This window comes from Mus caroli, unplaced genomic scaffold (assembly GCF_978045245.1).
Source record: "Mus caroli unplaced genomic scaffold, Mus_caroli_1 scaffold_6, whole genome shotgun sequence".
Lineage (NCBI taxonomy): Eukaryota > Metazoa > Chordata > Mammalia > Rodentia > Muridae > Mus > Mus caroli.
Genome location: NW_028227261.1, coordinates 11,359,764 through 11,497,580, shown reverse-complemented (window position 1 = coordinate 11,497,580; position 137,817 = coordinate 11,359,764). Strand labels below are relative to the sequence as shown.

Genomic DNA, 137,817 nt, shown 5'->3' with positions numbered 1-137,817 from the left:
GCAAAAGGAAATTATGGTCAAGAATAAGCTCTAAGTTAACCAGGAATGTAAAACAACAGCGTTTTCTCTTCAGTGCAAGAGAAGTACACTTTTTTTTTTTTTAACCAGAAGTAAAAGAGTGGATGTAGTAAGCAGCTTGGTGACCTGTGGTAGACTGTAGTGGCAGACCACACCTGGAAGTCCCAGACTATTAAATTGTCCCAGACAATCATCCTACATCATTGTTTCTCCATCAGTACAAACCATCCTTGGGGGATATAGGACATGTACTTTAAAGTTTGGTGTCCTCTACACTGTATGCTTGATCCTCCTCTAGGCTCTTGAGTTTTAGAATCCAACTTTAAAGAAAGACTCACATGTACTTTGCAAAAGACCTTTGAAGTAGCCACACATTCATCTTCATTGTATACAGACAATTGACACAATTATTACCAAAAATTTCTTTCCAAAATTATACTGTGCTTACTTGTTCCTAAAATAAACAACCCTGAGATCAGAATCTTGAAGTTTCACTCAGCATTGGCAACTGAGTCTACCGGGAAAACTTATAGTTTACTTCCCAGTTTTAATAACTCAGAAACTCCTTAGTTTACTCAAATTCAGAACATAAAATCCAGGCAATCTCCAACCAGAGCTATTTCCAATTCTGAAAATCCTTCCCCCACACCCACCCCAAAAAATTAAACTATGCAAAGCCTGCCTCCCACTCATTTCTCTTGGGCTTCTCACCTGAACAGAGGCAGCCTCCCTATAGTGTTTTCCCAATAAATTTCTTGTGTGTGGTTCATTGTTCCATGGGACATTGTGGTATATCATGGCTTCTGACTATCAGGAGACCTTTTACTTCAGAACTGTTCACATATTCACTGGGAAAGATTTTCCCTGAGTGCTGCTAGAATTTCATTGGCAATAACCCACAAAACAACCACAACCAGTGTAGAAATATTTATAGAGTGGTATTGAACTAGATTTCTTTTGGTCTCACGGCTTGTTATTCTACCAGACCTAGTATTTGCAGAGACCCTCATACTTATATCACCTAACCAGTAAACATCAATCATAGTCTTTCATTCTGACTAATGAACTCAGTTTAGAGCACAAAATTTCTTCCCTTTGAAATTTTAGCTTTTTGATGTTTTTCATTTATAATGACCTATAGAGAATATACTTTACCAGAAGGCAGCAAAATGTTTCACAGAAAAATGCAGAAACGACCAGAAATTTGAGACTATAATTTGTGAGGTACAACTATTAATGCCTACACATGAACTATTAATGATGATGTTCATGCTGTGAATAAATTTCAGTAAAAGAACACTCTGAGCCAGGCATATTGGCGCATGCCTTTTAATCCCAGCACTCAGGAAGCAGAGGCAGGCAGATTTCTGAGTTTGAGGCCAACCTGGTCTACAAAGTAAGGTCCAAGACAGCCAGGGTATAAGGAGAAGCCCTGTCTCAAAAAAAAAAAAAAAAAAAAAACCCAAAACAATAACCAAAGGAAAAAAAAAAAAAAACCACTCTGAAATCCAGAACCAAGATCTACTTGGCCAAAAGTTTAAGGGAAAAAAATCCCAGTCTATGCACCTATGAACATGGTTTGCCTCACGATAAAAATGACTGAGTTTGAATGGCCTGTGAATATCATGAAGCCAAGGAAAGAGAAGATGAGAGAAATGGGCAGAATGTAGATGAGAGGGTGCTTACTGGCTTTCCAAATGGAAGGTGCTGTGTTATTCACAAAAATCCCAAGAATCAGACCTCTGAAGGCAGGGAAACATAGACGCATATAGGCAAAATCCATTCTCAAAGGGTCTCCATAGGCCAGAGATGCCAAAGGTGTATGGATGCAATAGTAATCTATGCTCTGTGATGGTGTGCCAATCCTCTGAACATTTCACGCAATAATAAACATGTGATGGAGAAAAGACATTATCATCGCTGGGAATGGTGGCACACGCCTTCAATCCCAGCACTCGGGAGGCAGAAGCAGGGGAATTTCTGAGTCCGAGGCCAGCCTGGTCTACAGAGTGAGTTCCAGGACAGCCAGGGCTACACAGAGAAACCCTGTCTCAAAAAACCAAAAAACCAAACAAACAAACAAACAAAAAAAAAACCTGTCTCAAAAAACAAAGAACAACAAAACAACAAAAAGAAACTATCATCATTGCAGCTTCCACAATCACAGGACACTTTCAAACACTGGAACCCATTGAAGAAGGACTATTTTGTTGAGCAGAGATGAAAGTGAAGCAGAGGCCAGCTCCCTGTGGCGCCAACTGCTCTGTGTCAAGTCGCGGTTTTGCTAACATCACTGACATGAGGGTGGGCAGAGCAGACTGCTCTTCTGAGGCCTCCTTTGCTGCACTGCCATCTAAAGCATACAGAGGCTGTTCTACTCCACGCGGTAAGGGATTGGATAAGGAATGTTGCTCTGAGGATCATGCATCTGGTGGAACACTTCTGCCAGGGCTGGTTCTTGGCCCGCTTCCCCCAGCAAACTCAAAGGAATCACTAAGTTTATGTCCCCCTAGAAGTGCCTTTCCCTTGGCTAGTGTCATGGCTCAGCTTTCCTTTTCCGATTTCGCTGGTCATTCTGCTTTTTCTCAGGAGTCTCTACTTCTTTATCACTCAAGGACCCCACGCTGCACAAACTCTGCTTGGAAGACTCACTGTTGAGTGGTCCCTTACACCAACTCCAGTGAACCTGGCCTCTAGTAATTCCTGCCTTCGTGGGTCCAGGCTATGCAGTTCTTCCATCATTTCTGCCGCCGCTGCCGCTCCACTCTCCTCTCGGGAGGGGCCCCGACCCCACTCGGCTGCCGACCGCTCCGCTCTCCCCCTGGGCAGGCCCGGGGCGGAGCCGGGGCCTCTCCTGAGCGCCGCAAACCCCGCCCTGGCAGCCGCCGCCCCGCCGGGCTCCACAACAGGGCGGGCTGGAGAGTGGGGCCACGGAGGCCGCAGATCCCTGAGCTCGCGTACGGAGCCAGGAGGCTGACGCGGGCCCGGGCACCGGCGGCCGGCAGGGAGCGCGGGGCCGGCCTCCTGGCGCCGGACAAAGGCCAAGGGAGGCGCAGAAGGGTCTGGGTCGGGCCGAGAAGTGGGGGCCCGCTCGGCTGGGGGCCACTCGGATTCGGCGCAGAGGGCGGGATAGGGGTGGGGGTCGGAACCGCTAGTGCCCAGGACCCGCCTCCAACCCTTAATCCGGATCCGTTCCTCAAGTGAGCTTTCTAGTAAGCTACCTGAGTTGGCTAAGTGGGTCCCCTTAGTAAGCTACTCCTTAATATTTCTGTTTCTCGGGGAGAGTGTTTGGGGGACTTTTGGGATAGCATTGGAAATGTAAACGAGGAAAATATCTAATAAAAATATTAAAAAATATATTTCTGTTTCTCTAAGTCTGTCAGATGACCCTGGGCAATAAGCTAAATACTAATGCTCCAACATGTTGAAGTAAGGGACTGTCCAAGTGATCCGTGATCTCTGTAAATTGGCTAAGTTTTGGAAGCTGTGTTAGGCTTTCTTTATATTTTCAGTTAATATCAGTCATTCTTGGATTTCTGATGGAGTTGAAAAACTGCGTAGTCTCCTAGCCAACCCAGGTTTTTTACTTTGAGAGGAACAGTTCTGAGAGGATGGTTTTAAGATGGCATTCATATATATATATGCCAAGATATATATGATGTAGAAGATATAAAGCCAAGATATATAAGCCAAGATATATCCAGATGTAGAATTATAAGTCTTTTAAGTAAAGATCCATGACAGAGGTTCTGTTTAATTAACAAAGATGATGGACTGGGTGTTAGGTCTCTAGTACTTTATAAATTACAAAATAATAATAGTTATGTTCAATTATATATGAGATAAAATAGTCTTTTAATTGGACAGAAGGGGGGAAATGTTATGAATAGCCCCGGAGCTAATTATATTTGATGTTAATTCCATTCTCCTGTGAGTGGTTGTGAACAAGGAATGAGTCTGCACTCAGGTGATTTCTTGTAAACCAGCTCCCCACCTAAATTTATAAAATAAAGGAGAGCTGATAACTGGGCAGATAAAGGGAAGGTGGATCAGAAGGTGGCAGGAGACTGTCCCTTGATTCTAGCTGGGGGCAGATGAGTTGGCTTCAAGGGAGTCATGAGAGCAGCAGAGCTGATTCTGATCCTCACCTTCCTAGCAGCTGAGACAGCAGGCCCTGCATCTCACAGCACAGTAGAGCTGTCCCTGCATATGGGGCTTGCAAGTGAGGTAATCCCAATGGCATGAGCACAGCAGAGCTGGGTCCTCCTCATGGGTGCACTGTTGTACCTCTGTTGAGAATTCTGTTTAGCTCTATATCACATTTTAAAAATTGGGTTATTTGGTTTGTTGGTGGCTGACTTCTCGAGTACTTTATATATTTTGGATAGTAGACCACTGTCATTTGTAGGGTTGGTGAAGGTCTTTTCCCATTCTGTTATCTGTTGTTTTGTCTTATTTACAATATAGTTGCCTTACAGAAGCCTTTCAGCTTCAAAGGTTCCCACTTATTAATAGTTTGTCTTACAATCTGAGTCATTGGTGTTCTGTTCAGAAAGTTGTCTCCTATACCCATGAGTTCAAGATTATTCCCCACATTCTTTTCCGTTAGACTTAGTATATCCAGCTTTATATTAAGGTCTTTGATCCCCTTGGATTTGAATTTTGTGCATGGTGGCAGATATGTATCTATTTACATTCTTCCAAATGCTGACATTCAATTAAGTCAGCACCATTTTTTGAAGATACTTTCTTTTTCCATTGTTTGGGTTTGACATTTTTGTCAAAAGCAAGTCCTTTTCAGCCTCCATCTTACACCCATCAGAATGGCTAAGATAAAAAAAGTTAGAATATGCTGCTGAGGATGTGGAGCAAGGGGAACAACTCTTTCATTGCTGGTGGCAGTGAAAATTTATTCAACCACTTGGAAAATCAATTGTGTGTGTGTGTGTGTGTGTGTGTTCGCAGAAAAATGGAAGAAGTTCTACCTAAAGACCCAGCTATACCACTAATGGGCATATACCCAAATGATGCTCCAATATCCCACAAAACACTTGCTACACTATGTCATAGAAGCTTTATTCATAATAGGCAGAACTAGAAAGATGTCTCTCACTGAAGAGTAGATAAGGAGAATGTGGTACATCTACACAATGGGATACTATTCAGCTACTAATAACCAAGACATCACGCATTTTGCAGGTAAATGGATGTAATTTGAGAATATCATCCTGAGTGAGGTAACTTAGTCCAAAAACAACATGGATGACATGTACTCACTTAAAAGTGGATATTAGCCAAAAAAAATACAGGTAACATGTTACATTCCATAGACCCAAAGAAACTAAACAAGAAGGAAGGACCAAGGGAAGAAGTTTGAATCTCACTTAGAAAGAGGAATAAAATAGTCATAAGAGGAAGATGGAGGAAGGGAGCTGGGATGGAGAGGGGTTGGGGAGGGCAAATCATAATCAGGTGTTTGGAAAGACAGAAGAGATGGCCAGATGTCCATGAAAATGAATGGAAATCTGCAACTGACTATGGTGAGGAGGTGTGGGGCATGTTCAGGATGAGACAGAGACCTAGTATAAGGAAGGCCCCCAAGAATCAGTGGAGGTGACTTTAGCTGTGACTCACTTCTTTGGGGATATGATATCTTAAGAGGCCATCTCCTGTAGCCAGAAAGGAGCCTCTAGGGTGTTCTAAAGACCTTGGAGGTGAGAGAATCTCAAAAATCAAAGGGAGAGACCTTAGATGAAATACTGTACAGTGGGTAGAGGAAACTCAAATAGTCCATCTCCAGTAGAAAGACAGCATCAAGTGGACAGACGGGATTGCCATCCAACAGTCAAAGATTCTGACCCAAAATAGTTTCTGTAAAAGAACAGAAGAGACAAAAATAGAGAAGAGACTGAGGGAAAGGAGGTGCAATGACCAGCCAGAATTGGGATCTATCGAATGAAACATGGCTAATGAAAAAGTAATGCACTTCCAAGTGGAATTTTATTTAGCTACAAAGAAAACTGAAATGAGAAAATTGGCAAGAAAATGTATGGAACTATCAGAAAATTTATACTAAGTGACAAATGTCAATGGCATGTGTCCATTCTCAAAAGTAAATCCTAATGGTTACATTTGAATGATTTATTGTTAAGAATTATTTTCGCTATTCTGGATTTTTCACCTTTCCAAATGATTTTGAGACCTGCTCCTTCCATATATTTGAAGAAATGTGTTAGGATTTTGATGGGGATTACATTGAATCTATAGATTGCCTTTGGTAGGATGGCCATTTTTACTATGTTAATTCTGCCAATCCATGAACATCAGAGATCTCTCAATTCTCTGAGATATTCTTCAATTTCTTTCTCCTTTTTTGTATTTATTCTTTTTTTATTAGATATTTTCTTTATTTACATTTTAAATGTTATCTCCTTTCCTAGTTCCCCCTGCGAAAATCCCCTATCCCTTTCCCCTCCCCCTTCTCCCCAACCCACCCACTCCCATTCCTGGCCCTGGTATTCCCCTATACTAGGGCATAGAACCTTCAATTTCTTTCTTGAGAGACTTGAAGTTACTGTCATACAGGTCTTTCATTTGTTTGGTTAGAGTTTCTGCAAGATAATTTATATTATTTGTAGCTATTGTGAAGGGAGTTGTTCCCCTAATTTCTTTCTCAGTCTGTTTATCATTTGTATAAAGGAAGGCTACTAATTTATTTGAGTTAATTTTATACACAGCCACTTTGCTGAAGTGAGTTATCAGCTGGGGGAGGTCTCTGATATAAATGTTGGGGTCGCTTATGTATACCATCATACCATATGCCATTAGTGATAACCTTATTTCTTCTTTGTCAATTTGTATTCTCTTGATCTCTTTTTGTTGTGTTATTATTCTAGCTAACAGTTCAAGCACTATATTGAATAGGTATGGGGAGAGTGGACATCTATATCTTATCCCCAATTTCAGTGGGTTTGCTTCAAGTATGTCTCTATTTAATTTGATATTGGCTGTTGGTTTACAGTAAATTGCTTTTACTCTGATTAGGTATGGGCCTTGAATTCCTGATATCTCCCATACTTTTAACATGAAGGGGTATTGTATTTTGTCAAATGCTTTTTCTGCATATAAGGAGATGATAATGTGATTTTTTTCTTTGAGTTTGTTTACATAGTGGATTACATTGATGGATTTTCATATATTGAAACAACCTTGCATCCCTGGGATGAAGCCTACATAATCATGTTGAATGATGGTTTTGATATGTTCTTGGATTCAGTTGCAAGAATTTTATTGAGTATTTTTGCATTGATAATCATAAGCAAGATTGTTATAAAGTTCTCATTTTTGGTTAGGTCCTTGTGTGGTTTACATGTCAGAGTAATTGTGGCTTCATAAAATGAGTTAGGTAGTGTTCCTTCTCTTTCTGATTTATGGAATAGTTTGAGAAAATTGGTATCAGGTCTTCTTTGAAGGTCTAATAGAATTTTGTACTGAATCCATCTAACCCTGGGCTTTTTTGGGGTGGGAGGATTTTAATGACTTGTATTTCCTTGTGCAGTATGGGCCTGTTTAGATAGTTTACCTGCCCTTGATTTAACTTTGGTATGTGTCATCTGTCTAGAAAACCACCCATTTCATCTAGATTTTCTAGTTTTGTTGAGTATAGGCTTTTATAATAGGATCTGAAGATTTTTTTGAATTGCCTCCATTTGTGTTGTTATGTCTCCCTTTTCATTTCTGATTTTGGTAATTTGGATACTGCCTCTTGGGTGGGAGGATTTTAATAACTTCTTCTATTTCCTTGTGCAGTATGGTCCTGTTTAGATAGTTTGGCTAGGGATTTATCAATCTTGATTCTCTCAAAGTACCAGCTTTCGGTTTTCTGATTCTTTGCATTGTTTTCTTTGTTTCTCTTTGGTTGATTTCTGCCCTGAGTTTGACTATTTCCTGCCTTCTCTTCCTCTTGGGTGAGACAGCTTGAGCAATCACCATCCCTGACATCAAGCTTTACTACAGAGCAATAGTGATTAAAAAAAAACTCCATGGTATTGTTACAGAGACAGGCATGTTGATCAATGGAATAGAATTGAAGACCCAGATATAAAACCACACACTTATGGACATTTGATCTTTGACAAAGATGCCAAAATTACAATGGAAAAAGGAAAGCATCTTCAATAAATAGTGCTGGTCTAACTGGCTGTCAGTATGTAGAAGAATGAAATAGAACAATATTTGTCACCTTGCATAAAGCTCAAGTCCAAGTTTATCATGACCACAGCATAAAACCAGATACATTGAAAATAATAGATAAGAATGTGGGAAAGATCCTTGAATTTATTGGCACAGGGGTAAATTTCCTAAACAGAAGTCCAATAGCTCAGGCTATAATATCAAGAATTGATAAAAGGGACCTCATAAAACTGGAAAGCTTCTGTAAGGCAAAGGGAATAGTCAGTAAGACAAATCGGCCAACTACAGATTGGGAATTTTTTTTTCATTAACCCTACATAAATAGAGAGCTAAGATTCAAAATATATAAATACCTCAAGAAGTTATTCACCAAAAAAAAAAAAACAATCAAAAATTGGGGTATAGAACTAAACAGAGTTTTCACAACTGAGGAATCTTGAATGGCTGAGAAGCACCTAAGGAAATTTTCAAAGTCCTTAGTGATCAGAGAAATGCAAATCAAAATGACCCTAAGATTCCACCTTACATCAATCAGAATGAATAGATCAAAACTTCAGGTCACAACACATGTTGGAGAGGATGTCGAGAAAGAAGACCCTCCTCCATTGCTAGTGGGATTGAAAATTGGTTAGAACCACTCTGGAAATCAATCTGGAGCTTCCTCAGAAAATTGGAAATAGATCCACCTGAAGACTCAGCTACAGCACTCTTGGGCATATACCCAAAAGATGCCCCACCATGTCACAGGGGCCTGTGTTCCCTATGTTTATAATGGCCTTTTGTATGATAGCCAGAACCTTAAAACAACCTAGATGTCCCCTGACAGAAGAATGGATACAGAAAATGTCATTCATTTACACAATGGAATACTACTCAGCTATTAAGAATGAGGATATCCTGATTTCTGCAGGCAAATGGATGGAACCAGAAAATATCATCCTGAGTGAGGTACCTTAGACCTAAAATGACATGCATGGTATGTACTCACTAATAAGTGGACATTAGAAAAAAATAAAGTACAGAATTTCCATGTTACACTCCACAGAACTCAAAAAGGTCAACAAGCTGAAGTGGCCAAGTGAGGAAGTCTCAGTCACACTTGGGAGAAAAGAAAGCAACCACAAGGCGGGGGGTAAGGGAGGGACCTGGGAGGAAAAGTGGACAGTGGGGGGGGCACTTACAGAGCCCACCTCCAGCAGGAAGACAGGGCATCAAATGAGGAAGGGGGTGCCTCCCTCAGTTATTACTCTGACCTGTAATTGTTCCTGTATGAAAGAATGACAGGGTTAAAAATGGAGAGGAGCCTGACAAAAAAAAGAAGGTCCTGTGACAGACCCAAAGAGGGATCTAGCTCAAGGGCAAGTCCCAAGGCCTGACACTATTACTGAGGCTGTGGAACACTCAAAAAAAGGGACCTCGAATAACTGCACTCCAGAAGATCCAAGAAGCAGCTGAAAGAATCAGAGGCAGAGAGTTGCACCCAACCAATGAACAGAAGCAGCTGATCCCTGTTGTTGATTTAGGGAAAGACTGAAAGAAGCTGAGGAGGAGGGTGACCCTGTAGGAGAACCAGCAGGATCAATTAATTTGGACCCTTGAGATCTCTCAAACACTAGACCACTAAACAGGAAGCATATATCAGCTGATATGAGTCCACCAAGACACATACAGCAGAAGACTGCCAGTTCTGTGTTCATTCAGAGATGATGCACCTAACCCTTAAGAGACTGGAGGCCCCAGGGAGTTTAGAGGTCAGGTGGCATGGAGGGTGGAGACATCACATGGAGACAGGGGGTGGGGAGGTGGTATGGGATGGGGGGGATAAATTATGGAGTGTAATAATAAATAAATAAATAAATAAATTAGTTAGTTAAAAATAAAAGAAAAAATGAGTGATTTATCTGGAGTCTGTAATGGTAAGTTAGAAAGGAATGATGAGAGCAGAATTAAGAGTAGACCTTAAGGAGGCATGGAGATAGTACTGCACAGATCAAATGAGGCTTAAGTACCTTAAGTACTGCCAACACAACCAAAGCTGGAGAAGAGTGCACATAAAGCATGCTATTTACTTGAATTGGGCAGCAAAACCTGACCTGTCAATGACAGAAGCTGTTTTCAGACTTCATTTTAATCATAAGGTGAAAGTAAATTCAAAATCTACAAAGAGAGGTAGAAGGCTCTAGGGGACTTTCAACCTATCTAAAATGGCCCACCAACTTTCCCTTTCTTTCTTTCTTTCTTTCTTTCTTTCTTTCTTTCTTTCTTTCTTTCTTTCTTTCTTTCTTTCTTTCTTTCTTTCTTTCTTTCTTCCTTCCTTCCTTTCTCTCTCTCTCTCTCTCTCTCTCTCTCTCTCTTTCTTTCTTTCTTTCTTTCTTTCTTCCTTTCCTTGCTTCCTTTCCTTTCTTCCTCCTTTCTTTCTTTCTTTCTTTCTTTCTTTCTTTCTTTCTTTCTTTCTTTCTTTCTTTTTGTTTGTCAAAACATAATGATGATTCCTAACCACAAAAGAGTAAATGATGCTGAATGGTGGAAAATTGTAGCTAAATCTTGGCACAGATGCTCATTGTTTTTGTTGTTGTTGTTTCTTTGCTTGTTTTTCTGTTTAAATAATTTCTAAGATGAATGTTTGGGGGCATAGTCAGCTCCTGAGTCTAGGTAGTTATTGGGCAGGGGCTAGAGGAATTGCCAACAAGTTATTTTCACAAAATACTTGAATACTTTGAATAAATGAATAAATGAAGAAGAGGAACAGTGATGGTGGGTGATATGGGTTCTGACAGTCCATACGGACTTTAAGATACTTTATGTTATTGATTACAATATAACTTGCTATCCTTCCGAGACTGGTCTCAAATTCTTAGGTGAAAATAACCTGCCTTTTTATATCCTAAAAGGATCTCTTTATACAGAAATTCTCATATAAACCAGGCATAGTGGCACACATCTTTAATTCCACCAGAGGTTGGCAGAGGAGGCAGAGGTAAACCAATCCCTGAGTTTAGGACCAGCCTGAGCTACATAGTGATCCTTACATGATAACACTTTATTGAAAAGTATCACAGTTACCTTTATTAGTTGGCCTTAACCACAATTAAAAGATTTACAGTTATTTTGCAATACCCTATCTGAATAAAGAGTATACTTAGAGCTCTTGCAAAGTAGCCTAGTTTGGCTTCCAGCACCCACATTAGGACGTTTGCAAGCATCTCTAACTCCAGCTCCAAGGGGTCTGATGCCTCTGACCATTGTGGACACACATGTACACTAGTACATATCCATACAGACACATGATTTAAAAATAATTTAAAAATAATATTTTTTAAAAAAATAATGTACTAACACAAAGGGATTTTTTATTTTTTTATTTTTTTTGTTTATACAGAAACTACAGAGTTGAGATAGTGTGTGATCAGCTCAAAGACTTCTGAGTTTGAATACTCCTTTGGGTTTTACTAATGTGGAGGTGACTAAAAATTATTCAAACTTTCTATCCTATCAAAGTATTCATCTCCAAGTATTTTGTGAAAATAACTTGTTGGCAATTCCTCTAGGCTCTGCCCAATAACTACCTAGCAACAGCTTGCATAGTTGCCTTCTAGGTGGGAGCCAAGTATAAGAACTGAACTGCTAGGCTACTCCAGCTCTCATATCCATTTCTCTCTCTTCCCCATGTGTCCCTGGCCAGCTTCTTCCTCTCTTCTTTCTGTTCTCTTTCTATCCTACTCTGTCCCCCCTCCTTTCTCTGCCTCTTCCCATTTTCCAGTCCCCTTCCCTTCACCCAATAAATTTCCTTTTATACTAGGCCTGTCACATGGTGGTGATTCTTCAGGGAAACGCCTTGGCTAGGCCAACATGGTTCTCTCTCCTGCCCCATTATACTGCTGTTTTATGAAACACAACATAACTATTTAGAAGTTCTGTGCTAGCATAGAACTCCTAGCAAAGAATAATCACCTTCTGGATGGTTTCAGTTAATATTAATCCCAATTACCAGTGTTTGAGATACTGGGGAGCTATGACATTTCCTGGTACCAAAGACATTTTTCCTAGGGAGAAACAGATGATACAAGTATTTGTCATTACCAATCATGTCTACTCTTTTTTACTGTTACCTGGAAGAGATTGTGTAGAGAACATGAGTGTCTCTTAGGAGTGTACCACATGAAAACAACTAATTACCACTGTGATTCAACCTTAATTTCCTATGACCTTAGTTATGACCAGTTGGCAACCATGAACCTAATTAGCCCAAGTATACTTAAATCACTTTCTGGACTTGCTTTGTGAGGCTCAGCCTTTTACCTAGATTGATTTGTAAGTATATCAAGGACAAAGTACTTCTGATTAATCAACACCTTATCAGGAATTGATTTAGACATCAAAATAAGTGTTTTTCTGCTTTGTTGAGAATAGAAATTAGCATTTAGAACTAGGGCAGGCTAGGGTGTAGCTCATCTGGTATAGAACTTGCCCAGCATGAGTTCAACTGCCAGCTCCGCATAAACTCAGTGTGATAGCATAAACCTTGGTGGACAGAGGCAGAAAAATCAAGAGCTCAAGGTCACTTTGAGTTATATAACAAGTTTGAGGTCAGCCAAGGTATGTGAGGCACTGTATCAAAGACATAAAAACAGGCTGATGAAATAGCTCAGTGGGTAAAGGTGCTTGCTGCCAAGCTTGTAGATCTGAGTTTAATCCCTGGGAACCTCATAGTGAAAGGAGAAAACCAACCCCCATCAGTTTTCTGACTTCCATAGGCTTGCCATGTGTGTTCTGTGAGGCAGAAATCAGTCTGTGCCATAGGCTGGATGGCATAGAGGCTGGCACAGCACTTGCACGTCTGTATGTAAAGGGCTATATTGAGGCAGACCTGGCACTCATGCCAAGGAGAAGACTATATCAGACACTATACACCCACCCAGTTTTCTTTTATACGTCACCTATTTAATATATGTAATATAATTGCACTTTTGTTAATCAACTTTGCCTTGCTCTGTTCTTTCTTGCCCATCCCTAGACAAGGCACCCAGACACCCCCTACACTAAATCCATGAACCCCACCAGCTCCACTCCTCCATTCTGTGGGAGCCTGGTACCTTATCTAGCTAGACACCAGACTCATGATACCAGTTACACCCATCCCCACCACCTGAGAACTGCTTCTTTCCAGGGATGTTACTAGAATCACACCAGCAGCTCTTCCCATTCCTGTGACCTGCCAAGGAACACATGCCCAGCCTATCTTCCTAAGTCCCTTTCTGCCTCCCTATCACACAGGGAGGTTCAATTTGAACCACTAACTCTATCCACCGCTACCTAGTACCCTTGTCCCATCCATATCTGGGAAAATTAGATTCCCACCTCAACTCCTTCTTGTCAACTCTACCCATTGCTATGACTGGAGGACAGCCCTAAGCAATGAACAGACACCAGATGCACTAGTGACTCCACCCATCCTCTGCAAATCACCAAAGTATCACAGATCCTGCACCTGCCTTCCACTTCCCTTACACCTATCTTCCCTTCATCGAGGAAATCTCAGTCTTTTTTTTTTTTTTAAGATTTATTTATTTATTATATGTAAGTACACTGTAGCTGTCTTCAGACACTCCAGAAGAGGGCGCCAGATCTCGTTACGGATGGTTGTGAGCCACCATGTGGTTGCTGGGATTTGAACTCTGGACCTTCGGAAGAGCAGTCGGGTGCTCTTACCCACTGAGCCATCTCACCAGCCCCGGAAATCTCAGTCTTATAACACCAACCCTACTTAAGGTAAAGTCCTAGACACCTCTTCTAGACTCTCAAGGACTGCCTAACAATCAGATAACATTTATGTACAAAAGTCGTGCAATACAGACACTGGGCAAGACTACAAAACAAGGAAGGAGATGAAAGAAGGAAGGCTTAACACTGGCTCACAATGTCTGTTCTTTGGCCAGGAAGAAGGTGGTGTTTGTTACATGAAATACCAAGAAGTGTCAGCCATTTAGATTCTAGGAGGTGAGTTTTCATGCACTTTGGTGCCACAAAGTACAGAAAAAACTAGATGAGAGTTTCAAACAGAAATGTGGTGGGGATGCTTGTCAGGGACAGGTGGAAGATACCTGCCTGTGCTTCAGGTCTTCCATGGGGCTTTCTGGCCCCCTAGATAAAATGATTTCTGGAGAAGAGGAGGCCTGAACATATCAGCCATGCATCCTACACATTTGATCCCAGCATCATGGCTGAACCAGCTTGTGCAGATGCCTATTCAGAGGCCATGTCTTGGAGTCAGACTGTGGTACCCCTAAACTTCCAGAACTCTGGCTGGAATCCTTACGTTTAGTGTAATGATGCACATAAGCAAATGGATGCAGAGGTGCCTAAGCCCCAGAATACAATTTCTCACTGCTTCTCTGGATTTTCCTTTGTACATGGTAACTAGAATCTTTATCAACGAGGTCTAGAAGTTCAGAGAAACTCTAGAAGGTTAACAGTGCTTTCTTGCCCTTTAGGAACTAGAGGTTGTTCTTATGCTCTCTGGGCCTAAGACCCTGAGAGGACCATAAATGTTAAAGCAGTGTTGGCAGGGTTGAGGGTTTCAGAAAGAATCACCCAGAAGCTTTGATGTTTTCAGAATTTGCACATGAAAATTCTGAAAAAGACTCTTGTTTCCCAAATAAATGATAAATCTGTTGGGGATGGTCAACATTTACACAAAATAACAGTAGAATTTATTTTCTCATGGGGGAAAATGAGACTTTAATAGTAACTAATGGAGAATAAATTGTAGTCTTTGGTCAGCAATCACACTTAGGTGGGATGTACCATAAACCTAGCACTATTGCACTGCTCATAAGCACAAGTTGAGGTTAGAGTAAGAAAAGCCATACTAGCTCAGTCAGCTTCTAAGCCAGATGTCAAAAGTCTCAGTGGTAACATACAGTTTCTGAAATGGAGAAGCAATTTTCATTCTAGGAAGATTTAGAATTAATCATAGGAACTTCAATCTTAGAAGGACCCTCACTAAGACACAGATATTCTCAAGGAAGGTCAAAAAATTCCATCCTGCAGGAAAGCTCATTAAGCCCAGGACATAAACAATAGGTTTCAGGAAGTCCCTGAAACTAACTAGACACACAAGGCCCCACCCTCTTGAAGCATATAGAAGCACTAAAAACTGCTGAGAGACACTCACAGACCAGCCAGGCCACCTGAGAGACACAGAAACAAATCAAGCTGCTTAAAAGACTCTCATATAAACTGAGCCATCTGGAAGAGGCTTAGACCAACTGATATAGCAGGAAAGGATACTCTCTGACATACAGACCTACCTTTAGGCTATGCAGTACACTAGAATTTTCCAGATTCCATGAGGGATGATATTTTGGAGAAATGGTTGTCTTCGAGTCATTTCTGCCCTGTAAGTAACCCCTCATCCATATTTCTGTAAGCAACCTCAGTAAACTCAGTGGTTCACCAAGTTAAATTTTGGTGACATCTTCAGTTTGTTCTGTCATTAGCTCTCTATCTGAAGTGAGTAACCATTCACTTCTATCCAGGAATGGTATCATATGCTATACTAGTGTAGGACACTGAGAACTTAGATTAACCATATTTATAATTTATTTATTTTAGTTTTTATTGACTAACTAATTTAATCATTTATTTTGAGATCGTCTTTGGTTCAGGCTGCCAATGAATAACCTGATGTTTCTGCCTCTACTTCTTAAAAATGGACATTAGAGGTGTGTGCCACTACACTGATATGCCTTCGATATACTTACTTTATATCAGTTATTTGAGTACTAGAAAAGGCTTGATTTTATGTTTAAAAATGTTAGTACCTTAGAGTGTAGGAAAAAAATTAGCAGAGTAGGTTTGTCTGAGGCAATTTTCCTAAGTAAGCCCTGTTTCAAAGACCTTGGCATATATCTCGAACAGTAATTCTTACCCCTCCTAATGTTGCAGTTCTTCAATATGGCTGTGGTGATCTCTAACCATAAAATTGTTTTTGTTGCTTCTTCATAACTGCAATTTTGCTACACATATCTGTGTTTTACGATGGCTTTAGGCAACACCTGTGAAAGGATTGCCCCCAAAGAGGTCATGACCAACAGGTTGATAACCACTGCTGTAACATGTAGTAAACACAATCTCACATCAGACATTCTGACTCTCTGGATTTTACAAGCTTTCCAATTTTTGTTTCATGATAATCTTTTAACCTTAGGTATATAGGCTGGTTGTAGACTTGGAACTCTATAGTCAGTTGTGAGGAAAGAATATTCTTAGCAGACTCTGGGTCCCCATGAACATTGTAGGGGAGGAATGATGAGACGAACATAAGCAAAAGATAATATTATCTTTTTGCAAGCAGAAGAGGTGTAGTTTATAAAATTAGTGTGTGTGTGTGTGTGTGTGTGTGTGTTACTTATATTTTTAGTTATTTTTAACAGGAACTGGATTGGAATCAGTGTGCATTTAGGAAGAGTGGTTGAAATTTTGGTCTCTTCTGTTTGAAGAGAGAAAAGAAACTATAACTAAAAATATAATTGGCATAAATATCATTTAATGTTAAGATTAGAATCTTGACTTTACCAAATAAAGTGTTTGAGAGTCATGAATTCAAATAGCCATTGGGAAAATGTACATGTTGGTGAAGTCAAACATTGTACCCTGCTGGTGTTTTGTGAAGACTTTTAAATGATTTTTAAAGAAATCAAATTGAAACATCTTTGGTAATTATAGTTTAGAGAAGCGAGAAGGTTTTCGGGTTTCCTGCCAGTGCAAGCTGAAGAAAAGGGAGCTCTGGGGATTCTTTGGACATTTCCTTTTGTGTCCCTGCTACTGGATGTGCCTCAGGAAAAAGCAAAGAGCTTCTGGCCAAGGAGGAAGCAACCATAAGAAAGCTAAGCCCACCTTCAGTGACCCACCAGCATTGTTCAAGCCCAACTTATCTTCCTGTTTTCATGGAACTTGCAATCATATTTTGCATTTAACTGGCACATTACTGCAGCAACTTGGGACTTGTTATCAAACTTACTTCCATACAAAGTCTTCCACTCTACCAAATTTAAACACGATTGGTGAAACAAGCATAGCTACAAATTTAACCTATCAAAGCTGCAGAAGAAAACAGACATTGTTTTCTGTTATGTTCTTTGAGCTAAACCTTAATTTTAAATAGTCTGGAGGCAGTTTAAAAATCTCAAAGTATAAGCAACAGAAACCAAAGTTACTCGGCATCATTAGAACCCAATTCTCCCACCATAGCTAGTCCTGGATACACCATCACACTGGAAAGGCAAGATTCTGATCTAAAATTACTTCTCATGATGGGGAGAGAGGACTTTAATAAGGACATAGATAACTCCCTTAAAGAAATGCAGGAGAACATGGGTAAACAGCTAGAATCCCTTAAAGAGGAAACACAAAAATCCCTTAAAGAATTTCAGAAAAACACAAGCAAACAGACGAAGGAAATGAACAAAACCATCCAGGATCTAAAAATGAAAATAGAAAAATAAAGAAAGCACAAAGGGGAGACAACCCTGGAGTTAGAAAACCTAGGAAAGAGATCAGGTGTCATAGATGCAAGCATCACCAACAGAATACAAGAGATAGAAGAGAGAATCTCAGGTGCAGAAGATACCATAGAAAACATTGACACAACAGTCAGAGACAATGCAAAATGCAAAAAGCTCCTAACCCAAAACATCCAGGAAATCCAGGACACAATGAGAAGACTAAACCTAAGGATAATAAGTATAGAAGAGAGGGAAGATTCCCAACTAAAAGAACCAATAAATATCTTCAATAAAATTATAGAAGAAAAGTTCTCTAACCTAAAGAAAGAGATGCCGATGAACATACAAGAAGCCTACAGAACTCCAAATAGATTGGACCAGAAAAGAAGTTCCTCCTGTCACATAATAATTAAAATATCAAATGCATAAAACAAAGAAAGAATATTAAAACTTGTAAGGGAAAAAGGTCAAGTAACAAATAAAGGCAGACCTTACAGAAAAGAAAGCAAAATTAAGGATGTGGAGAGAAACAAACGAACCACATACTGACCAATTCTGTGGAAAGACTGTGGGCCACACGGTATTTGTGTTTCCAGTACCATAGTGTTCTTGCCTAATAAAATAAAGTGAAAATAAAAATAAAAATAAAGTAAAAGTGTAAGCAAAGCTAGTTTACTGAAGCAAATGGCAAGTGTTCTCATGCAGTGGGGGCAGGAGAGTGGGGGAGGTAGAGGAGGAGAGGGAGAAGGAGAAGATGAGAGAATATAGCAGTACAGCTTTGCCACAGATAACTTAAGGGCAAAACAGTAACTTCTGATATTTGCTATTTTCACTAATTATACATGCCTTTTTGCCTGGGTTTTAAGAAGACTGAAAGGGTTGCCTGCGTTTCTGCCTTGGTGATAAGTTCTTTATTTCTGAAACATGTCTGTTCTGAAAATCTAAACACTGCTCATAAGTGACACCGTGTGAAGGTCTTCAAACGTTTAAAATGTTAAATCACACACAAACTAAATATCCTCTGCTTGAAATAAAAAAAAAATATGTATTAACTACTTCTCTTACATTGTGATAAAATACTTTAACAAAGGAAACTTTAGGAAGAAAGGGTTTATTTGTCTCTGAGCTTGAGGGCATATTGCATTATAGAGAGGCAGTTCTGGCAGCCGGGACATTTGACCGCAGATCACACTGCATCTGCATCCAGGAAGCAGAAAGAGATGGATGCTGATGCCTAGCTTGCTTTCTCCTTATTCAGGAGAGAGAGAGAGAGAGAGAGACAGAGACAGAGACAGAGACAGAGACAGAGACAGAGACAGAGACAGAGACAGAGACAGAGACAGAGACAGACAGACAGACAGACAGAGACAGACAGTCAGAGACAGACAGAGGGATAGAGACACAGAAAGAGAATGAGAATGTTTTGGCTAATTAAAAGATAAAAAATTTGACAGAAATACTTAAATAGAAAAATCATTTGGGAGTCTTGAGATAACTCAGCCAGTAGAGGCAAACAGTCACAGGACTGGCAATCTGAGTTTGATCTGTGGATCTCACAAGGTGGAAGGAAGGGAATCTATACCTTAGAGTTGTCCTCTGACCTACAGAAGTGCCAGGCAGGAGCCCCCTCACCCCCCCACCACTCCAAAGGGGTCTGGACATATGGGTTTCAATGTACTTAGCATGAAAGGCATATCTAAAACTAAGACAAGTTAAGAAGAATTGCCATAGACGACAAAACCCAAAGCTGTTAGAATTTAAAGAATACTTCAGGCTAGTTTTGGAGGCCCTACCTACTTTTCTGAATGCAACAATTCTCTTATTTGAAACATTGTCCCATTATATCAAAGGGAAACATGAAGTGTGCAGTAAAGATAGTTAGGGAGGTGGAGTAAAGAGGAGAGGGTTTCCCCACCATCAAGGTGAAGGTCAGTTTGTCCACTTTCTCCTGTTTTCATTTTAATTATAGGAATTAGAGCTTTGGAGCTGGAGACATGGCCGAGCCTCTAAAGACTAGGTTCACAAACAAAAATATAAGAAGTTGGAGATTTGTATGGAGAGAAGAACACATGTCCTAGTTTATGTGGCAAATTCTCACTTACACACTTCCCCTCTCCAATATAAATAGTGCCTCCTTCCACTACTTGAAGATTATCTCAGCTACAGATGAAAACTAAAAGTACCCAAATACATACAAGCAGCACTAATTGGATATTTGTTTCAGAAGTGTGTGTTTGTGCGCTCGTGTGTGTGTGTGTGTGTGTGTGTTTATGACATGAAGTTGAGGGGAAAATGTGCTGGGGGTGAGTTCTCAAGGGGCTGGAGGGGGGCCCAGTAGAGTATGTATATACTCAACCTATATTGTATACACATATGAAGAGAAGAAAAATCATTTGCTTGACTCTGGGACCCTCTGGTGATTAAAGCATGAAACATCTTTACACAAACAAGTTTTCCTAAAAGCATTAGGACATTCATATTCTGATATTGCTTATTCCTAGAGGAGAAAGTAACACAAACTATTAACATTCCAAAGTGGACCATCTAACAGTCCTCACTAAACCTCAGATTTGAATTCCACATCCTTAAATGTTGTCACTATCGGAGTCTCACCACCACTGCCATCTTTGACACTGTCCAGCATGCCTTTTGTCTCAGATCTCAGTAACTCAGTACGCAGATGACCTTCCCAACACTCTTCCCTGCTTCTGCAAAGTTCTCCCAGGTAATGTCTTGGGGGTTGCCACCCCAATTTCTCTCCCTTTCAAGACACCATTAGTAACCCAATTCTTCCTCGAGGCCTCTCAAGAAGCTGCACACCACTCCCTCACTGTGCTGCATCCTGTGTGGCCTTCTTTAGTTCCCATGTTCCCACGCCTGCTGACAGTCCACAATCTTTTGTTATATTCACACCTCCGAGAGCACCTAAACTCCCTCTTTTACCTAGGCAGACTCTAGACAAAACCCACTAACTCTAACTTCTCTATTTTTTTTTCTATCCTGCATGAAACTGGGGGAAACATATAAGAATAATGACTCATCTGATTTTAAATTCAGGGTCAAGAATTCTGATGTCTCACTGGTATCCAGCTGATACTGTATGGCGGCTATCCTTAGCCTTTTGCGCTCTCTCTCTCTCTCTCTCTCTCTCTCTCTCTCTCTGTGGGGGGGAGAGGGAGAAAGAGAAAGTCTTGCTATGTGTCACACCACTCCTATCCTTGTCCTTATTTTTCTATTTCAATCGTCATCTGATTCATTCATTCATTCATTCATTCATTCTCCCAATCATATTCGCCCCCCCATGCACATGTGTATATCATTCTTGAGTGATAATATCATTTCCTGCTTTACTGAGAAAATTGAAGCAAAGGGGGACTTTGAGATTACTGGCAGTGCCCACCTCATTGTAATGAGAGGAGCTGTCTACCTTTCTAAGTAAAGGCCAGGGCAGCTGCTTTGTATCAAATCCCGTTTCTTTCCTTGCTCAGTGACAGCCCTTTCCTCTTTCTCCTCTGTGTCGTCTTATAAATATGAAGTCTTCCGGATCACTTGGCACAGCATAAACATGCTGCTATTTATTTACCCCATCTTCAGTCGTTCTCTCTCTTTTTTTTTATTTTCAGTTTTTTCAATTGTTCTCTTAATCCCACATTTCCTTCCAATTGTTCTATTGCTCTGCTCTCTTTTACAACAACACTCTTCAAAAATCCCACAAATTCCATCAGCTCTCTAGTCTTGTCCTTGGGTTCTCTTTCAAACCCACTCTACTCAAACAAAGAGATTAGTAATAAATTGCTGACTTAAATGTGAGATGGTTTTGTAGGCAGCAATAGATATGTGGACTAACGGTCAGAGACAGTAACTTGGGCCTCCTCCAGAGAGAGGGATCTCATCCTAAAACCATGCTGCTTTAGGAGTTGTCAATTTAGGAAGAGCTGGGGATGTGTGGCTCTTGGGCCTTGTAATCATCAAAGCTAAGTATGGCCTCTCATATCTGTAATCCCACCGCTAAGGAGGCTGAGTCAGATGAACAGCAAGTTTAAGGCCAGCCTTGGAATCCCAATCACCCAAAGAAATTAAATCAAAGTCATTGATGAGATCACAATTCCCAAGGATTTAGAATATAGCATGTTGGTGGGATAATGAAGGTGGCAGTAACAGTTTGAGAAGGATAGCTGATAAAATTCTAGAGTCTGCAATTGAAAAATCAGAAAATCTCTAACAAAATTTAGACAAAAGATAGCAACATTTACAGAAATAATGGGCCCATTATGTTCAGCCAGGGGATGGGGCATGCCCATCTTTAACTTGACTCTCTGGGATAATACTTCCATCAGTACATTAAAAATTCACTGATGAGAGTTAGCAGGTGGCATAGAAGGTAAAGACACTTGCTGTTAAGCACAATGACCAAAGATCAATCACTAGGACCCACATGGTGGAAGGGGAGAATCAACTTCTCCAAGTTGTTCTCTGACCTCTACACATGCTCTATAGTATCATTGCATGCACCCCTAACCAAATAAATGTTTAAAAATGAATAGATTGGAACTAGAGAACTGGCTCAGCTGTTAAGAGTGCTTGCTGTGTAATCATGAAAGTCAGAGTTTGAATTGCAGCATCTATGTTACAAGTTGGACGTCTCGTGTATGCCTGTAACCCCCACTCTGAGACGGGCCAGAGACAAGAGAATGACTGGGGATTGCATCCATCCTACCAAGAAAATGAGTTTCACATTCAGGCAGAGACCCTGGCTCAAAGAAGTAGGCACAGGGTAATAAAGGTGGGTATGATGACTCTCTCTTCTGGCCTTCATGTATGTAGATAAATGTGTGTACTTACAATAAGAATGCATACACTTGGACAGACACATATACACATACATACATACATACATACATACATACATACATACATACATATTTTAAAACTGGTAGCTATGGCTCACATCTAATAAATGCTTTGGTGAGCCAGACACAAAGAAGACATAATAATAGATGACTTAGATCTGAAGAACTCTGTAGGTCAGACAGAATGGTAGGTGTGATTGACATGGAAATGGATACCCTAACCTCAGGGCAACAGCAGTGACCTCAAAGGCCAGCAGGTACAGCTTTACTGTTAGAGAGAATGTGATACAATTTCCAGGGTAAGCTAGAGGGATGAGAGGTAACCAGACTTCTCTGACCCATTGTTGTACTCTATGGCAAGAGCACAATAATCATGGGCCTGAGATCCTCATGACATACACAGGGAAGCAGAAACTTAGGGGGTCAAAGGATGCCTTATACCCAATACTCAGTCTAAGTCCATGCAGAGACTTAGAGCCCTCTGAGGAGCATATATTGGAAGTTTTTCGTTTTTCTTTTTCTATAGTGATTCTTTTTATTTTTCAATTTTGAACACACACACATATAAAATATACTTTTTTATCTTTCTCCTCATTATCCTCCTTTCCTCCCACCCTCCACTAAATTTTGTCTTCCCCCTTCTGGTTATTTTTGTGTGTATGTGTGTGTGTGTGCGTGCATGTGCGTGTGGTGTATATGTGTCCCACTGTATTTAATAAGTATTGCTTGCAGGCGGGGGGGGGGGCGGGGAGGGGATTATTAACAGACACAAATGGAACCTGAGTCTTAGATTAAAATTATTATACAGGAGATACTTATATTTTAAAAGTATGTTTTATTTAATAATCTTACATAAGAAGCACAATTGATCCTGGTTGAGAACTACTGATAGAAACAAGTATTTATCAATAGTTACATGTGGTGAGCCTCAGTAAATGTCAATTCTCAGGGTATATTAGCTCAACAGCAGGGTGTAGGTCAGTAGGAAGACATCCTCACAACCCTGGTTCAAGTGCAGCAACACCACCCCTCACAGAGCCATAAGGAAAATACTGATTTAGGAAACCGCTCTCCAGGATTCTGATTTAATAGGATTAGGATAATGTCTGTGGATTTGCAATTAATACCCAGTAATAATCACCCTAAGTTTGTCAATTAGTGCTGGTCTAGAAATACACGTTGGATAATGCTGCCCCAACGAGATCTACTCAGGGCGACTCTTGGTCAAGGAAAGAGTCCACACTTACAGGGGTTATTAGATATGGCCTCTAAAATTGTCCGCCTGACTTGAAACTATTCAAAGACTGAGCCTTGCAGAGGAGCATGTAGGTTGCAGGCCTTGCAGAGTGGCAGCTATGATGGGAGCGAGCATTAAACGGGGTTCTCTTGAACATGCCCTTCTACACCCAAGAACACAGAAACAATGCAAGTATGAACCCCAAATCCAAAAGCCCCCAAACTGAAGTATTCCATAGTCTCAAACATTTGGAGTAACAAAATGTTGAACATTGCACAAGTGGCCTTCTGTGACACATCACAGTAAAAATGCAGGTACAGTTCCCTGCAGACTGTACTGCAAAGTGTATGTGAATAAGGAAGTGTGAACACGTTTTGCACTTAGATTTGGGTCTGATCCTCAGAGTTTAAGGAATACATGCACACATTCTCAAGTCTGAATCACTTATGACCCCAACTATTTTGGATCAAGGGATGCTCAGCCTGTACTGTGTCCCTAAGAGAAGTGCAGAGATTAATTCCAAAACTAGAGAGGATAGCCAAAACCTTCCCCTAACTCCTATTTAAGTCATCTCCTTAGAGGAAACAAAAACAAAGTAGATTGCTAGATCATTACAGCCTCAATCAGATTGAAATGCCAATCTCCAAGGCAGCACAAGACTAAGATTTTTAGTATAGACAACATAGCATCTAGTACCCAGTATGCAGCCACTAACCTAACAAATATTCCTAACTGAAAATCTGACAACTGACACAGAATATAAGGATATTTGTATGTCCACTGAAGCAAACCATTATGACGATTTTAAAATATCAGATGGCTAAGATAACTGACTCTGGGAATGCCCATAACATTTTTCCCCAGGCTTTCTCAGAGTCCATCAATGGTTCCATGTCACAAATTGGCTCTGGCAGCGTACAAGGATAACACAGTTGCACTTAAAGCATGCTTTTCACTTTTCCAGGGTGCTCTGCCTATCACTCTTGCAGTGTCCCCAGTCTACCAACAGCCAAAGCCAATGCTAAGCAATTGTTGTGATACAATTACCCAGGATGACCAGGTGTCCCCCTAGCTTCAATAAATGTACACTTTTCCAATCCAAGGAAGATCAACTTAATCCTTCCAAGGATAATCTCACACTCATGGTGGAAGTTTAATTGTCTGGCCTGCAGACCCTCTGCATTATTTTCATGACACTAAAGAATACTTTATCTAGCATCACACTGCACATCACTTCCTTGCAACAAGAACAAGGTTATTGTCGTGTATTTGACATAACGTTGCTTCTCACGACAGGCATATATATACGGCATCTGAGGTTTGGAAATACCCACATGTTCCCAAAATTCACTACATACCCCTATTATAATGAAAGAGCTGACTTCATAGAACGGTGAATGGGCCCATGGAGGGTGCCATTAAACTGCAGTGTAAGCTGTTGCCTTAAGCCAGCAGTAACTATTGAATACAAATGCCCAGCTGTGGGAACCATAAGTGATTACTCCATCCACACTGGTCTTCTGCTTCACCCATGCCTTTCTCCACTGCCTGCCTCTCTCTCTGTCTCTTCAGACTGCCTTCTAATAGCTGTCCGTAACACTTTGTTGTTAAACCTCCTTTTTGCCTCCCTGAATAACTTATACACTGTTTCATCCATTTATTTTCCTCTTCTTTATTATGAGTTAAGTTCCAACAAGTAGGGATTTCTGGTTCTGTCTTCTATCACCAGTGCCAAAAAGAGTACCAGAGTCATAGCTAACTGACCTGGAGAGTAAAGAGTACCTCTGCCTACGTCATGGATGCTGGGAAACCTCTGCTGTAAAAGATCTAACAAGATATTTCAGACTTCTAGCATGTAGCGTCTGTTCTCACCACTCCTCTCTGGTGTTGTGACATAAAAGCAGAATGGGCTGCTAACTAAATGTGTGATGTGTGGAGAAGAAAGAAAGGGCTTTGCTCAAAGATGAACGAACATGCAGTTAAGGAGACACCTACACCCTAACCTGGCTTACAGCATCTAGGAACTCCTGGAGAAAACCTTCTAAATTTAAAGACAACACATCAGAATGAAAGACAACCAGGGCAGGGATGTTGTTTGATTTTGTTTTCTTCAGCTCTTTAATCATGCGCTCAGCCAAATCCAGTCCTGTCTGTACCTTCTAGCCCATTCTTAAACAGCAAAATCTCTAGAGAGTTACATAAGCACTTGTTTCTTACTCAAGGCTGGAATACAAACTTGTAGGTTGTTAAAAGGCAGAATCTGAGGGCTAAGGATACAGGTTAGAAGTAGGATACTGGCTAGCCTATCACAATTTGAATTTGATTTCAACCCCTGATAAAATTTAAAAATTCTAAGGCAAATGCAGTGGTGCATGACTTTAATCCTAGCATCAAGAGGTGAGGACAGGCCGGGCGTGGTGGCGCACGCCTTTATTCCCAGCACTTGGGAGGCAGAGGCAGGAGGATTTCTGAGTTTGAGGCCAGCCTGGTCTACAGAGTGAGTTCCAGGACAGCCAGGGCTACACAGAGAAACCCTGTCTTGAAAAACCAAAAAAAAAGAGGTGAGGACAGGCAGATCAAGTTTGAGGCCAGCCTGGTCTACATAGCCAGTTGGAGACCAACCAAGGCTACACAGTGAGACCATGCCTTTAAAACAAAATAAACTAATTAAAAAAAAAAAAAAGAATCTCAGGGTAATAGCAGGGTTTTTAATTTCCAGTTCCTTGTGGCACTGTGAATGAACCCAGAGCCTTAAATATACTAGGCAAGTGACCAACTACTGAGTTACATCTCCAGTTCTTGTTCTTATTTCTTTAACTAGTTAAATTCATTCTTTGCTGATTACATGCATGCATGCAACACATTCTGACTACTCTTAAACCCCCATACTCTCATCCTATATGTTAATAAGATCCTCCAGTGACTCATTCACACAGTAAAGTGTAGAAAGTACAGATCTAATCTCACATTTGTCATTGCACAAGTTAAAACAAAACAAAACCATATAAAACAAAACAAAACAAAACAAAACAAAACAAAACAAAAACAACCCTCCATTTAGCATGAAGATATAAAAACAAGACAGGTCTGGGAGAAGAGCTAAGAGGTAGGTTGTTTGCATGGCATGGTAAGTTCCTCAGCTCTGTGTGATGAGGTGTTAAAAGGAGAACTGTTCAGGCCTCAGTGAGATGCAGCAATGATGGACACTGGAGAAAGAGCTCAGCTAGGATCCATGCCTGCCACAAAAGCCACCCTAAGAGTATGTCCACTCTTGCTTGCAGGGGAGTTGAGAAAGCAGGGAGAGGACGAGGAAGACAGAAGATTTATCAATCCCCAAAGTTGATAGGTTTTGCCTCAAGAGACAGGCAAAATCAAGACTTTCCAAAAATCTAGCTTCCAAGAAATTAATGAATATCCTTAATTAATTTCAGGACGACAGTAGTGAATATGTGTTAGCTGGTTATCCTGAATCAAGAAAGAAAGGTGGGTTCCAACTCAAGACAACCTAACCCCTGTTATCAGCTTTGAAGTTTTTTTTCTGGAGTTGCTGGCAAGGAGACTGGAAAAGAGGAAATCCAGACAGAGAGATCATTTTATATCTTGTGCTCTGGGCAGCAGCATCTCCAGGCTTAACAGCAACTGTATTTTAGAACCGAGAGAGTAAACCTATTTTAGCAGTGCTTCCCAGTCCCTGCCCCCATCCCCGCGTAAACTTCCTGTCTCTTAGTCCTGTGGAAGGGGGTTCTCCTTTCGCAGGCGCTTCCTTAAAAAAAAAAAAAAAAAAAAAAAAAAGTAAGCGCTCCGGGATTTAAAGAGGAAAGGCGAGCTGTACGTGTAATGTGCGATGCCACACTGTCCTTTCCTAAACTGTGATGACAGAATTCTGAAATGTCTGAAGTTACTTACATACCTCAGACTGTGGGGGGAGGAAAGAGATAACGGTTTCTTTTCAGAGAATAAACAGAATGTTTTATAGCGGCGGTACAGAAAGCCAAAGGTCATTCACTACAATCACGAAGCTGCTTAATCTGGCCTCGCATTGTTATCACAGTTAGGGCCAGAGCCTCTGCACCGATGGTCAGCTATTCATTCTTAGGAAGTCTATATTTAAAAACCTAACGTAAAAAAGCAAAGGAGAATCAATTATACCGTGGAAAGAAGTGCAAAGAAATCCATAGATGGATGGACAGGACACCACACACACACACACATACACACACACACACACACACACCCTGCTACTCCCCCCCCCCCGCCCCCGCCCCCCCCTGACCCCGCCTCCCCCAAGCTTCAGGTTCCTAATGGTCTGGCCAATCACTGCTGTCTGAGATCTAAGCTTTCTGGTCGGTCATCTGAGAAGTTGTAAATCTTGCTCAAGGGGACAGTTCTTTGTCAAGCTGAAATGTCTTCCTGGCTTCCTCTCAGCTTTTTCTTTCTCCCAGCATGAGAGATTCTTAGGTAAATTGTAATTTCTTCGTGGCTATTGTTTCAATAGTCTGACAGCCAAAAGGACAGGCACAAGTGTCTTTAAAGTATTCTCTTCCTGCCAGGCATTCCTGGTTACAGCATCAAAACTATACATAATCCAAAGCAAAGGAAAAAATGTTCAATGCAGTTAAAAAGCCTTAACCAAGTCTCTGTGGTCAGCTTTAATACTATGTCGTCTTTATGACCAAATCCTACCGCCTCTGTACACTTCTCCCCACCAAGTCCACAAACTGATCGGTTTTGGATTTGAGGTTGGTGATTCCAGGGGACACATATCGATGACTGGGGACTGAGGAGCTTATTATGAGAGTTATTCGTGTTGTGAACACACAGACAGGAGCAGCAGAATGCCAGGGGCTCTCAGAAGAGTTTGGGTCTCAAACACTAGTGACCTCATAGAATAAGAGCCCTAAGCACAGAAGAGGAAGCCTCTTCCCATACGTTTTTTAGGAAGTGGGGCTCACAACAAGAATCTACAGTCAGGCTCTCAGATTCCCAGGCAGGAAGCAGAGGAAGGGGTGGAGAACAAACTGTGACAAGTCTTTGGTGTAGTTGCACTTCCCAAGTGAGCCTGTTAGCAAGTGACACACAAAGTACCAGAAGCCTGACTGTCAGTATGTGTGAGAGGAGTCCGGAGAGGCTGGGATCTAACAGTATATCCTTACACAAACCACTAAGTTACCAAGTGAGCTGAAGGAAACTACTCGCTGGGCATCAAAGAACGTCCCTTCTGCATGGAGACAATGCTAGCTTTATAAGTATAAGCTAATTGTGCTTACAGGCAGAAGCTTCCTCCTTACAGCCACAGCTGTCAATGACTCTCTAATCCTCTAATCCTGTAGCAGACTTCCCAGGTGCCCACTGTCAGGAGAATGGCAAGTGTCATTCACACTTCCCCAAGGTTACCAGACACCTAGGACATCAGAGGGCTACGGGTATAATGGATCCACCTCAACTAGATGTTCTTTTCCCCTTCAGCATTCTCAGAGTCATGCAATCCTTCTCCAGAACGCAGGGCCACCTCCCTTGTGACCTGGGAATCAAGGACAGCTTGGCTCACACTGAGGATGACTCATTAAGCATATGACATGAGACCTGTCCCTTCCACTGAGACCTATAAGAAGGGACTCCAGTTCTGCTTCATGATCCTGAACTCTCATAGAACCCACCCATGCTGTGTGTGTGTGTGTCTGGGGCAAGGAGCTTGCTCAGAACTTCTGCCATGCTGATGTTTTGTCTTCCTACCCATGTAATTAATAATTCTTCAAATAAGTCTCTTATCCCAAGGACAATCTCCCTTAGTGGCCCCCTTACATTCCAAACCCCAAACCTTTCAGACAAGTTTAATACAAATTAAGCATTGTATATAAGAAGAAACAAGAGAGATCCTGCCTCAAGCTATGTAAAGGGAGACCTCCTAAATGTTATGTTCTGACCTCAACACATGGATGGTGCAAGCACAGATGTGTGCATGTGCTCTAACACACACACACACACACACACACCCCTAATAAATTAATTAATTAAAAATATTTATTTTAAAAGACGGGGAGCTGATGAGATGGCTCAGTGGACTTTGACCAAGGTTCAAGGTTCATGCTACATGACTAAAGTTCCATACCTAGAACCCAGATGGTGGAAAAAGATCTGACTCTCGCAAGTTGTTCTCTGACTCCACTCATGCATTATGGTGTGTGCACACCAATACATATGCACACAGAATCAATAAGTAAAAATGTATTTTAAAAGAAAGAGAGAGAGAGAGAGAGAGAGAGAGAAGGAAAGGAAGGAAGGAAGGAAGGAAGGAAGGAAGGAAGGAAGGAAGGAAGGAAGGAAGAAAAAACTAGATGGGCAGTGGTGGCACACGCCTTTAATCCCAGCACTTGTGTGACAGAGACAGACAGATTTCTGAGTTCAAGGCCAGCTTGGTCTGCAGAGTGAGTTCCAGCACAGCCAGCACTACACAGAGAAACCCTGTCTCTAAAAATCTAAAAAAAAAAAAGAAGAAGAAAGAGAGAAAGAAAGAGAGAGAGAGAGAGAGGGAGAGAGAGAGAGAGAGAGAGAGAGAAAGAAAGGAAAGAAAGAACGAAGGAAAGAAAGAAAAAAGGAAAGAAAGAAAGAAAGAAAGAAAGAAAGAAAGAAAGAACGAAGGAAAGAAAGAAGAAAGGAAAGAAAGAAAGGAAGGAAGGAAGGAAGGAAGGAAGAAAGAAAGAAAGAAAGAAAGAAAGAAAGGAAGGAAGGAAGGAAGGAAGGAAGGAAGGAAGGAAGAAGGAAAGAGCGAGGTTTTTGTTTGGGAGCATGCAGCAGTGTGGCAGTCCTGGAAGAAGCAGAGATCTACAGAGAAACACACGTCCTGTTCTAGGTATCTTCAATACCAGACTATTGAAGAAATGGTTATCAAGGAAATGGAATCTCTCCCAGGATCTCATGTTGAGGTGGGAAAAGGCTGAAGCTTGCTGCTGATTCAGAAAAGTGGATAGATACACTTTGAGTTTGATAGAAGCAACCTTTCCTCAGATGGACTTCAATTCAGGATTTAAGGTCTCAGACACCCATGGTCACACAAAACTTCCACTAAGTCAGTGGCCCCTGAGTTCTTTTTTTTTTTTTTTTTTTTTTTTTTTTTGGTTTTTTCGAGACAGGGTTTCTCTGTGTAGCCCTGGCTGTCCTGGCACTCACTTTGTAGACCAGGCTGGCCTCAAACTCAGAAATCCGCCTGCCTCTGCCTCCCGAGTGCTGGGACTAAAGGCGTGTGCCACCACGCCCGGCGACCCCTGAGTTCTTATCTCTTCAATTCAAAAAATGAAATTCACAGATAATGAGAAAATGGTAAAGCAAAAACACTACAGCTCTCATCTTTAAGGAAATAAGAGGACAGTTTATTCTGAAGCCATTTCAAGTGACCATTGTCCAGGAACACAGATTGAAGTTACCCCAGTCTCTATGTCCTAATGTGAAAGCAATTTCACAGTTTTACAGAACAAAGAAAGTCAAAATCAAGGCAAATTTAGTTGGATGACATTTGTAGCTTTGGGGTTGGTAGAAGCTAGGAGTCTGCTAAGTTAGTAAATTTCAAAAGGGTTTTATCTATTAGTCACAGAATGTTAGCTCGGACACAGAGGTGGGTAAGGTATGGCTACTGGGAGGAGGGCTCGCTAAAACTTGCCCAAGACAAGGTAATTAGCCTGCACCATTCCTCTCTCTCCATGGTATTGCAGATCTAATCGGTCTGCTCAGACACAGCCTCCTCTCAGGAGTTGTCATTCACAATTCCCTTGTCTACAAAGCATCACATTTTGGTCAGGAGCGATGCCACATGTTATTTATTAAATATCATAAGTTCCCTCACAACTAGGAATCTCATTCATAGGACCTGATGTAGATGAGGCTGAATAGCGGGCAGGACAGCATTTTCAGGAGAGAGAATAGCTGGCAAAGGCCATTAAGAAACAAAATCCTGGATCATATCAATCCATTCTTTCAGGATCCGCACATGAGTTATTTTTTATACTCTCTGTACCTGACATAACATGTGAGCTAAGATGACTATAGCTAAATTAAGTAATCAACAACACAGTTTGATAAAATGGAGTGAAGGTCAAAAAGGAAACATGTCTAAAACCAAACTTTGTAACCAGATTGACTTTGTATTTCCCCTGTATTTATAATTATTTGTAATATATGAACTAACATATTTAAATGTTTAGAAAAGGACTTTGGGAGAAGTCAGTGTAGCATTATCCTTCCCCCTTTCTTATTAGTAAGATACAAATTGTTTAACTTTTTAATCTTAGCTAATTGTATTATAGGACAGCTTAGATACTAATTAAATCAAGAAACATCACTACTTAAGTTATAAAACATTGTGAATATTGCTATTAGACTTTTAGACTGATGTCTTCTGTATAATTTGGATAAGAAAAGCTAACTTGAGACACAGGTTTTAAATGACCATTTAGTAAAAGGATAAAATAAAAGTTTTTAAAGTTCTTTTGTTTTTGGTAAATCTTACTAAGAACAAATTAATATTTAAGAATATGGATGCAAAAAATCAAGCATTAACTTTATCTTAGGGTTTTAGATTAAATTAAATTTTACAACCTCTATATTTTTTTTTTACATAGAAAATGGATATTTTAACCTTTACTTATGTACATATTTTCATGTAGGGAATAACCATCCGGCCACTGGTGGAATTTCTTGATGTTAAGAGATCCAATAAGAAACAGCAAGCTGTCAGTGAAGAGATCCACTGTCGGGTAGGTGTTGACCAGGGATCAACTTAATAAAGAAATTGTGTAGTAATGAGAGAAACCCCCTTGCTATTGTGCACTGCTGGAAAGGAAAAAAAAAAACGGATATTTTATTCTTAATATTTCAGTTTTATTCCCTGTGTTACTGGTAATGATAAGTGGAAATGTATTGTTTATTTTATCTTTACCATAGTACTTTCTACTGGGTTTTCTTTATATTGATTTTTCCCAATTGATTTTCATATATATATATATATATATATATATATATATATATATATGAGTATTGACACTTTTGCCATGAATGTTATAGGGCATTTCTCGAAGGTTTTCAAATTGTCCCTAATTTTCCATGGAGTGTTCCACCTTTATCTTATGACATGCTTAGAAAAGACTTTTCTTTTTTCTTTTTTTTTAATTGGATATTTTATTTGTTTACATTTCAAATGTTATCCCCTTTCCTGGTTTCCCCGCTGAAACTCCCCTATCCCCACCCCAACCCTTCTCCTATGAGGGTGCCCCCCCACCCAATCCCACCTAACCACCCTAGCATTCCTCTACACTAGGATATCAAGCCATCACAGGACCAAGGGCCTCCCCTCACACTGATGTCAGATAAAGTCCCTTCAGCTCTTTCAGCCCTTCCCCTAACTCCTCCATTTGGGTCCCTGTGTTCAGTTTGATGGTTGACTGCAAGCACCTGCATCTCTATTGGTCATGATCTGGCAGAGCCTCTCAGGAGATTGCTGTATCAGGCTTCTGTCAGCAAGCACTTCTTGGCATCAGCAATAGTGTCTGGGTTTGTTGTCCGCATGTGGGATGGATCCCCAGGTGGGGCAGCCTCTGGATGGCCTTTCCTTTAGTCTCTGTTCTGCTCTTTGTCCCTGTATTTCCTTTAGACAGGAGCAATTCTGGATTAAAATTATGGAGATGGGTGGGTGGCCCCATCCCTCAACTGGGGGCGGGAGGGGGGGCTTGCCTAACCTCTGGATATGGTTTCGACCTACAGGTTCTCCCTCTCCTTTGTGGGGTATTTCAGCTAAAATCATTCCCTTGGGGTTCTGGGAGGCTCTTGCTTTACTGGCATCTGGAACTTTCTAGTTGCTAACCCCCAGTTCCCCACCCCCCATTGCTACATACTTCTGTTCAATTTCTTGACCCTCTGTACATCTTCTCCATCTCCTCCCATACCTGATTCTTCACCTCTTTTCCCCTCCCTCTCTTCTCTTCCTCCCAAGTTCTTCCCACTCTCTATGTCCCTTGATTATATTGTTCCTTCTTCTAAATAGGACTGAAGCATCCACTCTTTGGCCTTCCTTCCTCTTGAACTTCATGTGAGTTGTATCATGGGTATTCCACAATCTTTGCCTAATATCCACTTATCAGTGAGTAGATACCATGTGTGTTCGTTTGTGACTGAGTTACCTCACTCAGGATTATATTTTCTAGATCTATCCATTTGCCTGTTAATTCTGTGAAGACATTGCTTTTCATAGCTGAGTAGTACTCCATTGTATAAATGTACCACATTTTTTGTATCCATTCCTCTGTTGAGGTGAGGGACATCTAGGTTGTTTTCAGCTGCTGGTTATTATAAATATGGCTGCTATGAACATAGTAGAGCATGTGTCCTTATTAAACCTTGGAGCATATTCTGAATATATGCCCAGGAGTGGTATAGCTGGGTCCTCAGGTAGCACTATGTCCAATTTTCTGAGGAACTTCCAGACTGATATCCAGAGTGGTTGTACCAGCTTGCAATCCCAGCAGCAACGGAGGAGTGTTTTTCTTTCTCCACATGATCGCCAGCATCTGGGAGATGCTGGGAGATGGAAGAACTGGGTTCCGATGATGCCAAGTAGCCTTGGTTTCTGTTGCTTATATTCTTGTGCCTGCCTCTTGCCATCTGGTTTTCTGTGGTGTTTTCTGGCCTTTCTGTCTCTGACTGTGGCTTGTCCCTCCTGTAAGCCTGTGTGTCAGCACTCCTGGGAGACCAGTTCTCTCCTGGTGGGATTTGGGTATGGAGAGCTGTGTCACAAGGTCAGCTCTGGGTGCAGATAGATTCTAGAAGCATCTGGTCTCAGACTGCTCCTCAGTTCCTATGTCCTGAGGGCTCCAGGAGGATCCCTCTTGGGCTGGGTATTTGAGCAGAAGTGGTGGTCTTACCTGTGCTCTCAGGTGTGTCAGCACTCCTGGAAGACCAGCTCTCTTCCAGAGGAATTTGGGTTTGGAGAGCTGTGGCACAGGGTCAGCTCCAGGAGCAGATGGAAACCAGAAGCTCTATATTACTTTTAACTTATTAACAAATATATCCAGTTTTTAAATAATTTTTTACAATATACATCAGTCTTAACATTCTTCTTGTTATCATGAAATTTAGAAAACAATTTTAATGAGTTAATTAAAAATGGAAGACCAGCCGGTGTGGTGGCGCACGCCTTTAATCCCAGCACTCGGGAGGCAGAGGCAGGCGGATTTCTGAGTTCGAGGCCAGCCTGGTCTACAAAGTGAGTTCCAGGACAGCCAGGGCTACACAGAGAAACCCTGTCTCGAAAAACCAAAAAAAAAAAAAAAAAAAAAAAGGAAGACCAAGAGGCTTTATCTAAACACATAAAACATGGTGTTTTAGATATCTAATAGTTATAAGTAGTTAAAATACATTAGTAGTTTTGTGACCAAATTTAAATTAAGTATGTGTTAAAATTTAAGCCATTATGCAGTGTAGGATGACATGGAGTTTTGTTGTTAGAAACAGCATTTACTTTTATTGTACTTAAGAGGTAACAAAGTATGATAAGACATCCAGATCAGGATAGAGTTTGACTTAATTATTCATTTTTAAGCTAATAACAAGGATAACTAATATTTAAAAATATATCATTATGTTGCAATATATTAATCATCTGTAAAACTCTAAAATATCTGTATAAGCCTTAAAGTAGGTTCTTAAATGATAATTTAAAAAGTTATTTAGAGTTACCTCTTACATAGTTCTTGAAAAATCCATTCATTTGATTTTAAAGAGGCAGAAGTAATAAGAAGAAACACATAAACATCTTCAAAGTATTCATATTCATATGTATATTCCCATATATGTGATATGTGTACAAAGGCACAGGCATAAATCATACTTTTAATCTTTGGTATAGAGTTTAGTATTTCAAGGGAGTGCACAGGAACATCATATCCTACAGAAGGAGCAACCATCTCTTAAAGTTAATATATGTCCGCAAGAAATATGGGTCAAGTTAACGTATATCCTCAAGCAATAAAGGCCAGAAGTGGGATAAGGATCAAACAGATAGCATCTAGACCAGTACTGTGTGAGTATGTATATCTTACCCTAAAAGCAGACTTGAAAATGTTTTAATTTAAAAACTCATATTAATCGTCCCCCTCTAAGATGTGGTCCCTTTAAGATGAGTACTCTGGGTTTTATGTCGACATGTATTATGAAAACAACAACAAAACATATAACCATATATATATACACATACATACATAATAGACATTTAATAGCTGGGTGGTCAGCCATGGTGCATGGCTTTAATTCTAGCACCCAGAAGGCAGAGTCCCAGAAACTATCTCAAAAAAAAAAAAAAAAAATCAAAACCACCAAAAAAAAAAAGAAAGAAAAAATTTCAACATTATTATTTGTTTGTATTACATTTCCTATAATCCTCATTGTGAAAAGGAAACAAAATAGAGATCTTCAGTAAACATGTAAATCTATTAATTTATAGATGGTCCAGTACAAAAGCAAACAAAAACACATACATACAAACATAAATACACTTAACAGTTTTATACTAAGAATAGTTTGGCCTACTCAATTATTCTTTTTATATTAAATGTAGAAAAGTGACTTAGAACGTTAAAGAAACAATAAGGGTGGCTGGTGAGATGGCTCAACAGTTAAGAGCTCTAACTGCCCTTCCAAAGGTCCTGAGTTCAAATCCCAGCAACCACATGGTGGCTCACAACCATCCATAATGAGATCTGATGCCCTCTTTTGGAGTGTCCAAAGACAGCTACAGTGTACTTACATATAATAAATAAGTAAATCTTTTTTAAAAAAAGAAATAAGATAAGTCATCACTGGGATAACCATCAAAACAATTTATGAATGATGCAAAACTGCCACAATGTCCTCAAGGCAAGATAGCTGTGTATAATGGTCAAAAGCATAGACAGATGGGAGTGAGAATCCTCTGGCTCAACGTTGTAGCATTCATTAAACAAACTTAGACTTAAAAAATAAACAAGAGTATTTTGAAGAAATAATATGAATTTTTGTTATTCTTTATATATATATGAGATGAACTAGTAGGTATATTTAGATTCTGTTTTCGAAGGAAATCTGATCAATTTTATGTATATGATATTAACTTTTATAGCTTAATGAAATCTAGACCCAACAAATGTTATTTTTTCTTTTCTCCCACTTCTTTTTTCAAGTTTTTTAAATGTTATTTTTTATTTATTTATTTTTAAAAGATTTATTTATTTATTTATTATATGTAAGTACACTGTAGTTGTCTTCAGGCATACCAGAAGAGGGAGTCAGATCTTATTACAGATTGTTGTGAGCCACCATGTGGTTGCTGGGATTTGAACTCTGGACCTTCGGAAGAGCAGTCGGGTGCTCTTACCCACTGTGCCATCTCTCCAGCCCAAATGTTATTTTTAAAACAATAAGCATTTTAAGGTTTATGAAACATTTAACATTTCCAAATATATTATTATTATTTTTAAAAACTTTTTATTGATTCTTTGTGAATTTCATCATGTACCCCAATTCCACTCATCTCCCCATCTCTTCATATCTTCTTTCTGCCCTGGCAACCTCTTCCGTAAAATAAAATAAAATAATAATAATAATAATAATAAATACAGCATAGAAAACATCTCGTTGTGTAAGCTATAGCTTTGATCTACAGGACCAGTCCTTTCACACGCTCCAGCAGTTCAGAGGTGAGGTAGATGTTGGAGTGGCCCAACTCAAAGCCCTGGATCTGAACCTAGGGGATAGCTGAGTTAGTCAGCCTGCCAGCTCTCCTGCACCCACACCACCAGGGTGAGCTCTCCAGCACTGCCCTGGCTAGCTCACCCAGTGCTGCAGCTGGCATGGGGCAGAATCAGCTCTCCTGCTCTCTCTTGAGATTTGGTCTGTTACTATGTATTTAATACTAAATTCTGTACCTGAAGGTCTGGGCCTTGTGCAAACCTTGTTTCTGAATTTAAAACTATTGGCTAAGTAAAAATGGCTACAGTCAATTACTGGAGGGATTAGAGGTAGGCAGGTTTTGAGTTTCCTGACTGGGGGTAGAGAAAAGAGGAGAGAGGAGAACAAGGAGGAGAGGGAGGAAGCACTATGGGAGGAGACAGGAGACATGAGCACAGGGCCAGGAGAAACAGCAAGTGTTTGGGGAACCCCGCTGGGGAGGTAGGCTGGCCAGCTGGCCAGCCTGCTCTCTCTTGAGGTTTGGCACACTTAGATCCCCAGATTCTTGGGTATGGTCCCAGATAGCTTGAATAAAGTCTATAAAGGCTGTACACTGTGTCTGAGTGGGTCTGAGTTAGCATCTGGTGACACTTGGAGATTGCAACTTGTGACCAAGTCGGAGGTTGGTTCAGCAACTTCTCAAAAAGCCAATAAAAAGAGCCAAAATTAAAAATGGAAAGCAGAAAAAGGAGATCTACTCAATGGAGTCACTTTGGGAAGAGGGACAAAGTACTCTAACACACCCCTCAAGTCCGTTTTTAGGGTCCTGAAGTGAGCATACAATTTAAAGAGAGGGCTAAGGATTTCCACAGCTAAGCAGTTCTAGTCACTCCCATCTTTGACTCTTCCTTGTCTAGGTTTTAGTCTCTTCCTCCAGTGTGGCCTGACAAGATACTAGAATTGTGTGAAGTCTCTTTCTGGGAGACAAGTTTACTCTCTGGTTGCTGCTCTTTCCTTCCCTGAAGATGAGAGTCACAGGAAACTCCTTTATTCTTAGCAAGTTTTTATTCTTTCAACAGTCTAATTATCATAGTGACAGACAGTCTCTTTATAATGTCCTTGTATCTGCCACACCAGTTACATGGCAGGGGGGGGTGGTGTCAGATTTTATAAGAAAGAGAGAGGAAAAGAAAGAAAGGAAGGAAGGGAGGAAGGAAGGAAGGGAGGGAGGAAGGGAGGGAGGGAGGGAGGGAAGAAGGAAGGAAGGAAGGAAGGAAAGAAGGAAGGAAGGAAAGAAGGAAGGAAGGAAGAAAGAAAGAAAGAAAGAAAGAAAGAAAGAAAGAAAGAAAGAAAGAAAGAAAGAAAGAAAGAGAGAGAGTCAAGAATGAGAATGTATTGTAGATTCTGTCCTTAGTTTTGGTATAAATGAAACATTTTTAGATATTATTTTTATTTTAGCATATAACTTAATCCACATGGAGTTTTAAAAGAGTTCTTTATTGTAATGAATTACCAATTTTATTAGTTTTTTATGGTTCACTTACATTTTTCATTAATTAATATTTACTTTACATCCCAATCATAGCTTTCTCTCCCTCTTCTCTCCCAGTCCCTCTGCCTCACCTCCCTTCTCCCCAGTACCCTCTCCCTTTCTCCTCAGTGAAGAGGAGGCCTCCTGTGGATATCAACTCCCTTGGCAGATCAAATTGCAGGAGGCCTAACTGTGTCTTCTCCTATTGAGGCTAGACAAGGCAGCCCACCCAGTTTCACATTTTAATTAAAGAATGTTTCCTATTTTATCTTTAAAAATTTTAATCCTTTGGGCAGTGGATCTCAGCCTTCCTAATACTGTGACCTTTTAATATAGTTTCACATGTGGTGACCCTGTACTGGCCAGTTTTGTGTCAACTTGACACAGGCTGGAGTTATCACAAAGAAAGGAGCTTCAGTTGGGGAAATGCCTTCATGAGATCCAGCTGTGGGGCATTTTCTCAATTAGTGATCAAGGTGGGAGGGTCCCTTGAGGGTGGTACCATCTCTGGGCTGGTAGTCTTGGTTCTATAAGAGAGCAGGCTGAGCAAGCCAGGGGAAGCAGTCCCTCCATGGCCTCTGCATCAGCTCCTGCTTCCTGACCTGCTTGAATTCCAGTCCTGACTTCCTTGGTGATGAACAGCAGTATGGAAGTGTAAGCTGAATAAACCCTTTCCTTCCCAACTTGCTTCTTGGTCATGATGTTTGTGCAGGAATAGAAACCTTGACTAAGACAGACCCCCTAGCCATAAAATTATGTCATTGCTACTTTATAGCTGTAATTCTGCTTTGATTTTAATTCATAATGTAAATATTGGATATGCAGAACATCTGACATGGGACCCAAAGGTGTTGTGACCCCCAGGTTGAGAACCAATGCCTTAGGGCATTGTTAAGCACAGGAGATATACCAGTTTGGAGGTAGCAAAAGTTTATATTGTCTTTAGATCTTTCCATTTGTTCAAATACTTGCAAGTTAGTCAGCAACTATCACGCATAAGCCACTGGAGTACCAGACAGCAGTTTCATCTCCAAACACATCCCTATGCATTTGAAGAGGAGAGTCAGGAGACAAAGGCCAAAAGACAATAAATCAATGCATGTCAAAGACAAAGAAAACTAAGACAAACTTTTTAAAAACCAAAATGTCTTTAAAGTTCCAAAAGCAAACAAAATCTGAAAAATGAGTTAAACAGCCAGAATCTAAACTGTCTCTGGAGATTCAAAAGCAAGCAAGTAAACAAGCCAAACTAAATGTCTAGAACAGTTTTTCTAGAGCAAACATTTCAAAGCAAATAAACAAACTAGATCCATTAAACCCCATGCTTAGAGAGCAGATCTAAAGGGGGTCCTACTTAACCAGCTCAGAAACTCCAAAATGGATAGTCAACCAAACCAACGGATGTCTGGAGACCCAGGAAGTACTTACCAACATCAGCGGAGAAGGTAACATCAGGCTGTCTGGACTCCAAGAATGGGTCCTTGCTGGAACCTGGCTTCCATTCGTGTGATTCCTCCAAAAGAAAGATCATTCTCAGAACCCAGATTGGGATCCCTAATTGTCAATGCAAAAACCACAGCTCTAATCTTAAAGGGAATAAGAGATAGTTTATTCTGGAGTAGGTATGAGTGACCGTTATTGGCTTACAGACAATTCCACTCGGCTCCTCCTGGGAGCCTAGCAACAGTGACTTAGCAACAGCTTACATCATCACCTGCTTCCGGGAACAAGCCAGGTGCCTCAGCTTATAAGAAGACTGCTACCCCACACTCTCTCTCCTTCACTCTCTCTTTCTTGTCCCCACATGTTCCTGGCTTGCCTCTCCCTCCTCTCCTTCTCTTTTTACCTTTCTCCCCTCCTTTTTCTGCCCCTTTCCAGCCCTCCCCCTGCCCCTAACAGATCTTCTTTATACGAGGCCTGTTGGATGGTGTGATTCCTCAGAGGGATACCTTGTCTAGGCTCACTAACTGTCCCGTCACCGCCACCACAATCATACCGCAGTATGAAACGTAACAACTGTGGTGGTTTGAATATGCTTGTCCTGGGGAGTGGCACTGTTAGGAGGTATGGCTTTGTTGGAGGAAGTGTGTCACTGTGGGGGTGGACAATGAGACCCTCCTCCTAGCTGCCTGGGAGACAGTCTCTCCTGGATGCAGTCAGGTCAAGAGGCAGAACTCTCAGCTCCTTCTCCAGCACCTTGTCTGCCTGGATTCTGCCGTGCTACCTGCTGTGATGATAATGGACTGAACCTCTGAAACTGTAAGCTACCCCCAATCAAATGTTTGTCTTTATAAGAGTGGCTTTGGTCATGGTGTCTCTTTACAGCAATGGAAACCCTAACTAAGAAAACACAGCTCAGGAACACAGAATTAGGTTAATCAGGGCACGTTTAAAATACATTGTCTATAAGCCTTAGATGCTGTTTGGTGACACTCCTTAGCTTTGGGGTTGATAGGTGCTAGTGGTTTGCTAAATTAATAAACTCTAAAGTGTTTTTATCTCTTAGTCACAGGGCATTAATTCAGACGCAGAGGTAGACTAAGGGTGTCTGTTTTGGAAGCTAGAACTAGCTCAACATAAGCTAATTACCCTTTGGGACTGGAACATTCCAATCTTCCCTCAGTACTAAAATTCTAGTCAGTCAATCTCTGGAGACACAGCTGCTAAAGTTAACATTCACAGGATGAAGTTTATTGGTTCACCCAGTTTCTGGAGCATCCTTATATATGTACAAACATGTAGAAGACAGTCTCAGGGTAAAAGCTGAGAAAGTCAATCCGGAAAGTAAAACATGAAACTGATTCTAAACAAGTTTCCTTCCTAGCATCTCCAGGCGATTTTTCAGGAGAAAAGAAAAAAAAAAGTGTGTATTTGTGTGTGTGTGTGTGTGAACATTTAAGAAGGAATATTGTTATATTAGTCTGGATTTCCTAGAGTAACAATTTATAGAATGACTCTCTCTCTCTCTCTCTCTCTCTCTCACACACACACACACACACACACACACACACGATTTATTAGAAGGACTGACAGGTTGTAGTCCATCTAGCCCAACAATGGCTCTATGTGTATGTCTGTATACTGAAGGTCTAAGAATTCAGTAGTTGCTCAGTCCATGAGACTGGATATCTCAGCTGGTCCTCAGTATATACCATAATCCTGAAGAAGTGGGCTCTAATGCCAATGAAGGAGTGGATTTGCTAGGAAGGGAGGTAAGAAACAGGGATACATACGTACATACATACATAAATACATACAGAGAGAGAGAGAGAAAGAGAGAGAGAGCGCTTCCTTCTTCTATGTCCTTTATACAGACTGTCAACAGAAGGTGTGGTCTAAATTAAAGGTGGGTCTTTCCACCACAAAGATTTGACCTTCTCACTTCAAATGATCCAATTAAGCAAAACAAAACGAGACAAAACAAAACAAAGCAAAGCAAAGCAAAACAAAACAAAAATCCCTCTCAATTGTATCCAGACATTTTGAGTTTTAGTTAATTCCAGATGTAGACAGGTTGATAACCAAGAATAACCATCACAGAAGGTGTTCAAAAGGAAGGAAATATTTAAAGATAAACCACATTCTGGTATTCTAGCCAGTTTTATGTGTAATAATTACTAACTTGCAAGTATTTGGGAAAACTGGAGAAACATTTACTCCTCCAAACTGTTTTACTATACTTGCTAAAGAAAGCCGTGCTTATTTATTTTTCATAATATACTTAGTACCAAATTGGCTTATAAGTAAGTGCTCATGTAAACTAAAGTTGTAAACTTGACCCAGATTTATTTTGGCTCCTAATAAAACTGAAATTTAAAAGAACAAAATAATGGTAAATGAGAAAAAGTCTATTTAATTAATGCAACCACATAGGTAAAATAGAGACAGCTAATGGCTCTAAATCTCTTTGGGGAACAATTAACTTGAGTTTTTAAGTTAGAATTTTAAATCTACTTTTAGGGACAAGATATACATACTCACATAGTTCTGGTCTAGATGCTATCTCCTTGATCCTTATTTTAGTTCTGGTTCTACCACATGGCCCAAATTGCTTGAGACATATATGAACTTTAAGAGGTGTTTGCTCCTGCTGCAGGATATGTTCTTCCTATGAACAATTGCACTTCCTTGAAATACTTAACTCTACTCCAAACATCAAGAAGACAATTTATGTCTGTGCTTTTGTATATGTTTCATATGTGTATGAAAGTGTATGTGAATACAAACATTAAATTATTCTAAGAAAAATTTTTACCTAACAGTTTTTTTAAGACCCTGATTTTAACAACGCCAATATAAATGCCACCTCTTAAGTATTTTTTTAATTGTCATTTCAAAAACCTACTTGGAGGCTTACTAATACATCTTTAGAGTTTAAATAACCTTAATGTTAAGTAGCCTAATTAACCCCACAATGATATATTTAAAATTTTTTCTCCTGTTTTTAGGTTAAAAGTGAAAATTATAGTCATAAATGATAAACTTTATCCTACTTTGGATGCTTTATAAACACTAATAAAAGCAAATACTTTTTCTAATAAAAAGTGTTTCAAGGTACTAATCATAATAATTGAAACATTTAACAAGTAATTAACTTAAATTTATTTAAGAAAACAAAAACTACAAATATAATTTACCTGTGTTTATAATTGTTACGTATCTAAGATATGATGTGTGTGTGTGTGTATGTGTGTGTATGTGGTTTAGAAAAAGCCCCCTGAACTTTCATTTTTAAATGACCTTATTAAAATTGTTATCTGCATTTTACTGTTTTGGTATATGGATTTTAAAAACCTATGATTAAGTTTTAGGGTTTTTTCCCCCTCATTGGACAAAGCCTTTTCTTTTTGGAGGGTCACTGGTTTAACAACAACAAACAACAACAACAACAAGATCTGTTTAGAGAATGATACATACGGTAAATGACAGTTTCTGAAAAAAGGTCTGTGTCTGGCTATGAATGACAAATTCCTGAAAAAGTCTGGATTTGCAGAGAAACTGATGTTCCAATTGAAATTTCAATACTGTGGAGAGACTGGAATCTTGCAGTTTTACAGGCTGTTTATCTGAGATAGTTTTAGCCTTCCTGAAGAGCCTTCTGTTGCCCTACTCAGACTCTGACATCTTTTGATTATAAATAAGACCGTTTAAAATTATTGACTTAGTATATCATTAGCTCCCACCAACCCCAGAACTAAGCGTGATATCAGATAGCATCTTGGCCAGTAGATTAAGCTCCCCCATCTCCTTGTACCTGCCTCTTTGAACCCACTAATGTGTTTTAAACTTGCTTTGATGTATGACTGTCTTTGTCTTGTAAAACTATAAAAATGTCATGAAACTACTTCTCCATTGGAACAGTTTGTAATGACACAGATCTGTTCTCTGGAGACATAGCCACTCAAATGGATCCAAAATAAACTATTACTTATTCCTTTTAAGATAAGAGCTGTAGGGTCTTATAAAAAATTATTTTATGTCTATAAGTACACTGTAGCTGTCTTCAGACACACAGAAGGCATTAGATCCTATTACAGATGGCTGTAAGCCACCATGTGGTTGCTAGGAATTGAACTCAGAACCTTTGGAAGAGCAGTCAGTGCTCTTAACCGCTGAGCCATTTCTATAGCTGTAGTTTTTATGTCAACACTACTTAGAAAACTCCTCGTGAATTAAACTTGTAAAACTTGTTTTAATGGACAAATATTTAAATTTGTTTATAAGACTTGGTCTATTAAATAAACTAATAATGTAAACTAATATTGTAAAAGACTTTTAACTTTGGTTACTAAAATTCAAAATTACCTACAGAGTCTTTCTCAAAGGGAGGGAGGGAGGGGGAAGTGGGATGGGGGACAAGGCAGGGAGGCAGGTTGGACAGGAATTCATTACTTAAAAGAAAAATAAAATCACACAGAAGATTAATTCTTATTAAAAGAACTCGAGTGTATCCAGATAATTTTAACCCATTTCCTAGAAGACAGTGAGCTTTCTCTCATCGTCTGAGAGCACAGGCATGTGAACTTAAAGTAGCTGGATGGTACTCCTCTTAGCTGACAATTGAGTACCGAGTACCCCAAGAACCAAATGTTTCTCTCAATGTTTATATTTCTTAGATTTAATTTTTTATGATATTTAGTTGTTCCACCAATATATCTTTAAGTGATAAAATAATCTTGGTGTTAGAGAAGTTACAAGTGAAGATATAATGTCCTTTCATTTAATTATGCCTTGTAGCTATGACTGCTAGCTTACCCTAAGCCCATACGTTATTCCAAATCTAACATTTAAGAGATCCAAGGTTTTTACTGTCCTATATACACTCATTACACAGTATAGTTTGGATAAAATTTTAAAATCTAGTTTTTAAATATAACTTTAATTCTCTTTACTCTAGCTGTAGATAACCAAAGGTTTAGAATTAGACAAAAGATAGCAATCTTAAATAACAACCCCTATGTTGATTTTTACATTAAGTATTGATGTTTCTAGTTTTAACTATTATCTAAAAAGTTCTATAGTGCAATTATCCAGCCTTTTAAAAAATCATTAAAGAATGTTTGTATTTTACAAATAAAAAGGGAAGACAATACTAAAGTGATTGGAGGTGTCATTTCCAGCCCCTTAAATATGAGTAAGATAGCTCATACAGTACAAATAACTATAAACACAGGGAAATATAGTCAATCTAGGTAAATATGTACATTTTGGTTATTTTAAATACATCTTTCCTTCATTTGTTAGCTTCACTCCATTAGGTCAAATTGTGTCTTTAATTATTTGATTGTAGATATAGTCATCCCAGTTCATGTGCTATGTCAGATAAAGAGCATAAGAAAATCATTCAGATCTGCATCATGAGCAGATGGTTTAACATCATCCAGGATTTTGTTTCTTAGTGGCCTTTACCTGTTACAGGATATTTGATTATTGTATGTAGAAATGCTAATTATTAGCAAGATGTCAAAGCTTAAATAGGTATAGCATTATTCAGTTGCTGTTAGGTGTGTTCTGAAGAGATGCAGTTTAGGCGTGCCTCTAAAAGCCTCCATAGATAAGAATGCTAATGCATGGAAAGTCCCTGTCCATGTTCAGGCAAGTTGCTTGGGAGAAGGCTTGTGTTTCTTGATGTATGACCCCAGACAAAGTCAGCTGGGTGCTCTAGAGCTAACCCACCATAAACTTGAAATGACTTAGCCACTACTGACTTGGCTTGGAGCCTCCCCATCCCCATCCAAGGGTGTAGGGGAGGAGGCAGAGACTTCTTTTATATGTAATTGGACCTTTCATAGTCTGTCTGTCTGTCTGTCTGTCTCTCTCTCTCTCTCTCTCTCTCTCTCTCTCAGAAAAGAGCAACAGAAAAGCAGCTGGCAGGACACAGGCAAAGCACTATTCTAACAAAGAGAACTGAGGAGCCCTTTTGGGTTTGGAGGAGCTCAAGAGAAAGGTAGACTATAGGATAAGGATTGTAAATAGATACTTTGTATGTAATTAAGAAAAGAAAGTTACCTTGCTGAGCCTGCTTTATCCTCAGTTTACACTTCTCCTGTCTTTATTGGTATTAATATCAGATAATTTAAAAGGTTACATTACCTATTACCTATTCTTCTTTCCAGAAGATGCTGTCTTGCTCTACTCAGCCTCTACATCAGATCCTAGCAATGAGTTGCTTAGCTATGTGGGAACTTATGATATTTAATAAATAATATGTGACCCCACTCAAAAAATATTTGGTTGGCTAACAAAGAGGACTGCAAAGGAGAGTTTCCAAAAAGCAGCTTTATTTGCAGAAACTGAGTGACTAGAATTTCAGCACTGTGGAAAGCCTGGAATGTGGTAGGTCCAGAAGCTAAATACCTTATCTTGGGCAAGTATTAGTCTTGCCATGGTGTCAGAACTAATACCCTGTGACTAATGGATAAATATTTATTAATTTACCAGACTGCAAGCTTCTACCAACCTCAAAACTAAGCAGGTTATTCAATAGTATCTTGGGCCTATAAAAAAGATTCCTCAATTTCTATGTACCTACTCCTCTGCTATAACTCCACGGTATTTTAAACTTGCTTTGATTTATGACTTTTTGTTCTATAAAGCTATAATACTTCATGAAACTGTTTCTACATTTGAACATGAATTTGAGGTAAAGTCTGTGTTCCTAGGCCATGGTCACCCAAAATGATTTCAGAAAAACTGTATTTTATTCCCTTAAGGTTAGAGATGTGGTTTTGAGTCAACACTTTTGACCCAAGAAAGAGGAACATTTCTCCAGTTTCCGTGTAAGGCCATTGATCATCATGAGGTATTCTCTCAGACACCTCCACATTAATGGTTGAAAGTAACAAAAGCCTCTCATCTTCAGTGTCTTTCTGATCAGATGCTCATAAATTTCCTATGCTAATGGCCCTGCCCCTTGCTGGCTTCAGCATCTGGGAGAGCAGACCCCGCACCTTGCCTGGGGCAGTGTCTTAGAGCTGGCCCTGGTAGACAAGTTAGTTAGCCTCTAGTCCTCTAGTCCTGTAGCATTCCAATCTCTCCAGAGTATTGGAGTTCTGATATGTCAACCCCTTTCTGTAAGCAATCGTCCTTTTTTGGAGGGGGCTGGGAGTGTTGGTTTTTTTGAGACAGGAATTCTCTGTGTAACCCTGGCTTTCCTGGAACGGGTTCTATAGATGGAGCTGGCATTAAACTCAGAGATCCTCTTGCCTTTGCTTCCCGAATAATCAGTTTAAAGAGGTCTGCCACCACATCCAGGCTCCATCAGTCTTTTCAGGAGCTCTTGTTCACAGGAAGAAAAGTTTAAAAAGGCGTTTGTTGTCAGTTTATAGATGTGAGCTTTAGAGAACGAAGCAAGAGGTCCTGAGAAGCAGGGCACCAGCAAACTGCTGGCCTAGGGTCTTTGTGTAAGACTCATGGCAGGAACTGAAGTGGGGCAATGAGGAGGGGGTGGGTTGGCCACTCCAGTTGTCCCAATCATGACCCTGTCCTATTCTACCTTTTAGTCATGTTCTCATATATAGATTGCAAATATGTTCATTTGAGGGAATAAAGCAATCAAGAAAGCAGAAATCCTTTCTTAAATCCCTGTCTTCTGGCCCAGGCATTGCCTTTCAGCTGCAGTGTTGAAATTAAGCCAAACATGGTGTCTTGTATATAGCAGCAGTTTCTTGCCCAGAAAAAAAAAATCAGATGAAGAAATGGTTGTTCCTATAATAGTTTATATGAAATTAATCATCATGTCTAATATTCCTTGGATTGATGAGAGAGAGAGAAAGGGAGAGGGAGAGAGAGAGAGACAGACATACAGAGACAGACAGACAGACAGACAGAGAGACATAGAGAGACAGACAGACAGAGAGACTGAGAGAGACAGAGAGGGACAGAGATAGAGACAGAGATAGACAGAGACAGAGACAGAGAGGCAGACAGAGAGGGGAGAGGCTTTCGTTGAGTTTCTGTTGCATCTTGGAGATGAAAGGGTTTACTTCATCTGACAGATTCCAGTCTATCACTGAGGGAAGCCAAGGCCAGACCTTAAGGTAGGAGTTTGAAGCAGACGTCACCAAGGAATGCTGCTTGCTGGTTTGCTCCCAGGCCTGCTGAGCTACCCTTTTATAAAACCCAGGTCATAGTACTTCAAATGGTGGGCCTGGGCCTCCTATGTCAAGCAGTAATAAAGACAATGCCCCACATATGCCACAAGCCAATCTGTATAGGCAAATTCTCAATTTATATTCATACTTCCAAGGTGACTGTAGCCTATGTCAAGTTGACAATAAAAACTAGACAGTATACTAATTATTTTCTCCTTTTATTAAAAATACATTTTTCTTACATAATATATCCTGATTATAATTTCTCCTCCCTCTACTCCTCTCAGTTTCTCCCCACCTCTCTTCCCATCCACATTCCTTTTTGTCTTTTTTTTTGGTTTTGGTTTTGGTTTTTGAGACAGGGTTTCTCTGTGTAGCCCTGGCCGTCCTGGAACTCACTCTGTAGACCAGGCTGGCCTCGAACTCAGAAATCTGCCTGCCTCTGCCTCTGGAGTGCTGGGATTAAAGGCGTGCGCCACCACGCCCGGCCTCCTTTTTGTCTTTTAACAGATAACAGTCGTCTAAAGGGTAATAATATTGTACTGCATTGTATTGCATTGTATTGTACTGTACTGTATTGTATTGAATTATTTTAATGATAAAACAAGACTAATGGATAAGAATAGGACAAAACAAACAAGCCAAAAGAAAAAAAATGAGACCAAGGAAAGGCATAGCACAAGAAATAGATATACACACATCACATACTCAGGAATCCCATAAAAACACTAAGCTGGAAGTCATAATATATGCATAAAAGGACCTAGAGAAGAAACATGGAAAGGCTCCAATACAACTTTATGAGACAAGGAACCTCCAAAGATGCCTTTGAATTTGTTTTCTGCTGGTCATTTACTCCTGGGCATGCAGATTACTCTCAAAGAGTAGTTTGTTTCCCCAGTGAGATTCCCTTGGGGAAAAAACAAACTTTCATTTTAAAGTGGTTATCAACTGGAGGTTGCTAGTAGTGGCTTAGGAATGGGGTCATGTGTTCACTTTCTTTTCAGCTCTAGGACCAAATCTGGTACAGACCTCTGCAGGCCCTGTGCATGCTGCCTCAGTTTCTCTGAGTTCATATGTGTGCAGACATTGTTAGTTTACAGGGTCTTGTTTTCTCAATGTCCCTTACCTCCTCTGCTTTGTCTTTTTCTCTCTTTTGAAAGATTTATTTATTTATTTATTTATTTAATGTTTGTGAATACTCTTTAGCTGTCTTCAGACACATCAGAAGAGGGCATTGGATTCCACTACAGATGGTTGTGAGCCACCATGTAGTTGCTGGGAATTGAACTCAGGATCTTTGGAAGAGCAGTCAGTGCTCTTAACTGCTGTGCCATCTCTCCAGTAGTCCCCCTCTGTTTCTCTTCTTTCTTTCTTTCTTTTGTTCTTTCTTTCTTTCTTTCTTTCTTTCTTCTTTCTTTCTTCCTTCCTTTCTTTCTTTCTTTCTTTCTTTCTTTCTTTTTTTAATACAAACATAGACTCTATTAAATGCTGCTCAATCCCCAGTGAAGATCTCTCATTATAAAACAGTTTTCCATACAACTGCAAGGCAAGTGGCTGGAATGGTACTGGTAACAATAAGTGTGAAAAATACCTGACAGGTAAAAACAGACAAACCTTCTACATAGTCAACTCTGAGGACACCTGCTGCAGTTCCTTTAAATAAAGCCAGGCAGTGATAGCTAGCAGTCTGCATCACACTGTGGGAGGGACTCAGAGCTCCACCCTGCAGGCAGGCAGGCCTGGGGACTGGCAGGGTGAGGACTGGGAAGGCCCTGCCTCCAGCCTTGGAGGAGAGGAATGAAGGACGCGAGCCTCGGGTCCACCCGTGGCCTGTGCTGCTCCACACACGCTCCGGGGTGCTGCTGCTGAAGCGGGGATTTGGGAACATCAGGATTTTGGCTTACTTTCCCCCCAACTTTAATACTTTGTGCTTCAGAAGCCTGGAAATGTCAGATGTTGTAAAACCCAGAGTATGGCAGTGTCTTTAATGAGGCTGGGCTCTTGTCCCCCCGCCCACACCTCTCTAGGAGAGAGGTGAGGGAAGGGCAACACCTCTGCTTATCTTACGAGACTCTTTCCTCAACTATACTCAAGGTGTGCAGCACCAAGGTGTGCAGCACAGTGAAAACACATGATAAAGGAAGTGTGCAGAAGACGGCTTCATCTGTGTGTGCAGCACAACTGGGCTCAAGTCGCAACACACGCTTGCCACTCCCACGATCACCTCACTCAACAGAGACAGTGACACAATCCATGATTAGACAGAGTTTACAATATACTGTGGCCGTGATACAGCACAGGGCTATGTTTTAGTCCATAATTGTTTTGCTTTTACGCTTGCCAGGAAAAACTGGCCTCCTAATTATATTATACTGATGAGGTCTGCTCTGAAGTTTTTATATATTCCAAAAAAAAAAAAAAAAAATGTACAAAACTACCGCCCAGCAGGGGGAGCTGATCTTTATTTGGCACTGGTAGTGCTGCAAATACTGTGCATGTTGTAAGATTATTCTGTTTCTCTAGAGCCTTCTTCAGCTGCAGCTCTTCTAGTTTTTTCCATAACTCTTCCCGTTCCAGTTCTTTCTTCTCTTGTGGGAAGCCACATATGCCATTACAAGGTGGTGCTAGCTACCGCTGGCTACTGCGCATAAGTCTGGGTAAACAACCAATGTGTAAAAGTTTTTCACCAAGTCACTGCCTGGCCCTGGGCATGATAATGAGGCTCAGGTGAGGTACTGAGAAAGAATCACCAATCAGATGAGAGACATGCAAATGAGGTATGATAATGAGGCTCTGTGAGGTACTAAGAGAGTATAACCAATCAGATGAGAGACATGCAAATGAGGTATGATAATGAGGCTCTGTGAGGTACTAAGAGAGTATAACCAATCAGATGAGAGACATGCAAATGAGGTAGAATGCATAACCAATCCGGGTGTGAGACACGCCTCTCCTAGACCTATGTAAGTAGCACCAGTTCTGGGCTCGGGGTCTTCTTGCCTATGCAGTCAATGCTCTCCAAATAAACGTGTTGCAGAAGGATCCTGTTGTGGCCTCTGCTTTGCTGGCGAGTAGGGCGCTCACATTCTCTCTCTGTCTTTCGGCTTTGGCTTTGTAGGAACTAGTAACGTCATCAAAAAGCTTGCCTTTCATCTCCATGAGGGTTTTCAGCACATTGCACACCAGTGCTACAATAGGCTGATTCCAGTGTTCTTTGGACATTTTATACAAGCTGGCAAACATGATTGGTAGGATTTTATCAATATTTTCTTCAATCAAATTAAGAATATATTCATTATTCCAGAAGTACAGTGCTCTTTCTGCAACCTGGAAATGAGAGCTGGAGACACACTTGGATATCTGCTTAAAAAGCGGCTCTTCCATTTTTTGAATTGTCTTGGTTCAATGAAATCTAAGATATCTTCAATTTCTCCTAAAACATCACCTCTTTCTGACTGCATGTTTTTGGCCAAAATTTCAGCAGTCCTCTGATCACCGGCTCTGTCAGCGTTGTGTCTTTCTCCAGGAACTGCACAACACAGTACGCCAGCTGTGCGTGAAACAAGGCCAATCCTTTTGCAGTATGCATAGGAATAAGAACCTTCATTAGAAACTGCTTATGTTCTGCTTACACTGGCAATGCAAAGCCATTGATGATACTTTCCAATATTTCAAGGAGCTCACCCACACCATTGAAATGTCCCATTTCATATATAAACCTGAGGAAAATGTTGTTAATCTGCTTTCTGATGAAAGCTCTCAGGCCAAGGAACTTGCCATAAATCCGATGCAGGACGGGTCTTCAGGAAGTCGCGCTCCCGTGGCTCTTCACTATCAAAAAGCTCCAGGAGCTGTTGGACAAACTTCTGATCAATGTATCACTTTGCAATGCTGGGCTGGAAATCAGCACTCTCCAAGAATCTTAAGAAGAATTCATACACCAAGCTGTATGTGAGGCCAAGAGGCCTCAAGTGTGGGGTCATCATTTAAAGTGGCATCTTTGAGCTGGGGCAGGGGGTGCAGCTCCGCCTGGCTGCCCTGGCTGCGGAACTGTGATGAGCCCTGAGAGCGCTTCTGCCTCTGTGCCTTGCGCACCGATTTCCGGGTGAAGCTGTCCACTTTCTCCGAGGCCGAGATAGTGGCGCAGGCAACAGGTGCGGGCGGCGACCACTACGACATCTCGGCGACCCGGGGGCAATCGGCGGAGGACGGGCACAGCGGGCCTGCGCCCCTGTGTCCCGGGCCCCGGCCGCGCCGCGCTCGCGGTCCGCAAGCTGCTCCTCACCGGACAGCGCCTCATTGCCGCATCCCCGCGCCGCGCGGCCGCCTCCCGGGGCTGGCGGAGGGGAGGGCGGGGGCGCGCGGGCCGCACAAGTTACTGACGCCCGGCGACGAGGGCGGGCGGAGGCGAGCCCGAAGTGTGGACCGCTGGGGCGAGCGCGCGGGTACGGACGCCGGGCGCGCCTCACGGCCCCTTAGCGCGCAGAGTCCAAGGTCTTCAGCGGCTGCCGCCTGCGCTGTCCGCCCGGCCGGGAGCCTCCTCCCGGGGCTCTTCCATCGCGGGTCCGCCCGAGCTGCCGCCGAGAGCTCGTTCTCCTGTCAGCGATGGCCCCTCATCGCCCGGGGCGGCCACCCGCACCCCGATCCTTGGATCATTGGAGCGTTGCCCTTGCTCAGCCTCCCGCGCCCACCGGCCGCCCACGGAGCACGCCCGGGAAGCAACTGCTACAACTTGAGAGGGTGGCTGGCTCGGGGGAGGGGGGGGTGGGGGACTCTGTGCGCGTGCGTGCGCGCTCCCGCGGCCCGGAGGTCCTGGGGGGGGGGGTGGAGGAAGGCGTTGACTGACAACTTCTGCAGGGTCCCACTAGCCTCCCGAGTGAGTCTCCAGGCGCCCCCCTCTGTTTCTTAAACTCTTGCTGTCTCCTCTTTCATGGGGTTTCCTAGTGGACTGTCAGTCAAAGAAGATATTGCTTGGTAATTCCTACAAGTTTTGTGTCACCATTCCACTAGCATATCTTGTAAGCAGGGTACCTTTGTAGACAGTGGTGCTGTGGCTGGCTTGATGCTTACAAATCTCTTTTAACAGATTATAGAGTACTTTCCTGTAGTATAGATGCTGTGTTGATTTGAATATTCTTGGTTCATAGGAAATGGCACTATTAGGAGTTGTGGCCTTGTTGGAGGAAGTGTGTCACTGTGTAGGTGGGCTTTGAGGTCTCCTCCTATGCTCAGGCTCTATCCAGTATGGATGAGACCTGGCTGCCTGCATAGAAGAGTTTCCTTCTGGCTGTTTTTTGGATCAAAATGTAGAATTCTCAGTTCCTTCTTCAGCACCATGTTTGCCTGCAGGCTGCCATGCTTCCTGCCATGGTGATAATGGACTAAACCTCTGTATTTAGATTAAATGTTTTTTTAATTAATAAGACCCAATTAAATGTTTTCCTTGATAAGTCTTGGTCATGGTGTCTCTTTATAGCAATAAAACCTTAACTAAGACAAATGTCAAAAAGTGTAGAGGGTCTTTAAGATCATGCAGTAGTCAAAATTAGGGACATGATACTCAGGGGTCAGTTAGTTTTAGATCCTGTTCTTTTTGTATTGGGTTGTTTTTTGTTTGTTTGTTTACCAGTTGTTATTATCTGTTGAGATGAGTTGGGATCTCGCTGACCATATCACTTTAGAAGCACTGAAGCCATTTCTCCATGTTGACTATCCCCTTTGGAGAATGAATGTTGAATAGAGTCAAACATCAGGGTTTCCACAGCTTCTCTGACCAAGGAGACAGAGCTGCAGGACCTTAGGAGAGATTCCTCATGATTTCCTGGGACCTGGTTGACCTTGGAAGGCAAAGATCAGAATACAGTGACTTCCATTTAGTTCTGCTGTCCACATTGGTACAGACCTCCCTCTTAGTTACTTTTGGTTGCTGTAATAAAAGACCATGACAAAGACAACTTACAGAAAAAGAGTTTATTTTGTTTTATGGTCCAGAACGGTAATGTGATGCTTCAAATGAAAATGGCCCACATAGGCTCATCTATTTGAATGTTTGGTCTCCAGTTTACAGAACTATTTGGGGGGACTAGGAGGTATGGTCACTGGAGGTGTGTCACTAGGGTTAGCCTTTCAAGTATTAAAAGCCCACACTATCATAGTTAGCCCCCCTTCTCTCTGCTTCATGCTGGTGAATAAGGATATAAACTCTCAGCTACTGCTCCAGTGCCATGTTTGCCTGCTGCTGCTGTGTTCTGCACCATGATGGTCATGGACTCACCCTCTGAAACTGTAAGCTCCCAATAAGCTCTCTTATTAGTTGCCTTGGTCATGGTGTGTTTTCACAGCAATAGAAAAGTAACTAAGAAAGTTAAATGTTCATATGATGGTGACAGGCAGGGCAGCAGGAGCAGGAAGCAGGGCAGCAGGAGCAGGAAGCAGAGAGCTCACATCTTGAACAACTGCAAGCACAAAACAGTGAGTGAACCATAAGTAACATGGAAATTTTAAACACTCATATTCTGCCTCCCATGTCATATCTTAGAACTCCCCAAACAGAATCAGTAACCGAGAGTATCCAAACATTTGAGCCTGTGGGGGACACTGCTATTCAAACTACTGTATTCCACTTCCTGGCCATATCATAATATTTTCTAGGAGCAGAACGTTCCTCAACACTTTTTGTTTCACAAGTTGTATGCTTAGCTAAGTGGGATTTTGCTCTGAGGACAGCCTTCCCTTTGTTCCAGGGCAGAGCAGGGGCTTATTTATTTGTTTGTTTATTCATTTCTTATTTTAGGTGCATGGGTGTTTTGCCTGCATATATATCCGTGTGAAGGTGTTAGAGTTACAGTTTGGGAGCTTCCATGTGGTTGGTGAGAATTGAACCCCAGTCCTTTGAAGGACATCCAGTGCTCTTAACGGCTGAGCCATCTCACCAGCCCCAGAGATGCTCTTGTTAATAGCACTTATGCTCAGCTCTTGGCTGTAATGCTTAGTTCAGTGGTGATCATGTTCTCTTCAAAACTACATTTGTATTTCCTTTTATTCCACTTGCTCCTTTTCATTTATTGCTAATAATATCCATATTGCAGACTAAATATTATGCTTTCTTAAATTGTTTCCATAAAAAAAAAAACATAGTGTGTTACTTTAAATTTACTCTCAGACAATTTTTAGGAAAAGTGCAAAAGGCAGCCAAATTCTTTGCCAATCTCACAGGTGTTGTCTCTAGCTCTGCTGCTGAACTTGTTCCCTCTGAAACCTCATTGGGCCTCCATAATCCACATTGCTACCAATATTACTGTCTTTCTGTTTCCTATAAGGATGGCCCAATAACCACTGCTTACATCATTCAACTGCTTTTATTTTCCACAGTTCCAAAATTTCTTCATTCCTCCAGAACCTAATATGGTTAGGTTCACTACAGCAACGATCGATTCTCTGGGTTGAATTCCTATATTATATTTCTGTAATCATTTAAAAACTATTTCTTAACAAAATCGGGATTTACTTTAAATGTTTAGTTTTACTTAAGCTTTACCTAAATGGAATACTAAAGTTAAAAATAAAAGATTGATGTAGCCTTCTGGATGTTGAATAAACAGATTTGGAGGCTGTAAGAGTTTGAATGAGGATGGCCTCTGTAGATCAGAGGTTTGAACACTTGGTTCAAACACATGCCACACCATGACTGTGGCCACTTATACAAAAACAAATAAATGTTTATTTTGGCTTATGGCCCTCAAGTTTGGAGTTCATAATGGTGCGGATGGCATGGCAGCAGCAGGAAGAGGACCATGCACATCTTGAACTGCAACACAAAGCCAAGTGTGGCATGGAATCTTTAAAATCTCAAATCCCTCTCCAGTCTATAGTAACACATTTCCTCCCACAAGGTCGCCATTACCAAACCTTCCCAAACAGCATCACCAACTGAAGACCAAGTGTTGGAACATCCTTGTTACGCTTAAACAGAGGTCATTCTTGTTCAAACTATTAAAGCCTCCAAGCATGTCTACTCAACACTGAGAACATCAGTTACATCGATCTTGTACTTTCAACTGTAGTGTAACATTTGGATAAAGCTTAAGTAGAACCAAACATTTCAAGTAAATCCTGATTTTGTTAAGAAATAGTTTTTCATTATCTTGATTAGACAGTTTTTAAAATTTTAAATCCTTGTAAATGTTTGTAATTGTATCCTTGTAAAAGAATAGATCATAAGAGAAATATACTGATTTAAATAGAACTTTGTTATTAATAAGTTCAGCTTTGATCTCAGAAAATATTATACATACCATATGTTTCATTATTTATATACCTCATGTAACTTACTAAGACCTTCCATGACGTCTTTAGGCTTCCTAGCTTTTTGATTTTGGACGAACACTTACCATATGAGAAATTGAAGGAGCTAGAGGCAGGTGAATTTCTGAGTTCACGGCCAGCCTGGTCTACAGAGTGAGTTCTAGGACATCCAAGACTACACAGAGAAACCCTGTCTCAAAAACAAACAAACAAACAAACAACAACAACCCCCCCCCCCAATTTTATACTTATATACTTTTAAACATTTTCTTCTCTTATTTACTGGCAATATAAGCCATGATTTTCTAAATGAAAAGAGTTGATACAATATAGGAAACATGTAATATAATATAATATAATATCAATACATATTTCCATGTCTGCAATTGAAAGGTCAAACATGCAATATTTGTTCAGTCCCTGAGAGTAGATGTCTCTGCAGTCTCAATCTAGTGCTGGAATCCCAGGGAGGTCCTACAGAGCTGCCAGTTTTCAGTCTGCTCTGGAATCCCAAAGAAGTAGATTCTAAAACCGGAGACTGAATGGCTCAGGAACAGGATAGATAAACTTGCCAGTGAAAGTGAAGGCCGGCAGGAAAGAGGCAAAGCTTCCCACTTCCATGTTTTAATATGAGCTACCACCAGAAGGTTTATGGTAGGTCTTCTGAATTCAAGTTGTCTGATTAAGGAAATCCCTCATCGGAATCTTGGATTTTAGTTGCTTTCAGATGCAGTCACATTGACATCAAAGATTAGACTTCATGCCAGGCTTGAGTTTAAAAAAAAATAGTGAGAAATGTGGAATAGCCAGGAAAATCAATAGAGCTGAGAATCAGCAGTAGCATACACTCCTCAATTCAAGAACTACTTTGGTTTGTAAGAACCAATTGAAAGCTTCCTGGGAACTAGCATCCTATTCCAGATATACCTTAATGGCAAGGACTCAACTTCCTGACAGGCAAGGTCAGTCCCTCAAAGGATCTAAATCTGGAGAAGTCAAGCTTTACTTTTAAAAAAATGTATTCCTTGACATAACAAAAATAGGATTGTCTATTTCAGATATGGCATCATTTTTTTTTTTCTGTAAGGATTTGGAGCTATCAAGTGGAGTTCCAAAAAGAAAAAAACTGTCTATTCTGACCTATGACTGATAGATAATCCCCTAAATTTCCCTTAGAGCACAGGAGACATATTAAGTAAAATAATCCATCAAAATCAGAAGCCCTATGCTAAATGTAGTGGTTGAAAAAGAAAGGCCTGATAGGCTCTTAGATTTGAATATTTGATCACCAGGCAGTGGCATTATCTGAAAGGCTTAGGAGGGTGGCTTTGTTGGAGAAAGTGTATTATTGGAGATAGGCTTTGGTGTTTTAAAAAAACCTAAGGAAGGCCCATTGGCTCTTTCTACCTACTGCCTACAGAACTGGATAATGAACTCTCAGCTACCATGTTTGCCTGTATGCCACCAGAATCTCTACCATGATAATGTACAAAACCTCTATCTCATTGATTTTCCCAAAGAACCAGTTTCTGGTTTTGTTGATTCTTTGTATAGTTCTTTATGTTTCTACTTGGTTGATTTTAGCCCTGAATTTGATTATTTCCTGCCTTCTACTCCTCTTGGGTGTATTTGCTTCTTTTTGTTCTAGAACTTTCAGGTGTGCTGTTAAGCTACTAGTGCATGCTCTCTCCAGTTTCTTTTTGGAGGCACTCAGAGCTATGAGTTTTCTTCTTACAACTGCTTTCATTGTGTCCCATAAGTTTTGGGTATGTTGTACCTTCATTTTCATTAAATTGTAAAGTCTTCAATTTCTTTCTTTATTTCTTTCTTGACCAAGTTATCACTGAGTAGAATGTTGTTCAGCTTCTACATGTATGTGGGCTTTCTGTTGTTTTTGTAGCTACTAAAGACCAGCCTTCGTCCATAGTGATCTGATAGGATGCAGGGGATTATTTCAATCTTCTTGGATCTGTTGAGGCCTGTTTTGTGACCGATTATATGGTCATTTATGGAGAAGGTACCATGAGGTGCTGAGGAGAAGGAATATCCTTTTGTTTTAGGATAAAATGTTCTATAGATATCTGTTAAATCCATTTGGTTGCTCTTCCGGTCAGAAAAGCACCAGGGCAGCTAGGGCGCAGGGTCGGCTGACACTTGCCAGCTACCCACAACACCCGCCACAGGATCTTAAGATTTCTGGTGAGTGGAACACAGCTTCTGCTCCAATCCAATTGCGCGTGGGACCTGAGACTGCATTAGTTAGGGAAGCAGAAACCAGCCTGAGTAGGGCCACAGGCCTCATCCGGCCGGATCAGCGCCAGGGTAGCTAGAGCGCAGGGTTGCCTGACACCCGCCAGCTACCCACGACCCCCGCCACAGATTTTGGGACTGCTGGTGAGTGGAACACAGCTTCTGCTCCAGTCCAATCACGCGGGACCTGAGACTGCTCTGGTTGGGGAGAGAGAAATCCGGCCTACATAGGGCCACAAGCCTCTTCCAGTCAGAAAAGCACCTGGGCAGCTAGGGCGCAGGGTCGGCTGACACTCGCCAGCTACCCACAACACCCGCCACAGGATCGTAAGACTTCTGGTGAGTGGAACACAGCTTCTGCTCCAATTCAATTGCTCGCGGGACCAGAGACTGCATTAGTTAGGGAAGCAGAAAACCGGCCTGAGTAGGACCACAGCCCTCTTCCGACTGGAACAGCACCGGGGTACCGCCAGCTACCCACGACCCCCGCCACAGGATCTTGAGACTGCTGGTGAGTGGAACACAGCTTCTGCTCCAATCTTTAAACAGTGACAACGATAACAACTAACCCCAGAGATTACCAGATGGCGAAAGGTAAACGTAATAATCTTACTAACAGAAACCAAGACCACTCACCATCATCAGAACCCAGCACCCCCACTTCGCCCAGTCCAGGGCACCCCAACACACCGGAAAAGCTAGACACGGATCTAAAAGCATATCTCATGATGATGGTAGAGGACATCAAGAAGGACTTTAATAACTCACTTAAAGAATTACAGGAGAACATGGCTAAAGAGTTACAAGTCCTTAAAGAAAAACAGGATAACACAATCAAACAGGTAGAAGTCCTTAAAGAAAAACAGGATAACACAATCAAACAGGTAGAAGTCCTTAAAGAAAAACAGGAAAACACATCCAAACAGATGATGGAAATGAACAAAACCATACTAGACCTAAAAAGGGAAGTAGACACAATAAAGAAAACCCAAAATGAGGCAACACTGGAGATAGAAACCCTAGGAAAGAAATCTGGAACCATAGATACGAGCATCAGCAACAGAATACAAGAGATGGAAGAGAGAATCTCAGGTGCAGAAGATTCCATAGAGAACATCGGCACAACAATCAAGGAAAATGTAAAATGCAAAAAGATCCTAACTCAAAACATCCAAGAAATACAGGACACAATGAGAAGACCAAACCTACGGATAATAGGAGTGGATGAGAATGAAGATTTTCAACTCAAAGGACCAGCAAACATCTTCAACAAAATTATAGAAGAAAACTTCCCAAATCTAAAGAAAGAGATGCCCATGAACATACAAGAAGCCTACAGAACTCCAAATAGACTGGACCAGAAAAGAAATACCTCCCGACACATAATAATCAGAACAACAAATGCTCTAAATAAAGATAGAATACTAAAAGCAGTAAGAGAAAAAGGCCAAGTAACATATAAAGGCAAGCCTATCAGAATTACACCAGATTTTTCACCAGAGACTATGAAAGCCAGAAGATCCTGGACGGATGTTATACAGACACTAAAAGAACACAAATTCCAGCCCAGGCTACTATACCCAGCCAAACTCTCAATTAACATAGATGGAGAAACCAAAGTATTCCACGACAAAACCAAATTCACACATTATCTCTCCACGAATCCAGCCCTTCAAAGGATAATAACAGAAAAAAACCAATACAAGGACAGGAACCACGCCCTAGAAACAACAAGAAGGTAATCCCTCAACAAACCTAAAAGAAGACAGCCACAAGAACAGAATGCCAACTTTAACAACAAAAACAACAGGAAACAACAATTACTTTTCCTTAATATCTCTTAATATCAATGGACTCAACTCCCCGATAAAAAGACATAGACTAACAAACTGGCTACACAAACAAGACCCAACATTTTGCTGCTTACAGGAAACTCATCTCAGAGAAAAAGATAGACACTACCTCAGAATGAAAGGCTGGGAAATAATTTTCCAAGCAAATGGTATGAAGAAACAAGCTGGAGTAGCCATTCTAATATCTGATAAGATTGACTTCCAACCCAAAGCCATTAAAAAAGACAGGGAGGGACACTTCATACCCATCAAAGGTAAAATCCTCCAAGAGGAACTATCAATCCTGAATATCTATGCTCCAAATACAAAGGCAGCCACATTCATTAAAGAAACTTTAGTAAATCTCAAAGCACACATTGCACCTCATACAATAATAGTGGGAGACTTCAACACACCACTTTCACCAATGGACAGATCATGGAAACAGAAACTAAACAGGGACACAGAGAAACTAAGAGAAATTATGAATCAAATGGATCTGGCAGATATCTACAGAACATTCTATCCTAAAACAAAAGGATATACCTTCTTCTCAGCACCTCATGGCACCTTCTCCAAAATTGACCACATAATTGGTCACAAAACAGGCCTCAACAGATACAAAAATATTGAAATTGTCCCATGCATCCTATCAGATCACCATGGACTAAAGCTGATCTTCAATAACAAAATAAATAATAGAAAGCCAACCTTCACGTGGAAACTGAACAACACTCTTCTCAATGATACTTTGGTCAAGGAAGGAATAAAGAAAGAAATTAAGGACTTTTTAGAGTTCAACGAAAATGAAGCCACAACATACCCAAACTTATGGGACGCAATGAACGCATTTCTAAGAGGAAAACTCATAGCTCTGAGTGCCTCCAAAAGGAAACTAGAGAGAGCACACATTAGCAGCTTGACAACACACCTAAAAGCACTAGAACAAAAGGAAGCAAATTCACCCAAGAGGAGTAGACGGCAGGAAATAATCAAACTCAGGGGTGAAATCAACCAAGTGGAAACAAGAAAAACTATTCAAAGAATCAACCAATCAAGGAGCTGGTTCTTTGAGAAAATCAACAAGATAGATAAACCCTTAGCCAGACTCACTAGAGGGCACAGGGAAAGCATCCTAATTAACAAAATCAGAAATGAAAAAGGAGACATAACAACAGATCCTGAAGACATCCAAAACACCATCAGATCCTTCTACCAAAGGCTATACTCAACAAAACTGGAGAACCTGGATGAAATGGAGAAGTTCCTAGACAGATACCAGGTACCTAAGTTGAATCAAGATCAGGTTAATGATCTAAACAGCCCTATATCCCCCAAAGAAATAGAAGCAGTCATTAATAGTCTCCCAACTAAAAAAAGCCCAGGACCAGATGGGTTTAGTGCAGAGTTCTATCAGACCTTCAAAGAAGATCTAATCCCAGTTCTTCACGAACTATTCCACAAAATAGAAACAGAAGGTACTCTACCCAGCTCATTCTATGAAGCCACAATTACTCTGATACCTAAACCACAAAAAGACCCAACAAAGATAGAAAACTTCAGACCAATATCCCTTATGAATATTGATGCAAAAATCCTCAATAAAGTTCTTGCTAACCGAATCCAAGAACACATCAAAACAATCATCCATCCTGACCAAGTAGGTTTCATCCCAGGGATGCAGGGATGGTTCAATATACGGAAATCCATCAACGTAATCCAGTATATAAACAAACTCAAAGACAAAAACCACATGGTCATCTCGTTAGATGCGGAAAAAGCATTTGACAAGATCCAACACCCATTCATGATAAAAGTCTTGGAAAGATCAGGAATTCAAGGCCCATACCTGAACATGATAAAAGCAATCTACAGCAAACCAGTAGCCAACATCAAAGTAAATGGTGAGAAGCTTGAAGCAATCCCTCTAAAATCAGGGACTAGACAAGGCTGTCCACTTTCTCCATACCTATTCAACATTGTACTTGAAGTCCTAGCCAGAGCAATTCGACAACAAAAGGAGATCAAAGGGATACAAATTGGAAAAGATGAAGTCAAAATATCACTTTTTGCAGATGATATGATAGTATATATAAGTGACCCTAAAAATTCCACCAGAGAACTCCTAAGCCTGATAAACAGCTTCGGTGAAGTAGCTGGATATAAAATTAACTCAAACAAATCAATGGCCTTTCTCTACACAAAGAATAAACAGGCTGAGAAAGAAATTAGGGAAACAACACCCTTCTCAATAGTCACAAATAATATAAAATATCTTGGCGTGACTCTAACTAAGGAAGTGAAAGATCTGTATGATAAAAACTTCAAGTCTCTGAAGAAAGAAATTATAGAAGATCTCAGAAGATGGAAAGATCTCCCATGCTCATGGATTGGCAGGATCAACATTGTAAAAATGGCTATCTTGCCAAAAGCAATCTACAGATTCAATGCAATCCCCATCAAAATTCCAAATCAATTCTTCAACAAATTAGAAAGTGCAATCTGCAAATTCATCTGGAATAACAAAAAACCTAGGATAGCAAAAACTCTTCTCAAGGATAAAAGAACCTCTGGTGGAATCACCATGCCGGACCTAAAGCTCTACTACAGAGCAATTGTGATAAAAACTGCATGGTACTGGTATAGTGACAGACAAATAGACCAATGGAATAGAATTGAAGACCCAGAAATGAACCCACACACCTACGGTCACTTGATCTTCGACAAGGGAGCTAAAAACATCCAGTGGAAGAAAGACAGCATTTTCAACAAATGGTGCTGGCACAACTGGTTGTTAACATGTAGAAGAATGCGAATCGATCCATTCCTATCTCCTTGTACTAAGGTCAAGTCTAAGTGGATCAAGGAACTTCACATAAAACCAGAGACACTGAAACTTATAGAGGAGAAAGTGGGGAAAAGCCTTGAAGATATGGGCACAGGGGAAAAATTCCTGAATAGAACAGTAATGGCTTGTGCTGTAAGATCGAGAATTGACAAGTGGGACCTCATGAAACTACAAAGCTTCTGCAAGGCTAAAGACACCATCAATAAGACAAAAAAACCACCAACAGATTGGGAAAGGATCTTCACCTATCCTAAATCAGATAAGGGACTAATATCCAATATATATAAAGAACTCAAGAAGGTGGACTCCAGAAAGTCAAATAACCCCATTAAAAAATGGGGCTCAGAACTGAACAAAGAATTCTCACCTGAGGAATACCGAATGGCAGAGAAACACCTGAAAAAATGTTCAACATCCTTAATCATCAGGGAAATGCAAATCAAAACAACCCTGAGATTCCACCTCACACCAGTCAGAATGGCTAAGATCAAAAATTCAGGTGACAGCAGATGCTGGCGAGGATGTGGAGAAAGGGGAACACTCCTCCATTGTTGGTGGGATTGCAAGCTTGTACAACCACTCTGGAAATCAGTCTGGCGGTTCCTCAGAAAATTGGACATAGTACTACCGGAGGATCCAGCAATACCTCTCCTGGGCATATATCCAGAAGATGTCCCAACCGGTAAAAAGGACACATGCTCCACTATGTTCATAGCAGCCCTATTTATAATAGCCAGAAGCTGGAAAGAACCCAGATGTCCCTCAACAGAGGAATGGATACAGAAATTATGGTACATTTACACAATGGAGTACTACTCAGCTATTAAAAAGAATGAATTTATGAAATTCCTAGCCAAATGGATGGACCTGGAGGGCATCATCTTGAGTGAAGTAACACAATCACAAAAGAACTCACACAATATGTATTCACTGATAAGTGGATATTAGCCCAAAACTTAGGATACCCAAGATATAAGATACAATTTGCTAAACGCATGAAACTCAAGAAGAATGAAGACCAAAGTGTGGACACTGTACACCTTCTTAGAATTGGGAACAAAACACCCAGGGAACGAGTTACAAAGTTCGTAGCTGTGATGAAAGGAGACTGCCGTATCCAGGGATCCATCCCATAATCAGCTTCTAAACACTGACACCATTGCATACACTAGCAAGATTTTGCTGAAAGGACCCAAATATAGCTGTCTCTTGTGAGACGATGCTGGGGCCTAGCAAGCACAGGAGTGGATGTTCACAGTCAGCTATTGGATGTATCACAGGGCTCCCAATGGAGAAGCTAGAGAAAGTACCCAAGGAGCTAAAGGGATCTGCAACCCTATTGTTGGAACAACATGATGTACTAACCAGAACCCCGGAGCTCTTGTCTCTAGCTGCATATGTATCGAAGGATGGCCTAGTCGGCCATCAATGGAAAGAGAGGCCCATTGGACTTGCAAACTTTATATGCCCCAATATAGGGGAATGCCAGGGCCAAAAGAATGGGAATGGGTGGGTAGGGAAGTGGGGGCGCTATGGGGGACTTTTGGGATAGAATTGGAAATGTAATTGAGGAAAATATGTAATAAAAATATTAAAAATAAAAAAAATAAATCCATTTGGATTATAACTTCTGTTAGTTTCACTGTGTATCTGTTTATTTTGTGTTTCCATGATCTGCCCATTGCTGAGAGTGGGGTGTTTAAGTCTCCCACTATTATTGTGTGAGGTGTAATGTGTGCTTTAGTAAAGTTTATTTTATGAATGTGAGTGCCCTTGCATTTGAAGCATAGATGTTCAGAATTGAGAGTTCATCTTGGTAGATTTTTCCTTTGACAAGTATGAAGTATCCTTCCTTATCTTTTTTGATAACTTTTGGTTGAAAGTTGATTTTATTTGATATTAGAATGGCTACTCCAACTTGTTTCTTGGGGCCATTTGCTTAGAAATTTGTCTTCCAGCACTTAACTCTGAGCAAGCATCTGTCTTTGACACTGAGGTGACTTTCCTGTATGCAGCAAAATATTGGGTCCTGTTTACATATCCAGTCTGTTATTCTATGTCTTATATTGGGAAGTTGAGTCCAATAATGTCAAGAGATATTAAGGAAAAGTGCTTGTTGCTTCCTGTTATTTTTAATATTTTTTTTTTGTGTTTGTGTGGCTATCTTCTTATGGGTTTGTTGAAAGGTTGCTTTCTTACTTTTTCTAGGGTGTAGTTTCCCTTCTTGTGTTGGAGTTTTCAATCTTTTATCCTTTGTAGGGCTGGATTTGTGGAAAGGTATTGTGTACATTTGTTTTTGTCATGAAATATCTTGGTTTCTCCACCTATGGTAATTGAGAGTTTTGCTGGGCATAGTAGCCTGGGTTGGTATTTCTGTTCTCTTAGGGACTGTATGACATCAGCCCAGAATATTCTAGCTTTCATAGTCTCTGGTGAGAAGTCTGGTGTAATTCTGATACATCTGCCTTTATGTTACTTGACCTTTTTCCCTTACTGGTTTTAATATTATTTCTTGGTTTTGTACATTTGGTGTTTTGACTATTATGTGATGGGAATTTCTTTTCTGGTTCAATCTATTTGGAGTTCTGTAGGCTTCTTGTATGTTCATGGGCATACATGTCCCTTTCTTTAGGCTAGGGAAGTTTTCTTCTATAATTTTATTGAAGATATTTACTGGCCCTTTAAGTTGGGACTCTTCACTCTCTTCTCTACCTATTATCCTTAGGTTTGGTCTTTTCATTGTTTCCTGGGTTTCCAGGATGTTTAGTGTTAGCAGCTTTTTGCTTTTTGCATTTTCTTTTACAGTTGTGTCAATGTTTTCTATGGTGTCTTCTACACCTGAGATTCTCTCTTCTATTCTGTTGGTGATGCTTGTATCTATGACTCCTGATCTCTTTCCTAGGTTTTCTAACTCCAAGGTTATCTCCCTTTGTGATTTCTTTATTGTTTCTATTTCCATTTTTAATCCTGGATGGTTTTGTTCAATCCCTTCCCCTGTTTGGTTGTGTTTTGCTGCTATCTTTAAAGAGAATTTTGTGTTTTTTCTTTAAGAGCTTCTACCTGTTAACCTGTGTTCTTCTGTATGTCTTTAAGGTAGTTATTTATATCCTTCTTACAGTCCTCTATCATCATCATGAGATGTGATTTTAAACAGAGCCTTGCTTTTCCTGTGTGTTGGGGTATTCATGGCTCACTGTGGTAGGAGAACTAGGTTCTAATTATGCCAAGTAGCCTTGGTTTTCTGTTGCTTATGTCCTTGCCCTTGCCTCTTGCCATCTGGTTATCTCTAGTGTTAGCTGGTCTTTCTGTCTCTGACTGTGTCTTGTCCCTCCTGCAAGCCTGTGTAACTCCTGGGAGACTAGTTCTCTCTGGGAAAAATTTGGGTAATTGGGGCTATGGCACAGGGTCAGCTCTGGGATGCAGATGAAAACCAGAAGGATCCTGTCCCAGGCTGTGCCTTGGTTCCTGTGTCCTGATCGCTCTGGGTGGGTCGCTCTTGGGCCAGGATTTTGAGCAGACGTTGTGGTCTTCCCTGTGCTCACAGGTGCATTGGCGCTCCTGGGAGTTCAGTTCTTTCCTGACAGTATTTGGGTATGGATCACTGTGGCACAGGATCAGCTCCCAGTGCAGATGGAAACTGGAAGGATCCTGTCCCCGGCTGTTCCTCGGATCCTGTGTCATGAGGGCTCTGGGCTGGTCCCTCTGAGCATAAGTGGTGGTCTTACTTGTGCTCACAGGTGTTTCCACACTCCTGAAAGACCAGTGTTTTCCTGGAGGTATTTGGCTATGGAGCGCTATTGCATCCCTTACATCTTTTAAGATCACCATGGATTAAAGCCTAACTTCAACAACAATAGAAACAACAGAAAATCTACAAATTCATGGAAACTGAATAACTCTCTACTGAATGATTACTGGGTCAAGGAAGAAATAAAGAAGTAAATTAAGCTTTCTAGAATTTAATGAAAATGAGGGCACAGCATATCCAAACTTATAGAGAGCAATGCTAAGAGGAAAGTTCATAGCACTAAATGCTTTCATTTAAAAAGTGGAGAAAGCTCAACTAACAGTGGCAAACCTGAAAGCTGAAAGCTTTAGAACAAAAAGAAGCAAACACACTAAAGAGGAGTAGAAGACAAGAAATAATCAAACTCAGGGCTGAAATCAATCAATTAGTAGCAAAGAATCAACAAAGAAAAGAAAAGTAACAAAGAATCAACATAACTAAGAGATGATTCTTTGAGAAAAATCAACAAGCTAGATAAACTCTTAGCCAAACCAACTGTAAGGCAGAGAAGAAACAGTATCCAAATTATCAAGATCAGAAATGAAAAGGGAGATATAACAACAGAAACTGAGGGGAAAAAAAAAAAAACACCACAAGATTCAAAAGCCTGTACTCCACAAAACTGGAAAATCTAAATGAAATGGATGATTTTCTAGACAGGTACCATTTACCAAAGTTAAATCAAGATCAGGTAAACTAACCAGTCCTATAAGCCCTAAGGAAATATAAACAGTCATTAAAAGTTCCACAAGAAAAATAAAAAAAACCCAGGGTTATAGGGTTTTAGCACAGAATTTTACCAGAATTTCAAAGAAGAGCTAATACCAATTCTCCTCAAACAATTCTATAACATGGAAACAAAAGGAACATGGCCAAATTCATTCTATGAGGCAACAGTCACACTGATACCTAAAGCACACAGACTCAATAAAGAAAATTTCAGACCAATTTCTTTTATGAACATGGATGCAATAACTGAAAGAAAAAGATCATGTGATCATCTCATTAGATGCTGAAAAAGGCTGTGACAAAATATAACACCCCTTCATGTTAAAAGTCTTGGAGAGATCATGAACACAAGATATATACTGAAACATAATAAAAGCAAGAAATAGGGCTGGAGGGATGGCTTAGTGGTTAAGACCACCGGCTGCTCTTCTGAAGGTCATGAGTTCAAATCCCAGCAACCACATGGTGGCTCACAACCATCCGTAATGAGATCTGACACCCTCTTCTGGTGCATCTGAAGACAGCTACAGTGTACTTAGATATAATAATAAATAAATCTGAAAAAAAAAAGCAAGACACAGCAAGCCAATAGCTAATATCAAACTAAATGGAGAAAACCTTAACGCAATCCCACTAAAATCAGGGACAAGACAAGGCTGCCCACTCACTATCTATTCAATATAGTATTTGATGTTCTAGCTAGAGCAATAAGACAACAAAAATAGATCAAGGGAATATAAATCAGAAAGAAAGAAGCCAAAGTATCATTATTCACTGACGATATGATAGTGTACATAAGCACACCCAACCCCTGCCCACTGAAGTACCAGGGAACTTCTTCAGCTGATAAATACCTTCAGCAAAGGGGCTAGATACAAAATACAAAGAAATCAGTAGAGGTCTTATACAAATGACAAAAAGTCTGAGAAAGAAATTAGGAAAACAACACCTTTCACAATGGCCACAACTAATATAAACTATCTTTGTGTAACTCTAACCAAGTAAGTGGAAGACCTGTAGAAAAAGAACTTAAAGTTTCTGAAGAAACTTTGTAAAATAGTAAAATGAGCTTCTTGCCAAAAGCAATCTACAGATTCAATGCAATTCCCATCAATTTCAACACAATTTTTTTACAGTCCTTGAAATAGCAATTCTCAACTTTGTATGGAAAAATAAAAAACCCAGGACAGCTAAAACAATATTGAATAATAAAATAACCACCACCCCTGATCTCAAGCTGTACTACAAAGCAATTGTGATAAAAAAAAAACAAAAACCTGTACGGTATTAGTACAGAGACAGACAGGTTGATTAATGGAATCGTATCAGAGACCAGAAATAAACTCACACACCTATGGACACCTGATTTTTGAAAAGGAAGCCAAAACTATGTAATGGATAAGAGAAAGTATCAACAAATCGTGCTCGTCTAACTGAGTGTCTGCATGTAGAAGAATGCAAATAGATCCATATTTATCACCTTACGCAAAACTCAAGTCCAAGTGGATCAAGAATCTCAATGGAAAACAGGATACACTAAATCAAATAGAAGAGAAAGTCGGAAATAGCATTTAACAAACTGGACAGGAGACTACTTCCTCAACGGAATACTAGTTGCTCAGGCTCCAAGATCAACAATTGATAAATGGGAACTCGTGAAACTGAAAATCTTCTGTAAAGCCTACAGATTGGAAAAAGATCTTTACTAACAGATGTCTGACAGAGGGCTAATATCTAAAATATATAAGAGACTCAAGAATTTATACTGTAACAAATCAAATAACCCAATTTAAAAATAGAATACAGATCTAAACAGAATTTTCAACAGGGAAATCTTGGATGGACAAGAAGCACCTAAAGAAAACTTCAACATCCTTAGTCCTCAAGGAAATGCAAATCAAATGACACCAAGATTCTATCTTACAGCAATTGGAATGACTGAGTTCTAAAACTCAAGTGATATCACATGCTAGCAAGGATTTAAAGAAATTTGAACACTCATTTATTGTTGGTGGGAATGCAAACTTGTATAACGACTCTGGAAATCAATCTGGCAGTGGAAGTAGTTCTACCTCAAGACCCAGCTATACGGCTCCTGGGCATTTACTCAAAAGATGATCCACCATACCACAAGGACATATGCTCTATGATGTTCATAGCAGCTTTATTAGTAATATCCAGAAACTGGAAACAACCCAGATGTCCCTAAAACACCGAGTGGATAAAGAAAATGTGGTTATTTCCATAACTGAATACTACTCTACTATTAAAAACAAGGACATCATGAATTTTTAATGAATAGAACTAAAAAAATATTATCCTGAGTGACCTAGTTTTCCAGACCCAGAAGAACATACATGGTATGTACTTACTAATAATTGTATATTAGCCATAAAGTACAGGATACTCAGGATATACCCCACAGACCCAAAGAAGCTAAACAAGAAGGAAGGCCCATGTGAGGATGCTTGAATCTCAGAATGGGGAATAAAATAGTTATAGGAGGCAGAGGAAGGGAGGGAACTTCGGGGTGGTTTTGCAGGGAAATGGGAGGGTCAGGATTAAGTGTAGGGAGAGACAGGAGAGAGGGCCAGAACATCCAGAGAATGACTTGAAATTTGCAGCTGCCAGTAGTAGAGACTGGAGATTGGGCAGAATCTCAAGGATGTGCCAGAGACCTGGGATAGTAGAAGCTCCCAGGAGTTAGTCAGATGACCTTAGAAGTATAACAATGGGTATATGGCAGGACCCCCAGTGGAGGGGTAAGGGTACCAACCCACCAAATTTATCCTGTTTACAAGAAATGCAGGGACAAAGATGGAGCAGAGATTGAGGAAATAGTCAACCAATAACTGGCCCAGCTTGAGCCCCATCCATGGGCAAGCACCAGTCCCTGATACTATTAATGATAGTCTGCTATGCTTGCAGATAGGAACCTGGCATAACTGTCCTCTGAGAGGCTCTACCTAGCAGTGGACTAAAAGAGATGCAGATACCAACAGCCAAATATTGGACAGAGGTCAGGAACTCTTATGGAAGAGTTGGGGAAGGATTGAAGGTCCTGAAGGGGATAGGAACTCCACAGGAAGAAAAACAGCAAACTAACTTAGACCCTTAGGAGCTTTCAAAGACTGAACCACTAACCAAAGAGCATACATGGGCGAGACCAAGTCCCCCAGACCCCATACACACACATGTAACAGATGTCTCCATGTGGGTTTCCGAACAACTAGAGCAGAGGCTGTCCCTAAAGCTGTTGTCTGGCCTCAGTGGGAGAGGATGAGCCTAACTCTGCAGAGTGGGAGGATACTCAGGGAATGGGGGGCACCCTCTCAAAGGAGAAGGGGAAGGGGCATGAGGGGAGTGACCTTATGGGGGAGGGACTAGGAAGAGGGGACATTTATTGGGATGTAAATTTTTAAAAAAGATATGCATTTACTTTATCACATGACTATAGGAACATCCAGAATACATTTCATAAATATGGTCACCCTTCTTTTTTTTAAATTCGATATTTTCTTTATATACATTTCAAATTTCAAATGCTATCCCAAAAGTTCCCTATACCCTCTCCCTGCCCTGCTCCCCTACCCACCCACTCCTGCTTCTTGTCCCTGGCATTCCCCTATACTGGGGCATATAAAGTTTGCAATACCAAGGGGCTTCTCTTCCCAGTGATGGCCGACTAGGCGATCTTCTGCTACATATGCAGCTAGAGACACAAGCTCTGGGGGTACTTGTTAGTTCATATTGTTGTTCCTCCTATAGGGTTGCAGACCCCTTCAGCTCCTTGTGTACTTTCTCAAGCTCCTTCATTAGGGGCCCTGTGTTCCATCACATTGTGAGCATCCACTTCTGTATTTGCCAGGCACTGGCATAGCCTCATACGAGACAGCTATTCGAGGATCCCTTCATCAAAATCTTGCTGGCATATGCAATAGTATCTGGGTTTGGTGGCTGATTATGGGACGGATCCCCAGGTCGGGTAGTCTCTGGGTAGTCCATCCTCTCATCTTAGCTCCAAACTTTGTCTCGGTAGCCTTCTTCTAAGAAGATGGTCATCCTTCTTCTTAATAAAAGAACACCTGAGTTAGGTTAGCATGCATGTAACAGAAGACATGTGTGCATGGAGCAGGAGCAGGTGGTTGGAAATATATGTCTAAAATAGCTAAGCAGTGAGTCAGAAGGAAACAAGGAATCATCCACGAGAATGAGTTCCATACCATAAAGAACATGAAGATAATCCAAGGCAATGGAAACACTGAAGGAAATGAGGAGGAATAGGAAATATACCCAGTACTTTGCACTGCTCTACTGGGGCAGCATGGGGAATGGTGACAGAGCAGAGAGGGTGGGGTGGAGGGAGGCATTGCATATATACTCCATAGTTTGCTCTTATTGCTACTAAAGGGAGGCAGGGATGGGTGAAAATAGGAACCTTTTCCCTCCTTCACAGGAGACAGAGTCAGTTCAAAAGGCTTATATGCCTGAGACAAGACAGAGTGATAAAGCCTGGAGATTGAATCCTCCTAGAGAAAGCTTATTCAGAGAGTATTCACTGTAGGTTTGACCCACCAGCAAGTGCTTACCCACCTAAAGTCCTGGAACAAGATCACCTGCTGTATCCCCTGAGAAACGTTTTAATGTTCCTTTATGGTTGTTCATGTTACTGGAGAAACTGAGTTTCTTTTCAAAGTTCTTAGTCTTGTTAATAAAGTGAATTAAAAGTGGACTTATTAGGAAAAGAAAGGGCCCTTTATTAGATCTTGAGAGAAAAATAACAATCAAGCAAGTTGCAAATCTTAGCAGTTGCCAGGGAGAGGGAGATTGAGAGAAAGTCATACCTTTCAAATTAAGCAAGGATGTCAGCAAGCAGCTGCATGGCCAAAGATCAGGTGGGGATTCAGAAGATTTAGAAAGCTCAGTGTAGAAGAATGAAAATAGATCCATACTTACTACTTTTCACAAAACTCAACTCCAAATGATTCAAAGACTTTAACATAAAACTAGTTACACTGGGCTGGTGAGATGGCTCAGCGGTTAACAGTGCTGAATGCTCTTCCAAAGGTCCTGAGTTCAAATCCCAGCATCCACATGGTGGCTCACAACCATCCATAACGAAATCTGATGCCCTCTTCTGGAGCGTCTGAAGACAGCTACAGTGTCCTTACATATAATAAATAAATAAATAAATAAATATTAAAAAAAACCCCAAAAAACTAGTTACACTGAACCTAATAAAAGAGAAAATGGGGACTACCCTTAAAGTCATTGGCACAGTAGAAGACTATCTGACCAGAACACCATTAGTTTAGGCTCTAAGATCAAGAATTAATAAACAGGACCTCAAAAAATTGAAAACTTTCTGTAAGACAAGGGCACCATCAATCAGACCATGAACAGCCTACATAATGGGAAAAGATTTTTTTTTTAACCAATTCCACAGCTAATAGAGTGCTAGTATCTAAAATATATAAAGAACTCAAGGAACAATATACTTTTTAAAATACAAATAAACCAATTAAAAAATGAGGAACAGATCTAAACAGAATTCTCAATAGAGAGATCTCAGATGGCTGAGAAACACCTAAAGAAATGTTCATCATCCTTAGCCATTAAAGAACAAACACAAAACTAATTTAAAATTCTGTCTTAGACTTGTCAGAATGGTTAAGATTAATAACACAAGTGAGAGCATATGATGGCAGAGATGTGGCACAAGAGAAACTTGGAGGAGCCTCCATTGCTGGTGGAGTGCACACTTGCACAGCCATTACGGAAATCAACACGTGGGGTTCCTCTGAAAGATGGGAATCTATCTCAAGACCCAGCTATACCCCTCTCAGCCACATACCCAAAGGACACTTCATCCTACCACAAGGACACTTGCTCAACCATTTTCATTGTACCTTTATTCATAATAGCCAGAAAATGGAGATAACCTAGATGTCAACAGATGAATGGATAAAGAAAATGTGGTACATTTATACAATAGAGTATTATTCAGCTGTTAAAAAATGACATCATGAAGTTTGTAAGCAAATAGATAGAACTTGAAAAAAGTCATTCAGAGTGAAGTTACTCAGACCCAGAAAGATAAATATGGTATGTATTTGCTTATATGTAAATATTAGCTTCAAATAAATGCTAATCATAGACCCAGAGAGGAATGTGGGGTTTGAGGAGGGGAAATGGGGTTGAGGAAAGGAATCCAGTGAGAGACAGCTAGAATTGGCAGGCATTTGAGGGACAGTATGGGAACCCAGTTCAGTGACTTTCTAAAATATATGAAGGCCATCCTAAAAAAGTTCCCAAATGATGAGGGAAAAGGAGACTCAACTAGCCATGTCTTGACACCAAATGAAGCTTCCAGTTCTGGGAATGCATCCTGTTGAGTTGTTGGCCAAAAGGGTCCTACAGAAATTCCCAAATAACCCTGGGTGTTGCCAAGACAGTAGGTTGCTCTCTGCAAACTGACAGCAAGCCCTATTGCTGAAGACAACACCTACACAACTCATTAAACTTGGAGAGGGTGGGCTAGTGCCTGCATAGAACCATCGCTCTTAAATTCTAGTGTCTTTGGTGAGAATATATGAGACAAAGTATATTTTTAATAAAAGGGGGTGTTGAGATGAGAAAGTAAGAGAGCGAGAGCTTGCACACATGCAAGAGACAGACAGACAGAGAGAGAGAGAGAGAGAGAGAGAGAGAGAGAGAGAGAGAGAGAGAGAGAACCCAGAGTCTCTGGAAAAGCATACTTAAGCTTTTGGACAATATCTGAAAGACAGTTACTCAAAAGAAAAAAAAAAAAAGGGAAAAGAAATGTTGACCCAGATATTAGATAACCTGGACAGTGTTGCCCAGAGGGAAGCTGCATAATGACTATAGGAAGGGAAGGTAACTACTTATGTCATTAAGAGGATAATTACTCCTCCCCTTTCCCAAGCATGGCTTCACATGAATCAGATATTCTGTGGAGAGGACTCCATGCCAGACGCTTGACAGTGAATTAACTCTTAAGGGAGGGAAGAATATTATGTTTCACTCATGGGTCACTTGAGAATGTTACATCTCCATTTAGAGCCATAGGTATTCCACACTTTTGACTAGGATGTCTAAGGAAGACTGGTTATGGTGTTTATCTTTCCAGTTTACCAGGGAAATAGGAGGAAGGGTCCAAAGCCTGTGGGGAGGGGTCTCTCCTCAACAACCGCCCAGGCTCCTAATCCCAATCTAGCTACTTAATAATGCCAACCAGAAAGAGATTTCACATTGGTCACACATAGGTCTGACAGCTTATCTCAGATGACCTTGCAGGAGACATGGGAGCTGGAATAATGATGTGTGGAATCACAGAACTGAATGTGTGTGTGCAATATGTATGTATGCATGCATGCATGAATGTATGCATGTATGTATTTCTCAAGATCTAGAAGGTATTCATATGGTGTGTGGACTCCTGAATTTGTTCCCTTCCTAATGTGTCTAGTTGAATAAATCCCTTTTCTCTGATTTTTACTAGTGCATGCATCTGTAGTTGGTATACTGAGGACTGGCATGCTAACCTTGCTTTTTAAGGCTGCTAGGGCCCAGGTTTGTACCTTAAACTCTGTTAACATCTGAAGCAGTGGCACAGCAGGGCAATAAGGTCTGTAACACAGTGCAAGTTTATGGAATTTCACAATGCTTCATTGCTAGATATCTCAGACTTTGCACTAAAGGGAAAAAATCACCAAACAGGAAAGTAAAAAAAATGTCAATATTTAAAAAAAAAAAACAAACCCAGTGTAACCTGGCATTATGGTGCAAGCTACTTAGGAATCTGAAGCAGGTCTGTGAGCTACCAGGCCTAGGTCTTTTTTGCTAAGTAAGCAAAAAGCAGTGAAATTAGTGGTTTATCTTAACACACAGCTTCAAGCTGACATAAAGAAAAACAAACAAAACTGACCCTTTATTCTTTCTCTATATGTTGAAGATCAACCATCAAGGCCACATCACTTTCTGATTCTGGAACTAACTAAACCAAATACAGCAAACCCTGTAGGAGTGGGGTGTAGTATAGCCCAGGGATTAGAGCACTTGCCTAACATGGAAAAACTCTAGAGTTGACCTCCACTAAATAGATCTATATTTTTTTTTTAAAAAATGTACTGTTGTTGTTTTTGTTCTGTGACCCAGGATGGCTTCAAATTCAGTAAGTTTCTATGTTAGCTTTTTAAGTGCTTTACAGGCATGGATCACCAAAGTAGGCTTTCTTCGAAGGGGTTTGTTGTTGTTGTTTTGTTTTGAAGTTATAATTTTATTATAATATTTTCCCTTTCTATTTCTACCTCCAAACTCTCCCATATTGCCTTCCAACTTCCTACTTGCCTTCAAATTCATAGCCTCTTTGTTTTCCAACTGTTGCTGTATTCATGTAAGTACACATACATACATATCTATGTCTATCTCTATATCATCTCTCTATCTATATATTTGTGTGTACACACACACACACACACACACACACACACACACGCTACCTGTACATATGTTTTCAGTTTAGAACCAGACTAGCATTTGGGGTGCTCTTGCCTGGAAAAGACAACCTCCCCAACTCCTGACTCACCTGCTATTGAATCCTGAATCACCCCCTAAACTGTATATAAACCGTATCCAGTTGACTGTAGCACTCAGTGTTGAAGCCTCATGGGCTTTTTATGTCTCCATCCTGTTTGGCATGTTTGTTCGTGTCATCCTGGTTTGGTTCCAATTTGGAGAGTCGTGTTGATGAGATTATAGGTATAGATTCTGATGTTACTAGGAGACACAATCTCATAGCAAACTCCCTGAACTTTCTTCTGTAGTGTTTCCTAAACTTTCAGATTGGGAACATTTTGTAGGTGTATCCAATGAGACAAGGCTCCACAACTCTGGGTTTTGATAGGTTGTGTTTTAATTGTGGCAGTGTCTGTATGTTGCAAAGAGAAGTTTCTCTAATGAGGGTGAAAATAAATGTTCATAAATTGTTAGAGATTATGCTGGTTTAGTAAATCTTTGGTTGTATAGATTATCCTCTGGTAACCAGGACTTTACTAGCCCTAAGGTGTTAGTTAAGTTTCCAGCACCAACATGGCCTCCTTGTTGAGCAAGTCCTAAATCAAATTAGAGAGCTGTTGGCTACCACCAAGCTATGTGTGGCACTTCTTCACCATTGCAGTTATCATGCTATGCTGGTTGTTTATGTGGTTCATAGGTGTCACGGCTGGGAAGGACAATTGGTTGCCTCCCTCCTTTGGAAGCTTGTATGATGACTTCTGATGTCATGAAAGCTAGTCCTCAGAGAGGAGACTTTCAGGTCAGTTTCAACTCAGGGGCCTCTGAACCCTGTTTCTCATGTACATGGTGTCTTCATCAAGGTATTTAAATAAAAATTTTCTAATTTGTTATTATTTTGGGTTCTTTGCAGTTGTTTTATTTTTGGGTTCAGCGTTTCAGTATGGGTCCCAGACTGCCTTCAAACACAGTAGCTTTCTACCTCTCCCTTGGAAGTACTAGCATTGCTGGCATGTTCCACAAACTTTGGGATTTCTTTGAAGTTTTCAAAGCTGAACATCAGAACTGAACAGGAGGCACTGGGATGTTTTCCTTGTTAACTCTGAGACTAATTGTGTTTGAAGTGGTAGACAAGCTGCTTGAGGGCAGAAAATGAGCGTTGGTGTTACAAGTGGTTGGACTTTGAAACATCAAGGTCACCATGTAGTTTCTGATTCATGTCCAGAATTAGCATGATAGAAAATGGAGTGTACCAGGAGGGCAATTAATACTTGGTGCTCTGTTCGTTTTGATTACTGTCTCATGGGACTGAAGATATAAATTAGAATATACTATTTTGTATATTTACTTAGCAATGCGTTCAAATGTTTGTATATACCTCTTGTGGCAGAGAAAGTGGTATAAAGTAAGGAGCAATTTAAAAATAGTAAATATGAAGGATAGGGGTGTGACCTAGTGCTAGGACTCCTGTCTAACATGTTGGGACTCTAAGTTATATCCCTAGCACTACCAACAAACCAACGAAATCAAATGTAAAAATGAGAATTAATCAGTTACCTAACAGCTAGAATGCATTGTAAATTGGCACACATTATTATTACAATGGTTAATCTTCATTGTCTACCTGATTGGTTTTAGAATCATCATGGAGACAAAGTATGTTTATGTGGAGCAATGGGCTGCACATAGACAGCCTGGTCTCCAGTCAAGCATAGGTCTTGAACCCTGGGTAGTGATTTCTACCTATATCATTCGATCATGTCTTCTGGACCTTCGGCTCCTATCGAAGTTACCACCCCCACAGCCCCCACAAGAGAGGTGTGTGGCTATCAGTCATGTAGAAGCACCACCAAGCCTTCCCACATGCAAATAAGGTTTCCCCCAAACTCTCAGTCCAACCCAATGAGAGGTACCTGCTGTCTAAGCCTGAATCACCCCCAAAACAGCCTATAAATTCTATCCAGGAAATTAAAGGTGAGCGAGAACTACTCTGTCCCCTGAGGTTTTTGTTCCAAGAGCTGTAACACTTGAGAAGAGATTTTCTCTCCCGAAGAAGATCTCCCTGAGGTCCTTCCACAGGCTTCACTGGTTTGGCTTCTCGTAGGCTCAGCCAGACAAGACTCAGTGCATGGCCAGCTTGGAGTTACTGAGCGACCTGGAAGAAAAGGCAGAGACTTCATCTCCCTGCCTGCACTCACTTCTCTTCACAGGAACCCTCACAGCAGGACTGGCCAGAGATCTCTGTGGAAAACATCTGGTACCCAGGCCCACATGTTTAGGTTAGTCTGGATAGGTTAAATGAGAAGAGAAGACCTAGCTTGAGTGTGGGCAGCCCTGGGCTGGGGCTCCAGGTTGAACAAAAAGGAGAAAGTGGGCAGAGCAGCAGCATTCATCTTCTGGCTGTGGCTGTAATGTGCTGTAACGTGCCTTTCTTTCCCTGAAATGATGGACTGTATTTTTTAAGGTATAAGTGAGAATAACAGCAATAATCATAATATGAGAAAAATGCTTTTTCTTTAAAATTGTTTATCAGATATTTGGTCATAGAAATAGGAAATGATACTATTGCAATATGAATGATCAAAATTAACAAGTAGGCAGGCATGGTGGTACTCATTCTGTAATGCCAAAGCATAGGAGGGTTAGGCAGGGGGATTGAAGGCTTAGAGCTATTTTGTTCTCAATAGCAAGTTCTGAGCAGATCAGACTACATGGCAAGACGTTTTCTAATATAATTATAAGAACAAAAATCAGTCTTTTTCTATATTGGTGCGTGCTCTCTCTCTCTCTCTAATATTTACTATGACTAATATAGTTATATAATAATATACAATACATAATACATAATATATCACATACAACAGATAACATATAGCATATATACCATAATATATATGATATATAATATAAAATATATAACATGTAATATATAAAATAATATAATAATTAATATACTTGATAATATGATATAGAATGTAGAATAGAATATAAAATACAGTGTTACTAGTAAGAGTTACTATAACTAATATAATTATATTAATTACATATATATGTTATATTAGACAAAGGACACTACAGTGATAAATAACCTGAATGCATTTTTGTCTCTTTGAAATGCAATAGAAGTAGGTGTGAATATTCAGAGATTGGAAACTCATTTGTGAAATATAAACAGGGGCGTCATAGATATTACTAGATCCGCCATTTTGTACAGTTAGTATAGTTCACAACATGCTAAGCCAGTGAGAGAGAGGTATGAGAAGAGGAAATTGAGTCAATCAAAGAAACAGATAAAAACAAAAGCAAAATTGAAATAAAGGAAATGGGGGGCGGTGCATGGAGAGAAACATTTATCACCAAGAAAACAGGATGGGAAGAAAAGAGGGATTCTGTTTGTTTCTTTTGAGATAGAGACTTTCACTGACCTGGAACTTGGTGTGTAGGTTAGGGGCTGATGATCAGGGGCCAAGGATCTGCCTGAGGTTGTTAATATGACCCCAGGCCCTCACGTTTATAAAGAAAGCACTTTACCAACTGCTCATCCCCAGTCAAAAGAAGGGCCAAGGAGCATGCTCAGTGATATGGGGTGGGAATGAGGCAGTTATGGAGATATGACTGAGTAATCTGACTTTATACTTTAAAGCACTATGTGCGTTACTCTTATGTAGACATGCCATCACCTAAGAAAATAAGTTCCCATTGTCCTTTAAGACAGTAACAAGCAATTCCCACTTCCTGGCCCTGGTATTCCCCTGTACTGGGGCATATAATCTTTACAAGACCAAGAGGCTCTTCTCCCACTGGTGGACTACCAGGCCATCTTGAGGGAGTGTTAGATGAATAATTCCATTGACTGAAGCACTGTAGACTGTCAAGGCCATCAGGTTGGAGTGAGGAAGCCTGGCTCTGAAGACAACAAAAAAGAGATCAGATGCTCCTCCTAGGTCTCTGTATCTTCATGCCTTGGTCTATTTCTCACTGTCCTGAGAAATCTGAGCTCAACATGAACAGCTCCTGGAACCACATAGCTGAAAACCTTGTGTCCTTCACTGTATGGCAACTTCTGACCAGCTACTAGTCTCAGATGCAATGAGAAGTCACTTTGTCTTTTGTCTAGACTTGGTTTGGCCCTAAGTTGCTCCTGAGTCCTACTGACTTAGAGAAATACTTAAGGAAGAGAAAGAGGATTAAAAGTTCTTTCATCTGTATCAGAACCTTCAGAACAAGTGAGAGAACCTTTGTGTGTGATAGGGTTGGCAATGAGGTTGCTAAGGCAGCTGCTTGAATGTGTGACCTGGTGTTTGTCTTATGCACGGAACACTCACTGAACAGTGCAGCTAGCCACAGGTGGACAAGCCAGGAGAGAACAAATGACTTGGGGCTAGAAAGGAGAGGGACAGCATTCTAGAGTCAGGAGAGCTATGAGACTGTCTCCCCCTTCTCCCTGCCTGTGTTTGGCTGGGCTCTTCTTAGTCCTTCACATGCTCCATGATTTCTCAAATATGCTTCCAGCATGCTGCAAATTCATTAATGCTTATTCTAATTATTATATTAATTAAATGAGGCCAGAGGTGGCCAGGGTCATAGTAGACTGTCCATCTCCTGATTATGCACTTCTAAGGGTGAAAATGTGTGGCAAAGAGGTGCTTTCCCCAAATCCAATTCAAAGTGTTATAAAAATGTAAGAAGTCAGCCAGCTAGCCAGCCAGTCAATTAGTCCTCTGAGGCTATGCTTCGATTGCTACAATACCATTCTGAAACAACCTCATACCTTCTCTACAGTCATGGGCAGAACTTTATGTCTTCTTTTTCTCTTTATGATGATCATTAGGAGTCTCCTAAAAACTAGCTCTGGATGTCCAGTGTGAAGAAGGGACAGGTGGGACAGCAGTTATCCTCATTTTTGCCACTGAGCATCTGTGTGATGTCAACAAGTCACAAAGCCTTCCTAGGCTTTAACTTTCTCATTTGAAGAGTGAAGAGGAAGATGGACGGATGATTCTGTGCATCTCAGGAGCAGTACTCTCCTAGGCTCCTTGATGGCTTTGAGCAGACTTCTGCTGAGACCCAGCTCTGGGATGTCACCTAAATTGTGACCTTTCAGGACACTAGCACTGCAGCCAACCAACAGTGGATAGAGGGTGGGAAGAGGAGTCTACCCCATTGGCTGCTGTTCTGCACCTCAGAGTTTTGAGATCCAGAGTGTGCATCAAGAGTTGTCTGTGCCATATGCTCCAAATGATCTCAGCAAATTTGATCCCAGCACTAGGGCTTAAGAAGATGCTTCTATCAAGGCCAGGTCCAACCAGGGGTTTTAAAGCAGGGAGGGACCTGAGAGACAGACGTGTAAAGCAGGAGTTGGTGTCCCTGGGAGGACATTAGCAATCTGACCAGTTCCCAGACTGGAAGTGGTCACGTGGCTCTTGGCTTATTACCAAAGTCAGGAAGGACATTCTTTTCCATGAGGCAGAAGACTCCTGGGAGGTGGAGACTTTCAGAGGCAGCTCTTTCTTTGCTGTTTGTGTGCATGATTTCTCTTTCAGAAATGCCAGGAGGCTTCATGTACGGCTTGGCTTGATAAGCCATGTTAGAATGAGAGGAATTATAAACGCTTGCCATTGTCACTATGCCATCATTATTATGGTAGTGCAATCAGTAAAATAAACCTGCCTCTTGAGGTCTAGTGTAATTGGATTCTGCTGAATTGATGCAATTAAAAGAATTAGGGAGCCCATTAGGTGATTTATGTTTTCTATAAAAAATTTCTCAAAGTAGCAAAAAAGGAAAAGATTAGGCTTCACCCGTGGCTTTGCTTTCTCTAGTCTAACACTCCACCTCCTGGAGAAACACTACATAGTATTTAAGACTCCAGATAGTTTAAAAACTAAGTAGACTGTCTAGCATCAACAAATCTGTAAAATTAAAAAAATAAATATCCATAAGTGAGAGGAGAAATTCTTACTTTATAGTTGATTTAGTAGCATTTCCTTAATAGCATTAGCTTCAAAGACGTGTGTAGCATGAATGTGCCAAACATTACATAATTGCAAAGAAATTAGTCAGAAAAAAAATAATAAATGCCTTTAGGTTTGTGTCTTTGACTTGCAAACGAAAATTCAGAAGCTATTTACAGAGTTTGAAGCAATGATGTCTGGACCAGTGTCTAGTATATTTAATATTATTTCTTAGAATTTAAATTAACTTAAATAGCTATTGACTGAAGTCATCATACATAAGAAGCATTTTAGACAGTGACTGACATAAGCATCAATGAATTAATTTCTGTCCTGTTTTCCCTGAAGAGCTCAAGGCAAAACCCGTTTTGATGACTTGGGAATAAAAACAAATGTATGAGGGGAAAGGAAACTCAGAAGAGGAATAAAATCTAAAATCAGGTGGTGTGGCTTATGAAAACTGGTACTAGTAGATATACCATTTGTACTGGCTGGTTTTATGTGTCAACTTGACACAAGCTGAAGTTATCACAGAGAAAGGAGCTTCAGTTGAGGAAATGCCTCCATGAGATCCAGCTATGGGGCATTTTCTCAGTGATCAAGAGGAAAGGCCCCTTGTGGGTTGTGCCATCTCTGGGTCTTAGGTTCTATAAGAGAGCAGGCTGAGCAAGCCAGGGGAAGCGAGTAAAGAACATCCCTCCATGGGCTCTGAATCAGCTCCTGCTTCCTGACCTGCTTGAGTTCCAGTCCTGATATCCTTTGGTGATGAACAGCAATGTGGAAAGTGTAAGCTGAATAAACCCTTTCTCCCCAACTTGCTTCTTGGTCATGATGTTTTGTTCAGGAATAGAAACCCTGACTAAGACAGAGTGTTTCAGTGTATCTCTTCCCACACATTGCTAAGGCCACAGAAGTTCTCAAGATGGATCAGTAGATGGCTATAAGGCAGACACTGAGTGGCTTTTGGAGCTCTACAGGGATCCTCTTGGCACAGTAAGGACTTTCTGCCTGAGAGAAAGTGTACTTCTGGGGTGATGAGTCTTGGAACTCACTTTCTGTGAGGAGGAATACTGTCTTTTCTTTCTATACTACCTTTTAGCTTTTCTTCCATCTTCCCTCAGGGAAGGCAGGGCTGTTCTAATCATTGAAGGGCAACTGTGTTATATCCTATGATAGGGGACAGCTGGAGGCACATCTTTCTAGCACCTATGGGTGCAATTCCTATGCACAATTTTTTCTTTGTTGTTCGAAATGCTTCTAAAATCTGCCTTCCTCTTCTAAGTTCATGGCTCTTTCAGGGTTCTCATAGCCATCATGCCTCCCCGACTTCACTGGAACTGTATTCTGTTCTGGGGGAGATTCCCCACCCGCTGCCCTAACAGTAGGACTTGACTACAGCCCATTTCTCATGTTCTTCTTCCCCACCATGGAATGAGCACTGGATCCAAGCCAGGCTCAAATGGATTCTCTGGAGGGTTAAAATAAGAACCAAGAAAATAGGACCCCCCTTTTTTCTGGTAGAAAAATTGGAGAGGCATGAGTCCACGGCTCTACCGCCAACTCTAACCTATAATACATGAAAGATGGCACATGGGTTAACCTAGACCTCATTGAGAGGTACAAAAGCAGAGAGATGAGGAAGGATAGAGTAGGTACAGTTTTGGTTTTTTCTCTTAAGTTCTATAATTCTACAATATAGTCTAGAAATCTCTATCCAGTGGATTAATTCTGAACTGAGTTTTCTTTCATTTACAGTCTAAAGAACCTAGAACAAGAGAACTGAACTCTGCCTATCATTTCAGTCTTCTGGTTTCCCTGTGTTTTCAGCTGCACAGACATGGCTGGCTCTCAGAGTCCCAGTAGCCTCAGGTTCTTATGCTGCCTGAGACTGTCCCTTTTCAGGCTAATCTCTAATTCACTGTTGCAGTATTAGACTAACTGTAAACGTAGTAGGAATTGGTTAGTCTTTGTACTGTTCTTATAGCTAGTTGTTTAGCTCTTTACAATTGCTAGGATCTTATAACAGAGAAGTGGCAAGATAAACCACTTTCTTTTTTAAATTGTTTATTTATTATTATTGTTGTTATTGATTTTTTTTTGTTTCTTCAAGACAGGGTTTCTCTGTGTAGCCTTGGCTATTCTGAGATTTGCTGCATATACCAGGTTGTCCTCAAACTCAAAAGGTCTGCTTGTCTCTGACTCCCGAATTTTGGGATTAAAGGTATGTGCTGCCATCTCCTGGCTGCTTTTTTTTTGGGGGGGGGGGTTGGTTTTGGTTTGTTTGTTGTTGTTTTGTTTTTTGTTTTTTTTTTTCTGTTTTTGTTTTGATTTTCAAGACAGGAGTTCTCTGTGTAGCCCTGGCTGTCCTGGAATTCACTCTGTAGAACAGGTTGGCCTTGAACTCAGAAATCCGCCTACCTCTGCCTCCCAAGTGCTGGGATTAAAGGTATGCGCCACCACTGCCCAGCTACGACTGTATTTTTATTTCATTCAGAGACAACAACATTTTAAGTTTCCACCAAGAATAGGCATGTAGCAATGTTTTAACTTTGCTTTTACAGTTTGGCTGACAATAGTTATTTTTGTTTTCTGATAATAGCCATTTTTATTTTATTATTATTTTTTAATTAGGTATTTACTTCATTTACATTTCCAATGCTACCCCAAAAGTCCCCCAAACCCTTCCACCCCACTCCCACTTCTTGGCCCTAGTGTTCCCCTGTACTGAGGCATATAAAGTTTGCAAGACCAATGGGCCTCTCTTTCCACTGATGACTGACTAGGTCATCTTCTGATACATATGCGCTGGAGACATGAGCTCCAGGGGGTACTGGTTAGATCTTATTGTTGTTCCACCTATAGGGTTGCAGACCTCTTTAGCTCCTTGGGTACTTTCTCTAGCTCCTCCATTGGGGGCCCTGTGATCCATCCAATAGCTGACTGTGAGCATCCACTTCTGTGTTTGCTAGGCCCCGGCAAGGTCTCACAAGAGACAGCTATATCTGGGTCCTTTCAGCAAAATCTTGCTAGTATATGCAGTGGTGTCAGCGTTTGGAAGCTGATTATGGGATGGATACCCGGATATCCATCTCTATATGGTCCATCCTTTCGTCTAAGCTCCGAACTTTGTCTCTGTAACTCCTTCCATGGGTGTTTTGTTCCCAATTCTAAGAAGGGGTGGATTGTCCACACTTTGGTCTTCGTTCTTCTTGAGTGTCATGTGTTTCACAAATTGTATGTTATATCTTGGGTATCCTAAGTTTCTGGGCTAATATCCACTTATCAGTGAGTACATTATGTGTGAGTTCTTTTGTGATTGGGTTACCTCACTCAGGATGATGCCCTCCAGGTCCATCCATTTGCCTAGGAATTTCATAATTCATTCTTTTTAATAGCTGAGTAGTACTCCGTTGTGTAAATGTACCACATTTTCTGTATCCATTCCTCTGTTGAGGGGCATCTGAGTTCTTTCCAGCTTCTGGCTATTACAAATAAGGCTGCTATGAACATAGTTGAGCATGTGTCCTTCTTACCGGTTGGAACATCTTCTGGATATATGCCCAGGAGAGGTATTGTGGGATCCTCCGGTAGTACTATGTCCAATTTTCTGAGGAACCGCCAGACTGATTTCCAGAGTGGTTGTACAAGCTTGCAATTCCACCAAAAATGGAGGAGTGTTCCTCTTTCTCCACATCCTCGCCAGCATCTGCTGTCACCTAAATTTTTGATCTTAGCCATTTAGGCTGGTGTGAGGTGGAATCTCAGGGTTGTTTTGATTTGCATTTCCCTGATGATTAAGGATGCTGAACATTTTTTCAGGTGCTTCTCACTGGCTGCTTACTTTAAAAATTATATATGTATATATTTGAATGTGGGCTTGTGCACTTAAGTACCCAAGAAGGCCAAAAGAGAGCATTGAATCTCCTGGAGCTGTTTAGATGGTTGTGAGCCATGCCATGTGGTTGCTGTGGTTAAAACTCAGGTCCCCTATAAGAGCAGCGAGTGATCTTAGCCACTGAGCCATTGCTCTAGTATATAAGATAAGTCATTTTCTTTAACAAATGTGATGGATTGGGTAGTTTAAAATAAGAGAAAAATTAATTAAATGTGTTATGTATGTATGGTTACAGTTGGAGTCAGAGACAAGGGGCAGACGATGGCATCCTGTGGGCTGAGGGGCAGCAATAAACCATGATGGCAATAGAGGATCTGAGATGATGAGGACAGACACTTGAGCTGAGGAAGCAGTGCTATCCACTGTCTTCCTCCTCTCAAGGATGTAGGTAATGTGGGAAGATGGAGGGCTGACAGCAGATGCTTGTAGGTGATTCCCAGGGAGGTGTCTGAGAAACACGTTCGGCTACTTTCCCAAAGCTAAGTGTTTCCAAAGATGCTTGAAACAGTTGTGTAGAGAACAGGATGGACCAAACTAGGAGATGACTGAGCAACTGATGTCCCTTGTGATTCTCAGAGTGCCATGAGGTGAGCCCTCTGTGACATCACAGGGTAAATCCCTGCCTTAGTAATAGCAGAGTGCTTAGCCTGAGGATAACTCAGAGTCTAGCAAGGAGGTCTGGGATTCACACTGAGCACGTGTGTCTGCCTAGACTTGGGCTGTTTTCTGGGATGGACTACCTGAAATTCATCACATGAGTAGCTCACTCAGTGCGAGGCACTTCTTCACTGGGGTCTTAAGTGGGGGAGGCAGAAATAGGGAGAGGGACTTAAAGTGTTTCTGATTGAAGACAGCTCTAAGACTGTCTTCAAGAGAGCTAAGGGGAGCTAGAAATAGATCAGAAGTCTCATAGTAGTGGGAATGGCCACTCAAGACTGTAGGAAGAAGAACCCCTCACTCACCAGGAGGAGAGGCCTTGGAAAGAAGCCATATATATATATGGACATGGACTTGAGCCCCCAGCCTAGGCCAGGAAGGAGGGAACAGTGCTTTTGCCATGCCCACATTTGACCATCACACATAGCTTGTCCAGGGAAGGAGGCAGAGCATCCCTGACACTGGTATCTGATCTTCCCTGGTGACTTCAGTCCCTGGTAGTAGCAATCTTTGCATGTGTACTCAGAGAGCTGCCACAATATGAGTCAAACATCAATGCCAGTATCATGGGAAACGCCATGACAGCACCTTCCTCTCTCATTCTATACTTAAATACATGTTTTCATTTTGTAGGTGTGTTGTATACGTTCTTACGTATGTGCTCATGTCTGCAGGTCCACATCCATATGTGTGAAAGTGCATGAGGAGGACATGGAATGATGCCACATATCTTGCTACAAATAAGTATAAACAGTTGCTGTAAGTATCAGAAAGGTGTGTGTGTGTGTGTGTGTGTGTGTGTATGTGTGTGTGTGTGTCTGTGCATATGCGCATGCTAAAGAACTTGCCAAACAAGTACTCAGGGAGACAACACCTACAGCTCACCAGTTGTAGTTACACAAGTCAGGGTACTTTATGTTAAGAGAGAAAGCACGGTCGTTCCTCATGTTACATCTAGGCACATGGGAAGAAGCTGGAGAGAGGTGTGGTCAGCCTCTGTTACCTCATATAGCCTGTTGCCATGGTTAAAGGCTGTGGTGTTGGTGTGAGGGAGCTCAGAGATGGGATGGGATCTGGAAGGAACTGAAGGTTTGTTGGGCTGTATGTTGGGAGAAATATATACAGATCCCCATGATGAAGTCCTGACTAAACCTCATTGTGCTGTACTGGGAGATAGGAGTGAGGAAGTGTATGAAGCCTAATGTGGTCCTTGAAGTGACCTTTAGCAGGGCCTGTGCTAAAGCAGTAGAAACTGTTGCAGTATCAGCAGGGTGTGTGTGTGTGTGTGTGTGTGTGTGTGTGTGTGTGTTGTGTGTGCATATGCACATGCTAAAGAACTTGCCAAACAAGTACTCAGGGAGACAACACCTACAACTCACCAGAGAATAAGCCTAGGGAATGGTCACACCCAGCTTGTACCACATGAAAAGACTCCAGGTTCCAGACTAGTGCAGGATGAAGCTCGGATGTTGTGCCCTAAGCCATGGACAACTATCAGCTATGGCAGTCCATTGTGTCCAGGGTCCTACTCTAGGCTTCTGAAAGGACTTTGCTTCTTCACAGTAATAATCTTGTCTTGTATGTCCAGGGGTTGTCTCCAGCATGACCGAAAGCAGGTACTCAACAGGTGTGGGAACTAAAAGAGAGGCTGGGGAAGGGGGGGAGGGAGGATAGCCCAAGTCTGGCCAGAGTTCTACCTATGCTCTGGGCAGGCAGACATGGGAGGGCTGCCAGACACTTTCCACTCGGCCCCAGGTGGGCATTTAAGCCACTGACCCCACTCAATAGGGGGTGGACAAGGGGCAGCCCCCAACAAGGGGCCCTGGAGTAACACCCTGTAGCCCCGGGGTTATGGGAGTGAGGGCTGAGGGAGAGAGGTTCCCACACAGGTGAGAGTCTGTGCAGCGGGCCTTGATGAGCAGAGACAGTCTATGGTTTAAGACCTTTATTATAGAAAGGCAAGGAGAAAGGATAGAAGGTAAAAGAGAGAGAGACCGGCCATGGTCAAGAGGAGACAAAGGGGAAAGGGAGATAGAGAAGAAAGTCTAGAGAGTAAGAGGGAGAGAGACAAAGAGAGGAAAGAAGAGAGGAGAGTAAGGAGATTAAGAGCAAGAGGAGTCAGAGAGTGAGAAGGGGTCAAACAGCCCTTTTTATGGTATGCTGTTATCTTTACTGTTGCTAGGTAACTGGGGATGAGTCTAGCCTGAAGGTTAGAAGCTTGGAACATTGCCTATATGACTACTAACCATGCTTCTCCTGTGTGGGCTGAGGGGACGGTTACTTTGACATGAGCCAGAGTTCCAGGAGACATGAGAGAATTCCCTCCATCCCATGTAGGTGAATTATCACCACCGGGTCCCAGAGTTCAGACCTCAGCTTGACTGGAGACCAGACTGTTTGTGTATAGCCCATCGTCCCACAAACAGGATATATTATTCCAGCACTCTACCTAACCCTGCACACTATACATAATTATGTTTAAATTGTATGTTAGTGTGCGTGGTCTGGGAGTGTATATACAGGAGTACATGTGACTTCAGGTATAAAGGCATGCAGGAAAGAGCAGGAGCAAGAACCTGAATGGCAGTCACAAGGGCTCTGTGAAGTTCTTGAGGTGTTCCTTATTTGACACAACAGGAGTTCTGTTAAGCCAGAACAGCAGTAAATACAAGGGTGCCTGTCATGCTATATATAGTCTCAACGAGAAGACACCATACACATGCCAGGAAGGGAGGCCTCTGGAAGAAACTGTCAAGTCAGTACCTGCTTTTAAGACTCAAAACTCACGCTCATAAGTGATCAACTACTTACATTGCCCCCTATGCCATTATTTCAGGGAACATATGTTACACAGGTCCATAAGGAAGTGCTTTCCAGGACCTTCTCTGTGTTTTCTTTTAAACTTGTGAACCTTCCTAGAAATCTTTATTTTCAACTCATAGGCCATTTCCTGCATGGCCACAGACATTGATATCACATCCCTTCTTCATCTACTTAACATATTTATATTTATGTCTGTTAATGTATTTGTGAATGAATCTGTGTGTGTGTGTGTGTGTGTGTGTGTGTGTGTGTGTGTGCGTGTGTGTGTAGGATCATATCAGTTGTTTCTTTAGTGACATTCTCAGAAGTCATCAACTATCATGATGAGGCCCAGGAGGGAAACTTCCTGAAATTCTGCTTTCTGGGAAATCCTATTACAAGCTGTGTTTAATGGTGGTGAAGAGACAGGTTAGAGGCCAAAATTTCAATCAATTTGATACCAGTCCAAAAGGCACCTGTGTACCTGGACACCCTTTGAGCTTTCCTAAACAGAGTGAGGCTTGGCCTCTGTGACCTCACAGAAGGGTTCACTGTCATGGTTATGGGTGTACCCTAGTTCTGAGGGCAGCAGAGTCCAATGCCTTAGGGGTTTCTGGACTGTTTAGATAGTTTACCTCATCTTGATTTAACTGGACACAATATATCTATCTAGAATATCATCTGTTTCTTCTAGATTGCTGCAGTGTTGTTGAGTATATGCTTTTCTAGTAAGATCAGATGACCCTGAGATTCTACCATACACCAATTAGAATTGCAAAGATCAAGAACTCAAGTGACAACACATGGTGACAAGGGTGTGGAGAAAGAGTTACACTCCACTATTGCTTCTGGAATTGCAAACTGGTACAACCACTCTGGAAATCAATCTGGCAGTACCTCAGAAAATTGGAAATAATTCTACATGAAGACCCAGATATTCCACTACTGGGCATATACACAAAAGAAGATACACAATAACACAAGGACACATGCTCCACTATGTCCATAACTGCCATATTTGTATTAGCCAAAATCTGGAAACAATCCAGATGTTCTTCAACCAAGGAATGGATGTAGAAAAAATGTGGTTCAATAACACAATGGAATACTGCTCATCTATTAAAACTGAGAACATCATGAAATTTGCAGGCAAATGGAGAGAACTAGAAAATGTCATCCTGAGTGAGGAACCCAGGCTCAAAAGGACATACATGTTATGTCCTCATTGATAAGTAGTTATTTGGCAAAAAGATCAGAATACCATTATACACAACTCACAGACCACATAAAATTTAATTAGAAGGAATGCCAAATTGTGGATACTTCAATTCCACATAGAAGGAGAAACAAAATAATCCCAGGAGGCAGAAGAAGGGAGGGATGTGGATAAAAGAGGGAGAATCAGGGACAATCGGGGGCAGGATCAGGTATGTGGGGAGACAGGAGAGAAGGCCAGAGGGCCTGGAGTATTAATAGAAACATACAACAGTGTGGGAATGAAGAGCAGGGCAAATATCTAGATAGTCCCAGACAAGATGGATGTGGAAGTCTCCCAAACCTCATTGGGGATGACCTTAGCCGAAATGTCCAAGAGTGGGTAGACGGAATCTAAATAGAATATCTCCAGTAGAGAGCATGGCCCCCATTTGAGGCATGGGGGCACCCGACCATCTTCAAAATTTGGACCCAGAATTGTTCATATCTAATTGTATGTAGTGACAAAAGTGGAGCAGAGACTGAAGAAAATGCCATCCACTGCCTTGATCAATCCATCCTATGGGCAGGAACAAAAAAAAAAAAAAAAACAAAAACAAACAAACAAACAAAAAAAAAAAACAAAAAAAAAAACCTTGACACTATTACTGAAGCCATGTTGTGCTCAGAAAGAGCCTGACATGACTGTCCACTGACAGACTCTATCAGGAGCTTATTGACACTGTTGCCGATACGTAGAGGCAACCATTGAGCTGAAGTCCAGGAGTGTTTTGTTGTTTAAGCCATATTTATACAACCACAACTTAAAGACAGGTAAAACTGAAAAGAAATTGCTAAAATATTGCTTGAGATTCAATCAAAATTCAAATAGTCTTTAAGAGAATAATATTTAAAGACATCATGGGAATGCATAATCTCCATAATCTCCAATAATCTCGACTAGGAAAGTGATACAATAGAAGAGTTAGAAACCATGGATGGATGTGAATAATACCAGCTTTGTTCCAACCACCAGGGAAATATAACCATGATAAAAAAAATGAAAAAAAAAAAAAAAGACAAGTTCATCCTCTTAGAAATTACTCTGGAAATATCCACACAATAGGATAAATGAAAAATATCAGGACAAGTCAAGCATACCTAGTCAGCAATTTACCAACACAGTTAAGAAATGCCCAGTAGAATTTGAGGGTCAGAGTTCTTATGAGCAGCAGAGAAAGTTGTCTCAATCGTGGTGCAATGCCTTTCTGCCCACTAGCCTAGCAATTCCTTTGACCTGGGAGTTTCCATGACTTCTTGGTTCCAGTTCCTGCCACTGCTCTAGTGACTGAAAAAAATTCCTAAGGCCTAAACTGGCAACAGTGCAGATGAAGGGAATTTTTACATTGTTGTGAGACCCATGGCAGTGTGCTCTACTCCTAGTTCCACACCTTGCAGCTTGCAGACTCCTGACAAGGAGGGGATTCTGATCCCACTCCATTTCCTTCAGGCCCTCAGTTTCTCTGAGGAATCCTCCTGTTAAAAAAGCAGTTTCAATCAAGAAATGATTCTTCCCACCTACTCCTAATGTTTCCCATCCCCATGTTCTCCCACCAGTTGTCCTGCTGCTAAAGAGATATTTTCTTTCCATGCAAGGTACTGCCCTAGTCCTGCTGGGTTACTAAAATTGTAGCCACTGGAAGATCTTCTGGGAATGTCCATTAGTCTTCTGTAGTGTGGCTCTAATTGTGTATCTTACAATGCTCATCCACAAATAGTGAATGTTTCCAAATTTGGTGAGCCTGTTTTCTTGGTCTTCAAACATGATATTATTAATTTCCCTAAGCCAATGACTTTCATCTTTTTCAATCTGCACATGTCTTCCACATAATTCCAACAGTGAGTCTACCTGAACCTATGTTGTAAACCCTCACCATATTCTTGTTGTACCATAGACAAGAAGCAGGTGTATAAATGTTTATAGAATGAAGACAATCATATTGTATGAGGGGCAAAAGGTAAGTTGTGTATTTGCTGTGCACAATTTGGAACTTTACACTAACACTGGAAATATCTGAAGATTTGGGATAATGATCTCTAAGGCATCAGGCAGTGGGGCCTAGAATTATGCAACATAAGAAACTGGAATATCCAGAGATTGTCCAGGTGGTTGTAATTTCCTGACTGTTAAGGGCTATTTCAGAAGTCTAAATTTAAATTGCCTGGTGTGTGAGCATCAGCATCCCTGATGCAGCACTTGATAGAAAATACCAATGATCATTTGAAAACAAGGGCCTCTAAAGTGTCTATTAGTAGTTTGATCCTACTAAGGAAGAGGTCAACAATTTCCAATACTAAGAATAACATATTGTTATCACTAAGTTTCTCAAAAGTTGAGAATTTCCCTTATTTTTTTTAAATCAAGGAAAAATGTGTAGTGATATAGATTTGTTCAACAATTTCCACTACTGAGAATAACATAATGTTATCACGAAGTTTCTCACAAGTTGAAATTTGTCCTTATTATGTTTAGATCAAGGAAAATGTGTAGTGATAATAGATTTGTTCATTTTAACATATGACATTTTCTTAGATCCTAATTTTCTGAGTCTTCCTGAATTTACTATAAATGTTCTAATAAAATGCTTTTGCTTGGCATAAATATTTTTCATCTTTTTTCAGTATTTCCAAATGTATTTCCTGGAGGTTTGGATTTCTAAACTGTGCATGAGATTTTACCTCATCTACCATACAAAGGGTACTTCTTTTAAGATTTACAGATTCATGCTATTTGTATGGATAAACTCACATATGAAATAAAAAGGAGATTAATACCTTAATAGTGAGTTGTTGTATTTTTCTCCAAACTGTACATTCTAAGGTGTGTAAAATGTGAGCATCTCCTAAATGATTTAGGACAAGAATGGAAATCTTAGTCAGTCCTTGAGGTAGAGTGGAGTATGAAGGTTCAGAGTGGAGTATGAGGAACAATAGGACAGGACACCATAATGACTTGTTATACGTGTCCCTGGAGAGAGCTTTGGAGTTGTGCAGGGACATAGCACAGTTAGGATGGATATCCCTGAAAACTATGAAGCTATATTTTCATTTATTTTTGGTAGTATTTTATCTCATATTCCCTTGAGTCAAGAGAGAGAAAGAGAGAGAGAGAGAGAGAGAGAGAGAGAGAGAGAGAGAGAGAGAGAGAGAGAGTAGAGAGAGAGTGCAGACTTACTGTTGAGGTTCTAAATGCCTTTACATGTTTTTTGTTTCCTGTTTTGTTGTTTGGTTTTGTTTTTTGTTGTTGTCTTTGATTGTTTGTTTGTTTTAATAAACCTAGTACTGATCGCCCAGTAAGCCTGGAATATTGCATAGAATCTTCCGTTTTAAGTTAACACAAATCATCATCTCTAATACACTGTTGTTAAATTTTCTAATGCTAAACACTTATATACAATTCATATTATTCATATGTGGGTCAAGGTTGTTATGGACCAGCTGAAAATCACAAATATTAAGTTTAAGTTACAGGTTTACAGAAAATATTCATGACTTCAGCAAATACTTTATGAGAAATAGTTCCAGCAATGATGCAACATTTATTCATCTAATTATCGTAAGTGCAAACTGAAAACAGTCAAGTCAACCTTATTAAAATATTCAGCTTTATTTACAGGGCAATGAGGAAGGAGATGTTGACAGAGCATAAGGGACTCATAGTCAGTTACTATCCTGAAACGTGAAACCAATAAATCATTTGTCACATTGACGTGATAAGAATAATGAATACTGGATACTCAAAGCACACTTCACATCTGTAGGTATATTATAGGATTAAGAACATGCAGTCTTTGGTGGCTCAGATTGTCAAATATACTATCAAGTATAATTTGTGTCAATTTCTTCATTTGAATTAAATATACAACATGCTGCCAGTTTTATTAGACATTTTGAAGGCAATAGTACACTCTTTATTTAGTTTCCTTTTGGAATGGATCATTTCTATCTCCATGAATTGTTGCACAACATCATATTCTTCTGGCTTTCACACCTGACTTCATCATATAATATTTGAGGGTGAACAAGTAAAAGTTTAATGAAAATGTTTCTTCATTATCATATATTCAGTTACTGCCAGCTTAATAATTGACATTATCTAAGATTTGAACATTGCATGAAGGTTTTCAAATTCATAATATTTCTCTAGTGTGGAGCACTAACTGTTGAAAAGAATATTACCCATGTGAAACATATGCCACATTTCCCCAGGAGAACTATTTTTCCCATAAAATTTTTTTTACATATTTTTTCTGCACTGAAATGAAGTCAAAGATATTTCAGCATTTATTTTATTTGTTAAGATTCTTGCCTATATACATTATCTGTTACATTCTAAGAGATAGGCCAAAATAAAGGATTCAAACAGTCAATGTATTTGAAAAATTTCCCTTTTGGAAGAATTCTCCAATGAATTTTAAGATGATATTTCTTGTTAAAGGATTATCTCATTCATTTCATTTATAATGTTGCTCTACTGTTTGAAATATCTGTTGATTTGTCAGACTGATGTTGTGGGTACTGCATTTATCACGTACAAAGTACTTGTAAGGTTTTTTTAAAAATTTATAAATTATCTGATTAATTCTCAGTCTGCCTTTATTAGTAAAGCATTTATCACATTCACTGCATTTTTGTAAGTTTTCTCTACTGTATGAATTCTCTGATGCATTCTCAGACTCAGTTTGTGGGAAAATCATTTGTCACATTGACTGCATTTGTAAGGTTTCTTTAATGTATGAATTCTGTGATTAAAAACAAGATAGGATTTCTGGGCAAAACATTTGTCACATTCAATACATTTGTAAGAATTCTCCCCTGTATGAGTTCTCTGATGCCTTCTCAGATTGACTTTCTCAGTAAAGCATTTGTCACATTCACTACATTTGTAAGGTTTCTCTCCTGTATGAATTCTCTGATGAGTACTAAGATGTGATTTTCAGGTAAATCATTTGTCACATTCATTACATTTGTAAGGTTTCTCTCCTGTATGAATTCTCTGATGCCTTCTCAGACTGTGTTTGTCAGTAAAGCATTTGTCGCATTCATTGCATTTGTAAGGTTTCTCTCCTGAATGAATTTTCTGATGAATACTAAAACGGCATTGTTGGGTAAAGCATTTGTCACATTCACTGCATTTGTACGGTTTCTCTCCTGTATGAATTCTCTGATGAATACTGAGATATGATTTTCGGGTAAAGCATTTGTCACATTCACTGCATTTATAAGGTTTCTCTCCTGTATGAATTCTATGATGAACTCTCAGACTGCTTTTGTCAGTAAAGCATTTGTCGCATTCACTACATTTGTAAGGTTTCTCTCCTGAATGAATTCTATGATGAATACTAAGATGGGATGGTTGGGTAAACCATTTGTCACACTCACTGCATTTGTACGGTTTCTCTCCTGTATGAATTCTCTGATGAACTCTCAGACTGCCTTTGTCAGTAAAGCATTTGTCACACTCACTGCATTTGTACGGTTTCTCTCCTGTATGAATTCTCTGATGAGCTCTCAGATAGCCTTTGTCAGTAAAGCATTTGTCGCATTCACTACATTTGTAAGGTTTCTCTCCTGAATGAATTCTATGATGAACTCTCAGACTGCTTTTGTCAGTAAAGCATTTGTCGCATTCACTACATTTGTAAGGTTTCTCTCCTGAATGAATTCTATGATGAATACTAAGATGGGATGGTTGGGTAAAGCATTTGTCACACTCACTGAATTTGTACGGTTTCTCTCCTGTATGAATTCTCTGATGAACTCTCAGATAGCCTTTGTCAGTAAAGCATTTGTCGCATTCACTACATTTGTAAGGTTTCTCTCCTGAATGAATTCTACGATGAATACTAAGAGGGGATGGTTGGGTAAAGCATTTGTCACACTCACTGCATTTGTACGGTTTCTCTCCTGTATGAATTCTCTGATGAACTCTCAGACTGCCTTTGTCAGTAAAGCATTTGTCACACTCACTGCATTTGTAAGGTTTCTCTCCTGTATGAATTCTCTGATGAGCTCTCAGATAGCCTTTGTCAGTAAAGCATTTGTCACACTCACTGCATTTGTACGGTTTCTCTCCTGTATGAATTCTCTGATGAACTCTCAGACTGCGTTTGTGAGTAAAGCATTTGTCACACTCACTGCATTTGTATGGTTTCTCTCCTGTATGAATTCTCTGATGAACTCTCAGACTGCCTTTGTCAGTAAAGCATTTGTCGCATTCACTACATTTGTAAGGTTTCTCTCCTGAATGAATTCTACGATGAATACTAAGATGGGATGGTTGGGTAAAGCATTTGTCACTTTCACTATATTTGTAAGATTTCTTTCCTGGATAAATTCTGTGCTGACTTTGAAGACTGACACTCTGAGTAAAGCATTTGTCAAATTCACCACAAGTGTAAGTGTTCATTTCACTTTTGTTTTGTCTCACAACGGGTTTATTTTTAGAAACCAAAACCTCATCAAGATTTTTATTTCTGTTGTGTTCTTTCTTCTCTATGTGGGTTCCTTGATTGAGACTAATGATAGAAGACACCTTTAAACCGTTTACACAGTCTTTATATGTGCAAACTTCTTTAGTGGTCCCAGTTTTATGTCTTTTTAGGTTTGAGGATTGGAGAGTGGCATCTCTTTGGTTAGTGTTATAAGGTGTACTTTCAGAGGATTCATGAATCACATTTCTAAGCTCATTACATTTAGAAAACTTCTTTCGGATATGCCCATGCTCATTGACAATGTGCTGTATGTCTTGATCCAAGACTGACTCATTTTTTCCACAGATGCGTTGATTTTCTGAAAAAAGTGGGAATTAGGGATAATAGGGATTACTTATATGAGGAGTTAGTATGATTCAATAATCAGTGTTCTAATGTATTCATACTCTCAAGAGAGGTTTCTCCTTTTTTTTTTTTTTTAATCATTGCATGGATCCTCAGATGTACCTCAAATCTGATCTATATCAAATGTCAAGAATTGATAATAGTCTTCTAAGTGTTACTTTAAAATGGTAACAGCAACCCATATAAAAAAGGTTAACGCAGAATTGCTCCTATGTAAAGGAAATGCAGGGGTAAAGAGTGGAGCAGAGACTGAAGGAAAGGCCATCCAGAGACTGCCCCACCTGGGGATCAATCCCATCTATAGACATCAAACACTGATATTATGGCTGATGCCGTAAAATGCTTCTTAACTGAAACGTGATATAGCTGACTCCTGGAGAGGCTCTGCCAGAACCTGACCAAAATAAATGCAGATGCTTGCAGCCAACCATCAGATGGAGCAGAGTGACCCCAAAGTAAAGTTATGTGAAGGACTGAAGGAGCTGAAGGTGTTTAGAACCTCATAGAAAGAACAACAATATCAACCAACCAGATACCCCAAAGCACTCAAGAACTAAACAACCTACCAAAGACTACACATGGAGTGGCCAATGGCTCCAGCAGCTTACATAATACAGCATCGCCTTATCTGTCATCAATTGGAAGAGAGGCCTTTGGACCTCTGAAGGCTAGATGCCCCAGCATAGAAGAATCCTAGGGCAGTGAAGCTGTTGTGGATGGGTGAAGCACCCTCATACAAGCATGGAGTAGGGTGGATAGAATAAGTGGTTTGTAGAAGGGGAACTGCAAGGGGTATATCATTTGTAATGTAATAATTAAAATAACATTTAAGAAAAAAATATTGTACTTTGCAGAAACTAGGATATGTAAGTGATCCATCTGTAATGAAATGTCAGAAAGTAGATCTCTGAACAATACAGCTCTAATTTTAAAGTTACAATAGGTTTCAGAGTGATACTTTATAGCTTTGGTCAGGTATGAATTTATGATGCAAATGAAATTGTCCTTAGAAACCACTATATAGTTCTGTTTCAACATCCAAAATGTTAGGATAAAGATCCGGTTGTCCCAGAACAAAACACAGAGACCAAATGTCAAACAGATAATAATAATAATAATAATAATAATAATAATAATAATAATAATAAAATCTCCACACAAACAATATATCCACTTGAAATCTTGTGCATTTTTTAAAATCATAAGTAAGAGAATAGTTTAAAGCAGTGGTAAGAATAAAATACTCCAATTATTATATGTATAAAAATACAATTCCTTATTCTGATTGCTTAATTTTTCTTGAAAGTGAAAGTCTTGACTGGAGCTAGATAAGTGGGGAGGAGAGACCTCAGAGAATAGAGCACTGGTTACTTTCCCAAAGTAATCAGAGAAATGTAAATGAAACAATGAAAATTATGATTTTTACTATAATTTCCCTCATTTGGGGGTCTCTAGATATTTCAGAGAGTTTATATAAACACAAAGTAGGAAAATTCAAAGAAAGAATCAGGAATTCAACAAGAAGTGCATTCTTACCCACAAATAACAGATTGTTGTAATTCTCCAACATTACTTCCATGTACAATGTCCTCTGAGCTAAATTGAGACATTCCCATTCCTCCAATGAAAAGTTCAAAGCCACGTCGTTGAAGGTTAACAGATCCTGTAACAGAAAACTTCTTAGGTGCTATGGACAAAATTGCTTTCGTATGTTAAAAAGGAACTAATTAAGATACACCTTGTGATATAAATGAGGCAAGAAGATATTGATCGACAAATGTATTCTAAAAGTTTATGGAGTTGTGTCTGAAGATATGAATTATTGCGTTACCACAGACAACCTATAGAATGATTTAGCGTACTGCTTGCATTAAAAAAGGCTCTCATATTCTTCAATTTTCTTTGGTTACTGAGACCTTAGTGGCAGCAAATGAAAGGTTTGCTACCATAACCTTGTTCAAAAGTATTGTGGGCAGTTTGGAATGTATCATATCTTTTCAAGTCCTCTATTATGAAATTTGTTTCCCGGGCTGGTGAGATGGTTCAGTGGGTAAGAGCACCCGACTGCTCTTCCAAAGGTTCAGAGTTCAAATCCCAGCAACCACATGGTGGATCACAACCATCCGTAACGAGATCTGACTCCCTCTTCTGGAGTGTCTGAAGACAGCTACAGTGTACTTACATATAATAAATAAATAAATAAATAAATAAATAAATGAATAAATAAATCTTAAAAAAAAAAAGAAATTTGTTTCCCAGCACTCACATGTCACTAAATAGTAGATGGTTAAAACCAATCCTTTAAAAATCCAGTGATCTCTACTGAGTACTACATAGCACATATGCATACATTCCGGCAAATGTAACCAACATATATTGAAGAAAAACAAACTTTAACTTTAATAACAGATAAATTCTATAATACTCATAGACTTTTTTAGATTTATCTTTCTCTGAGAATGATTGATATAACAATGTCAAAATCAGTAAACATTTACAGAATATAAGATGTACATTTGATGTCTAGATGCCATAATGTACATTTATAAAAGATAGGCTGATATAAAAAAGAATCATAGATCATCAATTATGATGACAAAAAACACGTTTTCAAATTTTACAATATCTACCTTTATCAAATATGGAGACTAGCTGAGTCCTTGTGCAGCTATGTCTTCCATGACTGTAGTATATCATATCTATTTGACAATCTGATGCCTAACTACAAAGCTACATCCTTTCTAGAGCAAACAGGTAGAATCAGAATATGAAATGCAGAATTAATGGATGGACTGAATGTCAGAGGTTTTGTGTTAAACAACATAAAACTGGAACAACAGAGCACTGAACATTCTGTATGACACAGAGAACCAAATGCTTTGGGAAGTTATTTTTGGAAAATATATTCAAAACCATAAAGTAGAAAAACTAGTATTTGTGAGCATTAAAATCACCTCATACTTTATCTAAGTTGGCATGAGCAATACACAGCATAACAATTTCATAACTGCCATATGGCCTTTCACTGAAGAATGATTAGTTATGGGTGTGTAAGCAAATGTCATAGGTGGCAATGCATTCCAATGAACTACAATCATTTTCTTTGCTCAAACTGTGTTTTCAAATTGATGAAGAATTATTCTAACTCTTCATGAATATTTAATAATTGATTCCTCATGGTATCACCTTAACTGAAATTTTTAATCCCCCAATTTTAACTTTCTTTTCGTCAGAATTTGACCATTTGTGTATCAGAATTTGAGATTGCATAGAGAAGTATGATTTACATTTCTTGCTTTGTTTATCAAAAACTAAAATACACAGGTTATATACTGTCTATTGTACAAATGAGCCTCAAATTATAAACCTAGGGCATGAAAAAAAAATATCAAGATGTAAAGGTACTTGCTGTTTCTGTATAGAAACCTAATTTAATTCTCTCTCTCTCTCTCTCTTTATATATATATATATATATATATATATATGTTTTGATTTTTCGAGACAGGGTTTCTCTGTGTAGCCCTGGATGTCCTGGAACTCACTCTGTAGACCAGGCTGGCCTCAAACTCAGAAATTCACCTGCCTCTGCCTCCCAAGTGCTGGGATTAAAGGCGTGCGCCACCACGCCCGGCTCTCTCAAAATATATTGCAGCTCAGTTATACCTGACTTCAGTCTCCAAGGTTTGGTGCTGAACTCAATGTTTTACGGGCAGAATGTGCAATTCTATACACAAAAACATTCAGATGAACATGTATATACCTACAGAAAATAGTATTGCAATAAAAATAGAAACATTGCCACAGCCCTTCAGCTTTCCCTATGTAATGCATTGCTTGGCTGAAGAGGAATAACATAGGGTATATCAACCTGTCTTCCTTCTAAAGAAAAGGAAACAAAAAATAGAAAGGACATTCACTTACACTTGAAAATTGATGGTTTATGCACAGCACCAAGGCTATCCTCTCTAGAAAAATGTTTCAAATGTATTTCATGTGATGAAATACAAAGGTGAAGACCCCAGGACTTACACTACTTCTAAGGACTGGTACAAAAACAAAAGGAAAAAAAAACATGTCACAGGCACAGTATCTCTCTTGAGTCCAATTTTGGATGTCAACACTAAAATGATTACTGTGTGACTTAAAATGTTAAAAAGAATTGTCAGAATACTGAAATCTGCATCAGCTCAAATTACATCAATGGAAAAAGAAAGACAATTTTCTTCCATCATCTGTGTTTCTAGGGAGCTAATTCATTTACTATTAAGATTCAAGACAGCTGGACTTGGTGGCGCAGGCCTTTAACCCCAGCACTCGGGAGGCAGAGGCAGGCAGATCTCTGAGTACGAGGCCAGCCTGGTCTACGGAGTGAGTTCCAGGACAGCCAGGGCAATACAGAAAAACCCTATCTTGAAAAAAAAAAAAAAAGAAAATTCAAGACGGTGGGCCTCATATAATTTTATGCGACTACAAATTCTACTCTTCCATATATTGCTTAGTGATGTGAGTTTCTACATATTTACATATCCACATTCATAAGCTTGTGTCTGAAAACCTGACCATTCCTGTATTGCAATTTATGTGGGACAAGAGACTTTACTTCCAGACTAATATAACTTTATCCAACGTAGGAAATAGTCATCAATATATTTTTTGAGCATCATTTCCAATAGATGCTCTTTGAGACATGCAGTTTGATCGTAATTATATGTCTTCACAGTATAAAAACCAGTGAAAATATAAACCTATTATATACGTGAGAAACCAAATACTTAAATTTTCATTATCACTCAAGAAAATGAAGAGCATAGAAAATAATCCCCTTAGATAATATTCAACATACAGATAATAAAATTCTTGAATGTTCTTAATGTAAAAGGGATTTTAAAAAGATATGACGACAGGATACTGACCTGTGGAAGGTTTACCAGAGAGGCACTCATTCTTTTAGTTCTTCTCCCAGATCCTTGGTGAGGAGCAAACATTCAAATTCTTCTTAAATTTCACATCAAGGACTAAATAATGAAATAAATTAAATGCCATTAGAGACCATGCTAAACCACATTAAAAAAATAAAGCAAAGTAATACCAGGGCTCTTGCCAATGTTTCTACCGACATGATACATTTTGACTGATAAAGAATATGAGTATAATCTGAGGATGATTTCTAATTTCAGGAGTCGTCAGGCACAAACACAGCACATGGATACCTGCTATAAAGTACTGATACTCAGGGTTATTAGTGAAAACTTATATTTCGGGACTAGAGTCAAAGACTAAGGGCTAGTAGATGCCAATTAATGAGAATTGATGAGGAAAATTAGGATTTCTTAGAAAAAAACTTTCTAGGTAGTGACACTAGGCCACGTAATAGGAAATGTTGACACCCAGGTCCTAAGTGTTTCTTCAAACACTGCATGAAAACTAAATAGATGTATCACAGAATTCACAAGTTGATTTAGAAAATCCCACAATAATCTTGCAAAGAGACTAAACTATTGCAGAAGACAGAAAAGGGGGTATATTGTACAGTCATCACAAAAAGCTGGCTTTATTTGGTTCCAAAACAAATGATCATAAAATATGTACAAAGGAAAAAGTAACAGTCAAGGTGCATCAATGTCCATGGAAAAAAGAATCTTTCGGGTGGATGCAGAAAGTGAACTCTACTTGATTTCATGCCAGAGATGCAAGACTATTCCAACAGGCATAAACAAAACAAGTCATAGCACAATGTATGTACAGTGAGAGAAGGCTCGTAACCATGACGATACAGTTACAAAAAGCCTGGGGGAAAATATCACAGTGGATCACCTTGAAAGCTCTGGGTATTGTGAGAACAAAAGGAATATTCCTCAGTCTAAGGAAGATAATAGCCAACATCCTACATCTCTCGCTACAAAAGATAAAGACAGCTGTCATCATTCTACTCCTTTTTTCAGAAAAGAGACCAGGATGTGCAAAGCCACCACACTACCTTTTCACAGTGCAGTAGTGCTTACAAATAATACCTGGAAGATTTTCAATGTGTCAAATAAGGATACAGAGAAGGTACGTTTTCTCAAATTACAAGAAACATAATTCTTCAACTCAAGAACTACAAATATTTAAAGAGAACACTTCAATCTGATAATACACTTAATAAGCTACTGAAAATACAAGAAAATATCACTTGGCTTTATATTTTCATGGAGGATAATCTGATATATCAGGAGACTCCTCATTGTCTAAAAAGGACTTGGACATGCTGCTGTGGCATGCAACCTAATAAAAGACCTCTCTTGTCTGCTAGGTGTAAGGAGTCATCATTCGCTCTCCCTACACGCTGATCTTTGTGCTGAAATACCAATCTGTCTGGCAATGTATATCTACCAGTGTACCCATGGTTTTAAATGCTTCCTCCATGAAGTCATGAGGAAAATACAGCTTCTACGTTAAAACTTGAAACTGACATTTCCTCAAATACACACCTTTTTCTGAATAGGCATAATTCTTCACTTTTTAGCCTTCCAGATAACTTTACTATGACTTGTTACATCAAATATTTTTAAAGCAGACAAAGGTCAAATAGCTATATGAGGTGGTCACACAAGGCCATAACATTCTCATCTAGTGTTCATGAGGAATGTCTCTATGCATTTGGTTTCTTCAGCTCCCAGATGTACCCCCAGCTATTGTCACATCTACGTGATATAACCATGTGCATCTTATTCCAGTTGTCTTGTCCTATCCCTTATCACCAAAATAGGCTACATTGTGATACCATACAGTAGTAATAAATACTTACTCATTGATTAAATCCCTTAACACCAAAATACGCTACATTGTGATACCATACAGTAGTAATAAATACTTACTGATTAAAATCAATGGAGCAGGGAATTATATTTTTTCAAGCCCTGAATGAAAACACCTGCAAAATCTGTTACTTTCTGGAAAAGTGGCTACTCATATTGACAGTGTTTAAGGAACATATGAATGTAGTAAATTATTAAGACTAGTTCTTAAGTCAGCTATCTTAGATAATAAATATATGAAAATATGAACAAAGGAAGTAGATAATGAAGTTTGTATGAAGGCAGAAGAAATAAGAGAGTTCTTGTGAGGAATAAATCAATATAAGAGAACTCATGTACAACACAGGAAAACTATGTACCACAGAAGTAACAGAGAACAATGTGAAACATATATACTACCCACAATACAAGAAAAATGTTTTAGAGTAAAGTCCTAAGGAATAAAATCTCAGAAATATCATTACTTCATCCAGCAATCTTCTGAAAACTTCACTATAAAATCCATATTACAAGTCATATTAGATGAAACATATCTATATAATGGAGAGTATTAATTGTGAATCCTGGTTTTCTGTTCAAGAAAAAGAAACTGTGCAGAACCAAACAGACAGCATAACAAGACAAAGGTTCACAGTCTTCTCAATTGAACTTAATATATTTCTAATCTACCTACAGGGGATGGAGTGAGGATTACTGTTTAGGAGCACTGTGTCTTCTTCCAGGTGACGGGAGTCTCATAACAACACACAAATGGCAGCTCTCAAGCCAGAGTATTCAATGCCTTCTTCCATACTCTGCAGACCCAGCCCCTGTGTGATTCACCAACATGCATGCAGACTAATCACTCATATACATGAAAGAACAAGAAAACAAAACAAATGAAAACAAGACAACTAGCTATAGACATTTGAGAAACACAAAGAAAACAGAAACAACAGAAAAGGAAGAAATTTAATTTAAACTTTTCAATAATGGTGTGATTGCATAAATAAACAAAATGCACAAGCAGAATCTTTGTTCTTGGCAAATTCTTTTGATATTGAAGAACTCATGATTTAAAATTCTGAATTGCACATGGGAGGCAGAGGAAGGCAGATTTCTGAGTTTGAGGCCAGCCTGGTCTAGAAAGTGAGTTTCAGGACAGCCAGGGCTACACAGAGAAACCCTGTCTTGAAACAAACAAACAAGCAAAGAAAAGCGGGCATAGTGACTTTAATCCCAGCTCTCGGGAGGCAGAGGCAGGCAGATTTCTAAGTTCGAGGCAAGCATGGTCCACAAAGTGAGTTATAGCACAACCAGGGCTATACAGAGAAACTTTGTCTAGAAAAAAAAATTCTGAATCACTATATATATATATATATATATATATATATATATATATGTATGTATATGTATATATATACATATATATACACACACATATGAATCACTAAATATATACATATATATGTATACACATACATATGAATGATAATCTTCAGAAAGTACCTGCATTTTTAACAAAGTACAGGTCTCAGTAGATAAAGAGAAAAAAAAGAGAGAGAATGCTACAAACAATTTCCTAAGGATGATACAATTAAGACTGATATTTAGGTAGCATTTTAGGTTGGATAACATGAGACCCACTTCCAATCAGAGCTCAGTCAAAACTCTGAGGCATAGAGAAACTTTAAGTTCATGGTGACAGTATTTTACCCTGATCAGTTCCTGAATTAATCATGGAACAAAAATGAAAGGAACCTAACAACTTCCAAAAGGACATGCATGAAGAAATAAAACCATAGCTTCCTTGAAATCTTCTTTATATTTTCAGCATTTCACTGTAAGCTCTCTAACACAAAATTCATTCACAGACAGCCTGCACATATGAGCAAAGTTTGATAAGGAATCCTGGCAGTGAATACAAAACTGGGCACAGAGACTCTGGGTTTTATTCCCTGCACTCTGGAGACAGAGGCACAGCTTGTGGATACTGGAGGTTCCTTAGGAGAGACTCTTTTTTAAGTCCCTCAAGACTTTGAGGGCATGGGGACTCCACAAGCACAACCCAAAATGTCTGTGTTTAAGGTTATGTTTCATCTCTAACTCTGCCCAGACTAGGAAATTCAACAAACCAATTTTACACAGCACACCCAGACCTATTCTTCCCACTCAGCTCAAGCAGACTTCCAAATAGCTGCCAGGATGTTCAAGGCCTGTTCTACACCAACGCATGTTTGCTACCTGCATAGAACAGAACTGGACTTAGTAGGAAGCTGTAAAAAAGTTCCTGTCCACCATATTAGATTTTCAATGATTAACCATAACATCTCAGATGGATATCCCTGCCAACTGACCTAATGCCACACAGCAAAAGGAAACTTAGAGGCTGGAACTAAAGCAATTTGACAATGGTAATAGAACTTACCTACCCCAAATCAAAAATGCAATACCGTTGCTCATGACAAGAAGAATGATGAAACAAACTCAAGAGACAGAAGAAAAAATACAATTTGAACACCATTCAATGAGGTCAATGGACATAAAGAGGAAACAAGCACAGGAACTCAAAGAGGACAGGAATTAACTGAATGAAAGACAAGAGAAGTCCTGCAAGTGGCTAAGGAAATAATTTTGATAATGCAGGATGTTAACATTGCACCCAGTCATATAAACATCTAAGGAATCCTCAATATGAATGAAATGAGAAATGAACTCTAAGCAGGATGGTAACTCAATGGAGGGCCAATTCACAAAGATAGAGCATGCAGAAGACAAACATCAATGTTCCAATGGAAGCTGAAAGAGCTGCCTCACTCAGTCAATCAAGTAAGTCAGGTGACACAAATGAACAAAATTCTTGTTGCATGTTAGCAGAAATATTAAAAGATAAATGTTTGATTAAAGCCTAATACAGTGGGGAAGGTCTTTCATCCTAGCACTCAGGGTGCTCAGGCAGGCAAATTTATGTGAGCTAGAAGCCATTCTTGTCTCTATATCAGGATACATGAGAGTCAAGTCTGAAGAGTGAGACTCTGTCTCACAAACAAACAAACTAACTAACTAACCAAACAGGAAACCCAAACGAGAAATTAAAGTTATATTTACTATGTTGATATCAAAACTGGCTAAAATGTGAGAGGATGTTAGAAGACTGCTGATATAGTTCTGAATGAATATGTCTCACTTTTGAAGTTGGAACCCCAATTGGTCACAATGTTTTCAAAAATTTAGTTGTGGAACCTTAGTGAATAAAGAATGACACTGGTGGTAGGGTCTGAGAAAAAGAATAGACCAAAGCCATCTTAGTTCTCTCTTCCTCCTTAATGACTGGAGGTGAGGATGTGATCTCTCAGCTGTCTATTTCAAAAACATGGTTATTTGCTGTCAGGCCTTCTTACCATGGTGGATAGTTATCCTCTGGAAGCATTACCCAACGTGGTCTTTTTCTTCAATTACTTTCCTTGATCATGGTGCTTTAGGAAAGCAGCAGATGAAAATATAGAAAAACATATTATGATTGGATTTAAGGTTCCCTTTTAGAGGAAAAAACAAATCATGTCATATTCTGAAAGCTAATCAAGAACAGAATATATGTTAGGTCATAAGAATTATAAGGCCATTTTAAGAAATGATATCTAAAATCATCATAATCTATATTGTGTCTCTACTTTTAGTGAAAAGTAGGTGACATAATGGCCTCACATTCAGCAAATATTGAGATATAATAAAGTACACATTTGAGGTCTGGATGCAGGAATATTTTTAAGAACACTTAATAGACATCTTTAAGAACACTTTTTTAATAACAATATTGATCACAGTATCACATCTCAGATCATAAATGATGGTGACTAAAAATATCTACAACTGTCAGCTTTGATCAAATGTGGACCCTGTATCTATCCTGTATGCAGTTGGGTGTCAACAGTCAGACTCTAGTCTCAAATGCTCAGTTGAGATTTGAAGGCCTATATACAATGCTGTATCCTTTCTAGACCAAAGAAATAGAGTATGGGGGTCAAAATTCAAGGATTACTTAAAAGAAATAATTTTCTTTCTATCTAAGCAGATAAAAACTGTAAAATCAGAGTATAAAATGGCCATTAGAAGCAAGACATAGAATAATATACCTTGTGATACAATTCCATAAGCATATTTTCATGAAGAATTGAAATATGTATTGAAGAATTAATTTGAGAATATTTAGTGAAATAAATAAAAATATTAAGCCGGTCATGGTGGCTCATGCCTTTAATTTCAGCACTCAGGAGGCAGAGGCAGGAGGATTTCTGAGTTGGAGGCCAGCCTGGTCTACAGAGTGAGTTACAGGACAGCCAGGGCTATACAGAAAAACCCTATCTCAAAAAAACAAACAAACAAAAAAAACAAAAAAAAAACCAAAACATTTTTGTAGCATTAATATTATGCACCATTTTCTAATACATGACAAAAGTAAAACAGATAATAATTTCATAAATTCCACACAGGTTTACCTTCAGAATACTTAGAAGTATACGAGTAAATAAATGGGTTATGTGACAACACAATGGTAATATAGAGTGCTGTTTTATAATGGAAAGGAACGTTTTAGGTTGTATAATAATTATACTAATTATTCATTAATTATGGATACATTATTGTTCATAAATCTATGACTGTCCAACTTGAAGTCTAGGTCTTTTGACTCCAGAATTATTCTTTGCTTTATCATTTGAGCTTACTCATCTAACATTATTATAGGCTACAAGGATCAGAACCATTTATGATTCTTTGACTTGATCACTATTCTTATCTTTATTATTTGAGCTCATTCATCTAACATGATTATGGATGGCACAGATTACTATTATTTCTGACTCTTCCTTCATTTTTTAATAAAAAATAGAACTCAGGGTTATATTCAGGTTCTATCATAAAACTGTAGCAGAAATGTAAACCTCTGGGCTGGAGAGATGACTCAGGGGTAAAGGGCACTTGCTGTTCATGAAAAGAAACACAGACTAATTCTTTCTTTCTACACACAAAACAAGGTATGATTTTTGTCTGAATCCTGTGTGATGCATTTTGTGATGACTTCTGGGCTCCACTGGTCTCATATAGGCATGCAGAAGAACACACCTATAGTTAAATAAAAGTTTAAAGAAATAAATAAAAGTCTGTCTGCCAGGTCTGTCATAGAAATCGAATGGAGTAGGTTCAACAGTAAAAGTCTGACGGCCAGGTCTGTCATAGAAATCGAATGGAGTAGGTTCAACAGTATGTAAGATTTCTCAGGTTCAGATGGCTCCTGTAGGCATAAGGCTTGTACTCCCTGCCTATGTTATTGGGGAATGTTCTCCCTGCCAAGGTTTATGTCTATATAACCAGAAACAGTAAGATTCCATGAAGCAAAAATTTGTCTGTTATTCCTCAGAAAAATGGCAATGCTATGGCCTTCAGGTCAGCCCTTAAGGCTGTGGGAAAGAACTATGAAAACATGAGTTGAAGATTATATAATTTAAAATAAAAGCTATTCTTTAGAGCTTTTCTCTGTGGGACTGTGAAAGGCAGCCTGTGTTCTAATTGAGCAAAGCTTACTTTGGAGACCCAGTAGAAAACTCTACAAGGGATAGAACAGTGAGCTACGTTCCCAGACACAGGTGTCTGACAACACGGAACCCACAACTCAATAATCCTGTGACTATCTGTCATATTGACAATGTCCCAAGTCCCTGGCATTCTGGCTAAACTGCACCCTCACAGTTACCTGACAATAGCCAAGTATGCTCCTCCCCACAGTATACAGCTAGGTAGGTAACCCAGCCCGCTATAAAAGGGGCTGTTTGGCCCCTCCTCTCTCTCTCCTTAAGCTCTTAAATCTCTTAATTCTCATCTCTAGCTCTCCTCCTCCCTATCCTCTCCTCCATCTCTCCACATGGCCATGGCTGGCTTCTACTTCCCTACTCTTCCTCCTCTTTCTGACTTTCTACAGTAAACACTTTAAAACCAGGGACCATCTCTCTGCTCATCAAGACCCGCTGTTCTTCAATGATTGGAATAGGCCTGACCCTAAAGAGCCACGTGTCACCTCCAGCAGCAAAGCCTCTCAGTGTTTCCAGTCACCAGACCAGACTAAAGACTCTCACATCCTAGGAAACACTGAGTGCCTTATACCCCTGCTCCCTTCTCCCTTCAGCCCCCAGGATGACCCAGTTATCCCCAGGGCCCTCACTTCGTTCTCAGCTCTTCCACAACATACAGTGACATCTGGGATGTCCATGACAGAGGTCCTGTTGTCTGTGGCCTCTGTGAGGCCCAGAGACAACAAACTGCTCCCTCTCTACCCCTGCAGACTGGAGACCCATGGCTTCCCACAACCAGACACCCAACTGGGCCTCATAGAGAATGCTGTCCACTTGCCCAGAGCACTGGAGCTCTGGTGAGACAGGGGATTCCCCTTTAATTCCCCGCACCCACTGCCCAACATTCCTCAACTATGCAAAATATGAACATGCAATATGATGTGTATAAGGGGCTCCAAGTACCTAAAATTACAGAGGTAGCTACACTAATGAGTCAGTAAAGGGGAAGGGATGGTTTAAAAAAACAAGACTCATGGTGTGAGGAATAAAGGAGTACCAGGAAGTGAGAGAGTGATGATCTCAGACAAAATTTGACCCACTTAAGATTCTGGTTTGAGTTTGAAAATGCAGGCAAGTTTCAAAGTCCAAGAACAATCTAGAACAGATCAAGTTCTAATGAGGAAAATGTTAGGTCCAGGTATCATGGGACACATCTTTAACACCAGGATTCAGGAGATAGAGCAAGACACACCTATGTGTACAAGATCTATCCACAGAGATATTTCCAGGCAGCCAAATTTAGTCTGTGAAGGAGTTGAAAAACAGAAAGGTAATTTCTCACTTAAAACTAGCCTCTATATCTAGATTTAGCAACCAGAAAGCACACACAAGCAAACTACATAGGAGCTGCTATGTTTAAAAAACAGTGCACTTCATTTCTTTTTATAAACGTTACAGGTTACTACAGAGCAATAGTGATAAAAACTGCATGTACTGGTACAGAGACAGACAGATTGATCAATGGATAGAACTTAAGGCCCAGAAATTAAACCACACACTTACAGACAATTGATCTTTGACAAAGAAGCCAAAAATATATAATGGAAAAAAGAAATCATCTTCAATAAACAGTGCTGGTCTAACAAGCAGTCTGTATGTAGAAAAATAAAAATAGATCCACATTTGTCACCTTGCACAAAGCTCAAGTTCAAGTGGATCAAGGAACTCAACATAAAACAAGATGCAATCAAGGAAATAGAAGATAAAGGTGGGGGGTGACTGGAGAGATGGCTCGGAAGTTAAGAGCACCGACTGCTCTTCCAAAGGCCCTGAATTCAAATCCCAGCAACCACATGGTGGCTCACAACCACCCATAATGAGATCTGACGCCCTCTTCTGGTGTATCTGAAGATAGCTACAGTGTACTTAGATATAATAAATAAAATCTTAAAAAAAAAAAGAAGATAAAATGGGAAAGAGCCTCAAACTTACTGTCAGGAGGAAATTTCCAAAAAGAACTCCAATGGCTCAGGCTCTAAGATCACGAATTGACAAATGGGACCTCATGAAACTAGAAAGCTTTTGTAAGTCAAAGTTCATAGTAAATAGGACAAAGTGCAACCTACAGATTGGGAAAAAATTCTTCTCTATCCCCACACTTGATACAGGGCTAATATCCAATATATATAAAGGACTCAAGAAGCTAACCACCAAGAAACCAAACAACCCAATCAAATAATGGGGTAGATACCTAAACAGAGAATCCACAATGGAGCAACTGTGGAAGGCTGAGAAACTTCAAAAGCAATATTCAAAGTCCTTAGTGGTCAGAAAAATATAAATCAAAGCAACACTGAGATTCCACCTTCCACCAATCAGAATGGCTAAGATCAAAAACTCGGGTGACAGGCTGGCGAGATGGCTCAGTGGTTAAGAATGCCGACTGCACTTCCGAAGGTCCCGAGTTCATATCCCAGCAACCACATGGTGGCTCACAACCATCCTTAATGAAATCTGATGCCCTTTTCTGGAGTATCTGAGGACATGTACAGTGTACTTACATATAATAAATAAATAAATCTTAAACAAAAAACAAAAAACTCGGGTGACAGCACATGCTGGCCAGGATGTGGAGAAAGAGGACCAATCCTCCATTGCTTGTGGAATTGCAAACTGGTCAACTATTCTGGAAATCCATCTGGAAATTCCTCAGAAAATTGGAAATAGATATACCTTAAAACCCAGCTATACCACTCTTAGGTATATACACAAAAGATGCTCCACCATGACACAGAGGCTTGTGTTCCACTATGTTCAGAATGGCCTTATTTGTGATAGCCAGGAGCTGGAAACAACCCATATGCCCCACAATGGAAGAATCGATACTTAAACATGATTCATTCACACAATGGAATATTATTCATCTATTAAGAACAATGACATCAGGAGGTTTGGAGGAAAATGGATTGAACTAGAAAATTCCATCCTGAGTGAGGTAACTCAGAACCAAAAAGGACATGCATAGTATGTACACACTAATAAATAGATATAAGCCAAAAAAAGTATATAATACAACGTAAATAATTAAAAAGGGTTAAATGCTCAAGGAACCTAGTGAGGATGTCTCAATCCCACTTGGGAGAGAAGAAAGCAGTCATGGGGGAAGAAGAAGGGAGGGACCTGATTGGGAGCAGGGACAGAGAGGGGAAGGGGAAACATGATAAGGCATTATTAGGTATGGGGGGAGGACAGAAGCCCCGAGAACCAGTTTACAAAAATGGAAATAGACAGCCTCAGGAGGTAGGCTGTGGAGGTCCATGTCACATGTTCCAAAGACCTAGGAGGTGAGAGACTCCCAGGACTCAAAGGGAGAGACCTTGGATAAAGTGCTCTACAGTGGAGAGGGGGAACTTGTAGAGTCCACCTCCAGTGGAGGGACAGGCATCAAGTGGAGTGATGGAGTTGCAATCCTATACACAAAACCTCTGATCCAGAATTGTTCCGGTTTGAAGGATATCCAGGGACAAAACTGCAGAAGTACATGAGAGAAAGGAGGTCCATGGACAGGCCCAAATTAGGATCCATATCAAGGGGGAGGCAAAGGGCAGTGACACTGTTATTCATACTGTGGTGTGCTTATAGACAGGAGCTTGGCATGGCTGCCCTCTAAGAGGTTCAACAAGCAGGTGAGTCAGATGCAGATTCTAGCACCCAACCAATGGATGGAAGCCAATGACCCCTGTGGTTGAATTGGGGAAAGGCCAGAAGAAGCTGAGGAGGAGGGTGGCCCCATCCATATGCCAGCAGTCTCAACTGAACTGGACCCCCCCAAGATCTCTCAGAAAAGGGCCCAACAACCGGGTCATATACAGCAGCTGATATGATGACCATGATAAATAAACAGTGGGTGACTGCCTGGTCTGACCTCAGTGAAAGAAGATGCACCTAACCCTCCAGAGACTTGAAGTGCCAGGGATTGGGGAAGCCTGGTGGAATGGTGAGGTGTGGGGACATCCTCTTTGTAGGGTGGGGAGGAGGGATGGGATGGGGTGCAGAGAAAATTTTAGAAACTTTACTTAAAAAATCAAGTTAAGGGTCTTTAGTGTAAAAATGACAATTGACTTGTATATAACTTCTATATGCAATTTTATGAATAGTGTTACTATGAATATATTTTATGCTGAGAGCATATTGCATAAAATATATTGACATACAAAATCACAGAGGAGACATGGTAGAAACTCACTGATGGCTGCCAGGGAGAATATATATACACAGGGATAAAATGAATCATTTGAGGGTAATGTCCTTGGAACGATTCCTTCATTATACCAATCTGTTAAAATATTATCACAGTTGGAACATCTTACTGAATAAGCATGGATCTGCATTGTGGCATTGTTCCAGGTAGTTCTCAGGTTCCCAATCAGTAATAAATATGAATACAATGACAATCTTCGGAGCCTAGCTGTTACAGATTTCATCTCTGGCCACCACTCTTGTAGGTAGGTTCACATGAAAGACAGAAAGTGTGATAATGGTCTCCTGGCATACATACCAATACACATACAAACACATGTATGCACAAATACATAAATATGTTTATGCATTAATAAAAGCATAAGAATTCACTTGGGCCGGGCATGGTAGCACACGCCTTTAATCCCAGCACTCTGGAGGCAGAGGCAGAGGCAGGTGGATCTCTGAGTTCAAGACCAGCCTGGTCTACAGAGTGAGTTCCAGAACAGCCAGGCCTACACAGTGAAACCCTGTCTCGATAAACTAAAAAAAAAAAAAAAAAAAATTCATTCTGAACATGGAGATACTATTACAGAAGAAAGTTGTCATGACCATGATATCAGCAAATATTTAGTGCTTTTTATGTATTTCATTGGCCTTATATTTCTCTCATGTCAAATATTTCTCTTGGCATTTAACAGGTGTATGAATGATCTCTTTCAACGCCCCGGCCTCAGAAGTATAGATTGACGATGAGAAAAAGCAGATTACCGAGTACCATGGAATGTCAGAAAATGAATGAGAATTGACAAGGGAAATATTGATTTCCTAGGAACAATAAACACTAGGCCAGGGAATAATCAAGAGCAGAAACCCAGGCTCTCAGTGTTCCTTCTAGCACTTTCTCAGGAACAATCAAATGCTGCACCAAATTCACAAATTTCTTCTGAAAAATCCCACAAGAAATTTGACCAGAAAGTGCAGAACACAGAAAGTAGGGGAATATGGTACAGCCATCACACAAAGCTGACCTTACCTGGGTCCAAAAGCAAATGACCACGAAAACATGCACACAGAAAATAATAACAGTATGGGTGCGCCAGTGTAAGTTTTAAAATGTTTCTCTCTAACAGATGCAGAAAGTTAACTCAACTTGATTTCATGACAGTGACTCAAAACTGTTTCAACAAGCACAAACCAAACAACTCAAGGCATAAATTATGTACAATCAGTGGGAGAAAGCTCACTGATAGATATATGTCAATATAGCTATGAAAGGCCTAGGGCAAAATATCACAGTGGATCACTATGAAAGCTCTGAAGAATGTGGAACAGAAGGAACATTACTGAGTCTAATGAGGATAATAGCCAACATCCTAAGCCTATCATTACACACACTGAAGACAGCTGTCATCATTCTACTCTACTCAGTAGACAAACAAGGATGTGCAAAGCCTCCACAATAACTTATCACAGTACAGCAGTGCTTACACAGAGCAAGTAAGACTTAGAATGTTTTCAGTGTTCAAATAAGGATATGAGGAAGACAATTTTTCTCAAATTTCAAGATATATAATTCTTCAACTCAAGACATGCAAGTATCCCAAGAAAATAATCCAATCTGATAAAACACTTAACATGCTATAGAATAATACAAGAAAAATACAAAAAAAAATATGATTTGGATTTATACATTCCTAAAGAATAATCTGATAAGTGAGAAGACCACTCAGTGCCTAAAAGGATCTTGGATATGCTGGTTTAGCATACAAACTGCTAAAGGGGGCTCTGTAGGTTGATGGGTGTAAGCTGTCATTATGGTTCTCCCTAGATGCTGACCTTTGTGCTGTAATACCAACCTATCAATGTATGTTGACCAGCGCAGTAGTGACAGGTAGGTAACAGAAACTTTACTGGTTTGAACTGAGGTCAACCTACAAAGGAAATACAGACATGGCACTGGAAGCTGGTCAAAAGTTGCTCTAAAGATCACAGTCTGAAAAGTGAATTTATAACTGACATACTGCTATATGTAGAAATATGGAAACATTTAAATTGTTGGTGCTTGTCTTAGTCAGGGTTTCTATTCCTGCACAAACATCATGACCAAGAAGCAAGTTGGGGAGGAAAGGGTTTATTCGGCTTACACTTCCATGCTGCTGTTCATCACCAAAGGAAGTCAGGACTGGAACTCAGACAGGTCAGGGAGCAGGAGCTGATACAGAGGCCATGGAGGGATGTTCTTTACTGGCTTGCCTCCCCTGGCTTGCTCAGCCTGCTCTCTTATAGAACCCAAGACTACCAGCCCAGGTATGGTCCCACCCACAAGGGGCCTTTCCCCCTTGATCACTAATTGAGAAAATGCCTTACAGTTGGATCTCATGGAGGCATTTCCTCAACTGAAACTCCTTTCTCTGTGATAACTCCAGCTGTGTCAAGTTGACACAAAAATAGCCAGTACAGTGCTTTCAGCCTAAGTCAGACAAACATGGTTTGTAAAGGAAAACCACCAGTTCAGAGAGAGCTGAATAAAAAGCCAGCAGTGGGGTAAAGGCAACACTGTAAAAGAAGGAGGAAGTGGAGTTATAGAAACCCATGCTGTCATTTACCATGGAACATGGAATTATGAATATATGACAGCATGGATACCCATCTAAAACCTTCCTCAGAACATACATGAAACACAAGGATAGGATGAAAACATGAATAACAAGGGGTGAGACAGGGATAGAAGAGATGGTAACTGTGTAAGCACTCTGGGACACTTCAAGTGCAAAGGCCATTCACCTGAAAAAGCAAGCACTAGGGGATTTAGTTAGTACAGATTAGAGTAAACTCTAGGAACTCTGTAATATCTGCAAAACCAAAGAAACCAGGTAATGCAAATCCTCTACCAGAATGTTGCTCTGTGAATATTCTAACAATTGTAATATGCATGAAATGAGTATAATCCCTAATTCGTGTGATGGAAAATTTACTGACAACAGGAATTTCTGTAAAACAGAAATTGGAGATGCAGGGAAAAATACATTGCTGTCATAAATTTACAATACTCAAAACTTGATGCCCTGGGCATTTGCAGACAGCATCAAGTGTGTAATAAAAATGGGCATAGGAACACATGAATTTTCAGGGAGAAATGAGGACATTTTTCAAAGTATGTCACTTCATGACTCTTACCTGTGACATACAGGCTGAGTATCGTTGTCATTTCAACCAACAACAGACCATAAATTCCTGCTCCAGTGACAGATGCTGTACTTTAAATTCAAAGGAAGAAATACATAAAATAAATGTGTGTCCTGGAATTGTTTTGTCTAATTGTATAACAGGAAAAGCACATCTTCCATTTCATGGAGACTGAACAAGAGCTCATTCTAGAATGGGAAGAATAACCCATGGAATACCTACTTCCACCATGAAGTCAATATGAACACTAGGGCTTCGACTTTAAATCTTGCAACTGACTTTTCCTCAAATACATACCTGATTCTGAATAGACACAATTCCACACGCTTGAGCCTTCCAGTCAGTTTACTATCACTTGTTTCTTCACAACCTTTCTTTTTTTTTTTTGGTTGGTTTTTTTCGAGACAGGGTTTCTCTGTGTAGCCCTGGCTGTCCTGGAACTCACTCTGTAGACCAGGCTGGGCTCGAACTCAGAAATCCGCCTGCCTCTGCCTCCTGAGTGCTGGGATTAAAGGCATGCACCACCACGCCCGGCTTTCACAACCTTTTCAAAGTAGATAAATTCAAATAGCAACATGCAGTGTTCAGACACTGGGACTCTTGAGTACTAGAAGGCCATAGCATTCTAGTCTAGCATTCCTAGGAAAGTCTCTTAAATATTGGATTCCTGTACTCCCACTTGTATCTTCCTATTGTCACATCTAAGTGCTGTAACAATGTTTATCTCTTTAAAGCTGTCTTTTCCTACCCCTTACCATTAAAAGAGATGATTATATTAGCATACAGTAGTACTAAATATTTATCCATACATTAAAATCAGAAGAACATGGAATCATATTTTTCAAGCCCTGAGAGAAAATAACTGGCAACTTTAATGTGAAATCCAGAAAAGTGGCTACAAGTATTGACAGTGTAAAACATACATTTGAACATAGTAATATATTAAGACACCTTTTTTACTCAAAAAACTACATAGAAAATAAACTAATGAAAATATGCATCCCAGCACTCGGGAGGCAGAGGCAGGCGGATTTCTGAGTTCGAGGCCAGCCTGGTCTACAAAGTGAGTGCCAGGACAGCCAGGGCTACACAGAGAAACCCTGTCTCGAAAAAAAAAAAAAAAAAAAAAAAGAAAATATGCACAAAAGAATAAGACATAAAATTTTCATGAGAACTCAGGAAATAAGACATTTATTGTGAAGAATGAATGAATGAATATAAGAAAAGTAGGAAATATTCCTCATGTACAACATAGTAAAGCTCTCTTCCATACAAGGAATGGAGAACAATATGAACCAGATTTTGCCACTCACAATGCCCGCAAACATTCTAGATCGAATATGCTAAGGAATGCAATCTCACAAAGAACAGATTTTCATTGACCTATCATGAAAGAAGTTCACAATAAAAATCTTGGTAAAAGTCAGAATAGATAACACAGCTATCTACATAATTAAGTCTATTATTTGTGGATCTTGGTTTTCAGTCCAGGAAGAAGAATTCTGTCAAACTAAAATAACATCATATTGTATAGGGATATTCAAGGCTGTTCCGACTTAGGGTGTGGTCCAGCACAAGGCACACAACTTTCCTCACTGTGGTTGGAATACAAGCAAGCCTTTAGGATTCACTTCAATCCCAAACAACAAAAGTACATTTACTAAGAAGAAGGAGGTTCACATTTTTAAAGTATTATCAAATTGAATGGCAGAACATGTGAAATATTAGAGAAAGATCTTAGAGAACAGGATATGTCCAACACTCCTGAGGTGAGAGAGGAGGGGTAAGCTACTTGAGGAAGAGAAAGACCGTACAGGAAAAAGAGAATGGTAAAGGAATACAGTAGAATGCATGGGCAGCAGTACAGTACAGTTGAGAGAGTACAGCCACAGAGAAGGAGAAGGACACAGTTTTATTGGGAGAGTTTTACAGACTCAGGCTGAAGAGAGAACATGCTAGGCACAGGTAAAGACAGAATGAGCAGGAGAAAGAGAAGGAGCCAGAAGATTTAAAAAAGATTGCTACAGTTAATTTAAGGCCAAGTGTGGCCTCCCTTCCCCCCAGCCTGGAACCTGCCTGCTCAAGGGTGGAGCTACCGGCTCATTCGTCCTGCCACGCCCACTGCTGGAACCTGCCTTTGCTGCCTGGAGTCACACACGTGTTCGTCCTGCTACTGGACCCTGAGTTACTTGGCGGGAAATTGGGTTCCCTCCCCCTTCCTTTATAAACTGGGTGTCTGGAAATATTAAATTGAGTCTTGATCAGAGTCTTGTCTTGACTTCATTCTTTTCTTCCGCCCCATCTAGTTTCCTCTCTTTCAGCCTGAACTGCCATTTTCAGTTACCGCGGGCGGGCCGCAACAGTTGGCGCCAGAACTGGGACCTGAAGAATGGCAGAGGGATGTTAAGAGAAACGACTGCTGTGTGGAGCTCCACAAGAAAGGAAAGGATCTTCGTATCGGAGGAGCATCGGAGCAACGGACAGGTACACATGCTAGCGCTAGCCTAAAAATTTCAGTTTTGTAAAGTGTTGCTGAGGATGCGGTAGGATATGAATCAAGTTTGAAGCAGTGCTGACCCAACACTGCTTCTGCTTGGGGTCAGCATTTCGTTAATCGGAACTAGATACGGAGACAGGCGGTGTGCCGCAGTTTTTTAGAAAACTGCTTAGGTGGAAGAAAGAAGGGTTCAAAGTCAGAAATCTTTTAGATAAGATAGATAGCTGTTGTCCATGGTTCAAAGAAGAAGAAACGATAGATTGTGAAACCTGAGAAAAAGTTGGTGAGGCCCTGAAGCGAGTTAGAATTTGAGATTAAGCTTCAGAGGCTGAGTCTCTTTAGATATTTCTAGTTTAGATAATGATTAATGTGGTTCCTATCCTAAATAGTAAAATTTAAGATAAGATATAAAGCAATGCCTCTTTATTTTTTTTTTTTTTTTTGGTTTTTTGAGACAGGGTTTCTCTGTATAGCCCTGGCTGTCCTGGCACTCACTTTGTAGACCAGGCTGGCCTCGAACTCAGAAATCCGCCTGCCTCTGCCTCCCGAGTGCTGGGATTAAAGGCGTGCGCCACCACGCCCGGCTGCAATGCCTCTTTATTAAAGCGTTAAAGCTTGCTTTAATAGGTATTCATAGATATTAATTGATATCCAAACTTCGTAATATGATAGTAATGCTTCTAATATTGATTTTAACAGTGATAAATTGTTTTAAACATAGGTTTTGCTTTCCCAAAGTTGTAGGTATTATCCTAACCTTGCACAAAAACTTAAAAATTATGGTTAAAACTGCCATTGTTCCATTGACTGCAGCTTGCAGTTTGATTGCAAATTTAAGATTAATGCTCAGATTAAAAAGTATTTTACCTTTGAGTCAATACAGGGCTCTGGGCAACCCCAGAGCGGCTTGTGGCCCTTTCTTTTGTTTTGCAAACAATGCCTAAAAAAGTTTTTCCCTGTGTTCAAGAAAATTTCTTTTTAACAGTGTTACAGATCTATTCAAATGTTTAAAATAATGCTTAAATTCAAAGATTTTTGCTTCTAGGAAACTGGTAATCACTAGAAAATTTTGCCTCTATGTATGGCTAATATAGCTTTACATTATGTAAGAAAAATGTTTATTGTTTCTGCTTCTTTACAAGAAGCCAAAAGTTTTAATCTTTCAGTATATATTGTTCCCTAAGTGGAAAGTATTTTATTAACTAATGCTTCTCAAGGGAAGTTTACCTTAAATCCTTGCTCTCACCCAAAAGATTCAGAGACAGTATCCTTTTGTTATTTGGTGTTTTAGTTTACTACAAAAGGTTTTACAAAAAATAAAGAAAGCTTTTATAATTGTTGTTAATTGGTAATTAAAAATTAGTTGTGCCGAAGACAATTCTTTGGCCAGAAAAAACATTATTGTAAAGTCATTTTTCTCATCCTCCCAGCCTATCGTTGGCCACGTGGGCCCAACTAGCTGCTGTGGAGCAGAGTCTTAAGACACACAGTTGCCCCTATTCCAGCACAAATAATCTAGTTGTGTGCTGTAGATGGTGTTTTAAAATGCTGAACAATCAAACCTTAATTTATATATTGATAGTCAATGCTATATCTCTGAGCTCATAATTACTTAAAATTGTTCGTCCCTCAGATACTATTAATTCTCAAATTTACAATTGCTTATACATATTTTTAGTTAATAAATAAATAAATTATGCACGTGTGACTCTTAATAACTTTTCTAGCCTTCTAGTTACAACCGTTCCTTAAGAAAAATAATTGAAAGTGCAATTAGTCACTGCCCCTTTACAGCCAAATATTTAAAATGTTTTGTCCAAAAAGTTATTAATTCAAAAGGTTAGATATTGTAAAATTTTAAACTTTAACCTCTTAAAAGACAAAAGAGAGAAATTGTATCCCCATATATACTATTTAGTGCATTTCCATGCACACTATTTAAAACATACCTTTATTTTCAAAATTTAAGATTAAAATGTCAAATTTAATAAATGCTTTTTAGTATCTTAAAAGGATCTACTTATTGGCTTATAAATTGATCCAAAAACAGCTACCTTATTAGGAAAGGGAAAAACAGGTTCTCTCCACAGAACTCTACAGAGGCATATTGGTAATTCGTGTGCTGAGCTGACAGGTAAGTTAACTCAGTGTCCTGATTAAAAGGACTAAAAGATTAAATTCATGTTTTAGATCCATCCTTGCTTGTCATTTTTCCAGTTTAGACTAGCTTCTAGCCTTTTAACTTTATGGCAATAGTACATCAGAGACTGTATATTCAGACTTAGTAAAATTAGTCATTTAATAGAGTCATAATGATTTTTCACTCTTCTTCAGTGTGACCAGCCATTCTAACTCAATCTTAGACTGGTCTAATATTCAGTTCAATTATTAGAGATTCCTATATTCTAAATTACCTAGCAAAGTTAATTCAGAACATTTCCCCCAAGGTCACCAAAGGCTCACCTTGCCTTTACCTTATTTGTCCTAAACTTTCTGCAAACTGACATTAAAGGTCAGTCTACAGCGAAACGCCACTGGCACCCAGTTACTTCTAATTCTTATGCATTGGTAAAATAGAAGGACGCCCTGACTAATAAATGGAAGGGTCCAGATCCAGTTCCAATCTGGGGAAGAGGCTCGGTTTGTGTTTTTTCACGAGATGAAGATGAAGCACGGTGGCTACCAGAGAGATTAATTCGTCAGGTAGACACAGATTCTGTCTCTCCTCGTAAGTATCATTCTAAAGACTAATATTCCTCTTGTGCTGGACGTGGAAGCTCTCAGAAAAAGCTGTTTTCCTGCTACTCTCTGAGCCGGCTCCCCCACAGGAGGCTGGAGACTAGCCTTAGCTTTAAAATTTGCATCTAAATAAAGTACCTTGACTTCTCCAAACAGAAAATTTACATTGCTACACTCTCATTGTTTAGAATTCTTCCTTCTCTCAAGCAGGTCGATCTACATTCTCCGGTTCTCCGCCCCGCCCCTAGGAGCAAACAGGTGGTATTGCTAATCTCCCTTCCAGGGACATCCCAGCATGTGGCTTTTCAGTCTAAGAGAAGATTTAGATTTAACAGGAGAGCTAGGGAAGTAGAAATTTCATATATATTTACAAAGATTAGTTCTTATTTTGATAGATATAGGCTTAGTCCCTTAGCTGGCCTCTGGCTTTTCACCCTTGCTGTTACTGCAAGGTGTCCTTAGTTCCTCAGGCTACTGGGAATAACAGAGATGAAGAGGAAAGACTTTCAGCTCCTATTTTAACCAAAATTAATGGTGTTAATACTGACATAATTCTTGTCTAGGCCTTGCTAAATCTGAGGTTGACAAGTCTCATATAGAGACCTCGCAATAACTCAGAATTGCGCTACTGATTCATAATCATATGAATACGGTATGGGTACCGCTTGGCGCAGGAGATTACTGCGGAGGGAAGGTCCAGTTTGACCGTTTCTGAGTTCCCTGTGCGACACACCTGATTTGAAGGAGGTTGGTATCCGACTCCAGCTAAAAACCACAAATACTTAAGGCTCTGCCTCCCCTCCCCAAAAGATACCAAGAGCCACAGATGTGAGTTGTTACAATGCTCACGGGAGGAATCAGGCCAATGTCCACCCAAGTCAAGGTTAAAGGCCCACTCATCTACAGATGAAAAAATCATTTGATCACCTCTGTTAAGCATTGCCTATTTAAACTTAATTAATAGGGGGGAGAGAGATTAGAGACCTTGCTGTTGTAAGAGCAGGCCCTTCACTGCCTCCCACCCAAATAATAAAAAAGCCAATTGGCCTTGTACTAAAGAGCTGGTCTTAACCCCTTCTCACTGTTCCCCTGCCTTTTACCCAAAATTGCAGAGGATTATCAGTTCAGTGTTATTCTAAAATTGTTTAGTTAAACTCAGCCAGGGTTCCAACGCCCTACTTAAAATGTAAACAGGTAGCTACCTATTCAGCACTAATTAGCATTATAAAGTCAGAGCCTACAGCCCAGTGCTGCTATTCAGTCAGTGCTTTTAAGACAGTCTCAGGCAGATACAGTTTACCATTAGAATAGTTAGGGAATCCCACGGAAATAGGTTTTTTTCTTTAGCCCTAGGAACTCAGGCAGAACTATTGTCTGCGAGAAGAACCAGGCTGAATGAGTCACCTGGGAGAGAAGTTTGAGCCTGAACAGTGAGTTGAACCAGACAGTTAAGAGTTGAAATGAGGTCAGGCAGTGGTGGCACATGCCTTTAATCCCAGCATATTTCTGAGTTCGAGGGCAGCCTGGTCTGCAGAATGAGTTCCAGGGCACCCAGGACTCTACACAGAGAAACCCTGTCTCGAAACCAAAACAAAAAACAAAAAAAAACCAAAAAAAACAAGAGTTGAAATGAACAAACAAAGGGGAGCTTATTCAGCAGGAAATTTCTGAGGGTAAAAACACTCTATGACCAGATAAGATTGTTTAGGGGCTAGAGGCTTCTAGGACTAGGCCAAGGTAAGTAGACGGAGGCAGTAAGCCTCCCAGACTACAATTATAATAGGAAAATACAAGTTACTTTTAAGGTCCTGTGGAAAATCTAATACCACTCACTATAAAAGCTTTCTAGAATGTAAGAAGAGAAGAAACACACCTCAGAAAACAAATGGAAAGAGACTTGAAACTAAACCAAACAGTCCAGAAAAGGCAGGAAAGTCATTATTCCATCCTTTTTTTTCCATTTTGTATTAGATATTTTCTTTATTTACATTTCAAATGTTAATCCCTTTCCTAGTATCCTCTCCAAAAATCCTCTATCCTCTCCCCCTCCCCATTCTAAAGAACCCATCCTCTCCTGTTTCCTGGCCCTAGTGTTCCCCTATACTCTGGCATAGACCTTTCACAGGTCCAAGGGCCTCTCCTCCCATTGATGATCGACTAGGCCATCATCACCTACATATGCAGCTAGAGCCATGAGTCCCACAATATGTTTTGGGTTTTTTTGTTGTTGTTGTTTTTTGGGTTTTGGTTTTTTGTTTTGTTTTGTTTTGTTTTTCGGTTGGTGGTTTAGTTTCAGGGAGCTCTAGGGATACTGGTTAGTTCCTATTGTTGTTCCTACTATGGGGCTGTAAACCCCATCAGGTCTCTGGGTAATTTCTCTAGCTCTTTCATTGGGGACACTCTGCACTGTCCAATGGATGACTGTGAACACCCACTTCTGTATTTGTCAGGCACTAATAGAGCCTCTCAGGAGACAGCTATATCAGCCTCCTGTCAGCAAGCTCTTGTTGGTATCCACAATATAATAAGGCCAAATTCAACCAACTGCATCAGTGTGAACACAATTCAAGGACTTAAAATCTTGTAGACTGGACCGAAGATGTGATTCAGAAAGCAAGTGCATCTTCTGGAGAAGAACAACTCAGATCAGACCATCCACTCTGTCAACAAATATTGTGGATGGACTCTCTGGTGGTAGCATTCAGTGTCCAGAAACTGCTATGCAAACTGGGGCAGGAGGCAGAGTTATCAATGGCCATACCCAGATTTGTATCCTGTGTGCTACAATCTCAATTTGCCAGGCAAGGCATGGCCGCCAGTATCATAGTGGCAAGGCTATCTGTGGGTAACAAAAGGCTTTCCTGTTCAAGCTGAGGCTGGCTCCTCAGGAAAAACATACATAGACTAAACAGAGAATCTGGCTAAAATCCAATAAGGAAGGTCACAGGCCCTGGGAGGGAATCCAGGATTGATATCTGCTTCATGTGTAAATGGCCCTTTTCAAACACATTAACTGATGCTGATTTCAGTCTGGGTAAAAGAAACTTTGATTTCAATGGGCAACAGCAATTTCCCAGCATCAAAATTAATTATTGACATGAAGTGACAGCTGACAGCGCTGCCTACCATGGGAAATCCATATCATCACATCTAATATTCTTAGTGAAATCTTTCACTAAGACGCATCTCTGAATGCTGTATTTACATCAAAGAGTGCATGTGCCTCAGTGTGAAACTAACGGAGACTATAACTTTGTTAGGTTAATGTTAATATTTACAGCCATATGATGGTGCTTTATAACGTAAATTTTCTAATTCAATCAAATCTCCAACGATCGCCATATGACAAATATCTACAAAGCTCTCTGAGGATGCCTACTCAGTTCCCTGGAGAAAGGGAATTGAAATGGCAATTGGAGGAACAGGGGAGTTAAGAAAGCATGAACGAATTTGAATTACAGGAGCTTTATAAAGGCTTTTGCAAAGACAAACCTCCCAGTATACAAACTCCAGATGCAGCCAAGGATCTACAGGGATACTTTAGAAAAATATTCTGGCAACCAGAAAACTGATTAAACCATCACCATAAACTCAATTCACAGGAACTCAAACTTCCTGACAATGGTAAGATATCCACAACAGAATTGTGAAGAGTAGGGACAGAAAATGCACCCCAGCTCCACAAGCCTGCCCTGCTCCTGCCCATTTACCAGCCCAACAGCTCCTCTGACCTGGAAGATGACAGGACCAGCTGCTGAATATCCTAGGAGGCCAGCACAGCAACTGCAGCTTAAGGAAGTTTTCAGGTTCTGCAAATACTAGGCACGAGTCTCCCTCCAGGACTTCTGGACCACGAGGCAGCCAAGGTACAAGGAGAATGCTGAAAAAGCGGGACTTCCTGTCATTTCTGCCTGGCTCCTCAGAGTCCCTCCTTCTGAACCTGCCCAATATTCAGCAGCTTCCTGCAATTCTTCTAAGCCCACCTATTTCAGGACCTTTTAATTAATTAGCTTCCCAGTTCTTCACAGCAATTTTTATTGTTTTGGATTTTTGCTTGCTTGCTTACTGAATTCATTGATTGATTGGTTGATTCTTCGTTTTTATTTTGTCTTTTTCTTAAACTTATTTAATCATGCATGAAGCCCACCCTCCCCAGCAGGAACCACTCCTCCACCTCTGTTGCAGGCTGCCTTTCACACAACTTCTCTGGAACTACTCTGCACAGCGTCCCCACAATGTTGCTGCCATACTAGACCAGAGCTGGATGTACTAGGACACTGCACGTGAGTTCTGAGAGTTTTACAGAATCAGACTGAAAAGAGAACATGCTAGGAACAGGTAAAGACAGAAGGAGCAGGAGAATGAGAAGGAGCCAGAAGATGAGAAAGATTTCTACAGTTAATTTAAGGCCAAGTGGAACAATCCAGTGTCTGAGAGAAGAACTCAGCTCGGATAGGAGTTTGAGCTGGAAAAACCGAGTTGAACCAGCTAGTTAAGCATTGAGAAGGAATAAGAAAGGGGGAGCTTGCCAGGCTTGGTGGCACACGCCTTTAATCCCAGCACTTGGGAGGCAGAGGCAGATGGATTTCTGAGTTCGAGGCCAGCCTGGTCTACAGAGTGAGTTCCAGGACAGCCAGGGCTACACTGAGAAACCCTGTCTCGAAAAACCAAAAAAAAAGAAAGAAAGAAAGAAAGAGAGAGGGAGAGAGAGAAAGGGGGAGCTTATTCAGCAGCAAATTTCAGAGGCTGAAAACACACTAGGCCTAGATAATACTGTATGGAGACTAGAAGCTTACATGACTGGGCCTAGGTTAATAGATGTAGGCAGGAATCCTCCCAAATTACAGTGACAATAGGAGAATGAAACTTACTTATACAGCCCTGTGGTAAAAAGTAGACACTGCTCAGTATGAAAGCTTTCAAGAATAGAAGAGAAGAAACATACCTCAGAAATAAGGCAAACAGACTCAAAACTAAAGCATCCAGTACATAGAAGGTCAAAAATAATTATTCCACTCTAATGGGGATTAATGCAACACAGAACATCAATAAGAACACAGGTCAAGGACAGGAAAACATTTAGAGTGGACAGAATAGGTGATTCAGAAAGCAAGTAGACCATCTGGAGAAAACCACCTCATATCAGACCATTCACTCTCAGCAGACGTCTTAGACACGCTGGTGGTAATTTTCATAGTGACAAAAACTGCTAGGCAAATTGGGGAAGGAAGAAGAGTTATCAATGTATATACTCAGGTTTGCAACCTACTTGCTGCAATCTGAATCTGCCAGACAAGGCATGGAAATTTTTATGATACTGGCAAGACTATCTGTGGGTAACAGGTTTTCTGTTTCAAGCTCCACAGGAAAAAAAATCCATAGATTACAGTGAAAATCTGCCTAAAAATCCGGTAAGGAACGTCACAGGCCCTAGGAGGGAATCTACTGATGATATTTACTTTATGTATAAATTGCCCTTGTCACACCCATAGCCTGATGCTGCTTTCAATCTGGGTAAAAGAAACTTTGATTTCAATGGGCAGCAGCAATTTCCCAGGATCAAAATTAATTAAATATTGACATCAAGTGACAGCTGACAGCACTGCCTTCCATGGTAAATCCATATCGTCACATCGAATATTATTCTTTTCCAGAATCATTAAGGAAATAGAATCTGACAAAATAAAACTCATGTCCTCTTTGTACTGGCAGGTGAGCCCCACTCCACCCCTTGTTCAATACTTCTAACATACCTGGATCCTTTGTGAGAGTCTCCTTGACCTAAACCATCCAGTGCTCTTAGTGTTGATTTACAGTTATGGAGAATTGACTGAGCATATGGAGACCTGAAAATGAGAAAATACAGTTTAGAATGAACATGGAACTGTTCATGGAACAAAAATGAAAGATGTCAATTCCCGAGAAAAGGATAAATATGAAGGAAAGAGAAGATATCATGAGAATACCTATTTTTCTCCGAGTATTCCAGTTTACCCTAAAGATGTGAGAGTCAGCCACACAGTTAACACACATACAGAGTCTTTTTCCAAGCAACACAGAAAAGGAGGAGGGAAGACTGGAAGAAAATTATTCTGACCCAGGATCCAGACAGTAATCCAGTAAGTAAGTGATCAAGATTATTCAAAAGATGTTGTCTAATTTTGTCTTAATCCATAGTAAAAGCCTGGTGGTGGCACGCCTTTAATCCCAGCACTTGGGAGGCAGAGGCAGGCAGATTTCTGAGTTCCAGGCCAGCCTGGTCTACAAAGTAAGTTCCAGGACAGCCAGGGCTACACAGAGAAACCCTGTCTCGAAAAAACCAAAAATCAAAAAAAAAAAAAAATCCACAGTAAATTTTCCATTTATTAAAATATATACTCCTGAAATCATCACCGCACAGCATGCCGAGCTAAACCTTGGAAAAATTCAAAGAAATTCAGGAAGAATGGCTACCTGGGGTACCAGTTAACATATCAATTAAGTCATAGTTGGATAGGTGCTTTCTGGGCTGCTGGTTATCTCTTGACCTGCCCCACTATCCTCCATCACATCCTCAATTCCCCTCCCCCCACCTGATGGCCTGGTTCAGTCTGGACCCAACCAGATATCTCTGAATGCTTTCTCCCTCACACTGAAACCTCAAAAATAACCTCACCACCAGCACAAGAACCAGGTATCTTCTTGAAGTGCTGCGGGTCGCATGTCTTAGGAAAATAATAAAGCCTCATAGGAAACTACAGTTGCCTATAAAATGCCTGTAGCATTTGACCAAAGTCTATCTCTTGGTCGCGATGTATTATTTGATAAAGCTGGCCCACATGGTGGAATTGGTTTTTCTCTGGTGACACTCAGGGTTAACAGAACCTACTATATATCTTCAAGTCTGATAATCTGTCTCACACACATTCTCTATGAATGATTATTATTCACCTTACTGCATTTTATTTTCAGGGTCTTCTTTCTTTTCTTTTCTTTTCTTTTGTATTTATAACCACCTACTGAATTCAATTTTCATATCCTATGTTGTCCTCATTTCCTTAAGGAAATTTCTCCTCACAAGTACCTTGCTGCAATCCTGTCTTCATGTTTTATTCAAACCTAAGGTATGACATTAATAACAAAGCATATGTAGACACATTTCTCAATGATGTATTTACACCAAAGTATGCATATACCTCTGTGTTCAGCTAACGGAGACTTAACTTTGCTTGGTTAATGTTAATATTTACAGCCATATGATGGTGCTTTATAAGGAATATTTTCTAATTCGACAAATCTGTACTGGTCCCCATATCACAAATACCTACAAAGCTCTCTCGGGATGCCTACTCAGTTCCCTGGAGAAAGGGAAATAAAATGGCAAATAGAGGAACAGGGGAGTTAAGAAAGCATGAATGAATTTGAATTCGAGGAGCTTTATTAAGGGCTTTGCAAAGACAACCCTCCCGGTATACAAAGTCCAGAGAGGGCCAAGGATCTACAGGGTTGTTTTAGAAAAATATTCTGGCAACCATAAAATTAATTAAAACATCACCATAAACTCAATTCACAGGAACTCAAACTTCCTGATAATGGTAAGATATCCACAACAGAATTGTAAGGGTTGCAACAGAAAATGCACCCCTGCTCCACACACCTGTCCCGCTCCTACCCATTTCCCAGCCCAACAGCACCTCTGATCCGCAAGTGACAGGACCAGCTGCTGAATATCCTAGGAGGCCAGCAAAGCAACTGCAGCTTAAGGAAGTTTTCAAGTTCTGCAAACACTAGACACTAGTCTCCTTCCATGACTTCCTGACCACGAGGCAGCCGAGATATATTGAGAAGGCTGGAATGGCGGAAATTCCAGTCACTTCCTCTTGGTTCCTCAGAGCCACTCCTTCTGGACCCGCCCAATACTCAGCAGCTTCCTGCTGTTCTTCTAAGCCCACCTCCTTCAGGAATTTTTAATTAATTAGCTTCCCAGTTCTTCAGAGCAATTTTTGTTGGTTTGGACTTTTGCCTCCTTGCTTGCTTATTTAATTCATTGATTGATTTTTTGATTGATTGATTCTTTGTTTTTATTTTGTCTTTTTCTTAAACTTAACTAATCATGCAGGAGGCCCACCCTCCCCATCAGGAACCACTCCTCCAACTCTGTTGTGGAAACACAACTTCTCAGGATCTACTCCGCTCAGCTTCCCACAAGGTTGCTGCCAGACTAGACCAGACCTGAATGTAGTAGGACACTGCACCTGGGTTCTGAATCCTTCAGATACAATAGATCCTGCCTAACTTCTCACATTATGAGTCTAGTCTAAAAATGCACACAATTAAGCAGTCCCTCTGAATTCTGATGCTCAATTCCCAAAACAAAGTAAAACTAAGATAAAATGTCTTTGGCTCAAATTATCAACTGTGTATGTATCTTATAAGGAGAGCAATTTACATGATATCCTAGGTAAAGAATTGAAAACCCAGAGTCATGATCAAAGAGATCAAAGTGTGTAAGCCACGTATATCAACTGAAAGAGGACAGGAACAAAATGATTCGTGGGCAAGAGAATAATAGCAAAAGCCTGAAGGCAAGGAGGACAACATAGGATATGAAAATTGAGTTCAATGTGTGCTTAGAAATAAACAAGGAAAAGAGCCTGAAAGAAAATGCAGTAAGACAAATAATAATAACTCATAGAGAACGAGTGGGAGACAGATCATTAGACTTGGACAAAAGGTAGAGGAGCTGGATACCTTAGTCAAAGAAAATGATGAAGTAAAATGATGTCAGCTTTAGGCACAATATTGTTTACTGCTTGAAGGGTGAGGCAATAAAGAAAAATTCTTTTGAATAAGCATCTAGATTTTTGTCAAAAGAAAGAAAGAATAAACAAAGGAAAGAAGGAATAAAGAGAGGAAGAGAGGGAGGAAGGAAGGAAGGAAGGAAGGAAAGAAGGAAGGAAGGAAGGAAATAGAAAGAGACCTACAAAACATACTGCACTATTTAGCCATTTGTTCATAGAAGATTCCCTGATTGTGCTCTATAATACTCTATGTACACCCATGCATATCTTCATAGGCTGGGGAAAGGAGACTCGAGCATTACCCAAGTCGCCTTAGAGAATATGGCTGGGAGTCAACTCTTTTCATAAAAGTAATGAGTTCCAGGATTCTCTTGTGACCTCTGAGGTTCAAAACCTGATGTGATGACTGTTAGGCTAAAATGGATTCTAGGCCAGCATGGAAGTGAAAGCTCAGAAGCACAAGCCCAGACCTGATGGTCTTTCTTTAGAGAACAGGGTTCTGAGCCCATGGACACCTTTAAGAATGTAGGGCTACTTGTTACCAATTGTGGTGAGTTTTATATTTTCCCATATTGTGCTTATGCAAAAAAAAAAAAAAAAAGAAAAAGAAAAACTATGTCAAAAGTTAATTGATTCTGCATATGTGAATACATTAATAACACTCACGATTAATAATGCATCTGAGTTAAGGAAAGAATCAATAGCCTTTCCCTCAGAGGTAATTTAACTAACTGTGAGTCCAAAGTTGAATTCTCTACCTCCTCTTATCTGAGCCTTCCATCCTGTGTGTCTATTCATTTAATTTAAATCTGGAACTTGTTGAATACTGCCTTGTGTATCTCTCTCTTCCTGTGTGTCTGCCTTCTGTCTCCGTGTTTGTGTCTATCTGTGTACTCTGTATGTATGTCCATTGGCTTTTGTATCTCCATTGCTGGTCTTAAGAAAGACCTTTGCAATATTCTCAGGAACATCAAGAAAACCCCATTACATGGGGAAGGAATGGTATAGTATACAGAAATCTTTAACAGAGTTTTTAAAAGGATGAGGTAACTGGCTCCAAGTGATTACAGACATCACCATTTATCAATCAGTACACCTAATGGTATATTCATTTTGGAAGGTTGTGCTAAGCCTCTGCATTTCATGCTTTCAACAAATGACACTCAGGCAGTTTCTGGACATGCCTTGAAAAAGTACATAAATTACCATTGTATAAATAAATTATCATTGCACCAATGCTTCACATTAAGTTTTAAAAGTTGATAACAAGAGAAATACAAGGAAAATAATGTTTGTTTTTACATTGTTCTTTGAAAAAAAATGCTAAACCATAAAGTTGAGTACACAGTAGAACTGCAATTTTAAATTTAAATTTCTTCAAGTTGCATTAAGTCTGGTTGTAAGGTCCAAGAAAAATCACCATCTATTGGAAGGAAATAACTTTTGTACACTGCAATGCCACACTTGTGGTTCTGCCACATAGAAAAGCACCATGGTACAAGACTCCATGGAGTTCGGCTGGCTGTATTCTTAGTAAGATGTTTGGAATTTTTTTTTTTTAAAGCAAACCAGCTTATAAGTGTATGAAGGTGATTCTATTGAAGTCTCTGAATTCTGAAAGAGATGGAGTTCCAGTTGATCTTGTCTTTTCCATTGGGTTTTATCAACTGAGTTGTTCTACAAAGTGGTTTCATAAAAATAAGTAAACACTGCAGGGCATTGACAACAAAAGGTGTAGTTTTTTACAAACTGACAATAAAGTCTTCATTGCTAACGAGCAGACTTACACAACTCACTGTGTATGAAGAGGTCAAGCTGGTGCCTCCAAGAACATTGGCTCTTATGTTCCACAGTCCTCGTTATGGGAAGGGCTTTGCAAGCTATAAAAAGTGAAATATATACACAGAACCAACCAAAAAGACATTGATCTAAGATTTGTCCTTCCTCCAAAATATGCTAGGTCAATGATTCATGAATATATTGTGAATAACCAATCAATATCTAATTTGACTTAAATACCCAAAGTACCCTTGTTCAAAGTTATATATATATATATATATATATATATATATATATACATATATATGTATATGTATATATGTATATATGTATATATATACTCACATATATATGTATGTGTGCATATATATATACACATGTATATATCTGTGTGTGTACATATATATATGTGTATACAATATGCATATATACATATATATATATATATATATATATATATATATATATATGTACCTGTTGTCTATGTATGTGAGTATAGTGGGAGTACTTGTGCAAACACCAGTGTTATATATAATGAGAAGAAGGTTTCTATATAGTTTAAAACATAGGCCTTTCATTGGAGCAGTTTACCAAAGATCATTTAAATTTCAGACTATTCAAGCCTATGACCTCCTGTGTAGCTTGCTCTTTACCTCTCTGCAACTGTTCCCATTTATCTGTTCTCTTCTCTGTCTCCCACTAAATCTCTTCCACCTGCTTTCTCTTCCCTACATCACTTTTCCATCCAGAAATTCCACCCTCCAATTCTTGCCCCAGGGATTGGATGTTAGGTTTTTTTCTTAGAAGCAATCAGGTGTGAGACATCTCCAGAATTCTGTGGATTACCTCTAGGCATAGAGAGCTGCCTGCCATTCAAATATCTCAGCAGGTGTGGAGACAAGTATTTACAAATGTAAGCCTGGGGCTGGTGAGATGGCTCAGTGGGTAAGAGCACCCGGCTGCTCTTCCCTAGGTCCAGGGTTCAAATCCCAGCAACCACATGGTGGATCACAACCATCTGTAATGAGATCTGATGCCCTCTTCTGGAGTGTCTGAAGACAGCTACAGTGTACTTACTTATATAATAAATAAATAAATCTTAAAAAAAAAAAAAAAAACAAATGTAAGACTGGTGATGGGCCATAGAAATGACAATATCAAGATCCTGCTAGCACTTAGTTCTCTACCAATATAGCAATAAACATTTAAAAATACACAGACACATATGCATAAAAGTTTCAAAAATTAACTTCAACCCATGTGGAGAGTTCAGAAAGGCCAAAAGAGGAAATTGGGGCCCAGAGGGTGGAAAGTCACTTTGATTTAGAATAGTCTGGCCTCAAATGAAGAATAATACACCTGCCCCAATGTTCTGATTGCTGGGATTATGCCAGCAGCACTTGCATGTTTGATGTCTATAGAGTCAGCAATGTCATCACACTTTGTATATCTGAACAACATAATTTATATTCTTTAAAAATATCTGTCTTAGGCAGGGCGTGGTGGCACACGCCTTTAATCCCAGCACTCGGGAGGCAGAGGCAGGCGGATTTCTGAGTTCGAGGCCAGCCTGGTCTACAAAGTGAGTTCCAGGACAGCCAGGGCTATACAGAGAAACCTTGTCTCAAAAAAACCAAAAAAAAAAAAAAAAATCTGTCTTTCTATTTACACTAACACATATTAATATCCTAAAAACTAGAAACATCCATAAAATATATTTTTTCTGTAGAGAGCAAAAGGACCTTGTGGTCAAAAATAAGCTCTAAGGTAACCAGGAATATTAAAACCCCAGAGTTCTCTCTTCAGGGGAAGAGAAGTACACTTTTTTTCTGACCAGAAGTGAGGGAATGTAGGTAGCAAGTGGCATGGTGAGCTGTGCTAGATGTAGTGCCACAAAACACCTGAAAGTCCCAAGCTATAAAATTGTCCCAGACAATCTTCCCTTGATCATTGTTTCTCAGGTAATACAAACCAGCCTTGCAGGAGATGTGATATGTATCTTGTAGCTTGGTGTCCTGTACACTGTATACTTGATTCTCCTCTAGGCCCTTTAGTTTTAGAATCCAACTTACAAAAGACTCACATGTACTTTGCAAAAGACTTTTGAGGTAGTCACACTTTCATCTTCACTGTGCACAGAGGATTGAGACAATTATTACCAAGAACTTTCTTTCCAAAATTATACTGTGCTTAATTATTACTAAAATAAGCCACCCTGGGGTCAGAATCCAAAATTAGACTCAACATTGTCTACAAGGAAAATGGATAGCATACTTACAGGTTTTAACTGCTCAGAAATTCCTGAGTTTGCTCAAGCTCAGAACATAAAATACCAGCAATCTCCAACCGCAGATATTTCCAATCCTGAAAATCCATCACCCACAACTAAACCCTATACAAAGCCTGCCTCCCACTCATTTCTCTTCTGCTTCTCACCTGAGCAGAGGCAGGCTCCATCCAGTGTTGTTCCCAGTCATTATCTTGTGTGTGGTTAATTGTCCCATGGGGCTTTGTAGTTTAACTTGACTTCTGACTAACAGGAGACTTTTTACTTCAGATGTTAACACAGGCACTGGGAAAGATTTTCTCTGAGTGCTGTAGGAATTTCATTGACTATAACCCACAACACACCCACAACTAGTGCTGAAATAATTATAGAGAGGTATTGAACTAGATTCCTTTTTTGTCTCACGGATTGTTACTCTACCAGAACTAGTGTTTGCAGAGACTCCCACATTTATATCACCTATCCAGTAAACATCAATCATAGTCTTTCATTCTGACTAATGAACTCAGAGCTGAGCCAAAAAATTTCTTCCCCTTTGAAATTTAACTTTTTGATATCTTCACTTATAATGACCCATAGAAAATATACTTTATCAGCACCCAGCAAAATGCTTCACACACAATTGCCCAAATATATACCAGAAATTTGAGACTAGAATTTGTGATGTACAAATACTAATGCCGGGCTGGTGAGATGGCTCAGTGGGTAAGAGCACCCGACTGCTCTTCCGAAGGTCCAGAGTTCAAATCCCAGCAACCACATGGTGGCTCACAACCATCCGCAACAAGATCTGACTTCCTCTTCTGGAATGTCTGAAGACAGCTACAGTGTACTTACATATATTAATAAAATAAATCTTTAAAAAAAAAACAAAACAAAACAAATACTAATGCCTGCACCAGTTCTTTTGAAATATATTATAACTTTTACCTTGGCTTTTTGGGAGCAGATTTGTCAATTAGTAAGTCTGTGGATTTTTTATTTATTTATTTTTTTTTGTTTGTTTGTTTTCTTACTGAGAGACAGAAAGGGGTTTGATCCAGAACAAAGGAAAAGTGGACAGGAACTGAGAAGAGTAGAGGGAATGGAAACTCTTCAAGATATACTGGATGAGAAAACAATCTTCATCATTTTGGATAGATTCTTAGTAATGTTTTCTAGATTCAGTATTTGAGTATTGTATTAAATATTTTGCATCAATGTACATAAGGGTAATTGTTCTGAAAGTGTCCACAATGACATGAGCATACTTCAGCCTCTCAAACTAGGTTCGTGAGTATTACTAATGTGCAAAACATGATTTTGCAACAGAAATGCGTGAGTCACAAGGGTTACAAATATTAAATTTTGCACATGAGGAGCATTCACCTCTGTTAAGGAGTCTGTTTGTTGTCATTGTTGTTATTGAAACTCATTTTATCAAGGCTGCATATTAATTTAAGTTTGCATAATACTTTTGTGCTTCCTTTAAGTCGACATTTCCAAGGAAAAGAGAATGTGTTAATTTGTATCTGCCTTTGCATTTCCCTCAGACAAATGTCCTACAAGATTAGACTGGGACACAATATGAAAAAAAAACTGGTCTCTAGAGTCTACAAAAAGAAAAGGATTCACACTAAAGCCAAACCCTATAAAAGTAATCAATCCAGTAATGTTATGGCCAC

At 40.0% G+C, this 137,817-nt stretch overlaps 1 protein-coding gene, 1 long non-coding RNA gene and 1 pseudogene across 2 annotated transcripts; 1 reads left to right on the top strand and 2 right to left on the bottom strand.

The window, feature by feature from the left end:
- The first annotated feature begins 41,052 nt into the window (after positions 1–41,052).
- Positions 41,053–91,485, top strand: LOC147004137 (uncharacterized). The gene is made up of 3 exons (XR_015047288.1): positions 41,053–41,280; positions 88,083–88,167; positions 90,905–91,485. It is a non-coding gene; the product is annotated as an uncharacterized LOC147004137 (long non-coding RNA).
- On the bottom strand, positions 51,079–52,917 carry LOC147004138 (serine/threonine-protein phosphatase 2A 56 kDa regulatory subunit alpha isoform pseudogene; annotated as a pseudogene).
- Positions 91,486–96,506: 5,021 nt separating the features above from the next.
- On the bottom strand, positions 96,507–108,557 carry LOC147004136 (uncharacterized). The gene is given in 5 exon segments (XM_085838643.1): positions 96,507–96,542; positions 96,545–98,256; positions 99,840–99,966; positions 103,217–103,318; positions 108,481–108,557. Coding segments are annotated over 4 exon segments (1,947 nt in total). The 5' UTR covers positions 103,289–103,318; positions 108,481–108,557.
- Positions 108,558–137,817: the final 29,260 nt, after the last annotated feature.